The sequence below is a fragment of the Arachis stenosperma genome, chromosome 5 (genome assembly GCF_014773155.1).
Source record: "Arachis stenosperma cultivar V10309 chromosome 5, arast.V10309.gnm1.PFL2, whole genome shotgun sequence".
Lineage (NCBI taxonomy): Eukaryota > Viridiplantae > Streptophyta > Magnoliopsida > Fabales > Fabaceae > Arachis > Arachis stenosperma.
The window spans coordinates 120,932,290-121,070,990 of NC_080381.1; the positions used below are offsets into that span (position 1 = coordinate 120,932,290).

General features: G+C 33.6%; 7 protein-coding genes, 2 long non-coding RNA genes and 1 other non-coding gene across 15 annotated transcripts; 4 read left to right on the top strand and 6 right to left on the bottom strand.

Annotated features, from left to right (window-relative positions):
• The first annotated feature begins 33,622 nt into the window (after positions 1–33,622).
• Positions 33,623–37,395, top strand: LOC130982738 (general transcription and DNA repair factor IIH subunit TFB5-like). Of its 3 annotated transcripts, none has more exons than XM_057906814.1 (5): positions 33,623–33,774; positions 33,971–34,027; positions 34,198–34,917; positions 36,010–36,075; positions 36,301–37,395. In XM_057906814.1, exons 4-5 carry the CDS (start codon positions 36,041–36,043, stop codon positions 36,476–36,478), a joined length of 213 nt encoding a protein of 70 aa, XP_057762797.1. In that variant the 5' UTR covers positions 33,623–33,774; positions 33,971–34,027; positions 34,198–34,917; positions 36,010–36,040; the 3' UTR covers positions 36,479–37,395. The 3 variants fall into 3 exon arrangements, with proteins under 3 accessions (XP_057762797.1, XP_057762798.1, XP_057762799.1); XM_057906815.1 differs by having other exon boundaries at positions 34,216–34,917; XM_057906816.1 differs by lacking the exons at positions 33,623–33,774; positions 33,971–34,027; positions 34,198–34,917 and adding an exon at positions 34,948–35,239.
• Positions 37,396–44,621: 7,226 nt separating this feature from the next.
• Positions 44,622–50,542, bottom strand: LOC130982341 (NAC domain-containing protein 75). 3 transcript variants are annotated; one of them, XM_057906315.1, is made up of 7 exons: positions 50,434–50,542; positions 49,397–49,711; positions 48,877–49,054; positions 47,979–48,577; positions 47,215–47,484; positions 46,206–46,310; positions 44,622–45,339 (listed from the first exon to the last, which is right to left on the bottom strand). In XM_057906315.1, exons 2-7 carry the CDS (start codon positions 49,529–49,531, stop codon positions 45,250–45,252), a joined length of 1,377 nt encoding a protein of 458 aa, XP_057762298.1. In that variant the 5' UTR covers positions 49,532–49,711; positions 50,434–50,542; the 3' UTR covers positions 44,622–45,249. The 3 variants fall into 3 exon arrangements, with proteins under 3 accessions (XP_057762298.1, XP_057762297.1, XP_057762296.1); XM_057906314.1 differs by having other exon boundaries at positions 50,314–50,540; XM_057906313.1 differs by lacking the exon at positions 50,434–50,542 and adding an exon at positions 50,059–50,119.
• Positions 50,543–57,902: 7,360 nt separating this feature from the next.
• LOC130979084 (uncharacterized) lies at positions 57,903–59,687 on the top strand. The gene is made up of 4 exons (XR_009086519.1): positions 57,903–58,033; positions 58,122–58,836; positions 58,937–59,268; positions 59,505–59,687. It is a non-coding gene; the product is annotated as an uncharacterized LOC130979084 (long non-coding RNA).
• Positions 59,688–60,790: 1,103 nt separating this feature from the next.
• LOC130979083 (uncharacterized) lies at positions 60,791–61,653 on the top strand. The gene is made up of 3 exons (XM_057902438.1): positions 60,791–60,982; positions 61,122–61,251; positions 61,339–61,653. The coding sequence occupies exons 1-3, from the start codon at positions 60,954–60,956 to the stop codon at positions 61,615–61,617; spliced, it is 438 nt and encodes a 145-aa protein (XP_057758421.1). The 5' UTR covers positions 60,791–60,953; the 3' UTR covers positions 61,618–61,653.
• Positions 61,654–70,457: 8,804 nt separating this feature from the next.
• LOC130983137 (uncharacterized) lies at positions 70,458–71,529 on the bottom strand. Of its 2 annotated transcripts, none has more exons than XR_009087261.1 (3): positions 70,830–71,529; positions 70,644–70,738; positions 70,458–70,552 (listed from the first exon to the last, which is right to left on the bottom strand). It is a non-coding gene; the product is annotated as an uncharacterized LOC130983137 (long non-coding RNA). The 2 variants fall into 2 exon arrangements; XR_009087260.1 differs by having other exon boundaries at positions 70,644–70,696; positions 70,830–71,528.
• Positions 71,530–72,813: 1,284 nt separating this feature from the next.
• On the bottom strand, positions 72,814–75,388 carry LOC130982332 (phosphatidylglycerophosphate phosphatase PTPMT2-like). The gene is made up of 7 exons (XM_057906302.1): positions 75,097–75,388; positions 74,796–75,020; positions 74,253–74,375; positions 74,055–74,148; positions 73,844–73,926; positions 73,667–73,756; positions 72,814–73,580 (listed from the first exon to the last, which is right to left on the bottom strand). Exons 2-7 carry the CDS (start codon positions 74,991–74,993, stop codon positions 73,317–73,319), a joined length of 852 nt encoding a protein of 283 aa, XP_057762285.1. The 5' UTR covers positions 74,994–75,020; positions 75,097–75,388; the 3' UTR covers positions 72,814–73,316.
• Positions 75,389–93,668: 18,280 nt separating this feature from the next.
• Positions 93,669–95,826, top strand: LOC130981795 (leucine-rich repeat extensin-like protein 4). The gene has a single exon (XM_057905501.1). It carries the CDS (start codon positions 94,035–94,037, stop codon positions 95,295–95,297), a length of 1,263 nt encoding a protein of 420 aa, XP_057761484.1. The 5' UTR covers positions 93,669–94,034; the 3' UTR covers positions 95,298–95,826.
• An 81-nt stretch (positions 95,827–95,907) lies between these two features.
• LOC130981796 (acid phosphatase 1-like) lies at positions 95,908–97,885 on the bottom strand. The gene is made up of 3 exons (XM_057905502.1): positions 97,301–97,885; positions 96,560–96,769; positions 95,908–96,321 (listed from the first exon to the last, which is right to left on the bottom strand). Exons 1-3 carry the CDS (start codon positions 97,699–97,701, stop codon positions 96,144–96,146), a joined length of 789 nt encoding a protein of 262 aa, XP_057761485.1. The 5' UTR covers positions 97,702–97,885; the 3' UTR covers positions 95,908–96,143.
• A 21,159-nt stretch (positions 97,886–119,044) lies between these two features.
• LOC130982793 (uncharacterized) lies at positions 119,045–123,275 on the bottom strand. Its single transcript, XM_057906888.1, has 2 exons — positions 122,539–123,275; positions 119,045–120,018 (listed from the first exon to the last, which is right to left on the bottom strand). The coding sequence occupies exons 1-2, from the start codon at positions 123,195–123,197 to the stop codon at positions 119,352–119,354; spliced, it is 1,326 nt and encodes a 441-aa protein (XP_057762871.1). The 5' UTR covers positions 123,198–123,275; the 3' UTR covers positions 119,045–119,351.
• Positions 123,276–134,857: 11,582 nt separating this feature from the next.
• On the bottom strand, positions 134,858–134,965 carry LOC130984292 (small nucleolar RNA R71). Its single transcript, XR_009088235.1, has one exon. It is a non-coding gene; the product is annotated as a small nucleolar RNA R71 (small nucleolar RNA).
• Between the last annotated feature and the right edge of the window lie 3,736 nt (positions 134,966–138,701).

The following is a 138,701-nucleotide window of genomic DNA, read 5'->3' on the forward strand; positions in this document are numbered from 1 at the left end:
GTAGCTAGAGCGGTTCGATGATCGGTTCGGTTTTCAGAACCTTGATTCTTGTACCTTTTTCTCTTTCTCTTCTTTTCTCTCACCATCATAATTTCAACATACCACTTGCCACTACTGCTAACCACCAATAGTGGTTACTTAGGCTGGCTCTGCCGCCACCTCTGACTATCCTATATTCTAAATCCTAAACTCATAATCTACCTAATTTGTCATGGTAATTTTATAGTTTGGGGATGCATACATGTGACATGGATATAAGGTTATAGGAAAACTACTCACGTTTTAAGATCACTTTTTAGTTTTGTTATTGGCGTAACAGTGGTATTTTTCACCAATATCGGAGGTTAGTGTGTTTCATCAAGGTGTGGATAACGACAGCAAACAAATAGGAAGGTCAGATTTAGCTAAACACAAATCAGATTGTAAGTTTTTAAAGAAAATAGAACCCTCAGATTTGCGATTGACCAAAATGCGTGTGCAAGAATAATCGAACAACTATATTTAAATCGATGGAGATTAGACGAATACACTCAAAAACCCTTAAATCTAAGCCTCAAATTTGTTTCCATCGCAAATCAAACGAGCAAGGTTGAATGCATTGAAATTGGACAGTGAGGATCGGTTCCGCAAATTTGAACCTCAGATTTGCTCACCGCAGACACACATCGTGCATGCGTGTGGTGCGCATCTGATGCGAGACTCCAGCTCCTTTCTTCTCTCTTCGCTGGTCCCTCTCACTACTATTACTACCTTCATTCTGTCACTTTCAACTTTCAACAATATCACTCTGAAATCATAAACCATTGAAATGTAACTTAACAACAATGTCTAAGAGGCAAAAAATTAAAGAAATTGATCATCTTGAATTTTAAATTATTAACTATTTTAGTTAACCTAATTATGTAAGTAATTGTTTTGTAATTTTTTTCAGTGTTAACGTAAAAATGTTAATATTGTAGATTATTAATGTTGTTTATAATGATTAAATGGTAGTATTATAATATATTGTGTGTAGATAAGTATTAGTTATATATGTAGTTAGTCTATTTTAATGATTAGTATGAAATAAAAACTAGAGATACATTAATTATGTCTTAATGAAAATTAGATTTATTTCATAGGTTTATTAATTGTATTTGTTGATGGAAATTAGAATTTAATTTGTTGGTTGTGTCATGACAATTTAAATTGGTAATTTTAATAATTAAATTAATAAAATTTAATTTAGGATTTGTGGATAATACTAGTAACACAAGTTGTGCTCACGTTCTGTCATAGATATAACACCTTGAATTTTTTTAAGAAATTAGATTCTATATGCCTGATACAAAATATATGAAAATTTTTTGAAAGAAACCAATTAAGTTTTATTACTGCGAGCAACGACTGATCTAATAGAATCGTGTTGATCAGAGATAAGGCCCATACGACCTTATATCATCACATGTTATCGTAAATTATTGAGAAAAAAGTGTCAGACATCAGAAGTCTCTCCCTCCATAATGACAAACGCAATAGGCATAATATTATTATTATGATTCTGTGAAACTGCAATTAACAAACAATCTTTATATTTTTCATACAAATAAGTCTCGTCAACCTATACAACTAGTTTGCAATGTCTGAATACTCTAATGTAAGGATAAAAACTCTGGAAGACCCTATGTAACACCCGAATATTAGGAACTAGGTCATTCCCCTGGTATGCAGGTATGGTCTTAAAATGGACGAATGCTGATGACTGATGCAAAATTTTGCAAAATCATAACTCAGCAAGTGCACCGAATCGTATCTAAGTAATATCATAGTAAGTGAGTTATCGTTCCCACGAGGATTAAATAGAGGAATAAGAATGAGGAATCAAACGTATAAACAGAGAACAATAAGAATAGCAAACAGTGAATGTGAATACAATAATGGTGAGAATGTTAAGGTATTATATATGCTCACTCTCTAGAAAAATAATCCTTATGTTCATTTATTTGAGGCATGCAGAGATCAATCACAAAAAATCATAAATAATTAAATCTCAATTTATTGGCAATTTAATTTCTCTTTAACCTAATTAATTGCTAATTTCTTAGTCAATTATTTAAGAAAAGAGGTGAAGCACAAAACCGATTTAATTTCAAATAAGATTCAATATTATTCCTAAACGGTTGAAACTTACAAGAAAGAATGATTTCCAAATATTTTCTAATTCGAATTTTATGTCGCTTATTTAAACTAGAGCAATTGAAAATTAATACATGTCGCACACTCTTTGAAACACTACTCCTAGTTAAATAAAAAAATAGTGAGAATGAGTTTTCAAGCTAATTCCAATATTACTTTTTCCAAAACAATATTTAGAATCCAAAGCATAAATATCAAATAAAGTAAAATACTTAGATTAATAATCCATAAAAAGATGAATAGAGCTCCCAACCTTAACAAAAGAGATTAGTTGCTCATGGTGCAAAAGAAAAATCTAGAATTATGAATTGAAAAACGACTGCGAGAAGAGAGAGGGAAGAGAAGAGCTGTGTGTGACTCTTTCCTTTTTTTTACTAACCCTAAAAAAACTAATTCAGAATTCAAACTAATCAAAACAGAATCAAATCTAATTTAAATAAAATTCTTTTCTTAATGACTCCTAATTAACTAGTGATATTTCTTGTAATTAAAATTCAAAACTTGGTGCCATGTTTAGTTAAAATCATGGGATTGAAATTTCAATCTTGGACCAATAAACACTTGAAGTTAGAGAGATTAGTAAAGAATTAGGAAGGATTAGTGAATAATTGAAGGCCTTGGAGTGGCCCAATGTCATGTGTTATATGCAGGACTTCCTAAGTATAATGCATGGCTTCTACTGACAATTATTGGTCTCTGTTTGAATTCTCACGTTATACGCAGGAATTCTCACGTATAACTTGGGAATTCTCAAATATAATGCAAGAATTTAACGCAGGAGGAGGCTGTGCAAGACGCATGTCCACTATAGACTATTATATATCGTTGAAAAGTCTAGATATCAACTTTCTAATACCGCTAGAACCACTTCAGTTGGACTTCTCTAGATCAAGTTATGCTCGTTGGAGTATGAAGAGGTCAGGTTTTGACAAGTAGCACGCAAGCCTCTCTGGGGGCAAGATCTACGCATGTGCCCAGGCTGTCTGCAGAGCCCGCATCGTTTCGGTCGGTTAGGGTCGGCCTCATCCATGTTGTTCTGAATTCTGGTAGACCTCGGTCGCACAAAATCCATCTGGTATACTGTGAACACCTTCTGCATGGTGTAGACCTCGTCGACATAGATAGACCAGTCAAGTCGTGACTGGGCACAACATGCAATCTCATGACAACATGGATAATGGAGAGGCTGAAAGTATCCACAGTCGCATGTGCGATTGATAAACCACTATTTTATGGTTTATCTTGTGCTCAATTGAGTGGATTTTATCAACCTTTCATACCCTTATTCATACTAATTGCATGAGTTTACATTTTCCTTCCAGATTTTGTGCTATGATTGAAAACATGCTTCTTTGGCCTTATATTTGCTAATATTAATCCTCTCTTATTACCATTAGATGTCGTGATATGTGTGTCAAGTGATTTCAGGGATTACAGGGCATGAATGGCTCAGAGGATGGAAAGGAAGCATGCAAAAGTGGAGGGAATACAAGAAGTTGAAGAAATTGCTAAGCTGTCCAGCCTGACCTCTTTGCACTCAAACAGTCATAACTTGAGCTACAAAGGTCCAAATGAGATGGTTCTAGTTGCGTTGAAAAGCTAATATCCGAGGCTTCACAATAATATATAATTTGCCATAACTGCTCCAAAGTTGGGCAATGCAAACGCGTGGATGACGCGCCCGCGTCGCATCTGCAAAATCTCAATCCACGCAAACGCGTGGATGACGCCTCCGCGTCACTTTGTCGTGACCTGTACGAACCAGATTTCACAATCAGCGATTTTTGGGCTATTTCTAACCCAGTTCTCGGCCCAGAAAACACAATTTAGAGGCTATAAAGTGGGGAAATCCATTAATACAACATACATTCATTCATAATACACACTTTTCACAATTTAGATGTAGTTTTTAGAGAGAGAGGTTCTCTCCTCTCTCTTAGGTTTTAGGATTAGGATTTCTTTTAGTCATTAGGATTGTTTCTTCGTACCAGGTTCAATAATTTATGTTTCTCTTCTATTTTTGTTTACTCTAAAGCTTTTATTTGTATTTGATTTATGTTGCCCAATTGGCTTATGAACTTTTCCATGTTAGAATTGACATCTTCATTCAATATAATTTGAGGTATTCCAGATATTTATGATTTAATTTAGCTTTCTATATTCTTGGTTCTGGTTGATTAATTGGTGACTCTTGAGTTGTCAAACTCATCGTGATTGATAATTGTTATCTTTGCTGATTAATTTAGATTCCTATAACTCTAGTCTTTCCTTAGGAGTTGACTAGGACTTTAGGTGTTAAATTAATTTGTCCACTTAACTGACCTTCATAGTTAGAGGTTGACTTAGTGGGGGCAAAAGTATAATACTCTTCACCATTGATAAGGATAACTAGGATAGGACTTCCAATTTTCATACCTTGCCAAGAGATTTCTTCGTCATTAATTTATTAATTTCTGCAATTTATTTCTCTTGTTCAAACCTTTTTCAAAACCCCGAATTATACCTTTGCATAACCAATAATAATTCACACCTCCCTGCAATTCTTGAGAAGACGACCCGAGGTTCGAATATTTCGGTTTATAAATTTTATTGGGTTTGTTACTTGTGACAACCAAACGTTTGTACAAAAGGATTTTCTGTTGGTTTAGAAGCTATACTTACAATGCAACTATTTTTATAAAATTCTTTACTAGCAAAAATCCGATTGTCAAAATGGCGTCGTTGCCGGAGAATTACAAACGTGTGCCTTATTATTGGTTATCGTAAATATTTTTCTTTTACTTGTTTATTTGTTTTTTATTTTTCCTTCTTATTTCTGATAGCTACTATGAATTCTCACCCATCTCGCTTTGAGTTTGGTTCTAATTTTGTTGAAAGGAATGGAAGCTATAACAGGAATATGCATCACGGTCTAAGTAATCAAAGATGGATGGAGCCAAGAGGGTATGATCAACCCTTGAGGCAACAACACCCTCCAAGATATCACAGACAGAGACCATTCTACAATGCATACCAAACTGATAGATATGGTGGACCCCCTTGTAGCTACCAACAAGCCCCACCCTATGCCCAGAGACCATCCTCTCAACATAGCTTCGAACCACCACACTCACAAGCTTCTTTTCACCATTCGCTACCGTATGACCCTTATCCGCCCCAACACCAATCCAATTACTCCCAAGAACCACCACTCCCCTATACACCATGTCCATATCCATCAAGCCAAGAATCACAGGTTCGCTTCGAAGAATCAGTAGACCAATTTCATGCAACCCTTCATCAACTGGAGCAAGCAATAAATCAATTATCTTCCAGACGTTCGGACACTCAACAAACCCCCATTGCTTCATATGGAGAATCTAATGAAGAACGTAGCACAAAGGAGACACTAGAAACTCCAGTGGATAGTATAGAGCATAACCCCGTACTAGAACAAGTAGAGGAAGCTGTCATTATAGAAAAAGAAGATTTGGTTGAAGATTTAGGGAGATGCCGAACCTCCGCCAGAATCCAGAGTTATGGAGAATTCCGTCAAAGACGTTACAATTGATGCTAAGGAGGATAGTGCACAACCCCCAAAGAAGGCATCCTATGAAGAATTGGACGGAATAACCCAAGGCGCATGTCTTCTTGATGATCATGATCACAAGTTAAGTCCTCTTAGTAATGAACTTGCATCCGCAAGTGAATTCTTCGAGATAGGAGAATCTTCCCCAAGTGAATACGAAGATGATGCAGAGGTTGACTTTTCTCAACCTCCCAATTATGACTCAAGTGATGAGGAAGATATCAATGACTTTGATCCAAACATGGTTGAAATAGAGGAAATTTGCACAGAAGTGGAGGAATTCACAGAAGATCACAAGGGAATAGAGCTTGCAGAACCATAGAAAACACTTATCACAAGGCCATTACCGTCCAACACAAACTTCAAGTGGGTAAAATTCTTGACCTTTATCTTTACTTTTCCACTTGAATATGGTTTGCTTGAAACAGATGGCCAGCTTAGAGCTCTTTGTAACTTTAAGAGTAAAAGGGAAATGACTCGCACTCAGAGCTGGTATGCGAGATTCAATGAGATTTCACACTTCAATTTGAGGTGTAAGGATTGGTGTCAAGCTCAATTGAAAGGATCTCGGAAGCTGTTTGGTCACTACAGCGAGAATTTAGATTACTCACCATCCGACTGAAAAAATGTAGATCAAGACAAAGATGTGTGCAAAAGTAGAATTTGGGATCTTGGAATTTGTTCTGACACTCAACACCCCGGGAGCCTGGCAACCTGTTTGAAACTGCTCAAAGGCTTTACGTGCCTTGTTTGGGACCTCGGAGGATGCTGACATTCCAAACACTGGTGGAGATTTCTAGATGAATTCAAGCACAAGCCACCATAACAGGAAGCTCATCAAATGTCCAACTTAAGGACTTTAACTAAAAGTGCTAGGTGGGAGACAACCCACCATGGTATGATCATTCCTTTTTCAGTTTAGTCTGTTTTTAAATTCTGATTGAACCTGGAATTATGCATAACATTCATTGCATTCTGTATTCTACATACTGCATTACTTAAAAAAAAAAACACGCACGCGACGCGTTCACGTCGTATGTGCGTTGGGAAGAAAACAAGATTGAACAGAGAGTCCCGCGAAAGCGTGGCTGGAGGCATGCCTTTGGCACAAACTAATCCATGCAACCGCGTGGATGATGCAATCACGTCATTAACGAAATAGCCTCCCCACGCGTCTGCGTCACCCACGCGACCGCGTGGCCTTGTAAATCGACGTAAAAAGGGTGTATGGCCGAAAGTTGAGCTGGAATTGGGCGGGAGTCATGCTAGTAGCACAGGCCCTACCATGCAAACGCGTGCCCTACGCGTTCGCGTCGTTCTTTAAACAAGGCCATCCATGCGATCGCGTCCACCACGCGATCGCGTCCACCACGCGATCGCGTGACCCAAAGTTTTGGCAAAATGAGCTTTTCACCAGAGAGTTGTACGGCCGCGAGGATGCCTCAAGCGCTGAAGGCACGACCACTTCACGCGAACGCGTGACCCACGTGTTCGCGTCACTTCATTAATGCGCTATCCACACGACCGCGTGCCCCATGCATTCGTGTCGCCTGCGCCGCACAGCTTATCCACATCAGCCAAATATCTTATCTTTTCTTCCCCAATCCTAATTTTTACTTCTCCCTTCTTATTTCTTTCTTCTTATTTCTTCCTTCCTCATTTCTTACTTCCTTTTTCTTTTTTCATTGGTGTTAAAATTCTCTTCTTCAGCTATTGCATCTTTTCTTGAATTATTCTGGTGCTTCATGACTTGTTTTATTCTGATTGGGTATTATTATTCATAAGTCAATGCTAATTTTTATAATACTGATATTCCTTTTGCATTGATATGCACTTACACTATCTTGCATTACCCACTTGTTGCAACTTTTGCACTATTGATATGCCATTGCTTCCACTATTTTCTCACTTGCATGTTGTAGCTACCATGTAATTGAGACCTTAATTATTTGGCATTAACACCCATATTTTATTTATGTTCTTATCTTTATTTTTGGGTTACTTTCCTCCCTTTTTCTCTTTTTTCAAGATGGCCACCACGAAGCGAGAGAAAAAGCTTCTTAATGGGGAGACAGGCAAGTCAATCTGCACAATCTATAGAGAAAGGCATCAGTTGGAGCAGCCCTTCCACTTGTACATTTTAGCATGCACCGAGGACGGTGCAATCTTTAAGTGTGGGGAGGTCGATACCGATCTCCATGGGTTAGTTACTCTTTTATCTCAACACCAATGGTTTATTTTCCTTGTTAGTTGTTGCATTTGCATGTTGTTGATTTTGTGCATATTTTACCACTTGGTTGAAGTATATTTTCTTTTCAAGAAAACTTTTTATAGTATTTCACTATTTGAATAAAACTTTTTGAAAACTTGTATGAAGAAATATTATTTGGAACATGGTTTAGAGCTCGAACACACAAAACCAGTGAGATTTTGAGCCTATTTGATTGGTTGCATTTTATCAACCAATATTTTATTTTTGGTGTGTGTTATTCTCTCTAAAATTGTGATCCTTGTCTTGCTTGATTCTATATTTCCATTGTTTGATGTATGCATACACTTATATGATTGAGACCTTAGTTCACTGAGCTTACATACCCATATGGCCTTACCCTTTCATTATCCTTTGCAAATCAATGTTGAGCCTATTTTACCCCTTTGTTCCTTACTTTAGCTCATCACTAACTCTAAGCGAAAAACAATAATGTTCTTAACTTGAATCCTTGATTAGCTTAGACTAGTGAAAGTACTCATGAATTAAGTGTGGAAAAAGTGGGTTTGGAAACGTTTGGTTTGGGAATTGAGTATGTTAGACTTTCTATGAAAATGCAAAAAATGTTAAGAACATGTTTATGCATTCAATACCTTAATCATATGTATTGAAAAAAAATTTATTAAGAAAAGAAAAATAGAAAAAAAAGAGCAGAAAAATAAAAAGGGGGACAAAATGCCCCAAAGTAAATGGTGATAGCAATGCACATGTATTGTACTCAAAACTTGGAATGCATAAATATGTAGTAAACGCAGTTAATGGGTAGTTATTGATTTTATATTATGATTACATGGATTGTCCTAAGTTAGGTGGAAAGTTTAAGTTAATTCAGGATTCAGATTTTAGTCCACTTGACCAAATATAATCCTACCTTGACCCTAACCCCATTACAACCCTTAAAAGACCTCTTGATATGTGTATCTGTGCATTAATTTTTGTTGATTGTTAGATGAATATCAAGCTATAGAAAGCAAGATTAGTAGAGAATTGAGAGAATTGACCCTAGACACTTGAGAGTTAGAATGATATACACTACCAGTAAGGGTTCAGTGCTTAATTCTATGTTCCCTGCTTTCATGAGCTATCTTCTTCTTGCAAGTTATTTGTATTGTATTTTGTGATTTGAATTAGTGAAATCCAGTTCATATTTGTTCTTGAAAGATTTATTTACTTTTTCACCAAGTAGGTAGAATCATTTTAGCATGTAGTTGTATTCACATAGATAGGTTGCATTTCATACATTCTATCATTCCTCTTCACTCCTTTATAGCTTCTCTTGAGCTTAGCATGAGAACATGCTAATGTTTAAGTGTGGGGAGGTTGATAAACCACTATTTTATGGTTTATCTTGTGCTCAATTGAGTGGATTTTATCAACTTTTCATACACTTATTCATACTAATTGCATGAGTTTACGTTTTCCTTCCGGATTTTGTGCTATGATTGAAAACATGCTTCTTTGGCCTTATATTTGCTAATATTAATCCTCTCTTATTACCATTAGATACCGTGATATGTGTGTTAAGTGATTTCAGGAATTACAGGGCATGAATGGCTCAGAGGATGGAAAGGAAGCATGCAAAAGTGGAAGGAATACAAGAAGTTGAAGAAATTGCTAAGCTGTCCAGCCTGACCTTTTCGCACTCAAACGGTCATAACTTGAGCTATAGAGGTCCAAATGAGATGGTTCTAGTTGCGTTGGAAAGCTAACATCCAGGGCTTCACAACGATATATAATTTGTCATAGCTGCCCCGAAGTTAGGAGATGCGAACGCGTGAATGACGCGCCCGCGTCGCATCTGCAAAATCTAATTCCACGCAAACGCGTGGATGATGCCTCCGCGTCACTTTGTCGCGACCTGTACGAACCAGATTTCACAATCAGCAATTTCTAGGCTATTTTTGACCCAGTTCCCAGCCCAGAAAACACAGATTAGAGGCTATAAAGTGGGAGAATCCATTAATACAACATACATTCATTCATAATACACACTTTTCACAATTTAGATGTAGTTTTTAGAGAGAGAGGTTCTCTCCTCTCTCTTAGGTTTTAGGATTAGGATTTCTTTTAGTCATTAGGATTGTTTCTTCATACCAGGTTCAATAATTTATGTTTCTCTTCTATTTTTGTTTACTCTGAAGCTTTTATTTGTATTTGATTTATGTTGCCCAATTGGCTTATGAACTTTTCCATGTTAGAATTGACATCTTCATTCAATATAATTTGAGGTATTCCAGATATTTATGATTTTAATTTAGCTTTCTATATTCTTGGTTCTGGTTGATTAATTGGTGACTCTTGAGTTGTCAAACTCATCGTGATTGATAATTGTTATCTTTGCTGATTAATTTAGATTCCTATAACTCTAGTCTTTCCTTAGGAGTTGACTAGGACTTTAGGTGTTAAATTAATTTATCCACTTAACTGACATTCATAGTTAGAGGTTGACTTAGTGGGGGCAAAAGTATAATTCTCATCACCATTGATAAGGATAACTAGGATAGGACTTCCAGTTTTCATACCTTGCCAAGAAATTTCTTCGTCATTAATTTATTAATTTCTACAATTTATTTCTCTTGTTCAAACCTTTTTCAAAACCCCGAATTATACCTTTGCATAACCAATAAAAATTCACACCTCCCTGCAATTCCTTGAGAAGATGATCCGAGGTTCGAATACTTCGGCTTATAAATTTTATTGGGTTTGTTACTTGTGACAACCAAACATTTGTACGAAAGGATTTTCTGTTGGTTTAGAAGCTATACTTACAACGCGACTATTTTTATAAATTTCTTTACTAGCAAAAATCTGATCGTCAGCAATCCTAAAGGGAAACTCGGTACGTCCCAAGTGAAAAGCTCCCGATCGGTGTCATCTTGGCAACGGTGTACTCAGACTGGTGTCTATCGAACAGGGTGACAGTGAAGCATCTGAAGTCTTTCAAGTTGCGCTCCATCGCCTTCATAAAAGACTGGCAGAACTTGGCACCACTGGCAAATTGAGCCTCTGTCATCTGACCACAAATCACAAACAACTCTGCTAGCCGACCATATGTGGACTTCACTAGGGCAGTAATCGGAAGATTCTGTGTACCCTTCAAAATAGAATTAACACACTCAGATATATTGGTCGTCATGTGACCGAATCATCTGCCACCATCCTGGTGCTGAGTCCACTTGTCGTATTCTATTATGTTCACACAATCACACATTGCCGGATTTTCAGTTCGTATTATATCAAACCAATAGTAAAACTCTACCTCAGGCTTCGCATAAGTAGCGTTCACAAGCAAACGCTTTGCTTCCGTACCCTTGAAACTGAGTGCGAAGTTAGCTGTAACATGTTGAATGCAAAATGCTCAGTACACATGCGGGGGTAACCATCCACTGTTAGGTTCTCTAGTGTAGCCTTGATGCCATTGTGCCTATCTGAGATGACCAGTATCCCCTGTTAGGAGTAACATGTTGTCGCAGGTTGGTTAGGAAGAAAGACCACGACTCGGCATTTTCCCCCTCCACGAGACTGAAAGCAATAGGCAAGATGTTGGAGTTCCCATCTTGAGTGATGGCCAGGAGCAAAGTCCATCCATACTTGCCATACAGATGAGTATCATCTATGTTGACCAATGGCTTGCAGTGTCAGAAAGCTTCAACACAAGGAGAAAACGTCTAGAAAAGACGATGAAAGTACACAGTTGAGTCATCGACGTCATCACCGAATCGAACCGGAGACGTCTTCAACAAGGCAACCGTCCTCTCCATGGTAGACTGCACACCAAGGATCCAACGAGGTATCTCGGTGTACGACTCTTCCCAGTCCCCGTATATCTGTGCTTGACGATGGGATTTCTATCGGTAAAGAAATTCACAAATATATAATCGCGTTGTAAGTACAGCTTCTAAACTAACAGAAAATCCTTTTGTACAAATGTTTTGGTTGTCACAAGTAACAAACCCCTGATAAAATTGATAACCGAAGTATTTAAATCTCGGGTCGTCTTCTCAAGGAATTGCAGGGAAATATGATTTATTATTGGTTATGCAAAGGTATATTTTGGGGTTTTGAAAAGGTTTGAACAAGTAATTTAATTGATAAGAAAAATAAACTAATAATTAATAAATCTATTGGCAAGGTATGAAAATTGGAAGTCCTATCCTAGTTATCTTTATCAATGGTGATGAGAATTATATCTTGCTCCTACTAAGTCAACCTCTAACTATGAAGGTAAGTCAAGTGGACAAATCAATTTAACACCTAAAGTCCTAGTCAACTCCTAAGGAAAGACTAGAGTTATAGGAATCTAAATCAATCAACAAAGATAACAATTATCAATCACGATGAGTTTGATAACTCAAGAGTTACCAATTAATCAACTAGAACTAAGAATATAAGAAACTAAATAAAAGTCATATGTCTAAAATACCTCAAATATTAATAAAAGAAATCAAATTCAACATAGAAAAGTTCATAAGTCAAATTGGAAAAATAAAAGGAACATTAAACCTGTGATGAAGAGAAGTAGTCTAAACATAATAGAAATCCTAAATCCTAATCCTAATTCCTAAGAGAGAGGAGAGAACCTCTCTCTCTAAAAACTACATCTAAATCCTAAAACTATGTATGAATGTATGTTGTATCATGTATCTTGATGAATGGATGGATTCCCCAATTTATAGCCTTTAATCTATGTTCTCTGGGCTTGGATCTGGACCAAAAAGGGTCCAGCAGTTGCTGGGGCCGACTTCTGTAATTTCTGCAGATCGCGCACGTCACGCGTCTGCGTGGGTCACGCGGTCGCGTCATCTGGAGTGTTGCTCTTCCACGTGGTCGCGTCAATCACGCGTTCGCGTCATTTGTGTTTTGCATGAGCCACACGTTCGCGCCATGCACGCGTTTGCGCAGATGCCACTTTTCGCAAAGCACGCGTTCGCATCGTCCACGCGAACGCGTCGCTGGCAGTTTCTTCAATAACTCCATTTTGTGCTTTCCTTCCATTTTTGTATGTTTCCTTTCCATCCTTTAAGTCATTCCTGCCCTATAAAACCTGAAAGTACTCAACACACAAATCACGGCATCGAATGGTAATAAAGAATAATTAAATTTAATATTTTTAAAGCATAGGAAACATGTTTTCTCATATGTCATATCATAAGGAAGGGATTGTAAAACCATGCAAATTCATATGAATAAGTGGGTGAAGAGTTGATAAAAATACTCAATTTAAGCACAAGATGAATCATAAAATAGGGGTTTATCAACCTCCTCACACTTAAACAATAGCATGTCCTCATGCTAAATCCAAGAGAAAAGAGTAAAGGTAAAATGGTGGAATCTTATGCAATGCAATCTATTCTAAATGCAAGCTACCTAAATGAGTCATGCAATTCTAGTTATTATTCACTTGTATATAAAGCTTACATGTAGTTAAATTAATTCATATGTTCAAGGAATCATATATGTACAATTAAGGCCAAATCATATTAAAGCACAGTCACAATTGAGTTAAGTTAAGATAGTTTACAACTTGCAAGACAATTAATAATTAAATATCGATATATGAGAATGAGTTGTTGAACCCTCACTAGACTTTGTGTTTACTCTCTAATCACTTAGTGTTTGGGGGTTAATCACTCTCTTCTTTTCTAGTCATACTTTCTAAAACTTTGTTTTTCATCTAACCAATCAACAAATATGGAATATAGACATACAAAAATCATGAGGTCTTTTCTCAGGTTGTAATGGGGTTAAGGTAAGGGTAATGGTGTACATATAAGGCTAAGTGAGCTAACAAAGCGAATCCTTGATTAGTCTAAGATCTCACTTAACATACATACTTTATAATTTCAAAGTTCTTTACCTAGCTACCCAAATTTTTCCACTTTTGTATTACATTCTCATGCACCATATTTAATTTTGATTTTTTTGTCCCATGTGCATTGATTCTTTATAATTGCATTGGGGTAATTTTTGTATCCCCTTATTTAAATACAATATTTTTTTCAATGCATATGGTAATTTAATTTATTTTGATTTCACATGAGCATGCTCCCAAATTTTTTAGATAACTTATTTAATTTAATTCCCTACTTTTTTTTATTATCCCATGTTCCCATAAAGTTCTCCACACTTAAATTATACACAATATCTATCTTAAACTAACCAAGGATTCAACTTGGGATTTTTATTTTATTTTTCTGCTTAAGGCTAATAATGTGGTTATGAAATAGAAGGGGGTTAAAAGGCTCAAGGGGACTAACAAGAATAGCATAAAAGGTATGTTTATTTGGGACAAGTGAGCACAAATACAAATAATGGCCTCAATCATGTCTTGGTATGTATCTATATTCTATAATTTGGACATACAGATTAAAACAAAATAAAGATTGTAAGCATAGAAAAGAAGTGCGAAACACACAGGAATGAAATTTATGGTTTGATGTAACCATACAATTAAGCTCAAAACTCACGGGCTGTGTGTTCTCAAGCTCAGAAATCATATATCAGTTATGTATGTCATGCAAGTAGAAATCAAGAGTTTCCATTCAACTCAATGTAAATCTTAAGGTGCCCCTTAAAATCTTAGTGTTCCTTCTTGAAGAAATGTTGTTAACTAACTAATATGTAATGCTATATATACAAGGTGTGTGTATTGTTTTAATTTACTAAAGTTCCTAGTTTACTCTTTTATTTTCAATTAAACCAACTTATCATATGCTAAAAGGGCAAACTATACTAATTAATCCACTTAATATATAACTAGTAAACTAAAAAGTGCAAATTAAGCTAAAATATCTAAGATATATACAGCCCAAAGTGAAGAATGTAAAAATACAGCAAAAGCAAAAGAAAAATATGCAAATAAAATACAGAAAATGAACAAAATAAGATAGAAGAGTCTCATAGTGGTTCACCAAAAAATATGTCAGAGACGGTAACCTCCCCACACTTAAAATATAGCATCGTCCTCGATGCTCACTCAAACTGGGTGTGAAGAAGTGTCATCTTTGGAAGGATGGGCTGCCGGTGTCTCTGAGAGTAGAAGGGGGTCTGTCTACTGAAGGAGAGGCTCAGTCTGTAGAGGGATCTCTGGGTCAGCTGGCTGTATCGGATGGGGCTCTTCATGGTGTGGTGCAGTGTGCTCAGGTCCTCCCTGCTCAGCCTGGGTATGTGCCTCCTCCTCATGATCACTCACCTCCTTCTCAGATGTATCTGAAGGTGTGTCGGGCTCAGAGGAGATGTCGCCACCGGATCGGATCATCAACTTAAGGTGCTCATAGCGTCGCTTGTGGCGATGCTCAGACCTCTTATAACGTCACCTGTTGCGACGCTCAGCAGAGTCAGTGAGAAAATGAGGTTGGTAGCCAAGAGCCTGAAACTTCCTACTGTGAGGGATGATCTTTCTGCAGTCCGCGGCGGATGGCTTTTCATCAGTAATTTCCCAAGGTACCTCAGCTCGGCGACCCAACTGAGTAATCAGGAATGGAAATGGGAGGGTGCCTCTGACATGGACCCTGGCCATGTAATGCCGGATGAAGCGGGGCAGATATAGGTCCTTACCCTCCATCACACACCAGATGAGGGTAATCATGGCAGCTGGCACCTCTGTCTCATGAGTGCTCGGCATTACGTAGTTACTCATAATTTGTTGCCAAAGTCGAGCCTCATCATTTAGATATATCAGCCTAATTCCCTTAGGTACCACTGTGCTCTTTCCCATGACCCATGGAATAGTAGGATCAAGAGCTATTGCCCATTTTACTGCATCCCAGTCAAATCTCAGGAATCTCATATCCTCCTCAGCCTTTTGGTAACCGTCTGGCTGATCTGATTTAGGTGGGAGCTGGAGAATATCTTCAATTGCTTCCTCAGTAACCAGAATTTGCTTGCCTCTGAGCTGTACTGCATCCAGGGATATTTTAAAGTAGTTACAGTAGAATTCTCTGACCCAGGATGAGTTGATCTCAGTCAAGTTCCTCTCCAGGAAGAACCAGCCTCGTTGTTTAATTTGGTCTGAAGTGTATTGCTTGAGTTCTTCTAGAATTTTGAGTGTCCTTTCCAGGTATAGGTTCCTGGATGTGGCAAAAACTAGGTACCTCAGCTCACAGTATTTGTTTGCAAATTTTACTGGGTCAGCTGCAGGTACTAACTGATCAGCCTTTTCCTGCGGGATAAAGTTCTTCTCCCGCCAGGAATCATCATGCAAGATGCCAAGGATGGTCATAGAGGATTCCCTTTTTTCCTTTTGCCAGTGGTTGCTTTGCCCTTTCCTTTGCTTAGAGGATCAGACATCCTGAAAAGCAAAAATTTCAGGATATAATGGAAGAATAAAATCAGAAAAACAAGTAGGCAAATAAAATAATAGCAATATAAGCACAGAGTGACAAAAGAGCAAGAGAAGCATGAAATGAGTTAAATATATGTGCATTTTGGATTGTATGCAAGTGGAAAAGTCTGAAAATAGAAATCACAATCCAAAATATATGATAAGTGAAAGTCATGTTAATTAGGAAAAACAATGATCATGCCCTGAGTTAGAAAGTTAAAGTAGTCAGGTAAAAAGAGAAGTTGGAAAGTTAAAATGGTTAGTAGGTAAAAAGGAAGTTAGAAAGTGAAAATAGTAAGTTAGTAAAAAGACAGTTAAAGTAAGTGGCATGATGATGGGTTTCCTAGGTAACAAGAGATTCAAAAATTTAAAGAACAATCAACTCATATTCAAGCAAAGATATCCGTTTATTGATGACAATTCAAATAGATACAAGAGTTGCAAAATTAAAATGAAATCATCAATAAAGCAATTTATTAACCAGGAAATCAAAAGGAATAAGAATGCTAGCCCGTGCAGTCATGAATCGGTTTGGTTGAAATCAAGTAATGTAAAATTCAAAATTGCCAAAACCAATACATGAAAACAAGTTGCAAAAAATTGGGCAGCATTCTGGCTAAAATTGGATGTTTCCAGGTAATAAATAGCAAGAAAAACAGTTCATATGAGATTAAAAGGTGCTGCAAAGAGTCATAAATACAGGAACAGTAAAGATCAGTGTAATAGCAACATGAAACATGAAGAATAGCATATGAACAGAATTATTATCACAGATCAAAATTGCGAAATAGATAAAACATGTAATCAAGAACGGCGCAATTATCAGGCCTAAATCCACTAACCACATCCTAGCTACCTAACCACCTAGAGTCCACTATGATCATGCATCTCTAACTATCCTAATTTGAACAGAATCTGAAAAATATGCAACTATCTAACTAATGATAAAGGAATCGGTGTTCGGCGGAACCTGGTGTGTGTATGAACAAGGATTAGGGAACGGAGAGATGGTGGGAGCGTGGTAGTGGCGGTGACACGGTGTGGCGCGGTAGTGTAGGCAGGGGCGGGGTTGGTGGCAGGGGTTGTTTGGTGTGCTGGGTTAGGGTTAAGTGTGGTTGGAAAGGTAAGAGAAAGGAGGGGCGAGGGGTTGTGGGTGGTGGTTATGGTTGGCACGGTGATGGGAGGCGGCGCGGTGGTGGGGTAGTGGCGGAGGGGGGTTTGGTGAGAAGGAAGGGAGGTGAGGGAAGAGAAGAAGGAAGAGATAGGGGGTGTCGCAGTGGTGGCGAGGTGGCACGGCGCGGCGGTGATGGACGGCTGGGAGTGGTGGTGGTTGGTGAGGGGGAAGGAGAGAGTGCAGAGGAGGAAGGAAAGGGGAGAGTGGGTGACGCGAAGGGGTAGGGTTTCGCGTAGGTGGGTTAAGCGAATTCGAATCGACGCGAACGCGTGGGGCATGCGAACGCGTGAGTAGGATGAAAGGGGTTTGACGCGGTCACGTAATTGACGCGATCGCGTTAGTTGGGTAGAGGATAAGTGACGCGAACGCGTGGAGCACGCGAACACGTCGCTGTAAATTGTGCTAGACGCACAGTTCCAACGTCGTTTCAGCGCAACTCTCTATTTCCATTTAGGGGGCCATAATATTCACGCGACACGGACGCGTCGCTCACGCTTTCACGTGGAATGAGTGTTGCGCGAACTGACGCGAACGCGTGGGCCGTGTTGTGCTAAATGCACACCATCCGCACGATTCCAGCCCAACTTCTTGGCGTTGGATCTTTACGCCGATTTCCATTCGACGCCCACGAGTGGCTTACACGCTCGCGTGGGGTTTTTTTTTTATGCAGTATGCCAAATGCAGAATGCAATGAATGTTATGCACAATTCCAGGTTCAATCAAAATTCAAAAACAGATTAAAATGGAAAAGGAACGATCATACCATGGTGGGTTGTCTCCCACCTAGCACTTTTAGTTAAAGTCCTTAAGTTGGACAGTTGATGAGCTTCCTGTTATGGTGGCTTGTGCTTGAATTCATCTAGAAATCTCCACCAATGTTTGGAATGCCAACAGCCTCCAGGGTCCCAAACAAGGCACGTAAAGCCCTTGAGCAGTTTCAAACAGGTTCTTAGGCTTCTAGTGTGCTGAATGTCAGAACAGACTCCAGGATCCCAAACTTTATTTTTATACCCATTTTTATCTTGATCTGCATTTTTCCAGCCGAGTGATAAGTAATTTGAATTCTCACTACAGTGACCAAACTGCTTTCGAGACCCATATAATTGAGCTTGACACCAATCCGTGCACCTCAAATCGAAGTACGAAACCTCATTGAATCTCGCATATCAGCTTTGAGTGCAAGTCATTTTCCTTTTACTCTTAAAGCCGTAAAGAGCTTTAAGCTGGCCATCTGTTTCAAATAAACCATATTCAAGTGGAAAAGTAAAGATAAAAGTTAAGGATTTTACCCACTTGAAGTTTGTATTGGGCGGTAATGGCCTTGGGATAGGTGTTTCCAGTGGTTTTGCAAGCTCTACTCCCTTGTGGTCTTCTGTGAATTCCTCCACTTCTTTGCAAACTTCTTCAATTTCAACCTTGTCTTGATCAAAGTCTTCGATATCTTCCCCATCACTTGAGTCATAATTGGGAGGTTGAGAGAATTCTACCTCTGCATCATCTTCGTATTCACTTGGGGAAGATTTTTCTATCTCAAAGAATTCACTTGCGGATGTAAGTTTATTACTAAGAGAACTTGACTTGTGATTATCATCATCAAGGAAACTTGCGTCTTGGGTTATTCCGTCCATTTCTTCATAAGATACATGCTTTGGGGGTTGTGCACTATCCTCCTTGGCATCAATTGTAATGTCCTTGACGGAATTCTCCACAACTCTGGATTCCCATTGGGGTTCAGCATCTCCTAAGTCTTCAATCAACTCTTCTTCTTCTTCTACAATGACAGCTTCCTCCAATTGTTCCAGAATAAGGTCATGCTCCTTACTGTCCACTGGAGTTTCTAGTGTCTCCTTCATGCTACGTTCTTCATTAGATTCTCCACATGAAGTCATGGGGATTCCTTGAGTGTCCGAACGTCTGGAAGATAATTGATTTATTGCTTGCTCCAGTTGATGAAGGGTTGCATGAAATTAATCTACTGATTCTTCGAAGCGAGCCTGTTATTCTTGAGGTGATGGATATGGACATGGTACATAGGGAAGTGGTGGTTCTTAGGAGTAATTAGATTGGAATTGGGGCGGATAAGGATCATACGGTGGTGAATGGTGAAAAAGGAGCTTGTGAGTGTGGTGGTTCGAAACTATGTTGAGAAGATGGTCTATGAGCACAGGGTGGGGCTTGTTGGTAACTGCCAGGGGGTCTACCATATCTATCATCTTGATATACACTGTAGAATGGTCTTTGTCCATGATATCTTGGAAGGTGTTGTTGCTTAAAGGGTTGATCATATCCTCTTGGCTCTATCCATCTTTGATTGCTTTGACCGTGATGCATAGTCCTGTTATAGCTTCCATTCCTTTCAACAAAATTAGAACCAAACTAAAAGCGAGAGGGGTGAGAACTCATAGTAGCTATTAGAAATAGAAAGGGAAAACAAAAACAAAAACAAATAAACAAGTAAAAGAAAAATATTTACAATAACCAATAATAAGGCACACGTTTGCAATTCCTCGGCAACGGCGCCATTTTGACGATCGGATTTCTATCGGTAAAGAAATTCACAAATATATAATCGCGTTGTAAGTACAGCTTCTAAACCAACAGAAAATCCTTTCGTACAAAAATTTTGGTTGTTACAAGTAACAAACCCCTGATAAAATTGATAACCGAAGTATATAAACCTCGGGTCATCTTCTCAAGGAATTGTAGGGAAGTATGATTTATTATTGGTTATACAAAGGTATATCTTGGGGTTTTGAAAAGGTTTAAACAAGTAATTTAATTGATAAGAAAATAAATTAATAATTAATAAAACTCTTGGCAAGGTATGAAATCTGGAAGTCCTATCCTGGTTATCCTTATCAATGGTGATGAGAATTATATCTTGCTCCCACTAAGTCAACCTCTAACTATGAAGGTAAGTCAAGTAGAAAAATCAATTTAACACCTAAAGTCCTAGTCAACTCCTAAGGAAAGACTAGAGTTATAGGAATCTAAATCAATCAGCGAAGATAACAATTATCAATCACGATGAGTTTGATAACTCAAAAGTTACCAATTAATCAACTAGAACCAAGAATATAAGAAAATAAATAAAAGTCATATGTCTGAAATACCTCGAATATTAATAAAAGAAATCAAATCCAACATGGAAAAGTTCATAAGTCAAATTGGGAAAATAAAAGGAACATTAAACCTATGATGAAGAGAAGTAGTCTGAACATAATAGAAACCCTAAATCCTAATCCTAATTCCTAAGAGAGATGAGAGAACCTCTCTCTCTAAAAACTACATCTAAATCCTAAAACTATGTATGAATGTATGTTGTATCATGTATCTTGATGAATGGATGGATTCCCCAATTTATAGCCTTTAATCTGTATTTTCTGGGCTTGGATCTTGACCAAAAAGGGTCCAGTAGTTGCTGGGGCCGACTTCTGCAATTTCTGCAGATCGCGCATGTCACGCGGTCGCGTCATCTGGAGTGTTGCTTCCACGCGGTTGCGTCAGTCACGCATCCGCGTCATCTGTGTTTTGCATGAGCCACGCGTTCGCGCCATGTACGCATTCACGCAGATACCACTTTTCGCAAAGCACGCATTCTCGTCATCCACGCGGACTCTCGTTGGCAGTTTCTTTAATAACTCCATTTTGTGCTTTCCTTCCATTTTTGTATGTTTTCTTTCCATCCTTTAAGTCATTCCTACCCTATAAAACTTGAAAGTACTCAACACACAAATCACGGCATCGAATGGTAATAAAGGATAATTAAATTTAATATTTTTAAAGCATAGGAAACATGTTTTCTCATATGTCATATCATAAGGAAGGGATTGTAAAACCATGTAAATTCATATGAATAAGTGGGTGAAGAGTTGATAAAAACACTCAATTTAAGCACAAGATAAATCATAAAATAGGGGTTTATCAGTGCTACTGCCTTCTATTTTGCCAACCACATCTTTCTGTAAGTTGGCTTGAACCCGTACGTTCCTTCGGTTGCTTCTTGCAACACCTTTATCGATTCCGCCGCATTGGCTCAAACCAGAGGAAAGATCTTCGCATAGATCACGTGATAATCTAGTCGTCGGTGGTCGCTTGATATCGATGTAGCCAAGCATGTGTGTGGTTCGTTGTACTGTCGAACCTCCTAGGTTCCCTTCCGTGCTCGAAGACTGATGCGAATCATCCACATGCAACCCTTCCCAAACTCCTTGCATCTCCCATGGTACTTAAGATGATCCAACTCCATCATTCTGTACTCAACACCGCGCCAAATGCTGTAATCCTTTACAGTAAGCACCGCTTCCTCTTTATTGTGGAAAGATTGGCCAACTTCAAATTCCGCTACAGAATTTCCCTCATGCAACCCTTGACCCCCAAAAGTTGGTGTTGACTCCGTCGATTGGCCGATGGCTTCCAGATACAGGATAGAATAATGTGCAGGTTGCTCATGTGTGCCGGCACTTGACGGTGGTTGACATGTTGCTAGGTTTGTCGGAATTTCATCATCGCTTTCCCTTCCAATGTCAGTAGGCTCTTCGTCAGAATCATCCTCTAGCATAGCATTTTCCACCGATCCGGTTTCCTCTCACGTCCTACATCTGGAGATGGATGAGTTGAGGTGAATAGCCTACCTGGACTGGCTGGCCGATACTCCAACAAACACTCAGGTGCAATGACAGGCATCGAGGTGGAGGCACCCCCATCGTGGTAGACTGAGGGTTTGGAGTGGATGCACCAGAACTATCGATCCCATGTTCTAGCTTCGCAAACAACTCGTGTATCATCACTTCCGGAAAACTCCGACGACAATGAAACAACACCTGCATATCTTCATCTGTTCGTAACACGAACGTTTCATATTGCACGCCGATTAACACAACCGCAATAGGAATCTTGTAGAACAGCTTCTTCACCCACTTTGTGCCACCCGCGCCGAACTTCTGCAGTATACTGCTCTTCAGATCGAACAGTGTATCAGACAACCTGACAAAAATACTCAGTGGTTCTCTATCTGTAAACCTCACACCGTGCCTCTTACTCTTTTTTATCTTTCCAGAATGGTGCACTAACACAAAAAAGCTCTCTTCACTCTCCATTCCTCAAGTTATGAATGAATGAAAATGACACTCTACACAACTTGTTGGGTATATATAGGCATCTTCTCAACCTTCCACACTCTTCATAATCCGCTAAAGGGTGTAACGGATTATGAGTATATCACCATATGAGCATAAACCACTACAGGGTGTAGCGGTTTATGAGTAATGCAGTCCTCAACGTAATCCGTGATAGCCTGTAGCGGATTACGTGCAATTGGGTTTCGCTACAGGATGTAGCAGATTACATACAATTGCGTTTGATGGATTTGCGTATGAAATTTGCTAATGTTGTATTTGTGTAAAGATTTCGTTCATTTATTTATTTGTGTAAATTGCCCTATTTGATAATACCAATTTTATTTTAAACTACAAATTCATCGACTAACTGCATAAAAAACTTAATAATAATCATATTATATTAGGTACGTCAAATTTAATTATTTTTCTATAATATAAAACTATCATATTAATTATTCAAATTATATATCTGTATTTAAATATTTAAAAAATTTTGTTGTATGTATAGCCTCCAGATTTAGCGTGCGCATAAAAGATAATTCTTCAAAAAATACTGGTTTACTAGTTCATTTGATATCTCTACCACATTTGTCTCTATAGCGCCATCAGCTTGATCCTCGTCTTTATTTGGATAAACAATCACATAGTTACTTTCAAACCTCTCTTTACTGTCTCTGTTGTAGTCTCTTCATTCAATATTTCGATCGGTTTCAAATTATTTAAATACAATGTATAACTCGATAAATGGCACTTGTGATCTAGTTCATCTCTTGCATACTCGCTTTATCAGTGACATACATAGATTGAAAATGAACAAACCCACCAAATACTGATATAGAATGTCTGTACAAAATTTAAGGATTTATCCTTTCACAAATTACACATTTTAATTCTTTAAATGACAATATGAAATGAACAATAAGATCAGACGAATTCTCACATACAAATCTCTCACTCTATTAGATATTTGTAATAAAATCTAACAATGATAATATACTCTTAACATAATTCTATCATCTATTTTTTTAATACATTATCACTCACATTCTAATCTTGGTAGTAATAAGATCTAGTTCTATTTTGAATTTATTTTTTTTATTTACATATAAATCTTATCCATTTAATTGTCTTTGGGTTAAAATAAAAAAAAATCACAAATGACCCCACAATTCAAACTTATCTAACTAGAAATCTGACTTGTAAATTTCAATTTAACTTTTATCTCTATAAATCTGAGGCTCTGATTTAATAATTTAAATTAAAACAAAATTCACCTTCATATTAAATTAAAACACAACTTTTTTATAACTGAGGATAACACAACAACAACTTCCATTAGTTAAAAAAATTAGCCGTTTTAGGACATTCAGTAAAATGCAATTGGAAAATACCTTGCTCCAAATAATGGGTTGACCTGTACCTTAAATGATTAGTTGTTATCAATGAAGGATATCCAAAGTGCTAGAAGTAATGAGTAACACTAGTTTAATAAATAGAAAAAAGAACTAACTAATAGATATTTTAAAAAATAATATTATAAATAGAGATAAGATAAGTGCTGATTTATTGAGTGTAATCGAACTGGACTCAATTATTATTAGAGATAGAATTAGATAATAAATATTAATAAAAGTAGTATAAATAAGAAATAAGTATTGTAATACCAAATTAGTAAATAGAGGTAATAACCAATTCGATACTCAAAAGATTCAAATGCTGACATTTTGGTATTTAACTATTGTTATTGACAAAAAGGTATTTAAATGTTTAAAATTTTTGTCAAGCGTGTCCACATGCTTGCCAGACCATAGCTCCGGTGAGCACGATGCTTACCTGGACGCTGATTTTTGCTAACAAGATGAGTTTTATATTAGATGGAATTTGTAATTAAAAGTATGCTTATCCTAGCTGGAAATTAAGTTAACCTAATTAATCTAGTTTTTGTCCCAATTTAATTTTGTCCTAAAACCCAATTAGCAAATGCTATAAAGTAGTTACTGAGTTACTGTGACTTAGTGTGTCACTGCTAGTAAAACTCAAAGGTCACGTAGAGAGGGAGAGACGTTGCTCTGGAAGCTTGGCGTGAAGAAGAACGATACTAGGCGAGAGACATTGTCGAATCAAGTGGCATCGTTGGATCACTATTCTTTACTAGGAGCAACCCTACGAAGAGGTACGTTCTGCTTCATGTTCTTTGTTTAAGTACTGGTTTATTTTGTTTGCTTGTGACATCTTGTTTATTCATTGTATCTTTTCTCTACTATTTCTTAGATGGATCGTGTAGTAACGTTTGTGTATCATCACATGGGTTGCTTGAAAAGGGTTAGAGATGGTAGTGTGATATACGAAGGGAGTTTAGTAACTGAGATACACAGGGTGAATGTGGAGACATGTAATTTATTTTTTGTTGAGGGATTATTTATAGACCTGGGTTACCCTGGATAAAATAAAGCGTATTGGCTAGAACCTGGTTTCGAATTAGGTAAGGGTCTTAAAGTGCTTAGGACAGATGCTGAAATGATGAGGATGTGTGAGAGTGTGATTAAAAATGACAACACTGTCCATCTCTATTTTGATCACCCCATTGATGCCAACCATGAAATATTTGATGACAATGTGGTGTCTGATGGTAGTAGTGAGAGTGTGGTTGAGGTCAATCCACCTGGTGATGAGAGGAAAACTGAAATTGTGAATGAGGCCACTGGTGAGGTTAATCAGTTGAATAAGGCTTTGATAGTTGCTGTGAAGGAGACTTTGAATGAAGATGTGACTTAGGAGGCTGTTGATGTTAACGAGTCGGATAAATGTGAGGGTGGTGATATGAATGATGGTGTGAATCACGGGAATAGGGATAAAGACACTGAACAACCTGCAGCTACAGAGAAAGTTGTTAAGAGGGTGAGAAAGAGGCATCCAAGACCACCACCAAGTGGTTTATTCCAAGAAAGAAGAGCTGCTGAATCTGAACAGCCTGAGGGTGATCCTCGAGAAGCTGAAACAGTAGATGAACAAACACATGAGACCAATGATGATGATGCACATGTTGCCAATGAAGGTGCTAACACTGAAGAACCAGTGGTGGATGAGTTAAGGGCAGAGAAAGCAGCTACAGAAAATATAGCAGGTAAAATCAATGTTTCTGTTTTGTAAAATCACTGTATCCAATCACTGGTACTCTTATATTCTTATTTGAGTAAATCAAATCTATTAATGCTAATTGGTGAGTTTACCTATGAATGCAGGGATTGATACCAGCATTACAGGATGTGATGCCAGGTGTGAAACACAGATTTTGTTGTATGCATATGTGGAGAAACCTAAACAAACGATGGAAGGATAAGGAACTTAACGGAGCATTCTGGCAATGTGCAAAAGCAACTACTGATCAAGAGTTCAAAGATGCAATGGCTAATGTGAAATGGATCAATAAACAGGCGTGGGAGTATTTGGACATATTTGAGCAAGAACAGTGGTTGAGAAGCAAGTTTTTTGAGTGGCCAAAGGTAGATAGTTTGACTAGCAATAACCGTGAATCGTTTAACTTAACCATTGTGGGTCTGCGTGGGAAAAGCATATTGACAATGCTTGAGGAGCTCAGGTTCTATATCATGAAGATGATGGCAACTCATAAGGACGCACTGATGGCTTACACTGGACAAATAACCCCTATACAAGTCAGTAGATTAAAGAAGGAGAAAAAAAAGTTAACTATTGGAAGGCACAATGATGTGGTGATGATGAGCACAACGAATTTGAAGTTAGAAAGTGGCAACATAGAGTGAGGGTGAACACACGAGACAGAACATATTCTTGCAGAAAATGGCAGCTGACTGGACTACCATGTTGTCATGGTATTGCAGCAATCCAGAGGAAGAATGAGAAGCCTAAAGACTATGTCCATCACAAGCTCACCATTGAGACATACAACAGGACTTACCAGTTTCACATTAACAGCATACCAAGTCAAGAGTATTGGGAGTATCATGAAGGGTTGCCTTGTCTGCCTCCTCTATACAAGAGGCCTATTGGCAGACCTTCAAAGAAAAGGAAGAAGGACAGCAGCGAACAAAATTTTAGGAGCCAATACAATGCCAAGAGATAATATAGCCAGATAACATGTCAAACCTGCAAGAGAGTAAGTCAAACAAATTTATTCTCTACTATTTACTTACATAATATCATTGAATCATTTCTAAATTTGATGAATGCTGATTTACTTTATTCATTGTGTGTCTGCAAGGTTGGACATAATAGTAGAACTTGTCCTGAGAGATCAACTGGAGTAGCAGCTGAAGAAGAAGGAATTGATGACGATGAAGCTAGAGAGCAAAAAGCTAATTGGGAGGAGACCATAGAGGCTGCACATGCTGCACATGTTGCAGATGAGGAAGACCTTACTCAAAATCACCCAGAAAGTCAGCCTGATGAGGTAAATAATTGTGTTTTAGCCAACTTTATTCTTTGCAAAATATTGGACCTGAAACTGAGAAAGCCTTTTTTTAAAACTAAACACCTTATTGATACATAACACTGAGCCTGATGTGTTTACTACAACAACTGATCCACCCCCTAATGCCAATACTACACCAGCAACCATATCAGAAGCAGCACCTCCAGTGTTAGCAAGGCCACTAGCACCAACACCATCAATACCACCAACAAGAGGAAGGGGCAAGACCACTCGAAGAGGAACAATAGCAAGCTCAGCAACACCTCCCACTCTCACACAAAATGTTGCAGCTGCACCACCATCCCCTACTCAACCTAGGGTTGTCAGGCATGCTGGTGGGTTTAAATCTCAGATCCCACATCCTCCAACCAATGCTGCAGGACCAAGTATTAGGTATGGGTCAATGCCACAAGGTCCATTGGTTAAGCCCACTCTTCAAGCCCAACCTTCAGCCACATCTAGGCCACCAATTGTGACTAAGAAAACATGGCAGCAATGAGCCTAGCCACACAGAGTAGGTTCACAGGCTTCATGCCCACCCCATTCTTGAAGAAGAAAAAGCAAACTGGACCACCACCATCAAAGCCTTCAGCAAGCAACAAGAAGTGACCTTACTTTGTTGGGTTTTTAATTTGTTTTTAGTTTCATGTTGGACCTGATGTAGTTATTTTGCACCTAAGTGCCATTATGGCATGTTAAGTGCTAATCAAGTTTTTTGTGATTTTGTTACTGTCATCTTGGATTAGTAGTACTTGCTATTTGCATAAGTGTTACTATGCCATGTTAGATTTTTTTGGGGTTGGCTTGTGTTATTTTGGGTCTGAAGTATGTTAATCTGAATACTTACGGATTATGATTTCATGCTATGAGACAAGTCTTTTATTCAGCTTCTGTTTTTGGCATCTTTTCTTAAATGCTTACCTATCTTATATATAGCTTGCTTACAATTCAGCAACAATAACTCAGTCACAGAATAATAATAACATAGCATCCATTACTTCATCTCAATTACAATGAGGAGAACCTTACAAAGAAATAAAATTTCATTCTAAACTCTTAAATTTAACCATTGTCTTCCTACTTAGCCAAACAAAGCATACTCAAAACCAAATTTAACCCAAACAATATACAGATAACAATCAACAACAACTCAACCCTCTTCAACTGCTCCTTCATGTCATTCACAACAGAAAGCACCATCATCAGCCTATCCTTTTCCTGGCCATCACTACACTCCAGATTGATTCTACTTTTTTTCTTTGGTTCTGCTATGCCCACCATGTTGCTATTCTCTGAAGAAACTTCTCCTTTCACACATTGCTATTCTATTTCATCCAACCATTGAAAATACCCCCAACGTCTTTGTGTGTTCTAGCACGGTACAAAAATTTTATGAATCAGAGTGCGATCGAAAACTAAATCTAAATAAGTGGAGAAAACAAACCCAATAAGATTGTATCATTTTGTCACGTATCCATCAACATTCTAAGCTTACTTTCCACATAGGGCAACGTAAAAACTATCTATCAGGGTTGCTACTTGTCTTCGACTTCAACGGAACCACTGGAAGGGGGCAAAAGCAACACCCATCGTAGATTTTACTCACAATTCCTGAACCCCCATCCACGTCGAAGACTTGAATGGATGAGTGCTTTCTCACCGTTCCACCTTTTTCACGAGTCCTAGTTGCTTGCATCTTCCCGATTGGGATCCTGCTCTACGAGTGAACGAAAAGAGCAAAATTGGGTTTTAGAAAAAGATTAAATTGAGACAAAAACTAGATTAATTAGGTTAACTTAATTTCCAGCTAGGATAAGCATAGTTTTAATTAGAAATTTCATCTAATATAAAACTCATCTTATCAGCAAAAACCGGCATTCACGTAAACATCGTACTCACCGGAGCTATGATCCGGCAAACACATGGACACACTTGACAAAAATTTTAAACATTTAAGTACCTTTTTGTCAATAACAATAGTCAGATACCAAAATATCAGCGTTTGAATCTTTCGAGTACCAAATTGATCATTACCTCTTAGTAAATATGTTAATTATAAAATATTTTAGAACGTTCCTCATTCATCCTAATTCTCTCGTTTATCTGATTAATTATTTTTTTTCCATTCCTAATTTTCTAATTAAAATAAGTTCATTTTTTATACCATTACAATATAGGTGCAACAATAATGACTGATACATTTTATTTCATCTTTCTTAAGGTTATAATTGAATGTATATGTATTATTATATTTCACATGTATTATAATTTTAAAAGGTTGATCCTTGAACATCCTTATTAAGCAATGAATGTTGTATTTTTAGTTTATTAATAATAGGTGATTTTTTTAGAAATACTTTATTTCTTTTTTATTTTTGGCCATTACACAAATCACGTACCTACTCACTCATACTATGAGGTTATTAAACTCCATTCCAATCCCTTTGAAAATCGAATTTGGTGCAGCTCTTCAAGAGACACTTCAAGAGACAGACAAATTTACCATCTCATTCAAGCTTCAGCTGCACTATATTCTTATTATTTTAACGAGTAAATAGTCAAATTAATCCTTAAAGAATTACTCATATTTTAAATTGGTCTCTGAAAGATTTTTTTAATTAAATTTATTTTTAAAAATTTTAAATTAGTTATGTTAATACTTCTATCATTTTATTTGTTAATAGTATCAAAATTTGCTAATGTAACGTTAAATGACACTCCAATACACACCTAAAAATCTTAATTGACTATTAACATGATTAGTTTATTAAATTAGATAAATCAACTCCACATTGAGAGATTCCAATTCCTCAAGTTTTTCCCTACAAATAAGTTTTGATTTGATCTAATTTCATAAATTTATTATCTTAATAGTCAATTAAGATTTTTAGATGTGTTTTCAGAGGCGGAGCTAGACTAACTATTTAGGGGAAACGGTGTTTAATAATTTACTAAAAAGTTATTTTATTTACTATTTCTATTGATAAAATTAAAAAAATTAAATATATAATCTCAATCAAAGTAAGACAATAATATATAAAAGTTACCACTTACAATTTTGTATCATGAAAAGGCTATTCAACGTTTTTTTTTTATTTTTAAAATCATCTATAATTAAATTTGTGTCGAAAATAGCTGCTAATTCTTTTTCTATATAGATGACCGAATTGTCTATAAAAAATTCATCAGCCACATCTTACTTCGGAGTCTTATCTTAACAATTTTCATTGCTGAAAAAGTTCTTTCTGTTGTTGCTGTAGATACTGGTAGAGTCAAAATACGACATATTAATCTATCAACCATATGATAAGTTCTTGATTTTTCCGTTTCTTGTAACTTATTGCACAATTCAAAAAGTGTACCAATGCCTTTCAAATAATTTGGTATATCATGCTGATAATGTTGCAACTGAGATTTGAAAATATTTAGCTCATTAAAAGGAAAGTCAAAGGGATAAATCTTCTCTGCTAACTTGCTAATTTCTTCAATATTAAATGATTTGAAATTGTTCTTAGAATCCAAAGCACAACTCAAAGTCAAAAGCTCTATTGTTTGCTCATTAAATCTACTATTCAACTCTTGTATTTGAGAGTCAATTATTGTTAAAAATACATCTATTCGATAATGATGCTCAACTATCACACTTGGTTGACGAGATCGACCTCTTCCAAAAACATATGTGCTTATTAGGGACTTCAATTTCATGCTTTTCACAAAATCTTTAACATTTGCAAGAAAATTGCACCATCTACCATCTTAATTGTTGAAGAAGTAACTTTGATGTGAGAAACAATATGCATTGCATTAAGAATATCTTGAGATTGTTGTGCAGTGCTTGGCAAAGAACATTAGTAATTCCCATAATCTCTTCATCAAGTGTAAAGTGAAAACAAATTCAAATAACAATAATATTTACTAACACCATAAGTCTCACCTATAAGTTGTCTCTTTAATAATATTTGAGAACAGGTAGCAGTCACTTACCAATTGCAATAGAATTAAGTGAGAGCTCCATCGAGTATCCCCATCTCTTTGTAAAATGCTTATTTGATTCGCACCTTTGCTTGTTTCTAATTTTGAGCAACCAATTGTTTTTTCAATTGCTTGAGCTTCTTGTAATTGATCATGTCTTTTGAAGAAGCACTAACAATAGTGACAATATAATTGAGTAAAAAATTCATGAATTTGAAGTATCTCTCTTGAAACTGCCACTAATGCTAATTGTAACCTATGAGCAAAACATGTACATAATATGCTTGTGGAGATCTTAAGAAACAAAGTTCGCAAAACCATTCCACTCACCCCGCATGTTGCTAGCACCATCATACCCTGACCCCTAATATTTTCAACTTGGAGGTTATAATGAGAAAGGACAGAAATCAATTCTTTCTTTAAAGTTGTTGCACAAGTATCAGTGACATGCACAAGATCAGAGAATCTCTCTTTAACAAAACCATCTAGAGTAACAAATCTTAAAACAATGGCCATTTGCTCCTTTTTAGATTCATCTCTAGCTTCATCAACAATAATACAAAATTTGGCATATCCAATCTCTTCTCTAATTGAATTTCTCACCTAGTACAAGAATGTAGAATTTCTTTTGGACATCATTTGAAGTATACTTAGCATTTTTTGGAGCATTTCTCAAAACATTCTTTTTCACTCTTTCATTGTAAGATCCCAAAAATTTCAACATTTTAAAAAAGTTACCCCTGTTGTTTGAACTTTGGCTTTCATCATGTCCTCTGTATGCGCAACCTTAAAATGTCAACCATCTAATGCAATCTATAGATGCTCCTAGTCGAATTCGTTTCTTTTCAATCTCTTCTTATGTTTGCTTATGAAGAAGTTTGTCAATATGTTGTGATTGTTTCGTCAAATCATCACATGATTTCAGCGCCTTATGATGGAATGAGTTGGGACCTTTGCCAATGTGATTCAAAAGAGCACATTCTTTTCCACTATTTACTTTCTTTCAATTCCTGAAACCCATTCTCAATAAAAGCATTTGAACCCGTATTGATTGAAGGTTCTTTAGCAAAAAGAAAGCATGGAAAATAATATATAGCATCATCTTCTATAGAATATTCTAACCAAGATGGGAACAATTTAAATCAAGAAGCTTGAAAGCGACAATGACTTTTATCACCAGAAAATGAATAATTATCAAGAATTGGTTGATTTGGCCCAACTTTAATATAAGCCCGACGGATTTCATCTCTTTGATTTGGAGAAAACTTCCAAATCATTGGTCGCATTCCAGGATCTCTTTCCAAACAAAAAATATCCAGTTGATTTGGAAGAAATCGTGGACGCTTTGAACTATTCAATGAAAAACTTGAAGTAATGAAATTTGATGACCCCTCAAGCATTGGAGTAGTAATAGTAGAAGCATTTTCATTCTCTTGATATTTTCTTTTAAAAAATGTATCAATAGTTTTGAACTTATTCATAATTCAAATGGCCAAATAAGTTCCTATAATTAAAAATATATTTAGCAAAAAGTGTAAATTACAATCTAAATCTTTATAAAATATAAAAATTATAATTAAATAGTTAACTAATAAAAAAACTAAATATACAAACTAACATATAATAACATAAACTTAATTAACAAATAATAATAAATTAAGTAAAATAACTAAATATATAAAAAAACATAAACAAAAATTAGACAAGACTAACACAAAAATAATAAAAAATATAAAAGAAAATTATAATACTAGATTAAATACAATTCATTTGTTCTATTTTTGTATGACTATGTGTCTCTATTATTAGTTTAATAATTTTTTTGAAATAAAAAAGAATAAAAATAGAACTTTTTTGAGAAAGAGGAGTGAAGAATCACTTGTTGAACTACTATCTCTTTTTTTAATATGCAAAAAAAAAAAACAAGAGTCAAAGAGGTAAAAGATAAGAAGATTAAAGAGACAAAGAAGAAGAAGAATAGAAAAAGTCAAAAGTTGTTACCTGCAAAGTGAAAGTGGGAATAGTACGAACAAAAAGGAGGGATTGAAAAATTGTACGAACAAAAAGGGAGGAGGGCTGAGAAATAAAAAAAGGAGGCGAAAAATAGGCTATTGGATTGGTTTTTTTTGTATAAATTATAAGGGAGGCTGAAAAAGTGTACGAACAAAAAGGGAGAGGTTGGAAAATAAAAAAGGAGGCTAGACTATTTTTTTTTTAAATAAAAATTAAAATTTTGGGAGGGCGATTGCCCCCTTTAGTAGTATGTATCTCCGTCCCTGTGTGTTTTAGAGTGTCACTTAATGTGTGATGTTAGTAAATTTCAACTTCATCAATAAACAAAGTGATGAAATGACTAATATAATTAATTTAAAATTTTTAAAGAATGAATTTGATTAAAAAAATTTTTTGGAGACCAATTTAAAGAACGAATGAGTTAAGGCTCATTGCTAGAGTTCAATTTTGTTTTTGGTTAATATCCAAAAAAAAAAAGAGTTCTATTTTGTTTTTGGATATATGAAATGAAGTTCTATTTTGTTTTTGGGCCTAAGTGACTTCCTAAGCCTAGCCCAACCCATCTGAGAATAAGATCAAGAAAAAAAAACGAGACTCAGCTAAGAACAAGAACAAGTGAACAACAAACAAAGGAAAACCGCTTCCTCCCGTGCCGCCGTCGTAGGGGTTGCTTCCGCTCTGTCGTTCTTCCGTCGCTGCCTCTGTTCTAGGTCCTCTCTCCTCTGATCCCTTGCTCTGGATTTTATTTCTATTTAAGCCCTTTGATTAGCTTTGATGCTTACAATTGAAAATTTCATTGTATAGTGTATCACGATGTTCAAGCAATTGTTTAATTTTCTTTGCTCGTGGAGTTTTTGAGTTTACATTTTTGTCTTGAATACTAATATGCATCATTTTGTTTTCCAGGTATTCCGATATAACAAGCACAACAGTGACACGTTTTTCACCTGATAACCAACTTAGGTAAGTAATGAAATTGTGAAGGCTACCTATGCTTTAATAATAGGAATCAAATACAGTGAATAATGATGTTGAATTTTTTAATTTTTGTGCATTTTTTTAGATTTACATTAGAATATATTTATGTTTTTGTGTTGATTATTGGCGATTATGTATTATTTCATTATAATCAGGTTATTCTGTTGAACTAGTTGAACATCTATAGACGGAATGGTTCGATGTATTGTTCGATTTTCAGAACATTGTAGCATTCTCTCTGCCTCTTGTAAAGGGTTAAAAACAAAGATATTGGTCCTCTATGTCATAGTTGTAAGAACCGGACCGGATCGGCCGGTTCGACCAGAAAATCGGTGAACCAGTCATTTGGCCGGTCCGGTTGAGTAAATCGACCGCATAAGGAACAAAATCGGAGAGAACCGTTTGAACCGCCTGGTTTTGGATTAAAACCGGCAAACCGGTGATTTTGTGAAACCCGGCCGGTTCGGAAATCTGCTTACCGAAAACGCTGTCGTTTTGTTTCTTTAAAGAGAAAAAGCCCTAACCCTGCCTAAACGGCTCCCCCAATCCCCAGTACCCGTCCCCTGACCCCTGGACCTGGAGGCTGGAGCTCTGGAAGCCTCTCTTCCTCACCTCATCACACCAACAATCTCGAGTCTCAACTTCTCGAGTCTCTTCCTCCCCTCATCACACCAACACTCTCTTCCTCGCAGTCTCTCTCAGTCTCGAAGACTCTCTTCCTCTGCTTCGTCTCGCCGGCTTCACAGTGTGTCCGAGTACGTCGGGTTCGTGGCTCCGCGTCTCCTGCGTCGCTGCTGCGGTGCTACCTCTCCGTCGCGTTTCCTCCGTCGCTGCTGCGGTGCTGTCTCTCCGTCGCCGGAATCTGCCTCATCCAGGTTGGTCTCCCAACTGTGAAATATGTTCTCTGTTTTTTAGTTATTTAGTTGGATTTTAATTTGATGAAGGGAGTGAATAACTGATAGGTTAATGGCAGATTGTTGATTATGTATATATTGTTGAGTTATACTTGTTATATTGTTGAACTAGTTAATGGCAGATTGTTGATTTTTTTGTTCTGATTCGTAGTGGGTATAGTTGTTTTTGTTGATGTAACATTGCTGTGCCAGAATCTGTCTCATCCAGATTGATCTGCAAACTAGATTTTAATTTGTTGAAGGGAGTGAATAACTGATAACTTAATGGCAGATTGTTGATCATGTAAGTTATATTGTTGAACTAGTTAATGGCAGATTGTTGATTTTTTTTGTTGATGGTGATGCCTTTAATAATAATGTTGCTGCATAGTGTTGGAAAATTTATTGTTAGTTTTGAAATTAGAAAAAAGAATCAATAGTATAATGTGATTTTGAAAGGCTTTTAAGACTTTAATTTGAATAATGTGACCATATATATGAACTAAAACTATATGACAAGGATAGGATTATTATTATTATTACCTGCTATAAGTTGGATGAACATGCCATGATGGTGAATTCAGGAGTGATTGAATATTGTCCGAGAACATTAATTCAATTGTAGTAGTACAACTAATTTTAAAGATTATTATTTTTATTGTGTCAAATTAAGATACTATTGATGATATGTATTTTAAAATTTTCAAATTTTTTACTATTTTATATTTTTTATTTATGTGGGACCAGTTTTATCGGTTTAACCAGTAATTTATCGGTAAACCAATAGTCTAACCGGTTTGATCACCGGTTCGGTTCTTACAACTATGCTCTATGTAAAGTGCAGCATCCACTTTAGAGGATAAAGTGAATCACCATAGTCATTACTCGGAAAATTAAGGATCTAGGGTTTAATCTGATACAAGTCTGCCATTGGATTAATACTTTTAAATATCATGCACACATAGTGTTGAAGGACTTGAGTTCAGCAAGTATTTTTATTATGTAGTCTTTGTATTCGATACCTCTTTTGGTGAATGCTGACTATCATATAACTTGGTCTTGGTTTCTTTTCAGGAGAAATTCTTGAAGCAATAGGTTACACATCATGGTTAATGCCATTAAAGGAGTTTTCATTTCCTGGTAACATTTTTCTTTCTTAGTGCATGTTGTTCCTATTTGAAAAGCTTTCTTATGTACTGTTAGATTTATTAATGGAGAGAGTAGTAAGTGATTTGCTCTTATTTGTTGAAGAATTTTGTGTCATTAGATTTGGTTTTCTGATAGTTAGCTGAGATAACAGCAGTCACAGTTGCAGATCTATATTCTGTTTTCTGCTAAAAAGATTAGCAAAATTGGTTTGTGCAGTGACATACCTATGGCTCAATATATCATCAATATGAATGCTTCACTTCCTGCATCTGACAAATTCATCATACATATTTTGGATAGTACCCACATGTTTGTTCAACCCCAGGTGGAACTAATGATAAGAAGTCAAATTGCCAAGTTTAGAGAGGACAATACCTATGTCAAGCCCAATTGATTCCAAAAGGGCTTCTATGTCATCATCATATCATGTTATACCTGCATTGAACTACAATGAACATGTTTACACTTTTTTTTTTTAATTGAATCTGTTATGCCCTTTCTTGTAACCAAACTTCTTCACAGGGAAATATGATATATTGTTGTTAATATTGAATTTGTGTGCTTTTACACACCAAAGGAACCATGCACTTTAGAGGTTCCATCTTCTATATGCTTGTTTTTGCTTATTGTTCTTTCGTGCATGATTAATCTTCATTGCAGCCATTTTTTTGCCAAAAAAGAAACCAAACCATATAAATCTTGATAGGGGTGAGGGACTAATTCCTTGTGTTTCAAACTTACAAAAAATGTTATTATTTTAAAGCTCTGCAACTTTTGTGCACTTTGAATTGTGTTGCAATTTCCTTTAAATAGTGAATGTATTGATTCCAAGTATTGACATCCAAGTAATCCGAATAATAATCAAATCAAATATTTAAACAGGACTTGGTTTATTCTATAGTAAAATTAAATAGTGTTATTGATCACATATAGCTCATACAATACAACTCCAAAACCTACAAACTACAACATCACCATTACTGAGATTTGGTGCAACAAGAATAGGTTTAATAGATATGTAGTGCACATAACAACAGTATATTGCTACTAATTAGTTGCACTAGTTTCCTCAACCTTTGGAGCATCTTCTGCCACAGCCACTTCCTTTTGTTGAGCTTCTTGGTTATGATCATGATGATGGTGATGGTGGTGGCGGCGACATGGATGGTGGCCAGCATAACATGCCCTATGGCAGTGGAAATTTCTTGCACCTCTACTCATTAGGGCTCCAAACATGGTTCCAAAGCCGAAAGCAGCGCCTAGCTTAAGAGGAGTACTCATATTAGTTGTAATATATTAAGGGTTCAAGATGACAAAAATCTAGTGGAATTTAATTAACTGAAGTGAAGTTTATGATGGTAAAGTGAAACAAAGTATGATATATATAATGAATGAGTATTGAGTATTCTATACTGTCGTGATGCTCACGCTTAGTTTGGGGTGACCTAGTCAAATTTACATAATATTCAGAAATATATATCTTAAAAAGAAAAAAAAAGAAAAGATACCCCTTCTTCAAGGTTCAACTTGAGAGAGAAATACTTGCACGACAAGACGGACCCAAACCTTAGTTTAGTACCTTATAACCACATGGCATTTTTTTCAACGTCTTGCTATATATTACAGAAACGGTTCAAAGGTTTCTCAACACCTTTCTAGCCCTTTTGACTAACAACAAATGTATTATTTTATTTGATAAACATCTAAATTCCAAGACCCCAAAAAAAAAAAGGAATAAACATCTAAATTGATTTAAAAGAAAAAATTAGATTGGACATTTTTTGGTTCTCGGCAAATTTTTGTTATTCAGAAAGTCTTTCAGGATTATTCCAAAGATTGATCTCTCTGCTGCTTACAATTATATTTTAGTATGTGTTTGATAAATAAGTCTTTAACAAATTTTATTATAAATAATTAAATTTTTTTAAAATATCGTTATAAAATAAATTAATTTCTGGAGGAATCAATCCTTTTAACCGGAATAATTCTTGAACATTTCTAAATTAAAAAAAATATATTAAAAAATAAAATACCCGATCTAAAATTTTTTAATAACCAATTTAGTTGTTTATTCAATTTTTTATTTCATATTCTTTTTAAGTTCTTGTTTCTTAAGCCGATATTTTATTTCATATTCACATGATCGCTGTTAGCTGTACCGTGTGCAAGCCCGAGGAACTATGAATGAAAAGCTGAAAAAGTTATTTTACATGAATTATTCTTTCCTCCTTAAGTCTTTATGGGCCTTGTTATTAGCCCAGATTAACAAGTAATTATGCTTAAAAAATAACGCAAAAAATATATATATAATTAAGGTAAAAATAAGATCAAAACTAGTTAAGGTGATGGCTTTGATGCCTCCTTCAACATTGATTAATGGGTCGAATTTATACAATTGAACCCATCTAACATGTAGTTGATGTGAATGATCACGTATCTATGAGATAATTTATTATAAAAATTATTAGAAAAATAGGCTATATATCTTGTATAGTATTGCAAGTTAGTTATAACATTTGCGATCAATATATAATAGTTTAAGAGATAGATTTGTATATGTGTATATACGTCGAGAAATACTTGATTATACAACCCTAAAACAAGTAGAGGCTTGCTACACATACAAGTCTTTTTGACTTACAAATTTTACAAGTTGCTACACATTAGAGTCTTTTAATGCGTTATTTAATTTCCAAAGCGCTACACTCACCGTGAATTATGAACGACTCCTCTTCCTCTTCCTCTTCCTCTTCCTCTTCCTCCTCTTCTTCTTCTTCTTCTTCTTCATTCACCGTGAATTATGAACAACTCATCTTCATCTTCCTTTTCCTCTTCCTCTTCCTCTTCTTCTTCTTCTTCTTCTTCTTCACTCACCGTGGATTATGAACAACTTATCTTCCTCTTCCTCTTCCTCTTCCTCTTCCTCTTCTTCTCCTTCTCCTTCTTCTTCTTCTTCCTCCTCCTCCATGTATTTCTTCGTTATTCTCTTTGCCTTTTCATTAGTTGTTTTATTTGCATTTATTACTGGTATTCTTGCTTCGTTTTTTTTCGATTTTCATGGTTTCTGAAATCAAGCTTTGAAATCGTTTTGAAGATAATGAAACTTCAGAAATACACCCAAACGATATTTCTTCGTTATTCTCTTTGCCTTTTCATTAGTTGTTTTACTTGCATTTATTACTGGTATTCTTGCTTCTTTTTTTTCGATTTTCATGGTTTCTGAAATCAAACTTTGAAATCGTTTTGAAAATAATAGAACTTCAGAAATACACCCAAACGATTATAGAAAATACACCCAAACGATTATAGAAAATACACCCAAACGATATTTCTTCGTTATTCTCTTTGCCTTTTCATTAGTTGTTTTACTCGTTTATTACTGGTATTCTTACTTCTTTTTTTTTCGATTTTCATGGTTTCTGAAATCAAGCTTTGAAATCGTTTTGAAAATAATGAAACTTCAGAAATACACCCAAACGATTACAGAAAATACACCCAAACGATTATAGAAAATACACCCAAAGGACACTTTATGCATAATTCAGAACTCTTTCTCTTTCTCCTCCTCATATTCTGCTGCTTCTTCTTCTTCAAAAATGATTTCAGAGCTTGATATCAAAAAATAAAATGAAGAAAACGAAAAAAGAAAACAAAGAGAAAAGCACGTAAATGAAGAAGGAGAAAGAGAAGGCAAAAAACGAAAGAAAAGAAGAAGAAAGAGGAGGAAGAGGAAGAAGAATGTGCAGCAAGAAGAAGAACGATGCAGTGAAATTGTGCAGTAACGGTTGAAGAAGGAGAAAGAGAAAGTAAGAAACGAAAGAAAAAAAAGAAGAAGAGGAAGAGGAAGAAGAACGTGCAATAACGTTCAAGCGCGTTAATATAATAACTTGTAAAGACTTGTATAAAAAAATGCTTGTATATAGAGAATTTCTCAAACAAGTAACACCAAATTGTTGGTTGTTACTTGCTTTTGAATTGTATAATTAATATTTCCCATATAAGTTCCGACAAAGTTTTACATTATAGCAAATTATGAGAATACTCATGCATCTTTTTACCATTTTTATACTGCATTCGGCTTTATTTGGTTTTCAGTTAAATGAGAACCTCTGTTTCCATTATTGACAATTAATATATAGTTAAGCAAACCAAACTTATTCTCTACTCAATCAAATCGTGAAAATGGAGAATTTACATAGCTAGAGGATGATGCAATTGGCATCTAATAATGGCAATTAAAAACTATAGAAATGGATCTGATATTGTTTAAAAAAAAAAAAAAACACTTTGCAGCATATGCTGAGAGAGCAACCTTTTTTATTTTGGTATTGAAAATTTTAAGTAGATTTGATATCTGTTATCTTACAAGTTAAAATATGTTTTTCAGCTTCTTTGAATATTTGCAAATATACTTATATATTACTTACTAAAGTGTTCTGCTTTGAGCTACAAAGCTTTAAAAAAATTATGGCCACAAAAGATAATTGTTATGGTAAAATAGTTCAGGATCTTATATTTGGTTTTTGGTTATAGGCGTTGCTCTCTCTAGACTCTTTTTTAAGTATTGGTCTTACGAAACTTATAATATAGCACTCTTTTTTAAGAGCTGCTATCCCAATAACTTTACGACACTTCACTCGATCTTCTACTTATCAGAACCCGCTATAGATCTTTTTTGATTGACTGCTTTCAATAAAAAAACCAATGTAATAAGTTACACCATTTTAAGAGAACAATTACGTTATTATAATGGGAGAGCTCAATTTTTTTTTTTTTTTTTTTTTGGTTCAGAGCTCAAAGCTTAATATACCAATATTGGCCTTCATGTAGAATTTTTTTTCAGGTATTGATCCTATGAAACTCATAACATGCTCTTCATGTCAGTAGCTGATTTTTGAGTTGATTTTTACTAAAATTGTTTACTATATAAACAAAAATGCAAGACATATGTGATAAATAATAGTTTTTGGAGGGAAAAATATCTAGGTGTTAAATTGAAAGCATGAAGTGGATGGTAGGGTCTTCAGAATGGACTAAGCAGCCCAAAAAACTGATGGGCCCTTATTGTTTGTTGAAGGATAAAAGAAAGTTGGGTAGCATTACCATGTTGAGAACCAACTTGAGTTGGTCGAGGGGTCAGTTTACTCGTCCGCTTAAATAAGTGTTGGGGGGTTTTTGCCTTGTATATACAGTAATTCATTGGTCAGCGATAAACCCTTAAATGAAGTTTAGATCTACGACAAATTAATCCTTAACTTGTCAGATTGAAGATACGGCGGACAAAAAAAAAAAAACCAATACCATGTTATATACTTATATTCCTTCTTGCACTAGCACTACCACCAAATCTTTGGCATACCAAGAAACCCTAATTCTGCTATAGTACTCCATATATGATATATCTATCCTTCTTTGATCCCCCTTTAAAAGCACACCAAAATCTTCCATAAAAGTGAAAGAACTGAATATCACCTTTTTAGGGGGTTGCTCCTTTAAATTTAAAATTGCATGTGGAAAGAGACACCTTCCTCTTTCTAATCTCATATGCCACCAACCCACCACCATCTCATTCTTTCTATCCCTTGTTTATTTAAATCATGACATACCACACAAAACCTAATTTGTTCAAACCTTTATATCAATCTGAGAAATAGTAAGATTCTCACAGCACTTGATTGTGTTTGTACCAGATCCAAAGCCGTTATACATATATATAATTTTATATTACAATGCGCTTATTAGTTAAATATAGACGAGTTTAATTCTTATACACTATTGGTAGTGATGTAAAAGTAACATACAAATATTATATCAAAATGTATTATTTAAATCAAAATAGTTGATTTTTTGTGCTATTTTTAATGCAGGAAAAGAATTACCATAAAAAAAATTAATTTTAGTGGCGATGTATTATTTTCAACGACAAAAATAACTGCTAACATATTATACTAACAATTAAATATTAATCGTGTTTTGTTACTAAAATATTGATAAAGACATCTTTTATAATTGTAAAAATTCTATAATTTTATCGTTATAATTTGAATTCTGCCTTATGTATGCAGCAACCAATTAGTCAGCGACAAACCCTTAAATAGAGCTCAGTACCACAACGGATTAATCCTTATCCTGTCGGATCGAGGATACCATAGAAAACAAAAAAAACTTAAGAAAATAATAGCCGTTATTGTCACTTAAAGTTTGCTACTAAAACTAATTTTAATAAAGTATTAAAAAATCAAATTATAATTTAAAGGAGATTTATTATGTTAATTAATGGTTAATGTTGTAGCAATAGTTAGGGAAGATTGGAGTAGTAGATGGAGGGAATGGTACGTGGTGATTTAAAAAGGAGTAGCACAGAAACAAAAGCACATAAAAAGTTTATTCTTGTCTTGTTATTATTCCATGTTCATTCAATTCCCTCTTTATTCCCTTCCCCTCTTCAGAAACTACAATGAAATTGCCCTCTCTTTCTCTCTCTTCAACTTCATTTATATATTTTAGCTTTATTATTGCATGCATGTCCCATGAAAGAAAAAGAACATACAAGTATATATAGAATTAACACATGCACGTTACACATACACTCTCTCTTTCTCTTTCTTTCTCTCTCAATGGGATAACTACATCTATCTTTATTACTCTATAAATAATAATAATACATATTGAGGGAAAAAAAAAAGCTCGAATCTAAGACAGAATAAAGCAATAAAGAAGCCTATGTCTCTTAGTAATATCACTCTCTTATCTCTTTCTTATTAAGAAGAACATGAGAAAGAAGAAAAGATAGAAACTTCACCAATAAAATCTAACTTGCATTGTTTTGTTTATTCAAAATCAAACTAAAGATTTTGTTCATCAAGGGTTTTGAACTTCGGTTCCCTCCTCCTCTATCATATAAATTTATTGATAAATGTATTTAGTAAAGTGGAGCTTAAAGAGAATATATAGGTAAAAACTAAGGTGTAGTCGACTTCACGTGAAGTTGATAGCTGAGAGTTGTTAGATGAAAATTTAGTCAAATCAGTCAAATTATTTAACGGCTCTCAAATATGAACTTCACGTGAAATTGACTGCACCTGAGTTATAGTCATCTTTATTCATTTACTCATTTTCATGTTATGTACAAAAGAGAAAATAATTAAATTGTTGGTATATTTTATGATAATTAAGCTAAGGGACCCATGGAAACTAAAAGATCTTATTGAACTTCATCTCTTAAAGTAAATTTTCTTTCTATTAAGAAAAAAACCTCATCAACACTAGTATAAAAGGCTCCAAGCTAAGAATGTTCTTAGTTATTAGTGAAGATTATTAATATATGCATGAGAAAGCATAACATGGTGTAGTAGACATGCATGGAGATTAGTGAAATGGGATGTGCAAAGTAAGTTATAATTAATTGCTTTCTAAGCAACTTCTTAATGAGTAAGGAATGAATTAAACTATGGGAAACTTTATACATTATGAAGATGTTTTGAATGAAAAGTATATTAAACGTAAATATGAATCAAATAAAAAATTTTATTGTATAAATAAAGGAATTACAATAATAATTGATTAAATAATATAAATGATAAAGATAAAAAATTCAGCATAAAATCAACTAAATTAGATCAAATTCTAACTACTTTAATTTAAATCATAGTAAATTAAACGCATTGCTTGTTACATGTTGTGCATATTCCAAAGAAAATCAAGGTACCAAATGCAAAATAAACTTGTATATATACATGTTCATTTTTGGTCTCCCTCAAAATTTAATTGGCCTAAAATTGTTCCTTAAATTTAACTACCCACTTCTCCTTTTTGAGATACTGAATCAGGTCTTGAAAATTGAAGAGAAAAAATTGAAAAACAAAGTTAAATTTAAAGAACTATTTTAGATTAATTGAAATTTGAAAGACTACATTGAGTCATGTGTCAAATTTGAAAATTCAATTACCTGAATCTTTACTCACGAAATATTAATCATTAATAGTATATATTTTCTAAAGCATTTGTGGTGTATATATATATGTCACATTCCACGTTTTGAAAGGCATGTGATATTATGATATCATGTACAAATTTTTTGATCAGTAATATTAGAAAGATAAACAATAATTAGTTTAATCAGTTTAAAATTATTTTATTTAATATTTATTTATTATATAATACATTAAATAAAAATAAAAAATTTTAAAAGTTTTTTATTAATATTTTTTTATTGTCAAATATTTTCGTTTTGCGACAAACAACTATAATTTGAAACTGACACCACACTTAATCTGAAAATTCTTGCACCGCTTGAGGTACCATGTAAAGCTCCTAATCAATAATAAAATTTCTAAAAGATAAAGTGAAAGCTACTTGATTCCTTTCTAAACCTTTCAAAAAATGTGAAAAAGAAGTAGAGAAGGTAAAGCTCTATGACATACTCTTTTGCCCATTTTCATTCCTCTATACACAAATATATAGAAACATAAAAGGAACTAGTATAAGAATAATTTATGCTTTGCTATATATAATTAATAATAACAAAGTGAGTAACGACCAAAGCACAAGTAACAAGGTGGTTTGCAGTTTGCACAAACTCATTGCTATATATTTCTATTATAAATTAAAAATAAGAAAAGAGAGAAAAGTGAAAAATAAATTGTACAAACATTTATAGAAATAATAAAATAATAATATGAATACTAGGTAGGGGATATATATATATATATATATTGTAATCAAAATAGTGATGATTTTTATGCATCTTTGGTTCTTTGTTCCTCTCTATATGTTCTTGTCAGAACTAAGAGCAGCTTTTCTTGGTGTTTCTTTTCTTTTCTCTTCTTTGATTTTCTTTCCTTTTCCTCTTTGTTCTTTCTGTTTTTTTTTTTTTTCTCTCCTTTTCTTTCCAGCTTGTCCAGTGTAAAACACTGTTATAATTATAAACAGGCCTCATTGGAAAAGAAAGAAAAAGAGAAAAAAAATATAATTTAAAAAAAAAGGAAAAAAAAGAAAACTATTTGGATGATGATTTCCTTGTCCTTTTCTTGTTGAAAGGAAACTTAAGGGAGGCTTCAAGCATTAATGATGATGACAATGATGGTGTCTCTGTGGTTTTGTTTATTCTCTCTTTCTTCTCCCTTTTTTCTTTTTTTTTTTTTAAAAATTGATTGACTCTTTGTTCTACCCATGATGATCCGGGTTGTCAGGGTCTGGCCAATAGGAAGAGTATTTCAACCATTCAGCTTCTTGTGGGTTTGTGATGGATGACTCCTACATACAAAAATCAAAAGATTAGGGTTAGGGTTTAGTTTTATGTATAATAATAATAAAAATAAAATAATAATTTAATATCATGTTCTCTTTTTTATCAACCACAAGACAAGAAAATGGATTTTGTCTGGAATAATATCATCTTTTCCAATTCATAGTCAAAAGTCAAGGGTATTATATTTTGCTAATTAGCAAGCTAAGTTCAAAGAATGGATTTTAAAAAGAAAGGAGAATTTTAACTCATTATTACCTTTAACCAAATTTAACTTATTTATAATTACAATAATAGGCTTAGTGAAAGACCCTAAGAGCTTACAAAACCTTTATTTTAAAGAAACGTTCTCAATATAGTTATTAGTTAACTAATCTTTAAAAATAGGTTTTAAAAACTTGTAGAAATTGAATTGCTTGCATTGAAAATTATAGAAGCGTAAAATATTGCATTCCTTGAATTCTTAACCAAAAATCTTAGAAAAACTCCAATCATTATAATAAAAAATATATATAATTAATTTTTAATTAGTTAATATTAATCAATCTTTTTTTAATTTTAAAATTTTTTATTTTTTGAAATATTAAAATTTAATATTTATAGTTAAGAATTTATTATTTAAGATATATATATATAAAATAATTTAAAGAAATTAATTAATATTGGAAAAAAATTAAGCTCTAGCATTATTCTCATTATAATATTTAGAAAACAAAATGTTAGGGAGAAAATTTGATTGGTTTAGCTTTAGCATATATAAACACACACACTATCTGTCTTCTCTTTTTGTTAGAATTGCATTGGCATTATGACACACAAAGTAGTTCAATTCATAGAATTCGGAGTCAAAAAAGGGTTACATATTTATATATACCTCTTTGATATCAGAAGAAGTGCACCCCATGATGAGTTCCTCCAAACCAGACGCAGACCTTGCTCCAATTTTATGATGATGGTGTTGATGTTGTTGTTGTTGTTGCTGCCATGCCATGTGTACCCATATCATAGTTCCATTTTCAAAGGGTCAATATAACAATCAAGATTTCAAAACACACTTCTCAATCATAATGTTCAACACACACACACAATAATAAATTATTAGTAATAACATACAAAAAGTGAAAAAGACAGTTTTCAATGCTTGTGTTTTAGCAAGCACTCAAAAAATAAACCCTTTAATTTCAACTATACTTGATGACTCTTGACTCATGCACAATGCCATGCACAACTTAATTGCTTCCTATACTACTACTCTCTCATCACATCTTAACTCATTCTTTTTTAATTTATTGCACCACAAATATACCATAAATTAAATAACTTTTTCTTCTCTCCTTTTTAATTATTATTTACTACTATTATATATTTTTATACATTATAGATTATGAACTCCTCTCTTTCTACTTAGCATCTTGCACCTTGATTTTTTACTCCTTTTTTTTCACTAGTATTATTATTATAGATTTATTTTAAGATATAATTGCTTTTTATTTGCATAAAAATCTTTCCATGACTATTTTAAACTTAAAAGCATCATGCTAAGGGATAATAAAAAATCAGTTATTAAATTAATTATTAATACAAAATACATATTATAATATAAAATATATGTTAAAAATAAGTAAAATAATATATAAATAATTAAATTTTTTTATATACATAGTGTTTTTTATAATAAATTAAATATAGCTTTAATATGTTGGAATTTTTTTTTACTAATTTTATATAGATAGATAATAAGAGAGAGAGAGAGGGAAAAAGAAATAGTTGTTGAAAAAGAAATACTGCTAATTAACTCCATGCTTTGGTTTCTTTTAATATGATTTAATGTATATAATAAATTTGTAAAACATGATTATTACTACATAAAATTAATTACTAACCTGGAAATGTTCATTTTGGAGCATTATTCTGGAGACTTGGTAGGAATTATCGTCTAAGATGATGGATGTGTGGTGAAGTGGTGGTGGAGATATCAAGGTAGAGATTGGATGTGAAGGCCTACTTATATGGAATGCCGATGTTGCAATTTGATGATGATGTTGTTGTTGTTGTTGTTGATGATGATGATGATTTACATGTTCATGCACTACTTCATCACATGACCCTGATGCTTGAACTTCTCTTGCTGTTGAAGCCTCTCCTATTCCAACCTGATGAAAATCCTCCCAACCATATGATATATCATTTGCAACTGTTAATTAAACCGTCACTACTCAAATACATACATATCACTTTTTTTTTTGTTTTTTTTCATTAATTATATGAATTTTGCATGAGTCTATATATGCTTCTAATTTTCTGTTAATTAATTAGTTAGAGAATTTTCAGTGGTAGGTGAAGAAAAACAATTAGTGGTTGGGAATGACACTCATCTATGATCACACGCCATGTCCATACAACACAATTTCATGCGTTCTACCCAAGCAAAATATATATTTATATGCTATATATTTTTAAATTGTTGAAAAAATCCAGTGACTTATTATATGTTTGGTGGATCAATCAACAACAATAAAGCTTATCATTATAAGTGAAACATCTTCATCACTGATATTAATTCATAAAGGTGGCTAAAATCCATCAAATTTCAACACAATTACTTATAAGAACTTCATCTTAATTCGTAATAAATATTAAAACATACCTCATCAAAGCTTTTTCTAAATGGGATGAAGCTAAAATGATCCGATTTGAGGTGATGATGAATGTCCAAGGGATGAGCGAAGCTCGTGATTGGAGTATTAGTAACTCCAACCACAGCAGACATCTCATCCCTATGACCGATGTTAATTTCCTTAGAAGAACAACTTCCACTCCCGCTATCCCTTCTACTATTTTGTAATGGCTCTCCACTCCCTTCGGCCGTAGCGATGGTGGTGGTGGCGCTCCGATCGGACGACCAATTACACTGCCTAGGCTGAGTTTGGTAGAATATCTTGGACACAACAAGCTCTCCTTCTTTCTCCTCCTCATGCTGCCCCAAATGGTATTGATGCATCACCCAATTCGTCTTCTCCGGCTTCCGATTCTTGCCGAAGTTAGTGTAGAGTACCAAAATCTTCTTGCAACCCTTCTGTTTTCCGTTAACCATGACCGGTCTTGTTTTACCGGTCTTATGCCACCTTGTTTCTCCACCTTGCAAGTCACACTCATTTTGAATCTTTCTCCTCTTTCTTGTTCCTGTTGTGTATGCCTTTGAAGGCCTATGGAAGAAGTGTTTACTTAATCCATCTCTTGTTACTCCTAATAACATAATAATAATAATTTAAAAAAAAATCAAAGTTAGGTTCACTTAGCTGAACTAACTTCAACAACAACACAAAACCCTTTTGCTTAAATTTCTATTTTGATCCTTTTTTTTTTTTTGTTAATACAAGGAGATATTTAATTTTGTAAATACAATAATATATGATTAATAATAATTACTATTTATAGATGTAGTCTAAACAAAAATAATTTAGAAATGTTGGCGTTTAAATGTTATAAAGTTCTCAAGTATTAAAATAATTATATAAATAAATGGATGTAACATATATACATACCTGGAAGTTTCTCAGGATGGGTGTAACAAATCCCATCTTCACCTTCAATGGTGGGAATGAATTCATCTATCAAAGGGTGTGATTTCATGTTCTTTGACTCCACTTTGGCTTCAAGATGCTCTATTAGTTCTTGATCTGTTGGATCAAACTTCACTCCTGCTGGTAAACCTAGCCAATCCTGTAATAACAATAATAATAATAGTTTATTTTCAAGCAAAATTCAAATTTAAATTAAAACAAAAAAAATAAAGAAAGCAAAAGAAGGAGTAGAGAAAGAAATAAAGAAAGATAGATTGGAGAGAACAAATTAAAGAGATATCAATAAAGAGAGAGTGGATAAAAAACTTTAACACATTAATGCCAAATTAAAACTTTAATTTAGTGATGATATAATAAGTGAGTTTAAAAAAAAAAAAAAGAGAAATTAATTGCTTTCCATAAGGCTTTTAATTTTCATTGAAGCTATGACAATAATGAGAATATTAATTAATTATGTAATATTTTTATTTTTGAATCATACCGGTTTGGATTCAAACTTGTGGCCGCAACCGGGGCACTGCTTGGATCCTCCACACAACTGATGCTCTTCAAGCTTGGCATCTATGAGATCGGAGCTACTCACGGAGCTCAAGTTGCTTATCTTATTATTATTCATGGCGGCGACTCACAATTTGTACTGTTATTGTTGTTGATACAAAAACACGAGAAGAAGAAGGAGGAGGACGACGAAGAAGTTGATATAGCTTCTTCAATTATTTGAAGATCTCTTTTTCTATGGAACAGTTCTCCACCACAAATGAGCATGTGTCCTTGTTTCTTCAATAATATCTTGTTGCTGCAAAAAAGAATATTGAGAATTATAACAATTCAGATCAATATATGAAAAAAATTAAAATTAAATAAAAATAAAAGATACTCGGATAGATTATATATAATAAATTGCAGTGACTTGAAAGGCATATATACCAAGAAAAAAAAAAAAAAAAAACTGGAATTTTTTTTATTTTTTGGAACAAGTTGATATATATATGAAGTATATATATTATATCAAGATATGCATGAGGAGAATGATAATTATCCGATTGAAAAAACTGGACATGAACATAAATAGATAAAACAATAATAAAAGGAAGAGAAAAATTAAAATTAAATAAATTTTTGAAAAAAAAAAAAACAAAGAACCTTGAATATGGACAAAAGAAGATGATTGAAAACATGAACTCGAAAAGAAAATATCTGCAAAAGAAAGAGGAGAATATGCAGGAAAAACCGGAGAAAAGGGAAAATATTGAGAAGAAAGAAGAAACTAAGAAAAAGAGGAAAAGTATGAGGCTATAAACCTGTGCTTTAAGCATGGGAATTAGCAGAGAATAGATAGAAGGAAGTGATGAATATGAATATAATAATAAAAGAAAAAGGAGAAGGAAGCACACTTACACATATAGATAGAGTAGTAGTTGCTTTAACACTTTAATTGCTTCTAGTTAATTAAATTTTGAGATCAAGAAGAAGAAGAAGAAGAAGAAGAAGAATACGGAAAGAGAAAAGAGAGAAAACCTGGTTGGTTTTTTCTTAGCTAATTAATTAATAAAGCTCAAAGTTATTGAAGGTCTTCAATTCTTCAAGCTAAGCTAGTCCTTTCTTTTGAGAGACCCTTGACTACATCAAAAAGCAAAAAAGCTATGCCACATATACATATACATATATATATATATATATATATATATATATATATATATATATATATATATATATATATATATATATATATATGTGTGTACACATATATATACATATATACATATATGCCTCTCATCTTCTAGTTACTATTGACGATCCCCTTTTCAAGTGTGTACCAATTACCAACCCAAGAATTTTTGTCTGTATTCTTTACGTATATAATACATCTCCATCTAATTATTCAATTTCATATATTATTTAGCGTATCTTTCTTTTTTGATGTTTTAATTTTTTTATTGATTTTTATAATTTTACTAAATTTATAATTAAATTTTTATATTTTTTAATTGAATTCTTTTATTGTTTTTAATTTTATGATTAATTTTTTTTATATTAAAAATATTAAAATTAACGAAATATTTCTCCTAAAAAAATAAGTGGTTAAAGATTTAATTATATTTTTAATTGTGAATATTTTTAATTTATAAAAAAATATTCAGTTAATTTTAATATTTTTAGATAAAAAAAATTATTATAAAATTAAAAGTAGTGTAGAAATTTAATTAAAAGAAAAAGATATATAAGCATTTAATTATAAACTTGGTGAAACTATAAGTACCAATAAAATAATTAAATATTTTTTTAAATTTTATCATTTTTTTAATTTATCTATTTTCACATAATTAAAATTATTTAAATTTTATTATGTGCAACTAATCAATTATACTAAATATTGTATTTTTTTAACTATTAATAGCTATATTAACAACTCTATTAAAGATATAATTATTTATGTATTTTTTATAATTTTAGAATCTAGAGTTCTATCTTTGATTATTCCAAAAAAAAATTAAATATAATAAGATAAATAAAAATTTTTACATGAAAAAATGTATTATAAATATAACAATTCTTGTGGAGATCATATTAAATGGTATATTTTTCATCCACAATTTATTTATCATAGATAAAATTGGTCAAAATCTTTTAAAAATATTATTCAATAATAAATAAAGAGAAAGTATAGAGAGTTAATGGCCTAAGCGTACAAACAAATTATAGTCAAATAATTTAAGAGAAAAAAAAGCAAATAGAAAACTAGTATCACTAATCATCAGTAATGAAAAGGATTAGTGATTACACGTTAATAGGCGTGACGTGTCATAAGGGTAGGAGCTTAGAGTAATAACGACGACATATATATTATTAAGAGAGAAATTAATTACACTCTCATTATAATTATATATATTCACATAATAACCGAGTGAATATAAAAAGAGAGAAAGAGAGATATGGGAAAAAGGGATGATAGGAACTCACATGGGTTTTGAGGTGGATGGAGTGCTGAAAATGGATCATGATGATGCTTTTGCCATGAATGTTTTATGCACAAACACTCACACATTGCAAGAGAGAGAGAGAGAGAGAGAGAGATTGATTATTTAGGAGGTTGCTTGATAAACAAGACAAAGCAGTGTGTGTATAGTACTTGATGGACCACGCCACCACCTCTTCTAATTAGTTACCTACCTATACAATTTACCTTAATTATAATTATTATCTAAAATATAATTAAATAGTAATAATCTATGCTTGTAACTTGGATTACAAGTACCAAATCGTTTTTTAACAGTTTTGAAAACAAATTTACTTGGCATTATATTATATATTTCCTTTCTTTATCTATATAAAATTGGTTAAGATAGAGGGAAAAGTGAAAAAGTGGTGGACTTAAATAATTCTTTGGGATGATAGCAATATTGCTCCGGAAATTAAAATTGTCTTTATTCATATTTATTTTTTATATGCTGAATCAATACATAATTATAAATAATAGTGATGTTTTATGATCAAATTATTTTAATAATTATGTTTGTTTAGTGTTTAAACACAATAAACACTAGTAGAAGGAAAAAAGAGAAAAGGTATTAAAAAAATTAAATAAATCTGATTATAAATATAATTTGTTCATTTAATATTTTTTATTTATAATATCTGTTTAAAAACATTAATATTTCAAAATAATTGTCTATTTATATTTAAACAATAATTTTAAATATTACGAAAATTCATTTAATTCTTTTCTTACCATGTATTTTTTGGAGAATTATCCTAAAATAGAAAAAATAATATATAAATTGTTGTAGCTACATTTTATTTAACAATAAAATATATGCATACATTAATTTGATGTATGAAATTAAATAAAATTAGTATAAAAATTTTTTTCTATTACTATAAGATCAAGAGTGTAGCTTTTTCAACATCATAACAGTTACAAAGATTTTGTTTATAGCAATGACCATATTCAAGAATAGGAGTATAGGAGCACCATTATTTAGTCTCTTCTTTTTTTCTTTTTTCCCTTTTGTTATGTGCCATGTTCTTGCCTTGTGTTATTTCCATTCAAGGCTTATATAAAGTATTGATATCACGAGAAGAGGAATTATGTAGTTCACAAATGTATGAAGCAAGAAGTGGGTCCACACCACTATGTATGTGTATGTATGTGGGTCCACCATGGAAATCTTATGCTCCCATAAAGTATCCCAATCAGATGATGGTTAGGTTTCACGTTTATAACAACATTCTTTGGAGCAGTCAATACAAAAATTATGATGGAGCCTCTAATGATGTTTGCATATACATAGATGGCTATCATTGCCCCTTTGTCTATTAGTAAATTTTTTTTGCTAAAAAATATTTTAAATTTTTTATACAGTTTAATTTTAATACACTGATAATGTAAAATATTTAATACTTTTATATAATTATATTTATTTTTTAAATAATTATTCATGTTATTAATATAAAAAAATATTTTTTTTATTTATGTGTTATTACGTAATTAGATGTATTTGTATATGTCAAAATTAAATTTATATTTATATACGTTGGTTTTATATAATTTTAATATATATTTATATTTTAAAAAATATTCTATATGAATTATTAATTTAATAATTATTTTTTTTAATACACGTAATTTTTTTTTCTTTTTGCAAATTGCAAGAATTAAGTAGCTTTTCTTTTCATCTCATGGACGAGTTAAGATTGAGAAGGGGAATTTTTGCTTAAATAGCATAGACAAACCTTGGGAATCTTTCATCAAGGGTATACGTATGTATCTAGGAGAAATTTGGATCAAGAAGGAAGAGGACCAAAGAAAACAATAAATATAATAATTGAAGTTGCAAAATTATTATTATTTGACACATGTATTTTCTCATCAATAAAGTTTAAGGTTCAAAAGGAAGGAAGAAAGAAAGAAATTAGAACGACGTTTGGATCAGTCAATACAAAAATTATGATGGAGCCTCTCTAATGATGTGTTTGCATATAGATAGATGGCTATCATTGCCCCTTTGTCTATTAGTAAAATTTTTTTTCTATAAAATATATTATAAATCGACAGTTATGTATTTGTGTATATTTATATACGTTAGTTTTATATAATTTTAATAAATTTAATTTTTATGTACTTTTAATATCAAATAATTTTATACGTATATTTAATTATATAATACTACGATATTAACTGTGTGAATAATCATAAAAAAATGAATATAATTGTACAATTATATAAAATATTATTATTATATATATCAAAATTAAACTCTAATTTTAATATGTATTTTGTATTTTTAAATATATTTTATACAAATTATTAATTTATTAATTAATTTTTTTATACACGTAATATTTTTATTTTATTGTATTTTACAAAATGCAAGAATTAATTAGGCACCTTTTCTTTTCATGTCATGGACTTAACATTGAGAAGTGGAATTTTTGCTTAAATAGCATAGACAAACCTTGGGAATCTATCATCAAGGGTATATGTATCAAAAGAGAAATTTGGATCAAGAAGGAAGAGGACCAAAGAAAATAATAAATAAATAATAATAATTCAAGTTGCAAAGTTATTATTATTTGACACATGTATTTTCTCATGAATAAAGTTTAAGGTTAAAAAGGAAGAAAAAGAAATTAGAATGAGAGAATTATATATAAAATTATTTTGATTATTATCCATTTTAGTTGACCTTTGACGAACCAACCATGGAGCCCACATATCCAAACATAGATTAATTATCTTCCATTAATTCCCACCACAAGTAGCTTTATTTGCTTTGCATGAAACTATACATACATAAATATTCCAGTGTTTATAATATTTGTCACCTATAAAATGGTTGGTGACACAGTACAGTTCCGAGGAATATATATCATCTCATGTACTAATGATAATTATATAGTAGAAAAAGAATTTAATTTGTATACACATACAAATATTCCAAAATACTTTCTCCTTTTATTTTTAATTTTCTGCATAATTCATCTTTAAGAATATTTCTTAGGGAGTACATACAACAGTACAATTCTTGATACGATATTGTTTGTGTATATTCTAGAGTGCAAATGAAGATTTATCTGTGAACACTTTGTATTATTTTTAGCATTCCTATTTTAGCTACAATAAAAATAATAGTTATTCTTATAACCAATATTAGCAACAATTATTAATATAATGAGAGAGGATTTTGGCATGCACTATGATGGTTTTCATTCAATAAGTACGAAGAATTAATGATTAGTAAACAATACATTAATTACACAGGTAGTTATATCCATTGGGGACTTATTCATTAATTATGCTATGCCACCCACATTATGGACAATAATATTTGTGAGGCAATAAAAAATTAATTTAAATAATTTAAAATAATTTTATTTAATATTTATTAATTATTATTAAAATAATTATATAATTTTAAATATAATAAATATGTAATTATAAATATTGTGTATAAAATTATAAATATTATATTATATAAAGTGATTTTAGATATTGTCTTCTTAATATTATGGTAGCAGATGCCACTTTTCCATTTTTGGAATAATAATTAGTGATTTAGCTAAAGAAACCTATAAGAATATTGGTTAAGAGAATGACAAAAAAAAACAATTATAGTTTTTTATTTATGAAAAATTTAGAAAGTAAATGCTTTTTTATTATTATTTATATTTTTTATTTCTAGTAATTTTAATAAGTGTAGTTTTTTTAGTTTTACATGGTATTTTTATTACTATAGATAAAGGACTAAATCATTACGAATCAAAATTCTATTTAAAAATTTATCATTAGTTAATAAATTATTATATAGGTAAAATTTAAATATCTAACCCTTACTTAATAAGTAAATAAATGAACTAATTCTTTAACCAACCCAAAATTATTTCTTAACATGTAATATAACGAAAGAGAGCTTCAATTGTTCCAGCTAGCTATATGACATCTCTTCATGATGTCAAGTTAGGATTTCATTGAACCCTAAATTTTCTTTAAGAAATGGTCAAAAGTTTTCAGTTCCCATCAACATTATTTATCAACAAAAACATATATATATGTGTCCATTAAATGTCTCTATTCATATAAAAGTGCTTTCAAGAGGTTGAGGCCAAGTACTTCTCAAACTTTTGTTTTCAATTATTTTTCCAATTAAACAACTTTATGTTAACTCACATATTGAATCTGTTTTTTTTTTTTTTTTGGGAGACACTGTTATATAAATTCTAAACTTGACATCAAATAAAGTTTTTCACCTCTTTATTTCTGTTCTCAACTTTTGTTTTCAAGAAGATTAAAACAAAATAAAGAAAGAAGATATATAACAAAAGTGAATGTCTAAAATTGGATTCAATTAAATAAGTTATACATAGAATTTTCCTTTTTTTTTTCTCTTCCTCTTTTGAAGTCTAAACTTATTATATAACAAGTGTCTATTTTTTTTTGTTTAAATAAATTATTATTGGCATAAGCTCTATACAACGTAACATTGCTTGTGAGTTAGAATTCTTTGGTGGGTAAGAGATGCTGAAAACTTGAGGGAACACAAAGCCACCAAATTAAGACTAATAATTAGTAATAATCACTCAATTAGTCCTATTCAATTCGAGACATTTCCACAAATATGTGACCCGATTGATGAGTATATCTAGACTCTAATTGATTGAGAATTTGAAGATTCGGATAAGAATAACTATTGAACTATATATTTATATTGAGTGATGAAAAAGAACATATGGGATATATATCGGTAAGTACAGGAGTGGGTATGACCTGCTATTTATATATTATTTAATTAATTAGTTTATATGAAAATAGTTTCCTTCTAACATAATCTTCAAAATTTTGTTTTGACAAAATGGTGAAGCCATTTAAGCTACTTATTCTTGGCATGGAAGGGGAACAATAATAATGCAAGTTGTATAGCATAAGAAAGAATATAAAAATTCCCACATTTTGGCAGGAATTGAAAGAGCTTATACATTATTGGAGGCTACCATTATTTTCGAATAGGATATACATCATATACATAAACTTGAAATCTATGTATTATATGATATCTAACAAACTATTGTATTTTCATCTTATATCTTCATTTTTTCGTGTTTATTTTAAAAATTTTATAACAAAAAAAGAAAAAAGTATAAAAACAATAGAATTTTATTTTTTGTTTTTTTTTTACGTAATTTTAAAAATCTCCAATATTTGTTTGCACAAATCTGTGAATTAATTACTAAACTAACTCGGGTTGGTTAGACAAAAAAAAAAAACGTGATTAGTCTCCTAAGAAATTATTACAACTTAGATTCTTTAAGTCTACTAGGCCCATCATTGTGTGAACCAATAATTTTGGGCTAAGAAAAACAATGACCTACTTAAAGTCCACCAACTTATACCGAAAAAACAAAATCATGTCCACCAACAAGTATTTATTGTTCATATGTGAAGTGGACTGTTTTACCCATTTTTTATGACCTACAAGTATTTATTGTTTTAGCTTTACCAACTTATGAGAGATGGACAGGTCAAGTAAAACGTACTTTGGGGCAAGGGATTTGTAGATCATTTTAGTTTGGTGCAACTGAAATTCTGTTTTGAAAAGTTAGAAAAAAAAAAAGAGAGATTACAGAAAACAAGAAAAAAAAAACAATCATCGTTGTATATTTTTTTCCCTGGTGGAGGGATTTTCTCTCTCGCCTGGAGAGTAATTAAGAACTTTAGGTTCTTCATCAGGGAGGTTCTTCCCTTTCCCATCCCCAACTCATATTATTGAAAACATCTCCTTCAGCATAACATCATTCAACTCTGAGCTTCTCACATTCTTGAAAACTTCTAACTCAACAAACACCATTTTCCCTATTTCAAGTGTTCCAAAACCATCCTTTTATCAATAAAATATACCTTAACCAGAAGCTGACTGTAACGAAGAAAAATAGTAGAAGGAGGACTGAGGCAAGTAAAGATGATAGTTGTGTCCAAAATATCAAGCCGTTATCACCAGAGAAAGAGTTAGTTACTGAGGTAGGACAGATGGCAATTGATTTGCAACAAAAGGATAGTGGGAAAGGCATGAGAGAGAGAACCTTAAATAGAAGATTGGAAGGTTATGTGTGGCAGCGTTGAGTGGTATTGCTCTCTCTTTCTGAAATTCTTCTTTGACTTCTTTTCCCTTTTGAATATTGCTTCCTTATTCCTTTTCTTTTCCATCATTCAGGTGTTGCTGTGACCATGGATGAGTAACAATAATTCTATCTTTCCTTAACACTTATAGTATTGATTATACTTTTTCTTGTCTTCTTTATACTGTTTCATTGTTATTAGCACTCAATGGTTCTTGTAATACTTCCCTGTGGGGCATTCATGCTCTCTTAGTTAATATCACAAGATCTCTACCCTTTCACTGACCCCATTCCATACTTACCTTAAAACATTGTATTCCCCTCATCTAGCCACTCTTAACCTGCAGAATCATTCCTCTCAATTTTTAACTATCTATATCTAGACCTTTCATACCTTAACCTACTCAACCGTTTTTTTTTCCTTTATACTCCCACAGTTTATCCCCTCCAAATCTCTTTCACCAAATAGGCTATCTCATCTTTTGTTCTCCTCTCTCAAACCTGAAACATGCCAACATGGGATTAGATCCTATTGAAGGCAAGACCATATATATGAATCCGAACCCAAGCCCAGGATATAAACATGATTGCTACAACATAGTAGGTAAAATCATGTCAGAAAAAGAAGTCAAATTCAAAATGATCAAGAACTCCATCCTAAGAATGTGAGGTAACCCAAAAGATGTCTCTATTTCAAAAGTTGCAAGAAACACTGTCCTAATCAGCTTCAAAGACAGTAAAAAAGAAACAAAATCTGGGTATCCATAGATGTTACCAGGCCTCTCCACACCGGCTTCTACTTGGGCAGAGGTGAGCTTCAGGATTGCTATTGCTTTAACTGCAGTATCATCGGTCACGAGAAAAAGAACTGCAAAAATTTTAAAGCCATCCAAACTGCGGTATGATGTAGGTTTAGGAACAACCGGAGCCAAACCGCTAACCATGGAAGGAGGAATGGAGGAAGACGAAGAAAATCGGAAACGAGACGAGGCGCGTGGGAACCAAGCGAAAGAGAGGGAGAGTTGTGACAACCATAGCTCAGAGGACAATAGCAAAACCCGCTGGATACAAAGAATTTCTGAAATGGAAGTGACATTCAGAAAATTGAAAATACAAGAAGCAGGAAATTTAGGTGGCGATAAGAAAGAAACAAAAGAGAATGCAAATCCACTGTTACAAGTTAAACCCCCTGGAGACAGCAACCACAACATCATCAATCACATTGGAGCTATTACCCTTAGAGTATGTGTGGTTGGAGAAATATTACAATATTTAGATAGGAATATTTTATTCTCATGTTTGTTTCAAAGTTTAAAAATATATTTTTAGATAAATTTTATTTTCTGGAATTAAAATATCACTAATTTCATTTTTATCTCTCTCTGGTTATCTTTAATTTCAATGAGAATGGAATGTGTATAACAAAATAAAAAAATCAAAATATCCTTGCTAATTTAACTTTTTTCCTCTTTTTTCAGTTTTTTTTTTCCAACTCATTTCATCAAAAAACCAAACCTTAGCAGAGAGAGTCCTTCCTCCATGAAAACCAAATCTTAGGGAGTTTTTTTCTACAAATTCATGGAGGCCCCACCGGCGTGGCGCCGCTTCGCCACCGATTTGCATGACCACCGCACTCCTTGTTTGTGTTCGTGTTCATCATCACAACTCACCTCGGTTCCCTGCGACTGCATTTTCACCGCCATTGTCGCAACTCTGTTCGGATCCTTCGCGTTGTGTGGAAGTGTCTGCCTCTCTCCATCTGAGCTCGGTTGCTCTCGCTTGCTTGAGTTGTGCTTTCTGTTTATGTCGTCTCCCTTCACCCCCTCTCCCTCCTCGCAATAACCATCAAAACACAGAATCTTTTTCAAGCACAGGGATTTTAACGGTTAGCGATGTATGGGTTTCTGCTAAAACTTGTGGTTTGACATTGTTTATGTTTGGATTTTTATTTTTATTTGTTATTTATTTTTTTACTGAACTCTCTTCTGTTAGAATATGGCATATATATTTGTACATATTATGGTGGATTGAATCAAATGTTGAATGCTGAAGTTATAAAATAGAATTTTTTTTTCTACTGATTCTATTTTCAATCACATGAAATTGATAGACATATATTCTGCTGATTCTGTTTTTTTCTACTGAGGTTATAAGACATATATTTGTCCTTTGAATACTTTTTTTTCCAATATTTTGCCCCCCACTTTCAGGAATAATTATTGTATACTGTAATGATTCCATTGATATTACATAAGTAAACGAAATTTGACAATTTAAAGCTATGAAAGAACACTTATTTATTCACCGTTGCTAAGAGAGAAAAATTTGTTAGTAGTTCATGTGTATAAATAATGTCTAAGCTTAGCTTTTCCTCGAAAGATAAATCGATTTTACTAATTCATTTTTTCAATTTTCACTTTTGTTTCAATTGATTATATGAGATCATTTCAAATTTTCAATACATAGATATCAGAATATGTACCATATGAATCTCACCCCACATGTTCATATTCTTTTGGTTTTAGTGATTATCTTAGTTGTTGAATTATGTAGAATCTTACAACTTTACAAATGGTTGATAATTAGTATGACTGTTTTACTTCTTGCTGATGCTTTTTTTTTTTGCTGCTATTAATTTACATTGGGATGTACTTTTATCATATTTTTTCTTATATTAGATATAAAGCATGTTTTTTCCAAAGTGTTTATTAGTTATTAATTTGTAAATGAAAAATTGTCTTATTTGTGTTATTTTCTGCTTATTAATCTATAGAGAATGGAAGAAAATTCTCAACATAATTCAAAGCAAACTAAGCACGAAGATACAAAACTAGTTGAGTGTTTGGTGGAACTTGCAACTACTTCTTGAAAGTGTGACAATGACACGTTCAAATCTGATTATGAAAAACATTTGAAAAAAATGCTTCATGAAAAAGATCCTGGATGTGATCTTAAGGTACAATATTTTAACATAATACTTGCTTTCCTTTGTTTATAATTGTATAGTTTGTTAATTTACAATATAAAAATGCATTTTTGAATGAATTGTGGTGCCATTTATGCTATGTATAGACTAATTCACACATTGAATCAAGGGTGAAATTGCTTAAGAGACCATATTTTGCAATAGTTGAGATGATGAGCACGGCTGGGAGTGGATTTAATTGGAACGACAAAGATAAAATGATGGTAGTGAAACGACAAATTTTCAATGAATGGAAAAGTGTAAATTCTAAACAACTTTCTTAATTCAATTTTATTTATCTTAGCTTTTTAATATTTATTGCTTACTTATTTTTCTTTTAATTTCAGTCACATCCTAATGCTAATGGTTTCTACAATAAACCATTTTCACATTTTGAAGAGTTGAGAATAATATTTGGTAGAGATAAGGCTCAAGAAGGCAATGCAGAAAATGTAACTCAAGCAGTTGCTACTATAGAGGCTAAGCACGAAGCAAACTTGAATAATCGGCAAGTGAATGAAAACACCCAAGCAAATTTGGAAGAGACTGAAATTGAATATGAAGCTAATTCTCAAGTACGTAAGCAATTGACTCTAGTTCATGTAGATAAATTCACTTATTGTTGACCCTATTATTGTGTACTTCCTTAAATTTTGGAGTGATTCTTCGTTAGTTCAATAGTTCCTGTTTTTTTATTCTTAGTTAGTTCAATAGGTACTGTTTTCTTGGTTCTTGATTCACTTATTCATATATTATTCTTCACTTATAGAGCAATTTTTTATTTCAAAGTTGTGCCACTCACTCGAGTCTAAAATTTTAAGTATAGGGTGTAACACAATTTCATTGATTGAAGAAAAAAAGATCAGTTAGAGTCTTAGAGATATTAAAGGTGTTTCTACTTCATGGCAAATTCATTTGAAATTGTAGGAACACTTTCATATGTCTAATTGATTTTTTTTTTTCAATCAATAAAATTATGTTACATCCTATATTTAAAACTTTAGGCTTGAGTGAGTAGGGACAACTTTAAAATAAAAAATTGCTCTATAAGGGAAGAATAATATATGAATCAAGAATCAAGAAATATTAACTATTGAACTAATGAAGAATAAAAGAAAAAATAGTAACTATTAGACTAATGAAGAATCACTCTGAAATTCAAGAAAGTACACAACAGCAAGTGTGAATTTATGTACATAAACTAGAGTCAATTGTTTACGTATTTGAGAATCAGCTTCCTATTCAATTTCAATCTCTTCCAAATTTGGTTGGGTATTTTTATTCATTTGTTGGTCACTCAAGTTTGCTTCGCCCTCAGCCTCCATAGTAACAACTGTTTGAGTTACATTTTCTAACATTGCCTCCTTGAGCCATATCTCTACCAAATGTTATTTCCAACTTTTCAAAATGTGAAAATGGTTTATTGTAGAGGTCATTAACATTAGGATAACATTAGGATGAGACTGAAATTAAAAGAAAATAAGCATAAATATTAAAAAGTTAAGATAAATAAAATTGAATTAAGAAAAGTTGTTTAGAATTTACACTATTCCATTCATTAAAAATTTGTCGCTTCATTACAATCATTTTATCTTTGTAATTCTAACTAAATCCACTCCAAGCCGTGTCCATCATCTCAACTATTGCAAAATATTATCTCTTAGACAAGTTTACCCTTGATTCAATGTGTGAATTAGCCTAAACATAGCATAACAATTTAGAGTTATTACTTCTAAAACTAAATTCAATAAACTGAATATTGATACAATGACCCTACAATTCATCCAAAAAGGCATTCTATTGGAAATTAACAAACTATACAATTATAAGACAGCTATATAATTATAAATGAAAAAAACAAGTATTATGTTAAAAAATTGTACGTTAAGATCACATCCATTTTTTTCAAATATTTTCCATAACCAGATTTAAACGTACCATTGTCACACTTCCAAGATCCAACAAACATTTTTCATTGACGCTTAGTTTGATTTAAATTAGGTCGAGAATTTTCTTCCATTCTTCATAGATTAATAAGCAGAAAATAACACAAATAAAATAATTTTTTATTTACATATTAATAACTAATAAGCACTTTGGAAAAAGCATACATTATATCTAATATAAGAAAAAATATGATAAAAGCACATCCCAACATAGATATAAATTAACAGCAGCAAAAAAGCATATATTATTTCTCAAATCAGCAGAAAGTAAAACAGTCACACTAATTGTCAATATTTGAAGAGAAATTTTTAAATTGTTATCTATAACAAGCAGATGACAATAACTTAAGTCATATCACCCATTTGTGAAGCTGCAAAATTCTACATAATCCAACAACTAAGATAATCACTAAAATCAAAAGAATATGAACATTTATATGGGTACATATCCTATGTTGAAAATTTGAAATGATCTCATATAATCAATTCAAACAAAAGTAAAAACTAAACTATGAATAAGTAGAGCTCAATCGATTCACCTTTCCAGAAAAAATTAAGCTTGGACATAACTTATACACATGAACTACTAACAAACATTTTTCTCTTAGCAACAGTGAATCAATAATTGTTCTTTCACAGTCCTAAATTGCCAAATTTGGTTCACTTATGTAATGTCTTACAATATGCAATAATTATTCCTGAGTAGGGCAAAAAATTGGAAAAAAAGTATTCAAAGGAAAAATATATGTCTTACCGTCTCAGCAGAAAAAAACAGAATCAGCAGAATATATGCCTATTAATTTCATGTGACTGAAAATAGAATCAATAGAGAAAAATACAATTCTGTTTTATAACATCAGCATTCAACATTTGATTCAATCCACCATAATATGTATAAATATATATGCCATATTCAATTTAGCATGACATATTCGAGCAGAAACATAATTCAGGAAAAAAAATAAATAACAACTAAAAATAAAAATCCAAACATAAACAGTGTCAAACCACAAGTTCTAGCAGAAAGTCCTACAGCGCTAGCAGTGTAAAATCCTTACCTCAAGAAGATTCTGTGCTTGAAAAAGATTCTATGCTTTGATGGTTATTGTTGAGACGTGAGGGGAGAGAGAGGCGAGAGAGACGACACAAACAGGGAGCACAACTCGAGCAGACGCGGAGGCAAGAGGCGCGGGAGCAACCGAGGTCAGACGAAGGAGAGAGGCCAGACGCGACAACACAACGCAAAGGATCCGAACAGAGTCGTGACGATGGTGGCAAAAATGCAGTCACGGTGAACCGATGGGAGCTGTGATGACGAACACGAACGCAAACAAGGAGCACAGTGGTCATGCAAATCCAAATCGGCAGCAAAGCGGCGACGACGGAGCCTCCATGAATTTGGGGAGAAAACTCGCTAGGGTTTGGTTTTTTTGATAAAATGAGTTGGAAAAAATCTGAAAAAAGAGAAAAAGAGTTAAATTAGTAAAGATATTTTAGTCTTTTTATTTTGTTATACACATTCTATTTCCATTGGAATTGAAGATAACGAGGAGAGAGATGGGAATGAAATTGGTGATATTTTGATTCTAGAGAATAAAATTTATCTGAGAATATATTTTTAAACTTTAAAACAAACATTAAAAAAAAAATTCTCATCTAAATATTTCTGAAAATACTCTAATATTCCCTTAACCACACACACCCTAAAGGAAGTCAATGCCAAAACCACATGGAAAAGAGATGGGGCACAAATTCAACATGAGCGGAGAATGTATAGCTGAACCATCAAAGTGGACAAATTCAACATAGAAAACCAAACCCAAATAGCAAGTAACAATGAGATGAATATGGACCTACAAAAAAATCAAGTAGGTTCCGCATGGGCCAAAAATAAGAAAACCTCTCCCCAAAATGTCTCAAACAAAGAAAAGGCCCCAAAGACTATCATCTCCCCCTTTCCAACTTACAAGGGCACCGAATGGGAAAAAGAAGACAATGAGAAAATTACAGTACAAGAGGCCATGCCATAAGAATTTTTCTATCAAAATGGGAGATAAGAGGGAAAGAAGCAATGAAGTACTCTCCGAACAACAAGAAGGAAAAGCAAACTCACAAAACAGAGAAAGGAGAAACCTACTTTGTAGAGCCAGCATCGGATAATGAAGAGAAAGACTCAGAGGCCAACAACCAAAAGAGCAGGGACATGGCAAGATGGGAGGAAGTGCTTAGCAGAGGCTTCAAAAAAAATCTGAAGATAAAAAGAAAGAGAGACGACACTATCCCCATGAGATTAACTGAACAGAGTTGGGAAGAAGACCAACAATCAAGAGTTAACAAGAAAAGCAAGGCAGGAAATGAACAAGGGAGAAGCAACAGAGATACTGCTGACCAAGGAGCGCCATCTATGGCCGAAGAGGTGGGCCTTATGATGCCCCCAACTCAGCCATGATCATTCTCAGTTGGAACTGTTGTGGAGTGGCAGCTTTTGCGACAGTTTTTGAGTTAAAAGATCTGTGCAAACAGTACAAGCTGGTCATTATCTATCTTATGGAAACTAAAGCCAAAGAAGTAAAGACTAGGAAGTTAGCTAGGAGTTTACATTTCAAGAATGCATTTTGTGTAGAGCCCAGGGCTTATCTGAAGGGCTATGTGACTTAAGGAATGAAAAAGTGGATGTTTCAGTTTATTCTTGGTGCCATAATTTTATCATAGCTGAGATAAAAGACAATGCTAGCTAACCAACCATGAAAGTGTCGTTTTACTTATGGCAATCCCATTTTTCAGCAAAGGAGGAAAACTTGGAAGCTGCTGGCCGAAGCCAGTGACTTGGCAGATGACCCATGTTGCTTTATTGGTGATTTCAATGATATCTTAAATCAGGAGGAGAAAACCGGCAACCACCCCAAGACCAAAAACCAAATTGAGAAGTTCAGAGAGCTAGTTAATAAGAGGAAGCTCATGGATATTGACCTTAAGGGGAGTAAATTCACATGGCTTAGCAATCCAAGAGAAAGTATTGTCACCCGAGAAAGAATCAACAGAGCATTAGTGAATTGGGGTTGGAGAAAAATGTTTGAACATGTCACACTCATAGCTACACCAGCTATTTCATCTAACCACTGGCCCCTCCTTCTCAACACTAAACCAGAGCAGAGAAGACCTAGAATGTTCAGATATGAATCATATTGGGATGAAAGGAAAAACTGTTGATACGTGAGCATTTTTCTTATCTTTTCTTAGTAGTTTGCATGTGGATTTGCTATATTATTCTGAGATTTAGGTGTTTTATGCCACCATGAATGCTACTTTGAGTTGTTTTGCAATTTGATTTATTACAGGTGGCATTCGGGCGAGTTTGGCAAAGTGCAAAGAAAATTCGTAGATGTTGTCAACCATGACTTTTTCACACTCCAACGAGTATAACTTGAGCTACAGAGATCCAAATGACGTGGTTCCAGCAGCACTAGAAAGCTAACTTCCAGAGCTTTCCAACGATATATAATAGTTTATACTTACTCGCCACTAGAAAGCTAACTTCCAGAACTTTCCAACGATATATAATAGTTTATACTTACTCGCTGGATTTGGAGCAGAAGGTGGCGCCAAACGCCACGTCACGGCGTTTTGCGCCATGTTGAACGCCATACATCACAAGTCCTCAAGCCAAACGCCTGGATTACCAAGTATGCGCCATGTGCATCCCAAGCCTCTCAAGTATGGCGCCTGGATTACCAAGTATAGCGCCACACCTACTCCTCAAGTTGGACGCCACTCTCTCTAAGCCAAACGCCATGCACTCAAGTGATGCTCAAGTCAGGCACCACTTCTTCCGAGTATGGCGCCACCAACTGCACCCAGGATGGTCCCCAGGATGGTCACACCATGAGCAACTAATCCATCATTGTTAATGTTAGGAACTCTGTTTATTTGGATGGATTAATAACTATTGTTTCCTACTTCTGATTTATGCATTGATTTACATTCAAGAATCAGTTTCGTTCTTCATCCTAAGAATTAGAGTATATTGGAAAATAACTCTTTTCTAACTTGAATTCTTGTTGGCTCTTGGAAAAGTTATCTCACCTGAATAACAGCTTGAAACTAAATTCTCATAACTCTCTAATTATCTGAATTTAATGTGATATGTGACATATAATCATATCATCTCTGGATCTTTAGGGTTTTATGTGGCTTATAAATTAGGATTTGAACTTAAACCCTCTAATTAGATTAAGTGACCAAGGAATTGGCGGTCGATTAAGTTAGAGAAGGATTAAATTACCAAGGAATTGAAATCGAATCACTTAAAGTTTGCTGTGAATTGAATCTTTGCATAATCAAAGTGGTTAGTAAGAATTGTTAATCCTGAAATTTGAACATCTCCAAAATCTTAACTGTTTTCTCACATTATTTCTCACAACCAATTTACTGTTTGCTTTCTTAAACTTTCTAATTTACTGTTTAATGCAATTTGAATTCAAAACACTCTTTTTTTGCTTGTCTGATTAAGTGAATCACTCAACTATTATTGCTTGGTCCATCAATCCTTGTGGGATCGACCCTCACTCACCTGAGGTATTACTTGGTACGACCTGGTGCACTTGTCGGTTAGTTTGTGGTTTTCAAAATCCGCATCAACTGCAAAGAGGTTATTAGGAAAGGTTGGTAAAATGGAAGCAAGTCGGGAAAAGAATGGGAGACACTGATCAACAAAACTAAAAGGTGTATAATTGACCTAAAAGAATGGAATAGAAGAAATTTCAAAAGGGCAGACAAAGAAATCTCAAGATGGAAACTAAAAGTTCAGCACTTCCAAAATTCTCCACACACAACTCACCAACAAAATCAGATCAAGGAAGCCAAACAGAAGATAAAAGAGCTTTGGAATCAGGATGAGAAATTTTGGGGACAAAGGGCTAGAATTAGATGGCTTAAGTTAGGTGACAGCAACACTGTGTTTTTTCATGCGTCAACTATCCAAAGGAGGGACACCACATTGACAGGTTGAAGGATACAAGAGGTAATTGGGTTCAAATCCAAACTGATATCCTAAGACAGATCGAAGAGTACAAGAAGGAACTATACAAAACCAGAGGCAAGGTTGATTTAACAGAATACATCAAAGTCATCCCTAATAGAGTGACCGAAGAGATGAACAGGAATCTCCTCCAAGAGCTCACAATGGAGGAAATAAAAGATGTGGCATTGAGCATGGAGGAGAATCGAGCACTAGGGTCGGATGGCTTAGGAGGCCAATTTTGCCAAAAACACTGGGACACCATCAAAGAAGATATCTGCTCTGTGGTCAAGCATTTCTTTCAGGTTGGTACAATACCCAAGGAAGTCAATGAAACTCAGGTGGTTCTAGTGCCAAAAACCAAACAAGCAGAATCATTGAACCAATTGAGAGCTATAAGCTGTTGTAACTTTATTTATAAGAAAATCTCCAAGGTCATGGTGGCTAGTCTTAGGAATATCATGAACAAGCTCATCTCTCCAACTCAGAGCGCCTTTCTTAGAGGAAGAATGATACAAGACAACATCATAATAGTTCAGGAGGCCTTCCATAAAATAACCAAAAAAGGGAAAGAAAGTTTTCAAGATCTTACTATCAAACTGGACATGAACAAAGCATATGACAGAATGGAGTGAGATTACATAGAGGAGGTACTTAGAGCTTTTGGCTTCCACCAGAAGTGGATCAAGCTGATGATAGAATGCATTAGAAGTGTGAGCTACAAGTTTAAAATCAATGGAGTCCTCACAAATGAAATCATCCCGCAAAAAGGATTGAGACAGGGAGACCCTCTATCCCCTTATATCTTCATTATTGCTTCGGAAGTTCTTACTATTCTAATGGACAAAGCTCTTAATAAAAATTTGATTTCAGGAATAAAATTAGCCCCATCAGCCCCCTATTATAACTCATTTACTCTTTGCTGATGATTGCATTATCTTTTCAGGAGCCAAGGAAAAAGAGATGTATCAAATCATTCAAGTATTAAATCGCTACACATCCGCATAAGGACAAGTAATCAATCTGGAGAAATCAGGAATAACCTTTGGCAATCATGTTACTATCCAAACCAGAGTCAACATCCAAAAAATTTTGAACATTCCGACATGGGATAGACCGGGAAAATACTTAGGTTTACTAGCCCACTGGGGTAGATAAAAGAACAAATCCCTGGAGTGGATTGCGAAAAAGGTAGAAGGTAAAATCGAAGGGTGGAAAGAGAGTCTCTTAAACCAAGCCGGAAAAGAGGTCCTCATCAAAGTAGTTATTCAAGCTATCCCAACGTATGCAATGAGCGTCCTCAAATTCCCAAAAAAATTCTGCAACAAGCTGTGCGCAAAAGTGACTAGATTTTGGTGGAAAAACCATGGAAAAGAAAGAGGAATTCATTGGAAAGCATGGTCTAAATTATGCACTAGCAAAAAAGGAGGCATTGGATTCAAGGAATTTCATCACCAGAACATAGCTCAGTTAACAAAGCAAGCTTGGAGAATCGTCAAAAGCACAGATGCTATTTGGGTTAAAATTCTCAAAGCTATTTATTTTCCCAATTGTGATTTCTGGGAGGTGGAAAAACAAAGAAAAGGCTCTTGGATGTGGAATAGTATACTTCGGGGAAGGGAGCTCCTAAAAAATCATGCGAAATGGAGTATAGGTCAGGGTGATAAGATAAACGTCTCGAGAGACAATTGGATTCATGATCTTACTTATCCCTTAAATAAAGAAAATCCCTCCGATTTTAAAGTGGAAGAGCTCCTCACTAATGCTAGAGAATGAGATGCATCCAAAGTTCAAAGCATATTTTCATCCTACATAGCTGAAAAAATACTTCGAATCCCAGTATGCAGGATTAGAAGTCAAGACAAGCTGATTTGGCCTTTCAGACAGGATGGAGAATATACGGTGAAGACTGGGTATCACATAGCAAAAAAAGAGGAGGAATATGCACAAATAAGCATGTCACCAGGGAGCAATAGGTTGGAGGACTTATGGAAAGGAATTTGGCAGATGAAGGTCCCACAAAAAATAAAAATGTTCTTATGGCGAGCAACTCATGACATCTTACCGGTAAGAACAAATTTAATAAAAAAGAAAGTCACTCACTACAGTCTATGTCCTATTTGTATGCAGGAGGAAGAAACTATTGTACACGCCCTTTTACTCTGTGACTGGACTAGAGCAGTTTGGTTTGGCTCACAAACTCAGTACATACCAACTAGGAAAACAGTGACATCAGTTGCAGTATGGTTACAAGAAGAGCTCAACAAATTAAAAACAGGAGACACAAAAGAAAAGAAAGTGAATTGGAGTCACTACCTAGACAATATGGAAAGCAAGGAATAACAAGCAATTTCAACAAGCAGATCCGAATCGAATATCTACTCTAATACAAGCAAGAATCATTGAGCAAGAAATATATAAATCCTTAGACTCTCACACAAACAGTAACCACAAGCAAAGAGGATCAAGAGTTGTACCAGTAATTTGGAGAGCTCCCCCCCTCATGTGAGCGCGGCCTTCTCGATTACTTCCAAAAAAAGGGGGCTGCAACTGGAGACGGTAATGGGAGGATAAGCAACCTTTCACGCAAACTCCAGCCTGGCGGCAGAAGCATGGGCAATCAGGGAAGCAACAATCTTAGCAGCTAATCTTAACATGGAAAGAGTGACCATAGAGTCCGACTGCCTACCTTTGGTGGAAGCCCTCAAGTCTAGAAGAGCCATCTGGTAAATAGACCCCTTCCTGCAAGACATCAGAAACCAATTGGCTCACATAATTGCCAATCTGAAATTACAAGGTCAAATTAACAACAATTGGATTTTATCTCCAACTAATCAAATTGCAAGTATCTCAAGAAAAGATAGGATGGGCATACCGCAATCAAGGAACTGAAATGCATATCAGTTATCTTTATCTATCGATCTTCTCCAGCATCAGTCTATCCGCTTAGAGTTTAGAGCTGCCCTTTTGCTTTGTGTGCCTCTGCCTATACCAGATTCTATCATTTGCACAGCAAGCCCATCTCCTTTTCCTTGAGTCGTTTTGCCCTAACTCTTCAAATTGGTAAGTTGTTGGTTTCCTCCCTCAGTCTCATCCGTGGGGCAGCATCTCCGCTCATCAAGAGTGTCACGCGGAATCGGTGTCCCGTGTCCCTATTATCTCATCCATCCGCCGCTGACCTGCAAGTAGTCATCTTCTTTGGGTTTAGCATCGAACAGCAGGAAGAATTTGTGGAGAAAGGATCCGCACCAGAGAACGGTTGGACGGAGAGCATCTAGAGCAGCTAAATTTACCATCCAATTCTGGTGTTTTTTGCTGCGTATCCATAATCAATGCCGGCGATAATGACTTGTTGATGGTGGTGTTTAGGATTTGGTGTCGCTGAAGTGGAGAGAGGGAAGGAGTGGGTCTTTCTCTTTTGAATGTAGGATTTGGGTCAGGGTGCCTTTCGGACGGGTCGGATCTGCCCGACCTTACTCACGTCCGAAAAAAAAAGTTAGAAAAAGTTATTATTTATATATTTTTTTTAAATTTGATTAAGCAAATACGGTTTTGTTTTGTTATTTCAATTTTAGTCTATTTTGCTATGGGAGAAAAAATGTAACAAAAACAAAAACAAAAAAAAAATTGAAAATAATAATAATAGTATAGTATATGTAGGATATTCTATGTCGATGATTCATCAAATCTTCAACTTCTTTAATACACACGGAATTGTTATTTATTTTTGTGTTCCTTTTTACTGTTTATTGAACATAGTTTTAATATAAATTAATCTTCTTTTTTTTTCAAATAATAATTTTATTCCAATGGCGCAATAACCTTGAATCCGGCATCAAATTAGGTTGAACTTCCAATGGCTATGATAACAACAACTTGCCTTCAAAACCATTACTAGTATTTTCTTAATCCAAAGTGCTTGTAATAATTAGTTGAAAGCGTAAATTTTTCTCATTGGCCTCGGATCAATGCAACTATATCTTCTAAGTACCTCAAAAGATTGAATACAATTAAATGTGTAAACTTGGATCTTTTAGAAACAAATCTTTCATGCAATGAATAATGGTAACCACCATTTTTTCTTTCATGTTACATGGTAATTATTAAGTTTGAATCTAAGAACTTATGCATGCAATCCAAATTTCTTAGCACTAGACCAACTCTAATAGCTTTGGTAGCCAGTAACCACACATTCTCATTAAACTATAACCAAAGTCCAAAGTAGAGAAAATCGAAATGTTACGTAAAAAAAGTATAAATAAATTATATACGTAAAACACATATAACCAAGAGAAAACAGTGTCCTCATCGATCTCTTTTTCCTAGCAATAATGAGGCTATGAATTAAAGAGATTAACCGAATTTTATCTAGAAGGTGAATATTGCCACTTTCAAATTTTCAATTGATAAAATTGTTATAAAATATGCTTTGTAATAAGAGTAAAACCTCTTAAATATATGATATATTATATATATACCCTACGTGCCAAAACGAGCAACATAATACACTGGTTGGGGCCAAGAAAACGATGCGTACCAACCATGAGAGATATTGATTAATGTTGAGAGTGACAGAGGAACATCACACTATATCACAAAGATTTCCCACTTTCATTCCCACTACGTAATTTCCTCTTGGTGCTGCAAGACAGAACAGGGAATAGAGATAAAAATCACAGCTTAGATTTGCAACAACCTTCATTGTTTTGTGGCACAAAAATAGGGAAAAGAAAGTTGAATTAGCTTTCAATTTTAGTAACGGCCTTCCCATAAATGCATCTTAGTTTGGTAAGAAGTGCACAGATTCTGTTGGTTTCAACTTCAATGTTACTTTTACTGACACGAGGGTTTCACTTGGATTAACAAACAAAACATACTTTATTTATCAACAAAACATGTATTTACTTCAAGGACAAGTAAACTGTGTTTGAAATCTATGTACACGGAGACAGGACTACAAACATGTTCCTATAATATCTTCACACACAACATTGGAGAAATATTTCCCTCCTTTTCTTTCTTCCTATACATCATTCTTTCATGTTCCAACACTGGAAATGATCAGAAATTATTTATTTCCATGATCATGTCATTGTGAACCATACCTCTTTGTACAGGCCCCTGCTTGAAGGGAAAAAGTTTAGATTAAGTGCTTCAGTTGCTGGTGGTGCTGCCCTCTAACTAAAACATAAAAAGTAATCTATTTGAAAGCAAGGGATTAAAGTAGGGGTTGAAATGGTTAAGAGAAAAACAAAAAACAATTCACTCCTTTGGTTTTTATTGGAGATGAGCACCACAAGCATACAAAGAACTTCATCTAAGTTTCATTCCCCTAGCTTGCAATGTTCATCTCAAGCTAGCTTTAGCAAGCAAGTGCCTCGGATACTGGCAGCCGCCGGGATGTCGGTACACTGCTACCTGAAACTTTCAACGATGTGAACAGGCAAGACAATCTTGCTATCATGGGCATGGTCTTTTTCGTGACTTTAGGTACAATGGCCAGTTCCATACCAGCATGGCATGTGCTATGGTAGCCTTCAAGATCGTCTTTGGTTATAAGAACTGCATCTGCAGAGGGAGAGTAGGGCAAAGAAGAAGCTCTATGCTTGCTATACTTTTGCACAGCCTGCATATCATGATCAACAAGCAAGAATATGTAATACTAAAAGGGTACAATCATAGAGAAGAAGAAAAACTATATTTACACCATACCTTCCATTGAGACGGTGCCAATAGCACTCTAGGCCTCCGAGATCGCACATATTCCATTGCAGCAGCAGGTGTCATGTGCTTGTATTCAACCTATAAAATGAGGAAACTTATCAGTATCAAAAGCCTTAACTAATGCCCCGGGCAAACATAACTACAGTCTTTAGGACCAAACATTACCAAATAACAAAGAACAATTGTTGTACTCCTCCCTCGCCCAGCTTTACAGTGAACATAAGTAGTTCTTCCACTACTTGCGTTCTCTGTATAGAAAAAAAGAAGATAGTATAAACCCCAAAACGGGAAAACTGCATCGGGCAAAACATATTTCTATAGGTAGATAGGTACATTTACCCCCTCCCCACTTCCAAAACTTAAATAAATCACTCACGGTGAATGAATTGAACAGCCTTGCTTATATCCGCAAAAGACGGGGCAAAGAGATAATCCCTTGTAGGAATTACCAGATGATCAATCCCATAAGTCTGAAACAAATAAAAATATGAACCAAGAATATTAACAACCATTAAGAGTGGAACGGATCCACCAATTTATACACGCAACCCGGTGAAAGTGAGAAATCACTTACATGATATAACTTAGAAGGCACCAAAGTTTCATAAGGCTCATTTAGAGTAATTACACCACCCACACCGAGTTTCTTCAAGTGTGGAACATCTTTTGGGAATGGAACAGCCCCCAGTAACACAAACTGCAGGGGAAAAAAATTCAACAGAACAGCAACTATAAGCTAAGTCTAACCACAAAGACGATCAAAATTGAAACCGGAAGCAGCAGCAGCAAACTAGTAGAATTCAATGATAGGATAGCATCCATGGAAACTAAATGAGATCAATTATGAAACATTGACCATACTCATAACAATCCTCCCATTGCAAAGTATCAAAACATCAAAATCTCATTTTTCCGAGCAACACAAACACAAATTCAAGGCACAAGAAAAAAAATCCAAACATAAAAACCCCATTCTCAACCTCAATATTGCAACAATCACAACCAATTTTCCCTTTTTCAGAACAAAAAAAAAAGTCAAACATGCTTAAACCAGAGGGAAAAAAATTAACAAACTGTAAGAACCACCATAAAAAAAAGGTTGGAGTGAGAGTAAAACCTCATCAACTTCATCCCACCACCTGAACTCAGCTTCAATCTTATTCCGAAGCACATTGTACAAAAGCGTAGGGTAAAATAGGATCCTTGCACCCGCTCCAACCAACGCTCTCTTCGCATCAACCCTCACGATCTGCCTCTCGTGATTCCCTCTTTCATCCGTAACACACTCCCCATCCTCCAATTCCTCAATCTTCATCACCAGGCACAGCGAATTCACGAAACCCTAAAATAAAAACGAAGAAATATATTATAAAAAAAACAACAACAATCGGTTAAAACAGAAACTTGTAGAAACTTACAAAATGTGCGAAAACGAGAACTTTCTACTGACTTGGGAATCAAGGAAGATGAAAAACTGAATCTTGAAGCAGAATCAGCTAGGGGGAAAAACGGATCGGAGAAATGGGAATTACGGTTTTTTGAGGTGCGAAATTAAAAATTAGAAACTGAATCTAAAAGGTTTTGATGGATTCTAAACGGAAGAGTTAGTGTAACGAGGGGTTTGGAAGAGAGTATGAAAAAGCATGGTTTTGCAGAGAAGAACCAAATCGAGAGAGATGCTATAATAAATGGAATTGAATGTTGTGAGAACGCTACAAGAACCAATAAAATGTTGAATATGAATGAATATATTTAACACAAATATTATCTTTTTTCAAAATAATATTTATTATATATTTTTTGTTATAAATATTTAATAAATAAATTTATTTTTTATTTTTAATATCCAAATAATATAAAAATATATATTATCATATCAATAAAAAAAATTATTTTTAAATTTATTAATTAAAAAATTATTTAAACACATGAATATTAAATCTAATTAGATGACAATATTTTTTAATTATACATGTATTAAAATTAAATTTATAATAAATATATAAAAATAATAAAAATTAAATTTTAATAAGATAATAGAACTTCATTTGATGCGTAAAAGTTTTATATAAATATATAATTATTTTTTTTGAATGGCTATTTACTTCGGTTAATATAAAAAAAAGTTATTTTTTTGTGAATTATTTTTTTTTTTGATATGATATTATATGATTCGATACATATTTTTACGGTTTATACTAATAGTGCATTAAAATTAAATTCTCAAGCAATATTAGCCAATTTTTATTTTAAAAACTAAAAATATTATTTTTCAAAAAATGTATAATTTAAAATTTATAATTAAGTAAAATAAAGAATTTATCACTTAAAATTTAAAATTTTAAGATAAATAAAATAATTTTAAAAAATTTAATTAATATTAGTTAAAAAATTTTATTTTCTAATATTACTCTAAATATATTAAAAAATTAAATTTTTTATATCTTTTATAAAAGAATTAATTAATTAATAATCTTAATTTATTATCTTTCGATTATAATTTACATGTTACATTTAATTTTGGATAACTAAAATTGAATCGTCTGTTTTGCATTATGATATAGTGACATTTACACAGATACATGATTCGTAGTCACATAAATTTTAAAATTTTATATGACATAAAGATACGGTGTATACATAAAATATAAAATAATTTTTAGATAAATTATAATGATATGTTGATATTTTATTGATTAAAATATGAAATTATTTTTAACTATATAAAGTATTTAAAATATTTTTTATTTTAATAAATAATAATATATTATTTTTAAATTTATTTTAAAAATACATGTTAAAAATAAAATTAGACACACTAACATGGTATTTCAATATATTTAAATGTATTTGCAAACGAATTTTTATTCTTTTATAAAAATATAATTAGACACAGTTACCACACATATCAAATAAATATCAATAAATATCATATTTAAAATATGTCTTACACACAAATATGACAACTCAATAAAATACTTCATAACATATTGGAACTTAAAAAAATTTCAAGACATAATAAATAATTAAATACCCTCATCTTCTGTCTTTATCATCAAAATACTCTGATATTAATTTAGTTTGTATTTTTTCTTTTAATTTTATTCTTAAGGTTTTTTGTTTTAACATTTTGTCAATAAACATATAAAAATCTGAGTGATATTAGAAATTTTTTTACAGAATTTTAAAAATAAAAATACAAAATAAAAACAAAAACTAAATTTGAATATTTTTTTAGTATTTGTGGTCACCGTAGTTGATGAAAACTCCCATTATGTGTTCACACTTCACTCGTTCACACCTAGTCACCCCTTAGTTGATTTTGCTTTTACTTTTTTTAATTAAACGAAAAATATCATTATAATCCTATACTATTAGATCTCACACCATTAAAAATATTATTAATAATTATTTAATAGTTACAAATTATAAAAATTATTCGGCCTAACAGCTAACACTCTTCTTAAACGGATAAGTATAACTATTCTTTTTTTCAATATCCATAACTTTTATGGATATTTTAACCCCATTGGCAGCAATTATAACAGAAATCTATAGAAATAAATCAATTTAGGAAAAAGAATTTGTTGACTTAACTACAAGAAATAAATTACAATTTGATGATAATGGAATGTTATATTTTAGTAAATAAAACTGAAAAAGTAGATATGAAAATTAATTATTTATCCCTTTTATTTTGGAAAAAATCCAAAACCGCTTCTTCTAAATTTTCCAGGTTCATTACTGTGAAATGATTCGCTTAAACGTAATATTCCTTACGCGATGAAAAACAGAAATCAAATAATCTCAAATTATAATGTGGTGTTGACGTTGATGTTGTAAGCTTGCAATTGTAAAATAAGATAAATAGAAGTAAAGCAAGTTAAAATATTTTGGGCCAATTGTTGATAGGCTTATGCTTTTATTGGACTATGAATTGATGGTAATGTTTTGAAGGTCATCTTATCTTCTACAAAGTAAAGTTTTGATGGTTCTGTATCTATTTGATCTTGGATTTTATGGATTTACTTCTCAAAGTAGCAACTTATATGGGCCCCGCAACCCTAAGATGAAAGTAAATGGTTTCTACTATCAATTTGGCATAACATACTTTTTATCTTGGGCCACGGATTGGCCCACTAGAATTTTTTTTGTTTTCCAATCAACCAAATACAAAATTAAATTATTTTTTTAATACATAATTGTCGGACTAAATTTTTAAAGTGATTCTTGAGAGTGGACCCGTGCACCAATTTTACCAATGAGTTTTTAATTACATTATTATGATCCTCGAGATTAAGATCTGTGCTCTATAAAAGTCCTCAAATCCATTTCTAGCATGAGTCAAAAAATCAAAATGCTGATGTGACAAGTTACTACTACTGTGGCATTATGTGGTGATCATACTCTAATGTACTCTCTATCTTTATTTATAAACACTAAACACAATCTGAATTCCATCTTTTTCTTCTTTTACTTCTGTTTCCTTTACTTCTTTCTTTCATTTTCTGTTGATGATTCTTCTTCTAATTCTAGTTTTTTATTCTCACTTTCTCTATGGTTTTGCCTTCTTTAAGTTGAAAATTCTATAATAATACTTGCTCTCTATTTTCTCTCACCCTCTTTATTCTTACTCTTTTATTCTACATCTGCGACCAACAAGTTCTACCAAATCGTTTGACTGCTGTCCTGCCATCGATCTGAACGCCATCGCAGGATAGCACGCCACCAATCGAAACAAATAATTGTTAGCCAGATTGCCTTCTGACAAAGCTATCGAAATCTTTTGTCTATAAGTCGTTCACTCCAATAGAAAAAGTTCGTGGTTGTCAACCTATTCAAGGAGTTCTATCCCATCGACAATATAGGTTCTGTTTCTAGGTTTTTGTATATTTTAGTTTTTCTTTTTGACTCTTGTCTTCTACCTTTTCTTTTTTTAAAATTAAAAAAAAAAAGTTATGTGAAAAACGAGAAATTTAATCCTAAAGAGAAGTTGCAATGGTTAGGATAACGTATTTTTTGAATGTTAGCTTCTAGAACATTCTTCACGTTTGTATCTATCTCTTTTTCTCTTTCTTAATATGCTACACACTTAAGAGCGTTGGCGATGTTTCTTTCACCTCCACCATAGAAGAAAGAAACACTTTAGTGGAGTTCATGCTGTTATTGGTGAAGATCTATTGTTACAAATTTACAATATTGAATTTAGAGCTAAATACTTTCACCAAGTCAGACTTATTTAAGTATAATTTCAATTCTAAAAAGGAAGAAAAAGTTTGTATGATCAAAATATGAATGTCTCTAACGTTTTGTTTACCTTGTCCATCTAAAATGGTGATGTTTTTATCTCACTAGACACTAAAGCCTTAAACGACGTCGTCCTTATATCTAGCGTAGCAGTGACTTGCCACATCAACACTCCAATTTATTGATTCGTGTCCGGAATAGACTTGAGGGCTTTTATCGAGTCTAGAATTCATTTTCGAGGATCAAAATAGTACAATTAAAAATTTATAAGTAAAATTAATGCAGGACCAAATACGAAGGATCACTTTAAAAATTTAGTCATAATTATTGTCTAGACACTTTTTTAAATGTTAATGAAACTCAAATAATAAATAAAAAAATTTATCCAATAAAAATACTTTTTGAAGCGTATTAAACTATTTTTTAAAATTTGTAGGATATACTTTTGTCTATCTACTTGTTTTACTCGATTTTTTGTTTCACGATCTTAATTCAAAGAGTAGAAATGATTCTTTTTGTGAGTGTCTCAAAGTCTCAATTGTAGTTTCGAAAGTAAAATTAAAGATAAAAAAATATGCAAGGTGCCGGGGGTAAAGTAAAATACAGAAATTAAAAGAGAATGGAAAAAGAAGATGAAGACGAACAAATAAAAATAAAGAACTTTAATTAAAAATAGAAAATAAAGTACAAATTTGAGTTCAGATTTTAGAGGAATTATTTAAAATTTCCAGTTTTACTCTGTGATGCTAGGGAGGCTGAAAGTGTTTTTGAGTTTCCAAGTATTTTTCAAGAAGAACTAAACTTATTACAATGTTTGCCCAAAACTCTATTTATAAACTAATCTAATGTCAACTGACAGTTACTCTTATAATGATCTTCATCAGTTTTCAAATTTGAATAACCGTCCATACTTGTTTCTTTGACGACCGTTTTGCATTCTACTTTGACGCTCTATGTTGATAACTGCTCCTGCACATAGCATGCCCTATAATTCAGATCTAATTCAAATTTTGCATAAAATTTCTCTTTGCTAGTATTAATTAGAAACTTCTCTTAAAATATATTGAAACTGATTTAATAAATTGATAATAATATTATATTATATTTATTTACTTAAAATAACTCTTTTTTTAAGTAATAATATTTTATTGTCTAACAAGATGCCCTCAAGATTTTTCATTTGAAGATATGCAATGATTGAAATGTGAAAAAAAACTTATTTGTTTGTTGACATTTATCTTATCTTTGACACTTAAGTCAATTGACACTTTAGATACATCTACTTGACAAATTAAATGTTTACTAGTATTAGACTTAACAGAATTTCTAAGCCTATAAATCTAACTTTTACATTATAGTTGAACTATCAATGGAGTTTATTCTTTTTTACGAAGCTTTTAAGTGTATCAAATAATATCTATTATAAATTTGGCATATTAAATATGTGTCAATTGACCTTTTTTTTAACCTTTGACATTTCAGTTGAGAGTTTTTGACACATACACTTTTATTGTTTTAATTGACACAATTTTTCTAACTTCAGAAGTAACAGAATCCTAACTTCGTGAAGTCATCTCTTTCATATGTTAAGCTCTAGTTGCCAATTAGATTTGATAAAATTTCTAATCCTATAAAATCTTCACACTAACATTCTAATAGTTTTAACTCTAAGCACTAATAGACTCAACAGAATTTTTAAGTCAATTAGGTTTTTATACTTATGAATTACATACCCAAATGTCAATGAGAGATTATTTTTGTCTAAGATTTTAAACTTGATGCATTTAAAAAAAATCATAACAAGGTAAATAAAAGTTAGAACCAAAAGATAAGAAAGAAATAGAAATTTAAAAGATAAGAAAAATGAGAAAGATAAAGCAAAGAAGATTAGGATGAATAGAAAAGAGAAAAGAGATAAAGAAACGAAGAAAGAAGAGAGAAAAGAAAAAATAAAGATAAGAATAAAAAAAATAAAAACTAATAAAAAACAAAAAAGATGAGATTATTTTTTGTCATATTTTTTTGTTTATCAAAATTACCCCCTTATTTGCAGAAAAGTATTTATATTGTACTTCAAAAAAATTTTTTCGATCATCTTCTGTATGGCTTACTTAATGAGATGTTTGATGAATATTCAATCTTTCTTTTATCATCTTTTTATATTTTGCTTCTTTCTCATCTTTTAACTATTCAATTTGTCTAACATTTTCAGTAAGTTAAGTCATGTTATGATAGTGTTGATTTACAATCTTCTTCCTAATTCCAAATTTTAATTCATTTATAGTTATTTTGACAATTTCAGAGTTTGAAACTGGAGTAAAGCATCCATTTCTCATATTTTTGAACCTAGCCAAATACTTATCAATTGATTCTTTGACATTGCGTTTGATAGAGAATAAATCACTTAAATTAATTCTTAATTCATTACGAAAAAACTGTTTATGAAAATCTTTTTCTAATTGCATCCAAGAGTGAATTGAATTTGGCTTTAGGTTAGAAAACAATAAAGGCATTTCTTGTCAACGAAGAGGGAAAAAAATTTTATTTTTAAATACTCATTTGATGCCACTTCATTGATTTCGACAGTATAGTGAGCAATGTGCTCTACTAACGATTCTTCATCTTTCTCAGAGAATGTAATTAATGACTTAGAAAACTTCCATCCCTCAGGCAATTTAGTTTGTTGGATAAATTCAGAAAAAGAAAACATAAACTGAAGTTGATTTGCAAATCAAACATTAAATCCCAATCTTTTTAAAATTTGTTCAATCACTTGATTGACATCTTGCTCCCTCGATATTGTTTTGCCTAAGTCTTTTTAACATACTATCATCATTTTGACCATGTTTAGACATATGAATATCATAATTAAGAATTGCTCCATCATTTTGGTTGACATTATCAAATCCTAAACCATAGTTGTCATTTTCTTCTAAATTGACCATAGTAGCAATTCTATTAACTTTCCTATTTAACTGTTCAATTCTTATATTTGTATTTTCTAAGAAAAGACTCAAAACAGTTACCATTTGATGAGTTAACATATTTATTAGATCATGGTGACTTTCATCCATCTGTTGTCTAATATTTACTAAAGATCTAACGGTTTGACTAAGTTGATTAATATGCATTGCTCTTGATATGTCAGAAAACATAGACCTGTAATTTTCTATCCTAGTAACAGTAGGTGTAGTAGAATTAGATGCGCTGTTATTTCCTGTGTTAATAACATGTGAAAAATTTTGTTGTGACATATGTGAACCTGACACCTCAGAAATAGGTACATTTGACATGCCATATGGATTCTGGAAAAGAAGATTTTGAAAAGTTCAGTAGAGAGGCACAGGCAATCCTTGTGTCACCATGGGGGAACATACTCCAGTGGCAAGCCATAAAGCGGTCACCCCACGGTATTTAGATGAGTTGTATTTAACCCTGGATGGGCATGACCAATACCATCATGTCTCACTAACAGCAAGGTAGGCTCTGCGTTTGAAATCACGAGAGAATTTTCTGACTCATTTCCTCTAGTCTCTTCGCTGGAAGTAGAAGAAGATGCTACAGATGTATTTGACATGGCAACTGATGCTGATTTCTTGGTCTCTGAAAATACAATCTTCCCACTACGTAACCACATACAAATTCAAAACTCCTTATTTTTCTTTTGACAAACTACAATCTATTGATAAGGTCCCACTGGACGTGCCAATTTGTTTTACTCGATTTTTTGTTTCACGATATTAATTCAAGGAGTGGAAACAACTCCTTTTGTGAGTGTCTCAAGGTCTCAATTATAGTTTCGAAAGTAAAATTAAAGATAAAAAATATGCAAGGTGTCGGAAGTAAAGTAAAATGCAGAAATTAAAAGAGAATGGAAGAAAAAGATGAAGACGAACAAATAAAAATAAAGAACTTTGATTAAAAATAGAAAATAAAGTACAAGCTTGAGTTCAGATTTCAGAAAAATTACTTAAGATTTCCAATTTTACTCTGTGATGCTAGGGAGGCTGAGAACGTTTTTGAGTTTCAAAGTGTTTTTCAAGAAGAACTGAACTGATTACAATATTTGCCCAAAATTCTATTTATAAACTAATCTAATGTCAACTGACAGTTACTCATATAATGATTTTCATCAGTTTCGCACTTGTTTTCTTGACGACCGTTTTGCACCCTACTTTAACGCTCTATGTTAATAACTGCTTCTGCACATAACATGTCCTATAATCCATACCTAATTCAAATTTTGCATAAAATTACTCCTTTGCTAGTGTTAATTTAAAGCTTTTTTAAAAATATATTGAAACTGAATTCATAAATTAATGATAATATTATATTATATTTATTTATTTAAAATAATTCTTTTTTTTAGATAAATAATCGAGTTGATTCAACTAAAAAAATTAGTTATTAAATTAAGTATTTCTCTAGTTCCATGTATATATTTTCTATTAAATTATCTAAACTATCTTATTCACATAATTTTTTTGATATTATACGCTAAAAATCGTATATTAAAATAATTTTTAATATAAAATTTTCAGAAATATAAAAACATCACACAAACCATATTCGCTAAAAATTCGAGTTATAGAACTAAGATTCCTATCACATAGATTTCAATCTTATCCTCCCAAAAGACAAAAATGAAAGGAAAAAAAATAAAAATCTTATCCTCCCGCATTTTGCACGCATTATATATTTTATTATTTTAATCTTAGCAATATTGTTAGCTTTTCAATTCTGTCAATGATTGAAACTTTTTGTAGTTGCCCATTATACGAAAAATGAAAAAAGTCTTAATATATAGTCTTATTTCCTAAGTCCTATAATTTTCTCAACTTAGGAACCCAGAAAATCATAATCACAAAACGATATATTTTTCTAATTCTCTTGTACCATTTATTTTGCTAGTCCTAATTTTGCAAACAATGGAACGGTAGTAATTAAATGCAGCATACCAAGATCCGTATGAACAATAACAATAATAGACGGAGAATTAAAAGCCAAGGCACATACGTGACCCACATTTATGGACAAACCTACTAATATGTTATATTTATATGTATATCTATGGGACCTAAATCAAACTCATGTTGCATTAATTATCTGAGACCACATTACACCTAATCTCTTCTAAGTTCTAACCCTATTCTTATTGGAGAAAGAGCATGCAACTTAGTTTTTTTGCTGTAGAAGCGAATGTGAAGAATATCCACACACCATGGAGACTAGAAATATAGATATAACATTTATGTATGATAATAGTAATTTATTTGCAGTAAATAACCTATAGCTTTTGCATAAGCTTTTTGTCCAATAGATGCATACCAATTTGGAATAATTTCTTGTTTATGCCTATCAATCAATATTGAATTATTGTTTCACATTCTCATTCTCTTATTTATTTTTTCCTTGGTGAATTGACTCAAAGTATGGTGCTTCATAGTTATTATTATTTTTTCTTTGGCATTCCATAGTTAATACTTAATACTAAATTACCAATAGTAGGTTGACTAAGTGACAAACAAATTTGTGCCTCGAGGATTAAAATAGGGCTTGAATCATTGGGTTAGGGTGGCTTGGCCCAATGATTGGTGTACATAGTCAATGAATGATTATCTTCTTCGGTAGAGCCATGAATAACACATTATTTAAATACAATTTTAGTAATGACAAAAAAATAGCTTCTTAGAGATGAGAATATTTCAAATTATTAACTCTCTTTTGTAAATACAGGATAAATTGAAATTAGGAAAAAAGCATGTGTAGAGTCTAAATAAAAAAATTATTCGTGACATTATTAATTTTACAAAAAATTGATAAGCGATCGGTCACCGAACACTACTATAAAAGAAGTAAACCAAATGAATAGGAGCAAGAAAAAGCTACGAAATGACATGGGAGAGTTCAAAGGGGAGACGTCCAGAGTAGTCAAGAAGGAAGAGTGGATGTGCGATAGAACCTCCTTCTATGGAGCAAATGGCAAAAGAAGGACATATGCAGACTTGATCATGCATGGTAGTGCTAATCCTGATTCAGAGTCGGAAGAGACTGAAGATAGCCAATCAGAAGACTCCTCAGATGAAGAGGACCAGGAAGAGAGGGAGGACATGCTTACCATGAGCAAGTTTCAGAGAGAGGCCATCAAAAGAGTACAGAAAGAGAAAAGAAGAAACCCAATTATCTCAATAAAGAAGCTCCATAACAGTACCATCAATATAAAGATGAATAAGGCAGAGAGAAAGAGGCTTGAAAAGCCATGAAAAAATGCCTGGATTATAAAACTTCTTAGCAGAAAAGTAGCTTATGGGGTTCTCAAGAGGCGGCTGGACACTATGTGGGCTAAATCTAAAGGAATGGATCTTATTGATCTAGGAAATAATTTCTATGTGGTGAGATTATTTAATGATGAGGATTACTGGCATGTGCTAGAAGGAGATCCCTGGCTCTTATTTGATCACTACCTTACCATTAGAAGGTGGGCTCCAGAATTCAATCCATCTGAGACTAATATTAACAAAGTGGTTGCATGGTTACGTTTGCCCAATCTTCCAATTAAATACTATGACAAGTGTTTTCTGGAGACGGTTGGCAACCAAATAAGTAAAATCCTCAAGGTGGACATGAATACGGCAAACCAGTCAAGAGGCAAGTTTGCAAGACTCTGCGTTGAGTTAGATCTCAGCAAACCTCTGGAAGCAAAGTACCTGATGAATGGCAGAAGCTACTATATAAAATATGAAGGGTTGCACATGTTGTGCTTCACTTGCGGAAGATTTGGCCATGTAATGATGAGTGCTCCAACAAAGCAATAACTAGTGAGAAAGCAAATGGAGAGATGGCAAAAGGAGGTGCTACCACCACGGTGAACTTGCCAAGGACAGCAGATCACCATGAAACCAATGGAGCAGGGAAGGGAAATGGAATCGACAAGGGTAAGGGTGTAATTACAAAAAACTCTAATTTTGGTACTTGATTATTTGTCCAAAAATCGAAAAGGACAAAAAATGGTAACCAACAAAGAGAAAAGTAATGTAGAGAATGGGCGCAAGCAGATAGAGGAACATGACAAAAGGGAGATGGTGAAAGAAAGGACAAGGTATGAGGTACTAGAGAAAGATGATTTAGGAAACAAAATGATGGATAATCAACATAACCATACGCAGTTATCATCCTTGAAAACAACGTCAGCAAGAGATTCTCCCAAGAAATACTTAACGGGAAGCCAAATGAGAAGAGCTAAGTCCCTATCTAAGACACCACAACCTGAGCCCAATCATGCAAACCTACCTAGTGAAACCCTAACATCTACACCCAAAAGAAAATCACACAGCTATCAAGCCCAAATAGTGGTCCTTTTGGCTAGCCCAATTGGCAAACCACCTGAATCCATCTACATAACCATCGTTGAGATAATACCCAGCCCACAACACCCTAACCCAAATTATATGGATACTTCAACTGAAGACACTATGGTGATGAAAATACTCTTAGAGTAAAATATGGACCCAAAACCACCTGATCCAACCAAGTCCACTTTTTTTTATGACGAATTTGGATGATATTATCGTAGAAGAGACTCAATCGGTCATGAAATGGAGGAAGAAAGAAGCCCCGACAGGGGTGATATGGAGTTGGCCTAAATGGCCTCCTTGTCTTGTGGCTTGTTTAATTTGAGATTTGTGGCCTATGGGCTTATTTTTTTAATCAAGTGTGATGATTATTTTTTCTTCAAATTCTAGAAGGGCAACTAACTCAAAATTTACAAGAGTTTTAAAGGAATCTTGCCTTCAATACAAACTAGACTTGATTGCTATTCAAGAAACAAGTTGTGCAGGTAGGGTGGTAGAGGACTCCATTAAGAAGGCAGGGTTCAACCACTATCTCATTGTAGATGCTAACGAATTTTTAAGCGATATTTGGTTAATGTGGAATAAACTGAATATATAGGTCCAAGAGATTAGTAGACACAACTAAGCCATCCATGTCCATATAGTTGAAGATAATAGGAGTTGGTTCCTCACTATCGTGTATGCTCACCCTCAAGAAGGACGAAGAAGGGAGGTGTGGGAGTTTTTCAAAAGCATCGCGAACATGATACAAAGTCCATGGTTGATTTACGAGGACTTTAACAATATAAGTGATAGCAATGAAAAACAATTGTCGTGTCTAACTTTCCCCAGATAAGGAGATTTAACGAATAGATAGAGAAGTGTTGGCTCATTTATTTGGGTTTCATTGGCACTCGATTTACCTGGAGAGGACCAATTTGGCAGGGGAGGGAGAGAGTATTCAAGAGATTAGACCAAGCCATGTGCAACTTGTAACACCCTACCACACAGAGCTTTACGTCTAAGAAGTCAAACAATGGTGGTGAGGTGCTATGACCTCTAAAACAAAAATAAAGTAAATAGATATACACGAAGAATAGTTTAACTAGGAAACCTGGAATAAAGGATGATCAAAACAAGACTGAAAACGTGTCACACACAGCTCAAGCAATAGACAATGTAGAGAAGGTTTGGAAAAGAATTTGGGGTTGGAGCGAGCCACAGAGAATGAAAAATATCAACTACAAGCTGCGCATGATAGACTGAAAACAAACTCTAGAAGACAGAGATGGTATGGTGTATCGCCGTTATGTTGCTACTGCAAAACTAAGATAAAAAGCACCATTCATGTCTTAAGGGACTGCTCTAGGGCGGCGCAAATTTGTTGAAAATTAGTGGAGCAAAGAAAACTCCAAAATTTCTTCTCCCTGCCTACTTTTGAAAGATTGGATCTCTAAATACTTGGGATCTCTATTTATACTTTATTTTATTACCTCTTCCTTATTTATTTATTTAGTTATTTTACAACACGTTATCAGCACGAGACTCTGATCAAATTTTTAGGAAGACTCGGGTAACAAATTTTCATTATGTCGAAACTCTCTCATCTTGAATTCAATGCTCTTGATATATCTGAAAACAATTATTTATCATGGATATTAGATGCTGAAATCCATCTTGATTCAATGGATCTTGGAGATACCATTAAGGCTGAAAATAATGCATCCCAGAAGGATAAAGACAAAGCCATGATTTTTCTTTGTCGTCATCTTGACGAAGGATTGAAAAATGAATATCTCATATTAAAAGATCCTGCAGATCTTTGAAAAGACCTTGAAAAAAGGTATAATCATAAAAAAACGGTGATACTTCCTCAAGCCCGATATGAGTGGTCGCACTTGCGTCTGCAGGATTTTAAATCCATAAATGAATATAATTCTGCAATGTTTCGAATCACCTCACGAATGAAATTATGTGGAGAAAAGATAACTGATAATGATATGTTGGAAAAAACTTTCTCAACCTTCCATGCCTTGAATGTGCTCCTGCAGCAGCAATATCGAGAAAAAGGGTTTAAAAAATATTCTGAGTTAATTTCTTGCTTTCTTGTTGCTGAACGCAACAATGAGTTACTTTTAAAGAATCACGAAGCGTGCCCTGCTGGCGCTACCCCATTTCCTGAAGTAAATGTGGCAAATTACCCCAGAATAGGTAAATGGAAAGGTTTTAATAACAAGAAAAATTATGGAAGGAAAAGGAATTATATTCAAAAGAGAGGATCTCACCAGAAGTGGGATAAAGAAAGAAATATCGGGCAGAATAAATCAACAAAGGATAAGTGTTTCCGTTGTGGTGGAAAGGACCATTGGTCACGTACCTGTCGTATCCCAAGGCACCTAGTCGATCTTTACCAAGTATCTTTGAAAAAGGACGACAAGAGAAAAGAGTCGAATTTCGTTTCAAATGATGCTGAAAATTCCACCACTCATTATGATGTATTTGATTTCTTTGAGGATCTTGAAGGAAATATTGGTCATTTGATAAATGATGGAATAGTTTAATATGCGAGATTGTTAAGTATCTATATAAATAAATAATGTAAAGAACTTATTATTAAGTTTTATTTTCTATGTATTTAAGTTTCAAATGTGATGTATATAAATAATGAAATATTAATGTTTATGAATTTTGAAATCATTAAATGTGTCATGTTTTAAAATAAAATTTTAGTATATGACATTATTTTTATGTGCAGTATTTCTTAACAAAAATTCCGATCAAGTATTCAATTTAACGGTGCATACTACTCATTTTATTATTATTTGTCTTTGAAGAGAATGGCAAGGATATGTAATGAAGATGTATGCCTTGGGGATAGTGCAAGTTCGCACACTATTCTCAAAAGTGATATATATTTTACCCATCTTGTGCCAAAAGAAGAATGTGTTAATACTATTATTGGCTCAGGCAATGTGATTGGAGGCTCCGGAAGAGCTATAATTTTGTTTCCCGGAGGAACAAAATTCATAATAAATAATACACTGTTGTCTACCAAGTCTCGAAGAAACTTGTTGAGCTTTAAAGATATTCACCGAAATGGATATCATATTGAGACTATGAATGAGTGAAGTTATGAGTACTTATGTATCACAACTCATTATTCAAATAAAAAGGTTATATTAGAAAAGTTGCAATCACTTTCATCTGGGTTATATTATACCAAGATTAGTGCAATTGAATCACATGCCACTGTAAACCAGAAGTTTACTAGCCCAAATGAATTCATAACTTGGCACGACCGATTGGGTCATCCGGGAACAACCATGATGAGGAGAATTATTGAAAACTCCCATGGACATTCACTAAAGAACTAGAAGATTCTTAAAACTAGTGAATTTTGTTGTGCTGCATGTTCTCAGGGAAAGTTAATATTAAGGCCATCACCAGTAAAGAATGGATTTGAGTCCCCTGAATTCCTAGAAAGGATTCAAGGTGATATATGTGGACATATTCATCCACCATGTGGATCTTTTAGATATTTTATGGTCCTAATAGACGCATCTTCAAGATGGTCACATGTGTGCTTATTATCTTCTCGCAACCTGGCGTTTGCGAGATTATTAGCTCAAATTATTCGATTAAAAGCACAATTCCCAGAAAATCCAATCAAAGCAATTCGTCTTGATAATGCTGATGAATTTACTTCCCAAGCTTTTGATGCTTATTGTATGGCTAATGGGATAAGTGTTGAACATCTAGTAGCTTATGTTCACACACAAAATGGGTTAGCAGAATCACTTATTAAACGCCTCCAATTAATTGCTAGACCCTTACTTATGAGAATAAATCTCCCAACCTCGGTTTGGGGGCATGCTATTTTACATGCCACGGCACTTATTCGTTTGAGGCCAACGAGTTACCATCAGTTCTCTCCTATGCAATTAGTATTTGGCCAGCAGCTAAATGTTTCCCATTTAAGAATATTTGGGTGTGCGATATATGTTCCCATTACACCACCTAATCGCACCAAAATGGGACCCCAAAGAAAATTGGGGATATATGTTGGATATGATTCTCCCTCTATAGTGAGGTATCTTGAGATACAAACTAGGGATGTATTTAAAGCCCGATTTGCAGATTGTCATTTTGATGAATCAAAATTTCCAACATTAGGGGGAGAGAATAGCTTCCCGAAAAGGAACTTAATTGGAATGCATCAACGTTGATGTATTTAGATCCTCGATCAGGGCAATGTGAACTAGAAGTTCAAAAGATTATACATTTGCAAAGAATAGCAAATGAATTGCCTGATGCATTTTCTGATACAAAGAGGATAACCAAATCTTATATACCAGCGAAATAGCCATTGAAGCAAATTCGCGCCAGAAGCGTGGCAGGCTTGTCGGTTCCAAAGATAAAAATCTTCGAAAGAGAAAAGAGGTAAATACTATTCCTGTTAAAAAGGATATAGTAGAGACACCTGCAGTTGTCCAAAATTCTGATATAGTTTTAACGTCAGAAGACGTTCAGGTACCTGAAAATAGTAAAAATGACGAGATCTCGATAAATTATGTCTTTACAAGATAGAAATGTGATCGAAATAAGACAATTGTCAATGAAATATTTGCATATAATGTGGCATTAAATATCCTGCATGAAAATAAAGATCTTGAGCCAAGATCAGTCGAAGAATGTCGACAAAGGAATGATTGGCCAAAATGGGAAGAAGCCAAGAAGGCTGAATTAGACTCACTTGCAAAACGTGAAGTCTTTGGACATGTAGTCCGTACACCTGCAGATGTAAAACCTGTTGGATACCGATGGGTATTTGTGAGAAAACAAAATGAGAAAAATGAAGTTGTGCGCTACAAAGCCCGACTTGTGGCACAAGATTTTTCACAAAGGCCCGGTATAGATTATGAAGAAACGTATTCCCCGGTAGTGGATGCGATAATATTGCGTTATTTGGTCAGTTTATCTGCATATCATAAATTGCATATGCATTTAATGGATGTGGTAACAGCCTACTTATACGGCTCATTAGATCGTGATATCTATGAAAGTCTCGGAAGGACTAAAGATATCTAAACCATCCAATGAATATTTGCAAAGGTTATACTCAGTCAAATTGTAAAGATCTTTATATGGTCTGAAGCAATCTGAACAAATGTGGTATAATCGTCTTACTGAGTATCTGGCCAAAAATAGATTCAAGAATGATGATATCTGTCCATGTGTTTTCATAAAGAAATCTGCATCTGGATTCATTATAATTGCTGTGTACGTTGATGATTTAAATATCATTGGAACTCCTGAAGAGATTCCAACAATTATAAAAACTCTAAAAGAAGAGTTTGAGATGAAAGATCTTGGAAAGACTAAATTTTGCCTCGGCCTGCAGATCGAGCATACAAAAAATGGGATCTTTATTCATCAAACGACATACACAGAAAAGATCTTAAAAAGATTTTATATGGATAAGTCACATCCTCTGAGTACCCCAATGATCGTAAGATCTTTGGATGTGGAAAATGATCAATTCCGTCCTAAAGAAGAAAATGAAGATATCCTTAGTCCTGAAGTATCATATTTTAGTGCTATTGGAGCGCTAATGTATCTTGCTAATAATACAAGACCCGATATATCATTTGCTGTGAATTTACTAGCAAGGTATAGTTCCTCTCCAACCAGAAGACATTGAAGTAGAATCAAGCAAATCTTTCGATATATTCATGGAACGGTTGATATGGAATTGTTTTATCCCTATGAATCCAAGTCACAACTAGTTAGCTATGCAGATGTTGGATACTTATCTGATCCACATACAGGGAGATCACAAATAGGATACCTGTTCACATATGGTGGTACAGCTATATCATGGAGGTCCACGAAACAAACGATTGCAGCAACCTCCTCTAATCATGCCGAAATACTAGCGATTTATGAAGCAAGTCGCGAGTATTTTTGGCTTAGGAGTTTGATCCAATATATCCTGACATCATGTGGACTGATTGATCATAAGATAGCTCCAACTGTCCTATTTGAAGATAATACAGCATGCATTGCTCAACTTAAGGGTAGATACATCAAAGGTGATAGAACAAAGCATATCTCTTCCAAATTCTTCTTCACTCATGATCTTCAAAATAAAGGGACAATTGATGTGCAACAGATCCGCTCAAGTGACAATCTGGCAGATTTATTCACAAAGTCACTCCCAAAATTCTCCTTTGAAAGATTGGTACATGAGATTGGGATTCACCGATTTCGAGACATTAAATGATGTCGACAAGAGGGGGAGACTGTACTCTTTTTTTCTTGGTAAGATTTTCTTCCATTAGGTTTTTCTTTGACAAGGTTTTTAATAAGGCAGTTTCTATCACAAAGAATTTTGTACTCTTTTTCCTTCACTAAAATTTTTTCCTATTGGATTTTCTTTAGTAAGATTTTAACGAGGTATAATCCTAAATGGACATCAAAAGGGGAGTGTTACGATATGGATGTCCATATCCATGTCTACTTAGCATGATTTATTGAAGTACTATTGAAAAGCACAAATATTAAAGAATAAGCGGTGTATGCTTTCCCAACATTTGAAAAGTGAAACTTTATACTTATATAAATAAGGAAATAAGACTGAGGCTTTTGAGAATAGCAATAATAAAACTAAAATATTCCCTCTCTCTCTATTACTGTAAAGCACTTATTTATTTTTCTCTTCGTATACTATTAATATAATATTAATATATTATCTTTATAAAAGTATAATAGTATTGGTAAATACTAATAATAATATTTTTCTATTTATATTTTATTTTATTACCTCTTCCTTATTTATTTATTTAGTTATTTTACAACATTAAGAAATACAATATTGGAATGAATCTCCTGAGATAATGAGTCACCTTTTATTCAGTGATGTAATTCGGATTTTCAGACCCAAAAAGATCAATACCTTGTTGTTTGTTTGGGCCTTTGGTCCCGCATTAACAAAAAAAAAAAACTCTGTTTTGTGCATATATTTTATATTATCTGACTTCATTCTTGTGGCAATTGCACATTGACATTGTTGCAAATTAACTGTGTTTTGCAAATTAACTATATTTTTTATAATAATAATAATAATAGCATGCGTTATTAGATAACATGTGGCCTATGTTGCAATAATGGAGGCGTACGTTCACATCAACCATTACCCATCATTTTTGTCAATTCCATTTAACATTTTAATATGCAACCTTCACCATTATTTATTCATTATTTAAACCATAACTACCAAATGCGTTTAATAAATACACATATATATAGCGCTGCATCTATCTAAAGTATCGATTATTATTATTATTATTATTATTATTATTATTATTATTATTATCAGCCTCCCATTATAACAACAAACACCACCTCAAAGAACACAAAAAGCAGTGGTGTTTGCTGTTTAGTTCACCTCACCCTTCTAATCTCACTCACCGCCACCGTTATGTTCTGACACAGAAAATTTTTCATCCAAGACAAGTCAACATCTTTTACAGAAAAAAGTTGTACCAAGGTATAGCTCAAGCTCATTACAATTTACATAAACCAAAAAAGAAATCTTGCTGAATAGAATAGAATGGGACACATTCAAGACAAATAAGCAGACCAAGTTACACACTTACACTTACACCACACTCTCACACAAACTCTCTCTCTCTCTGCATTCAATGCTGCAAGCAACCTTATTTGGACAACATTACAAGCATACAATCAAATAAGCATCTTGGTATCTTCAGCTAAACATGGACAATACCTGGAGACTTGCTTTTCTTATGATCCTCACCCTTCATTCAACCACAATAGTAGCTGAATTTGGTGTTGTTGGTGGTGTAGGTGTTGGTGTTGGTGTTGGCAATGGTGGTGGAGGAGGAGTGGTTTGGGTTGGGGGAGGGGTTAACAACCCACAACCCTCTGGATCTTCTTCAGAATCAAAGCTGGATGGAGCTTACACAGCGCTACAGGCATGGAAATCTGCAATCACTGATGACCCAAAGAAAATTCTAGGAACATGGGTTGGTCCAAATGTGTGTTCTTATAAAGGGGTCTTTTGTGATTTTACTGAAGATGAAATGGGTGCATCTGCATCAGCATTCCCTGTAGTTGCAGGCATAGATCTCAACCATGCAAATCTCCAAGGAACCCTTGTCAAAGAGCTATCTTTACTCACTGACATGTCCCTTTTCCACCTTAACAGTAACAGGTTCACTGGTACTGTTCCTGATGAATTCAGAGACCTCGACTCTCTTGAAGAATTTGACCTCAGCAACAACCAATTCTCAGGTTCTTTCCCTTCTGCTACCTTGTACATGCCAAGCCTCATCTACTTGGACCTCAGGTTCAACTACTTCTCCGGGACAATCCCTCAAGAACTCTTCTACAAGAATCTTGATGCACTGTTTCTCAACAACAATCAATTTGAAGGTGAAATCCCTCAGAATCTTGGAAATTCCCCTGCATCAGTGATAAATTTAGCCAACAACAAGTTGAGTGGGAACATCCCAGCAAGTTTTGGATTCATGGGTTCTAAATTGAAGGAGATTCTGTTCCTGAATAACCAGTTAACTGGTTGCATCCCTGAAGGAGTGGGGCTATTCACTGAGATTCAAGTTCTGGATGTTAGCTACAATACTCTCATGGGTCATGTGCCAGACACACTGTCTTGTCTGCAAGACATTCAAGTCCTTAACTTGGCACATAACAAGCTTTCTGGGGAGTTATCAGATGTAATATGCTCTCTAAGGAGCCTTGCAAATTTGACTGTTGCTTACAATTTCTTTTCTGGGTTCAGCCAACAATGTTCAAGGCTTTTCTTCAGGAATGTGGGTTTTGATGTCTCACTTAACTGCATTCCTGGAAGGGACATGCAGAGACCTCAACCTGAGTGTTCTGTGATCCCAGGTGGTAGTCTAAGTTGTCTCAGAATTCCAACACCAAAGCCTCTTGTTTGCGGTTCCCTGGCTGTAAGTGCTTCTAAGCACACTAATTCTACTTCATCATCTCCTTGAATAGTAATTATTACAGTATACTTTACTAGTTACAGGTTGGTCATGGCTTCTCCACTAATTAGTGTTACCAATCTCAATTTACACACCTCCTAATTTAATTCTTCATAGATTCATTCAGCATACATGTTTAATATTATTATCAAAAAATACTTGCTGACTTCCGAGACTTCTAATATGTTTCATGATTATTATAGAAAGACAACACCTGATGCCTGATGGTATATACAAGCCAGACAATTTATGTTTCACGTGACATGCTTGATTTGGATACTTTATGCGCACTAGTTTATCACGGGTTTCTTAAATTATGCCTTGAAACTTCATTCCCAGCATTCCACAAGGCCCCTATTTGGTTACTTCTGAATAGTGAAATTTCGCAACAATATAATGCTCTAGCATCTAGATTACAAAACCACAATCAAAATTCAAAAGGGTGCCAAAAGTAGCAAGTCTCTACACCTTAGAGTGCCAGTTCTACCATATGAATTGGCTGAGAAATGCAGAGAAGCCCATGCATACTAATCAAAACAAGTGTAACTAATTGAAAATAACCAATAGTTTAAGCTATTCTATGTTATACTTGGTGAAATAATGAAATCCAGTGAAACAATTTTTATCTCTAACAATGTAGTACATAAGAAACTAACATCAATCAGAATCTCATTTACAATTGTCTGGTCTCCAATGAATCTTCGTCAGTTAGGAGAATTGTTCCCAAACCAGCCCTTATGAATGTATGGTCCACTCATAGCTTCGGCCATGAAAACAATGGAGAGACATTCATGTTCATAATACACAACAAGCAATCATGAGAAGAGAATACAAGTTGGAGATACCATTTCTCTGTTAAGCAATATAATACATTGGGTTTGGGAGTTTAAAAGAGCGTGATGCCACAGCAAAACCCCATAAGTCACTCCACTGATCACCAGAGTTGCCATGGATCCTGTAGCCTTCTTCCACCAACTCTGATCTCTTCTCAGACTTGTACTGAGCAGCTGTTTTACCTTGGTCAGAAGGGCTTCTGTTTCATACAAGGAATTTCAAGCTAAGTTCAACAGAACAACAAAATGTGTATCCTTACTAAGGGCATGTTTGGTAAGTGTAGGAAAGAAAATACAAAGACATGAGATAGAGAGGCATCTTGTCTGATTTTGTATCTCTCTTTCTTCAAACAGGACTGTGTCTTTCAGTGTCTTTATATTTCTATCCTAAGAAGATTACCAATTAACAGTAAGAAACAATTATTTTGCTTTATGTACCTTAAGATAAGCCTCTCCCAGTTTCTGTACCCTGCAAATAGAAGGTTTGCCTCAGTGGCACTCCTCTGCTGCTCACTTCTCCCAGTTAAGAGAATTATTTTGAATCCCAACTCCTGAAGCTCATTGTGCAAACTGAAACTTGGTAGCAAAGCTGGAGCCTTGGCCAATTTCACCCATTCATCAAAGGATGTCTCATTAAAGATCTCTGTCCTGGTATCCAAAGTTTTAAAACAAGCCATAAGCATAACCCATTGTTATGTACTTAAACCATAGAAATTTACACCAACAACCCCATACATGTATGTAAACTCTAAAGTAAGTCAACTAGTTATGATTCGTGCAGTCAAGATGCCCCTTCTCTGCTGTGTTTTTCAATAAAAATTCTCATGATGTCATTCTGCTACAAACTAACCAACATGACCACATATACACAGAATTTCTGTTATTAATGTGGCCATAGCCTGTTTACTGATCCATAAGTAAAAATAAGTCATCCTAATTCATTCTTTATAATAATAATCTTTTGTATTCAATATAAACATTGTATAGCATTGGTCAACTAATAATTGAATTTGAAACAAATTTACTTACGAGAGTGATTCATTGCATAAATTTCTTCCAAAATATCAAATAAATTCACTACTAGGTATTTCTATTTATTCATACGAATACCGTTGACCAATTGCCTCAACCTAGTTGACCAATCCAACGGCTAAAAAGTTCGAAAGCAAAACCACTTACCCGAACCCGGTCTCTTCGTAATACGGCAAGTTCGATAGAAGAGTTTCGTCGATATCGAACACCCACGCGTCTCTATCATCTCCGACCAGCTTCACGCTCCTCGCAAACTCCGACGACAGTTTTCCGATCACCTCCAAATCCGACGAGTACTGTCCCCCGGTCATGTACGCCTGCACGAACGCCGCGCACCTCGCCGGAATTTGTTTCCAATTCCCGGCGTTGTTCGTCTCCACGGCGAGTTTCCAGCTATCGCAGAATACGCCATCGTCGGCGCGGACCTTCCGATTCCCTCCGGCGACGAGATTCTCCGACGGGAGACGGATCGCGGTTTCGGAAGAGATGCCAGAGATCGCTGAGAGGAGCAGAAGGAGAGGGAAGAAGAATGATGCAACCGAAGCCATCGCCGGAAATCGATCCTTGGAAGAACGATTTTCCGGCGACCTTTTAAAAAGAAAAAGAAAAATTATAAAAGAATCGGTTTTCTCAGATCGTAAAAGAAAAGAAAAGCACCTCACTGGTTAGAAAATTTTTAAGAAAAAACGACGAATGGCTGAGAATTACTCTTCTTCTTACAACGACGTGCCGTTTTAGACTTCGTTATCAAAAACGACGATAGCTTTTTCTGCAATTTATAGATAACTTTTTGAGTATCTGTTATTTTTTAGATTTATTCATAATTGAAATGTTTTAGACTCAAATTATATTAAGATATGTTAACCAAATTATTAACAATAACCTTAAAATTGTATAAAGACTGGACGTTATTTTTAATATTCTTTTTAAAAAAAATTTATAAAAATAAAAGTGATTTTATGTTTAGATACTTTGTTTAAAAAGATTTTTTTATTTATCAATAATGTTTGAATAAGATAAGATAAAAATATTTTTTTGTTTATTTATTATATAAAAAATATTTTTTTTAAAAATTTTTTTTAAAAAAATATAAAATACAATTTAAAAAAATTAATTTTTTAGTATTTTTATTTTTATTATTAAAAATTTGTCGCACATTAAAAAATAAAAAAACATTTTTTAATTAATTTTTTATTAATTTAATAGTGTTCAAATAAATACTAAAAAATACAATTTAATACTATGAAATGAATACAAATATCACACGACTAATCACAAGTATTCAATGTTTTGAAACAAATAATCACACAAGAATATTCTTCCTCTATCTCATGTTTTACCAATAACAACATTTAATTAGTCATTATTGTCCAATATCTCCAAAATCTTATGTCATGCTTAAATGGATCAGATAAATGCCTCTAATTTTCTTCATATGTTTTGAAAACCGTAAATTCTCATATATTAATGTTTTGTTATTCAGTTATTATTGTTGTAAAATAAATAAATAAAAAATAGATATAAAATAAAAAATATAAATAAATAACTCTAATATTAATATTTATTAATATTATTATTTTAATATAATTAAACTTTGTTTGGAAGCGGAACACGAACCGATTTCCGCTATTCCGGGTTCTTATTGAGCGTAGCGAAATCAAGGTTTATTATAAAGTCAGCAAAGTTTCTATGGTGTTCTACCTTTGCGCATAACCGCATGGATAAGCTCACACTAACCCGTCAATTTGAGATCCAATTCGGGATTTTCCTTGGGAGGTATCGGGAAGGAATTGGAATGTAATAATATCAATTCATACAGATACAGAAGAAAAACTAAAATGCAGCAGTTCTCTTATATACGCTATATGTGGCTGCTTCTTAAATAGCTTGGCTTTAGTCCCTATGTCCCGTACCCATTACCTTTGGGTAGGGAATCCACAGGAAGAAGCATGAAATCACCCGAGGAATGCCTCTATTTATGCCTGGCCGCAGGTTTCATCATTCTTTATTTTAGCTCGGTATTGAGGAAAGAGGGAGCAACTTAACCCACCCAGTCTGCATTCCTTCCTAAAGGAATGCTGGAAAGGAAAGCTTCACTCACTTGAGACTCATACATTGACAGACCCAGACAAAGTTTATTGATATGAGCCAAAATCGGGCATAAGAAGGAAAGTGGTCAACTAAGCCCTATCAGGATTTATAACAGAAGACAACTTATTGAGTAACTGCTTGATCCCATCACTTTGAAAGCTACAGAAAACAGCTGTCTCCAAGCTGGTTGAATATATATATATATATATATATATATATATATATATATATATGTTTATGAGAGTACATATAAATAGTATTTTATGTAATATTGTGTATGTTTTTTTCTAAGACTATGCTATTTTTTTATACACTTACAAGGGTCATCTTTTTTAGGGATGGCAATACCACCCGAACCCGCGGGTACCCACCCCGCCCCTACCCGCTTGGGGCGGATTTTTGGGAGGGGCGGGACGGGGTCGGGTTTAGGTAATATCTGCCCCTACCTGCCCCGTTATATATATAATATATATTATTTTAATATATAATATGTATAATATATGTAAAATAATTAGTAAATGATTAATAATATTGTATCATATTAAAATTTTTACTTTAATTTATGTTATGTATGTGATGATGGTTATATAAATTTTGAAATTTAATTTTATTTATTGGATTTTAATAATTATAGAGGCGGGTAGGGGCAGGGCGGGTACCCGCAGGGGCGGGTTAGGGTTCAGTGTTTTACTACTCGCGGGTAGAAGTGGGGCGGGTTCTATGCGGGTTGGTGTACAGCGGGGCGGGGTCAGGTAGAGCAAAAACCCGCCCCTACCCGCCCCGTTGCCACCCCTAATTTTTTTCAAACCTCATTAAATTCAATTTCTCTTAATAACTCAAGCCTCCCAACATTAAAAAATTGAGTCGTCTATATTGTGAAATAAGTCATTATTAAATGGACATCTATATCATAACACTCATCTTTAGATTTTCATTTAGAATTATATTTCATTAAAACCTTACTAAAGAAAAATTCAATGAAAAAAATTTTAGTGAAAAAAAAAGTACAATATCCTTTGTGGTGAGAACTGTCTCGTTAAAAATATTGTCAAGAAAAATCCAATAAAAACTTGACCAAAGAAAAAAGAATACAGTCTCCCCTCTCTTATCGACATTATTTAATATCTTGAAATCGGTGCATCTTAATTTGATGTACCAATCTCTCAAAGAAAAATTTTGGAAGTGACTTTATAAATAAATCTGTCAAATTATTGCTTGAACTAATCTGTTGGATATCAATTGTTCCTTGATTTTCACTACAAGAAATTTAGTCTTCACCAACAAATGTTTAGCGACCATATTAATATAGCAGTAATTTCTCTTGTTAAATGACTTTTTTTTCAGTAAATAAATAATTGCCTTTAATACTTAACGAAAAATGTTCTACATGACAGCAGTATAAGAATTAGCTCAATAATCTAGATAGCAGGTACAAGCTCCAAAGGTACAAAATCAACCGTAGATGCATCAATACATTTATCTATCATTCTTCTTAGTTCTATAGAAAATATTTCATTTAAATTGTAAGAAAAATGATAAATAATGGATTGATACATTCACGGTTGATTTTGTATATCTGTAGCTCGTACTTGTTCTCCAGATTATCGACCTTATTTTTGTACTGCAGTGATGTAGGATGTAACACCCTGTTAACCTAAGCCTTACCTCTAGTCGTAAGGCAAAAAATAACAAAGTGTCACGACAGTTCTAAAACTTATACATTAATAAATATAAAAGGAGATAATAACACTAGGAGCCCGATGAAGGAATAAGTTCAAAATCACATAAAGCGGACTTACAAGCGCGAGGCGTCCACAAACGATAACTAAAAGCGTAAAGACACAAGGTACAATATGAGACTTAATATAATAATAGTCAAGATAGATATACATAAGTGTAATAAACAAAAGAACTCTAGTCGTAGCCCTGGGAGTTTAGGCCGACTAGTTACAAACAGAAAAATACAGAGTCTTTGAGTTAAAACATCTTATACAACTTATCTCTCATGTAAGCCTCTAAGGCCATAAAGTCTAAAACAGAAAGGGTGAGAGAAAATACTACAACAAAATAAAACATAAATAAAACCAGGAAGAAACCATACTCCGCTCTGTCACCATGTCCGCAATTTCACCAAGGTGAATTATGACTTGCATCTGAAAATCAACAACATATGATATGACAACCGGGGGTTCTCAGTATGGTAATAGTACCCAATATATAAGATGTAAGGTTCCAGGACACCGAAGGCAATCCTAGAACTTCACATCGATACAGATATTCAAGCTTAGCAAAAATAAATAACTTAATCCATAAACAATATACAGGGTTATCTAAACTTAGGGGATGTTCTAACTAAAACTAGTCACATTGCTATATCCCACAGCCTTCACCAACCTAACCTCTGTACGACCCATCGCCACTGCCTTCCTAACCTCCTCAGCACCAGACAATCACAAGTAATGCAAGGAAGTAATACACAGTTAATATTCAAATATAGTAAGTAATTCAAGAAGCAAGTAGGCATGTTATGCATTTAGGCAAACTCAATTAATCAAAGCAAACAAGCACATAAGAGATGCATATGATGAATACCTGTCTTATTAGCTCGTGATATCACTTGTCGGTCCATAAATGCAACCCGACACATTCTCCCGGATGTAGCATTTTCTGCCACGCTAGAGATATAGTGCCCTGCACACTCATGCAGCACCGAATCTGCTACGCCAGAGATATAGTGCCTTGTACACTCATGCAGTAGGGAGTCTACTGCGCCAGGGATATAGGCCCCGCACACTTCATGCAGCAGAGAAAGAAACAACAACTACTCATGTAGCAGAGAATTCTGCTACGCCGGGGATATAGGCCCCGCACACTCATGCAACAGAGAAATCTGTTACGCCAGGGATATAGGCCCCGCACACTCTCAACAATAACTACTCATGCAGCATAAAAATATGCTACACCAGAGATATAGGCCCCGCACACTCTCATATAATCCAACAAGTTCATTATTCCTTTTTAGTTCTCAACTCATCATAACCATCACCGGCCCAATTTCTCAATTTATTATCAACTATCGCCACCTCTTAAGTTCTCTGAATCATCACCAATATAATACTCTGCCCGTTCAACCACAACTTCAGAAACATAAGTCTCCATTTGCTAAACTCATATAGAAATTCATCTATTTAAGTCTCTAATTCATCTTTAATATTATTAAGGCTTAATTACTAGTTATCAATCTTAAACCATAGATAAGGAAGTTTGAAAAGCTAGAGAACCCTTGAAAAGTGAAGAAAAAACAATTTTTCAGCAAAATAGGGTATATTCCTACACATGCATTATGTATGCATATGCATACATAGATTTTGGCCCATTTCACGTACGCATACGGGCGTTCGCATACGCATAGGTGCCAAATAGAATGGCATGTATGCTTATGGGTGGTATGCGTACGCATGCACTCCCAAACTTAGAAAATTCTGCAGAGTTGCAGAAATCAGTTTTAAACCCCAAACTTCAAACGTTCATAACTTTCTCTACAAAAATCCAATTTCTACAAACTTTATAACAATTTGAAGATCTTTCAATGAACTTTAATTTAAAACAAATTTTAATAAATTTTAAAAACTGAGGCTCAAGTTATGATATGTCAAAGTTTATCAAAAACTAGTTTTTACCAAAAATTAACTAAGTTCTCAAACTTCTGAATTTCACAATCAAGCCAAACCAAAACATACCCAAACCATCAGAAAACACTGCCACACACTACACTTTACCATTCCATATCATTTTCCTAAATTTCACACCTAAATCACTCAACCATTACACCATATATCACTACCAATCCATAATTTCTAATTCAATCATAAATCCACATTCATAATCATTATCAACCAACAACAACATCAACAACCAATACAAATCCTCATCAATTCCAATAAACATCACCATACAATATCCAACATTAACCAAATCCATCAAAATCTTTATTCCTCAAATTATCCTAACAAAACTCACTTTCTTCACCAATTGTCATTTATATCAATATTCATACTCCTCGTCAATTAATCTCAACATTAACAATCATTATCAACATCCATGTTACCACAATCAACATACACACTTATCAACATCAACCAACATCATAATACATCATTAACACCAATGACCCTCATACCCCGTATCAACATCACAATCATCATCAATTATCATCATTTATCATCAATTCAATCCTATCCTAAGGTTCACTAGCCCAAATGTCCAAAAATATTATATATTACATAAAGAAAACCAAAATAATACCTTGGCCGATTCCCAATATGCTCAAACACCAAACTTGATTCCAACAAGCTTTCACCAAGCTCGAAACCACCAAAGTCAAACCAAAAGCCATCACCAACTCCAAAAATAAGCTTCATACATACAACATAACCATGCATTATCAACTAAAGCTCACACTACATCAAACTTCAAGGATATAGAGGTTTCTTACCTTATCCAATAGTGATTGGGGCAAAGTCTGACAATATTCCAATGCTAGATCACCCATAAACAACCAAAACCACAAAAATATACTCAAAATCTATAACAAAAATGCACAGAAACTAGGACAAAAAACTGAAACTTGGGTTGTGAGTTCTTACCAAAAAATCCTAGATAGAAATAAAGAGCTTTATGAGAGCTTCGCGTTGCCGTAAACAGCTCGTCAATTGGAACTCCGTAGCTCAAGTTATGATTAATTGAAGGAGAAAATAAATAGTAATTTCTCTTCTCTTCTCCCTTCACCACCATCAGCGCCCCTCTCCCCAAAATAGGGCAAGAATGAGCTGAATGCTCATTAAAAGGGGTTTATATGTTGGGCTTGGGTTCAACTTGGGCCCGGTCAACCCGTGTGCGTTTTAGGTCTGTTTGCCCACTTTGGAAAAAAACCTTTAAGATTAGTGTCCGGTTTTCAATTTTAAATTATTTTTTGTCATTTCAAAACAATAAATCAATTTTCAAAATCTTATTTTTCAAAATACATGGTACCGGACATACTAGAGCCGGTACTGCTGGCTTAAGCACTGGTACGCATTTTTACAAAATTTTTCCGTAAAAAATACATTTTTTAACTCAGAAAAATTCATTGAATTCAAATTTCACCTTTATATTTTCAAATTAAAACTTCTAAATTTTGAATCTACTTCGGGTACTTAAAAATTATTATTTTATTAAAATAGTTATGCCGGTTCTTACATAGGACATTCCGTTAATTATTTAACTTTGACCTCATGGTGGGACTATATTAAAGCTAAATGAAACGTTTTTGGATTCAAATAGGACACTTTAAACCTTAAGGAGTAAAACAGGATTACGCCCAAATATAAGGACCAATTTAATACTTTATTCAAATTATTAACTTTGCCCGTAGTTCTTCTTCTTTTAATCCTTTTTTAATTACTTTAATTATGAAGAATATCACTTTCACCACTGAAGTCTCATTTCTCTCATTTCTAACATTTCACCCCTCTTTAATCTGTCAGTGCCTCTACCTCACTTTGCTATCGCAATCTCTTCACTTCGCCGTCGCCACCATCTCCTCCTCTTCCTCACACCAAGTTCTACACCAAACGACTAAAGTAACATTCTTCGCTACTACCTCATCCTCAATCTGCGTTGGTTGTCACTAGTTCATGTCAGAGTCTCTGTCGATGGCTTGTAGCCTCATGTGGTGGTTTCTATCGCCGCCTCTGCCATACATTATGATCTCTAATTTCAGTTTGCACATCAGTAACCTTTTCATCCATCTCTTGTTCAATTGTGGTTCCTTATTTGAGAAATTCTCATTTTCTAGGGTTTATGTGATTCATGCTAATTAATCCATTCTTGCAAATCATCATGCGCCAATTTTTATAGTCCAGCAGAAATTAATTTGAAATTTGGATTTGCTAATCTGATGCTGGCTTTAGGCTCAGTGAATTTGCGTACTCACCATTTCGGTCCTCATTTAAAGATGTCAACCATGGCACCTGAAGCATACAAGGAGGTAGTCCTTCAGGCAAAAGAACATATTAAGGCAGGGGATATTTTTTAGATTGTGTTAAGCCATAGATTTGAGCGCAGAAAATTTGCCGATCTGTTCGAAGTTTATAAAGCCTTGAAATTTGTGAATCCAAGTCCATATATGACTTATTTGCAGGTTTATATGCAACATCCTGATATAATTCATCATATAATTTAATTTTTTGAAGTTCAGCTCTTTCATGTCGCTCTCTCTATATATTTATCAAACAGGATCTTTCAAATCCAGAGATTCTTACGCGCATAAAAAAGGTAGGTTTTTCACAATATTTGATCACTAAGTTATTTGCTGTAAATCTTAATCATCTCAGGTTTATTGAATTAGAGTGTCATTTTATGTTATAGTTGATACTTATTTTGGTCTTGTTATGCACAGAACAAAATTGTGAATCGTCCATTGGTCGGGACGTGTAGAAAAGGGAAGACACTAGAGGAAGATAAGCAGTTAGAAGTGAAGCTCGAGTGATGAAAAGCAATGTGCAGAGAATGTCATGCTGGTTGATTTGGGATGCAATGATGTTGGAAAGGTTTGCGAAATATATTCACTTTTATAGTGGAAAAATTCCAGCCTTGTTTCTTACATTTTATTAATTTATAATCTCCTCTTCTAGTGGGGTTAAAGCTTATTAAACTTCAAAGTTAAATCAACCAATATAACATTATAGAGTATGCAGGTGAAGGCAATGTAATATCTAATTGTAGTTTGGTTGCTGTTTTGTTTGTTATCAGTTTTGAATTTCATTCTTGCTCTGACTTGTAACATCTCTGTGTTTGAGTTTGAAATTTTAATTAATATAAATAATTATAATTATTTTTGTAAATGAAAGTGGAGAACAGAATAATGAGGATTTAAAGAAGAGTGAAGTGACGGCATGTAACACCTTTTCCTTCTTATTAAGTCAAGATTGATGATTAGAGTTAATTTAACCCTCCAGAAAAATGCACCATTAATTGAATCATGCAAAGCCCAGATGAAATATATATGACGGAATTGAAGAGGTGCTACCGCCTTATCCCACTTATTTACACACTTTTATTTTGCTCATACAAGGGGCACTCCAATAGCAATACCTACTTTCTTTGCAGATGAATCTTTGTTCTGAAGAATAAATTTAGTGCCTTTTGTTTGGTTAACACATGATGGATTTATATTCTTGCTTCTTGCAGATCCAAAAGATCCCAGCCTGAGGAAGAAACTTGAAAACTCATTTTTGCTTTGACCAGTTTAGTTGGAAATTGATATAATTGTATGGAATTTTGATGTGAATATTTTATTATTAAAAATGTTATGGTTGGCAAGATTAGGGAATAGTTAATTGTTAATTGATGATTGGTTTATGATTGTTTGGAGTCCTTGATGGTGATTGTGTGTTCATAAGACGAATGTGGTGGGAGCCAGATTCTTGCTTACAAGCACCAGTGAGGTTTATGGAGATCCTCTTCAACACCCTCAGAAGGAGACTTATTGGGGCAACATTAATTCCATTGGTAATTTTCTTAATTTAATTTCTAATTCCCATATATATTATATTGTTTAAATTTTGATAAAAAAATCTTATTTGTACAAATTAATTAGCATTTATTACATATACTAATTATATACTAATGATATTAGAACTAATGGTTCAGTAGAAATGACTTGCCTGACATGATAATTTCATTTTCTTTGCTTTGCTTTCAGTTCGAATTAGTTTTCGAGTTTGTGAGAAGTTTTAATATTCTTCAAAAACAGTTATATTACAGCTAGGATTTTCGATTGTCAGATTTGCAGTCCTGCTCCTGGCACCAGTGTCTTGCTACGTATTATATTTAAGATGGTTTCTTCTGAGAATTCTTACAACTTTGATCTTTCTTCGCCTCCTTCTAGTTTACTATGTTATTTGGTGAAGTATAATCAATAATGTGAACAAAATTATTAAGGATGATTACCAATATTTTTGCTTAGCTACAGGAAGTAGTAGGTATTTCAGGGAAGGAATTGATCTTAGTGTTTGTTATTGTTTGTGTTTGTTTTCAGTGTTTTGATAGGAGTTGGGTGGGTAAATGCCGAACTACATCTTAGAAATTTTTCAACTAGCTTGGTGGGAAATTTTGGAATTGCTGTCTTATTCCTCTGTTGAAGGAACCTGAATTTAATTTAATTTTTGCAGGAGTCATTTAATTCTTACAGGTTCATCATGCCAGGAAGTTCTATGAAAACTTGGTACCAAGTTGCACGATATACGAGGTTGAATGCCCAGACCAGTTGAAACAAAAGCTGGTAAAATGTCTTGTTTTATGATTAACAAATAACAATTCTATTCTTCTTTGCATTTTAAACAAGGAAGCATTTGCATAATGTTTGCAAAAGTAATGAAGTACTATGTTCAAAGTTGGTGCAAGGCCTCATCAGATGTTGGCATTCGGTCCATATATAGTTGACTGGTCTTACTACAAGCAGTGGCTTTCTTCAGCAATTCAAAAAATTGTCATAATTTTCGCTGCCATGCAAACAGTTTTAATTTTCCTTTTGGCATATTGAAGTAATTGATGCTTGTATTTTTTGTATTTTTTCTGAGGAGTTTAATACTTATAGATTGCAAATTCTGTTTCTCGGGTAGCTCATCCAGATTGGTTGCATAAGAAATTTCGTGAAAAAGAGGACAAGTTTCATCAACAAAAATTAGTTGATGTCTTTAACTCATTTAAATACTGATATTGCTATTTTTTGTTATTTAGATTTGTAACATGATTTATTACTTTTCAAGAGAAATTTGTGTATCAATATTTTGAGTTTAATGAAATATCTCATTTTGTAGTAATTAATTTATGTATATTTATATTATGAATAATAATAATAATAATAATAATAATAATAATAATAATTGTTGGCACAAATAATTGAGATTCTAGAAAAAAAAAGGTAGTTCGTTTCTTCTAAGAAAATGAGTATAATATAACTAAAAAAAGTCTTAAGATTTTAGTGACAATAGTAATGGCAACTAAAAATATATAACATTACAATTTTAGAATTATTTTTAGTGGCCATATAAATTGCCAGTAAAATGGGTTTTGGTGGCAATAGTAATGGCCGGTAAAAATGAATAATATTGCAGTTCTGGAATTATTTTTGGTGGCCATAGAAATTGTCAAGAAAAATGACCGCTAATAGTTATATATTTTTTGCGGTCATTAAAAAAGCCTTTACCGGCAAATGTTATAATTGCCGCTAAAATCTTTTAGCGACAAAGTATAAGACGGCTAATGTCTGATTGCCGATAAATGTATTAGCGGCTATTTTTATTGCCGCTTAAAGCAAAATAAATATCTGCTAAAAGTGATTTTTCTTGTAGTGTTTGAAGGTCATGAGTGAAGAAGAATTTAGAAAAAATATATTTTGTTCTATCACCTTTGATATATCCACCTTTAAATTGAACAATGCATACTGTATTATCTTCAAATAGAATAGTTGGAACTATTTTATGATCAGTCAGTCCACGTGATGACAGAATATATTGGATTAAACTCGTGAGTCAAAAACACTCGTGACTTGTTTTATGTATCGCTAGTATTTCAGCATGATTAGAGAATGTCGTTGCTATCGTATATTTTGTGGACCTCCATGATATAGTTGTATCACCATGTATGAATAGGTATACTTTTTGATGTCTTCCTTTACGTGGATCAGACAAGTACCCTGCATTTGCAAAGGCGATTAATTGTGACTTGAATTCATATGGATAAAACAGTCCTATATCCACTGTTCCATGAAGATATCAAAAAATTTGTTTGATTTCATTCCAATGTCTTATATTTTGAGAGGAACCATATCTTGTTAGAAAATTTACAGCAAATGATATGTCAGGTCGTGTATTATTAGCAAAATATATTAGTGCTCCAGTGGCACTGAGATATGATACTTCAAGACCAAAGATGTCTTTATTTTCTTCTTTATGACGAAACTGATCATTTTCCAACCTTACGATCATTGGGGTACTTAATAGATGTGACTTATCCATATAAAATCTCTTCAAGATATTTTCTATGTATGTTGTTTGATGAATAAAGATCTCATTATTTGTATACTCGATCTGCAGACCGAGACAAAATTCAATCTTTTCGAGATCTTTTATCTTAAACTCTTCTTTTAAAGCTTTTATAATTATTGGAATATCTTCCAGGGTTCCAATAATATTTAAATTATTAATGTACATAACAATTATAATAAATTCAAATGTAGGTTTCTTTATGAAAATACATGAGCAAATATCATCATTTCTGAATCCCTTTTTAGTCAAATACTCAATAAGACGATTATACCACATTCGTCTAGATTGTTTTAGATTATATAAAGATCTTTGCAATTTGACTGAGTATAACTCCTACGAATATTTATTGGATGATTTAGATATTTTTAGTCCTTCAAAAATTTTCATATAGATATCACGATCTAATGATCTGTGTAAATAAGTTGTCACCACATCTATTTGATGCATATGTTATTTATGGTATGCAGATAAACTGATCAAATAATGCGATGTTATTACATCTACTACAAAGGAATATGTTTCTTCATAATTTATACCAGGATGTTGTGAAAAACTTTGTGCTACAAGTCGAGATTTGTAGCGTACAACTTCATTTTTCTCATTTCATTTTCTCACAAATACCCATCTGTATCCAACAGGCTTTACATCTTCTGATGTACGAATTACAGGTCCAAAGACTTCACGTTTTGCAAGTGAGTCTAACTCAACCTTCATAGTTTCTTTCCATTTCGGCAAATCATTCCTTTGTCGATATTCTTCGACTGCTCTTGGCTCAAGACCCTTACTTTCATGCATGATGTGTAATGCACATTATATACAAATATTTTATTGACAATTATTTTATTTTGGTTTTATTTTTTTCCTATAAAGATATAATTTGTTGAGATCTTATCATTTTCAGAATTTTCAGATACCTGAACATATTCTGACGTCAAAACTATATCAGAATTTTGGACACTTAATGTGTCTTTTCTATGTCTTTATCCTTTTCAACAGGAGTACGATTTGCCTTAGTAATATGAAATGCCTCTCTCTTTTTTTTCGAGGATTTTTATTTTTCGAACCAATTGGTTTACCACACTTCTGGCATGTACTTGTTTCGTTAGCCATTTGCCCAATTGGAACATCAATTCGAATTGGAATATTTTCAGGTGGTATGTAAGATTTAGTTATCCTCTTTCTATCAAAAAATGTATCAGGCAATTCATTTGCTATTTTTTTCAAATGTATATTCTTTTGAACTTCTAGTTCACATTGTCTTTATCGTGGATCTAGATGCATTAACGATGATGCATTCCAATTAAGTTCTTTCTCTAGTGGCTTATTCTCTCCCTCCAATACTGGAAACATTGATTCATCAAAATGACAATCAGCAAATCGGGATTTAAACACATCTCCTATTTGTATCTCAAGATACTTTTCTATAGAAGGATAATTATATCCGACATAAATTTTTAATTTTCTTTGGAGTTCGATTTCGGTGCGAGAGGGTGAGGTAATTAGAACATATATCGCACACCCAAATATTCTCAAATTGGAAACATTTAATTACTGGCCAAAAGTTAATTGTAGGTGAGAGAATTGATGGTAACTTGTTGGCCTCAAACGAATAAATGTTGTGACATGTAAAATTATATGCCCCAAACAAAAATAAGGAGATTTGTTCTCGTAAGTAAGGGTTTAGTCGTCTAGCAATTAATTGGAGGCATTTAATAAGTGATTATGCTAATCCATTTTGTATGTGAACATGAGCTGTTGGATGTTCAACATGTATTATCAAGACGAATTCAAAGGCTTAGGAACAAGAGCTATTGTGTGTGAACATGAGCTCTTAGCCACACAATAAGTATCAAAGGTTTAGGAAGCGAATTCACCGGCATTATCAAGGCAAATTGCGTTGATTGGATTTTTTGAAAAATGTGCTTTCAATTAAATAATTTGAGCAAGTAATCTCGCAGATGTTAAGTTGCAAAAAGACAATAAGCACATATGTGACCATCTCGAGGATGCGTCTATTAGGATCATAAAATATCTAAAAGATCCACATGCTGGATAAATTAGTCCACATATATCTCTTTGAATTTTTTCTAAAAATTCAAGGGACTCAAATATAATTTTTACTGGTGATGACTTTACAATTAACTTGCTCTAATTCTTTAGTAAATATCTATGGGAGTTTTCAATAATTTTTCGCATATTGGTTGTTCCAAGATGCCTCAATCGATCATGCCAAATTATGAATTCATTTGAGTTGGTAAACTTCTGATTTACAATGACATGTGATTTAATTGCACTAATTTTAGTATAATATAACTCAGATAAAAATAAGGGTAACTTTTCTAATATAACCTTTTTATTTGAATTATGAGTTGTGATATATAAGTACTCATGATTTTTCTCATTTATTGTTTCAATATGATATCCATTTCGGTGAGTATCTTTAAAACTCAAAAAGTTTCTTAGAGACTTAGTAGACAATAATGCATTATTTATTATAAATTCTATTCTTCCGGAAAACAAAACTATAGCTCTTTCGGAGTCTTCTATCACATTGCCTAAGCCAATAATTCTATTAACACATTCTTCTTTTAATAAAAGATGAGTAAAATATATATTACTTTTTGAGAATAGTATGCGAACTTGCACTATCCGCAAGGCAAATATCTTCATTATATGTCCCTACCATTTTCTTCAAAGACAAATAATAAGATCATAACATAAAATAAGTTAAGGTACATGCACAATAAAATTGTATTTCATATTGGAACTATTTGTTTAAGTAACACTATATATAAAAATAGTATTATACACAAAAATTATTATTATTATTATTATTATTATTATTATTTTATTATTATTTTAGAACTTGGCACATTTAGTGATTTTAAAATTCTTAAACATAAATAATAATATTTTATTAAACATAATAATATTTTATTAAATATTATTTATATACATCATACTTGAAATTTAAAATGCATATGAGATAAAATTTAATAAGAATTTTCTTACATTATTTATTAACATCAATATATAACGAACTCATATATTAAACTTTTCATCATTGATTAAATGGATAATATTTACTTCAAGATCCTCAAAGAAATCAGATACTTTATAATGAGTGGTGTAATTTTCAACAGCATGTTTTGAAATAAAATTTATCTCATTTCCTTTGTAATCCTTTTTCAAGGATGCTCGATAAAAATCAACTAAGTGTTTTAGGATACGACAAGTATGTGACCAATGGCCTTTTCCACCACAATAAAAATATTTATCTTTTATTGATTTATTTTACCTATTATTTCTTTCTTTATCCCACCTCTGGTGAAATAATGTCTTGTGAAAATAATTTTTCTTGTAACCAGAGCCTTGTCATTTACCTTTTCTAGGGTTATAATTTGCCACATTTGCTTAAGAAAATGGGGCGGCGCCAGTTGGACGCGCTTCATGATTTCTTAAAAGTAATTCGTTATTTCGTTCCACAAATCTAGAGAATCTTTTAGTGTGAGATATTCATTTTTCAATCATTCGTCAAGATGCCGACGAAAGAAGATCATGGTTTTGATTATATCCTTCTAGGATGCTTTATTTTCAGCTTTAATAGTATCTCCAAAATTCATTGAATCAAGATGAATTTCGGCATTTAATATCCATGATAAGTAATTATTTTCAAATACATTAAGAGCATTAAGTTCAAGATGAGAGAGTTTTGACATAATGAAAATTTATTAACTGAATCTTTCTAAATTTTGATCAGAGTCTCTTGCTGATAACATATTGTAAAATAAATAAATAAGGAATAAAAAATAAATATAAAATAAAAATATAAATAGAGAACTCTATATTAATATTCACTAATATTATTATCTCAATATAACTGAGATGGTTCATGTAACACCCTAATTACCCTAAGTCTTTCCTCATGCCGTAAGGCAAAAGTTAATCAAAGGTTACAACAAATCTATGACTTGTACATATATATATAGAAGGAGTAATAATTCTAGAAGCCCGATGAAGGATATAGCTCAAAAACAAGATTTAAAAGCGCAAAAGGTATTCACGAAGCTACTAACTAAACGCACAAGAAACAGATATAGTATAATAAAAGATAAGTGTATAATAGTATAATAATCTAGCCACGGCTCGCGGAGTTTAAGCCGGCTAGCCATAAATACAGACAAAACAGAATCAGAAGTTTAAAACAGCTTATACAAGTTTTTATCTCTCAATACAAGCCTCTAGGCAAAAGTAAAATACAAAAGTGAGAGATATATATATAAAATAAATCAAAAGACTCCAAAGAGTATCATGATCCTCCGCTTCTGTCACCATCCAAGCAACGGTGAGTTGTGACCTGCATCTGAAAAACAACAACATAATATAGTATGAGAACCAGAAGTTCTCAGTATGATAATAGTGCCCAATAATGTAAGATGTAAGGTTCCGGGACGCCGAAGGCAATCATAGAACTTTGCATTAAACAGATATTCAAGCCTTAACAAAATAATTAACTTAAACCATAAACCATAAATAGGGTTATCTAAACTTAGGAGATTTCTAACTAATATCAAATTACACTGCTGTATCCCACAACTGTCACCAACCTACCCTTCACGCGATCCCATCGCCACCGCCTACCTACCTCCTCAGCACCAGACAAACACAGATAATGCAAGCAAGTAAAACACATGTAGTATTCATATATATCAAGTAATTCAGGAAGCAAATAGGCATATTATACAATTAGGCAAATTCAAGTAATCAAAGCAAACAAGCACATAAGAAATGCATATGATGAATGTCTATCCTATTGGCTCATGATATCACTTGTCGGTCCATAAATGCCAACCCGACACATCCTTTCAGATGTAGCTTTTCTGCCACACCCACGGATATAGTGCCAGGCACACTCTACTGACCTACGGATATAGTTCCGGGCACACTCTATTCACCCATGGATATAGTGCCGGACACACTCGCATGCGTAACCCAAGGATATAGTGCCTGGCACACTCTTGCAGCAGAAAAGGTTATTAATCATAATTCATTCCCAAGCATATAGTGCCCTGCACACTATCATGCTTAACCCAAAGATATAGTGTCTGTCACACTCTCAACATTCAACAAGATCATCATTCCTTTTTAAGTTCTCATTGTACTTAACCCAAGGATATAGTGCCTGTCACACTCTCAACATTCAACAAGTTCATCATTCTTTTCTGAGTCCTTAACTTATCATAACCATCATCAATTTTTAATTCCCAACTCATTAGTTTATCATTTTCTTGACTTGTTGTCAACAATCACCAAGTTCACTACTCTTCCTTCTCTTTCAACCAACTCATACTTATTACACCAGAAACCTAAACTTCCGTTTGCTAACTTTTCAAAATAATACCAAATTACATTCCCTAGGACTTTTTCCATGTTTTGATACCCGAAAATAAGCCACAGAGTCTTAAAATAGTGTCACAGAAGCTTACAAGCTTGTTGGAAAGGTGAAATAGTTGAAAATAAAGTTTAAGTTTGATAAACAGGCCGGACGTGTGTGTACGCAGCGCACGCAGGTGTGCGTGCGCAGGCCCAAATAGATTTTTAAAACGTGTGCGTACGCATAGGGGTGTGCGTACGCACAAATATAAATTTTCACAATTCTGTCCGCTCGCACAAGGTATGCTAGCGCCCCCAACAGACTGACCTTCCCAACGTGTGCGTGCGCACAGGTTGTAATACTCTATTGGATATGTGCGCGCACAGGTCGTGCTAACGCTCTCACCAGCAAGCCTTTCCCTGCTTGTGCGTACGCACAAGACTGTGCGTGCGCACAGAATTGAAATTTCACAGGGTTGTGCGTGCGCATAAGGCTGTGCGTGCGCACATATTAGAAATCACAAAATTCTGCAACTTTGCAGAATTTCATATTTTGACACCAACTTTGAATGATCATAACTCCCTCTACATAAATCTAAATTTTACACACTTTATATCAATTTGAAGAGTTTTCAATGAACTTTAATTTAAATCAAATTTCAACAAATTTCGAAAATCGAGGCTCAAGTTATGATCCGTCAAAGTTTACCAAAAATCTATTTTTATAAAAAATCACAAATCCTCAACTTTCCACAATCCTCAACCAAAATCAAACCAAATCCATAACAAACTCCAAATTACATCATAACTCACCCTTTGTATCACATTCCACCATATATACCAAATTTTTCCTTCACACTTCATTATTCTCAACCTCAAATATCAAATATATAACATTATAATCAATCATCCTCCAACACATTACAATATCACCAACCTCAAACATCAATATATCATACTAAAAACCATTTTCAATCCACATTATCATCCATCATCATCATATCACTAACAATCATCATGAGTTAACCCCATTCAACCCCAATCATTCTCAATATCAATAACATTACTCATCCAAATTCATAATTCATATCATTTATCAACAATCTCAACACTCACCTTTAATTACCAATAACACCAATATTCATCATTACTCATCAACCATATCAACAACCCTCATCAACAATAATAGTCCACAACATTCATCATCAAAACATATAATCATCATTATTTTCATTCGGATTCATTCCACACAACAATACCACTTTATCTATCAATTCTCATCTACAACACCAATAATCAATTTCCTCAACAACATCATAATTACACACCAATACATACAATTTATAAAATCTTCATCCCAATTCACATACCTCATACATAATCCAACCCACCATCAATACTCATCAACACCAAAAATTTCCAAAAATCATCATCAACTACAATAATCCAATACAACTAACAATTAACGTCAATTCACATATAATTTTTCATACGCCAATATCATTCAATTCTATCTTAGGTTCAACTAGCCTAAGTGTCCAGAAACATTACATATTACATAAAGAAAACCGAAACCATACGTTGGCCGATTTTTAATATGCACAAACCACCACTTTGAGTCCAAACAAGCTTCCAATACTCACCAACTATCAAGTCATCCACATAACATACCAAGAATCAACACTATGGCTAACCAAAATATCAAACCACAAGAGTTTGAAAAGACTTATCTTACCCAACGTGATTAGGTGTAAAATCCAACAATTACCCGCTACTAGAGATCATCTAAACAAGCAAAACCACAAAATCTACTCAAAAACCAAACCCCAAAAAATGCAGAAGTTAGGACAGGAAACTGGTAGGTGAGTTTCGAGATCTTACCAGCAAAACCTAAATAGAAAGGAAGAGCTCGTCGAGAGCTTCACCTGGCCACAAACGACTCGTCAACGGAGCTCCGTAGCTCAAGTTATGGCTCTCAGAAAGTGGTGATGAATAGTGTCACCCCCTTTCTTCTCCATTCTCTCTTAAATACGCGCCCCTCTCTCTCTCTTGGAGGTGAAAAATGAGCTGAAATCTCATTAAACTCACTTATATATGTTGGGTCTTGGGCCCGGTTTGGGTCCGGTCCAATCTGTTAACGTTTTTTATTCGTTTGGCCCACTTTGGGCCAAACCTTTAAGATTAGTACCCGATTTTCAATTCTAAATTACTTTTATTCTTTCAAAATAATAAATCAACTTTTAAAATTTTATTTTCCAAAATATGCGGTACTTGACAGACTAGAGTAGGTACTGCCGGCTTAAGCGCCAGTACGCATTTTACAGAAACTTTTCGAAAAAGATACATTTTTCAACTCAGTAAAATTCAATGAAATCAAATTTCACCTTTAAATTTTCAAATTAAAACTTCTAAATTTTAAATCTATTCCAAACACTAAAATTATTATTTTTATTAAAACGGTTTTACGAAAAAACTCCGATTCTTACAGTTCATATATATTCACTCTTTATATGTTGATGAGCATGCATATAAAATTATAGATAGAATAGTATTTTATGTAATGTTGTGGGTGTCGTTTCTCTCATACCACAGTATTCTATTTATAATTTTATATTTACAAAGGTCATCGTTTTTAAACTTCATTAAATTCAATCTCTCTTAATAACTTAGCCTCCCAATATTAAAAAATTGACCCACCTATATTATAAAAAAAATCATTATTAAATAGACATTCATATCACAACCATTATATCTTTTTTTAACCATCTTATTTTTTCTCAAACCATTAATTCCCATTCAAATTCAATCATTTTATCAAAAAGATTTTTGAATTTATCGTTTTCTGTTTCACTTTTCCTTAGTAGAATTGTTCTCAATTATATTACCTATTTACCAAATCTCATATCTTTTTTTCTTCGTCTACGGCAGCAGTACTTTTTTTTGGGTTATTGGCTGTTGCAATATCTATTACTTAGTCCTGCATCTAAATTGGGGTTGCCCTCACTCTCTTTGGGCAAGCTTCTACTCTTTGCTTTGGCCCAGGTCCACTTTCACCTATTTCAGTTTCCTCCGGCCCAACTTCAACAAAAAAGAAGATACCATTACTCTATTCATATATTTTTTTTTTCTTTAAATTAGAATTGAGATTCGAACTTACAACTTTTTAAATGAGTATAAATATAAAAATATTATACCATTTGAATCATAGTTCATTGGCCTCTATTCAAGTTCCTTATTTTGAAATAATGTACACTATTTATTTATCTGTTCCATTATTACTATTTTAGCCGGGTGGAGCATGTAATAAGTTAAGATGTCCGTAATTAAGCATATTCATCCAAAAACCAAGGTTGGCAGACAAGTATTATATTATTGACTTTGGTAAAAGAAACATTTTAGACTTTCCTATCAAAACGACCCATAGTTTTTTGTGGAATTAATAGATGACTTTTTGTGTAAATTTTATTTTTGAGTAAATATCGTTCCTAATTATGAAAGATTTGAATGTATATATTTATAATAAAAAAAATATAAACTAATTTAATACTTTGAGTTAGCTCAAAATTACAATGAGTCGCTGGATAGTTTTAGGAAACTAATTCAATTTCTAATAAGTATATCAAATTAGTTTACCTTTTCGATAGATAAAAGTTTATGTACTCAAATCAATTATGATAAAAAAAAAGTTGTAATTGACTCTTTATTTTTAGATTGTATTACAATTCGAAATATTTAGATACAAATTATTTTTAGAAACATCAAAGTATTAACAATAACCCTAAAATGTATAAAATATGTCGTTATTATCACGAGAAAGAAGAAGAATAATATAGTATTAAAATTGAAACGAATACAAATATCATTGACTAATGATAAGTATTCAACGTTTTCAAAACAAAAAAATACAGTATAGTATATATGCAGAGATTAATAAGATAAAAAAATATTAAATGAACAAGTTATTTTTGTAATTAAATCTAACTAATTTTATTTTGCTTTTATGTTTTTACTCCTTTTTTTTCTCTTCAACTAAAATTTTTTATTATCCATGTTTAAACTATTAAACCAATTTAATTATCAAAATGGTTTAGTTATATAGAATCACGTAATAAATATACATAAAATAGACATTAATTTGCTTGTGCGCTTCCCATATAGATCATATCCTCCGTTCAAATTTACACAATCGAAGCAAATTTAAAAAGAATACTGTTAAAATTACACTCTCTAATCTATCTCTAGATCAGAGAGAAAAGTGAAATAGCTAGAAAAAAGACCCAACCCTTAAAACTAAATCACAAAATATACATAAAATAAGTTTTTAATATACACATACATGATATTTTTTTGTATTTAACTGCTCAAACCAAAGTTCTCCACTATAAATACTTGAAATTAGAAAATTAACCTTTTTTGTTCAATCAACAAACAGCTAACAAAAGATTTAAAACTGTTTTAGCAAAAGAAACAAAAACAACGTTAGCTGAATGTTAACAGAAAAAAAAAGGCCGTGTCTAATTTTTTTTTCAATATGAATAATAGCAAGTAGGAACAAAATGGCTATCACTGCAGCATATATATGTATAAGAAACATATGTAATTGTAAGATGAGAAACAATAATGTAGTATAACGATTGATGAAGCTATGAGAGGGAGAGATTATGTTGTTCATGACAAAGCTCCTTCCTGAGCTTATGTGAGAAGAGCTTGCATGCATCCATGCTAAGATCAATGGCAGCAGAGAGTGCAATGAACAAAGCGGCATCAGCCATGCAAGTCACGTGCTGTGCACCAATTTGCACAACGGGCTTGCTAACTTTACCTTCACCTTCCACACTTGACCCCATCACAAACCCTTTTCCATAATGTGGAACATACAACACCCCGTTATCCTTCATCACTCTGTAGTCAATGCAAAATTCGCCTCCTTTTTTTGTGCTCATTGTAGACTCAGCAATGGGGATCCCGTTGCTTTCTGTCACCAGCTCGAATTTGTAGCCTAAGCCGTCTACAGGGCCTCGTTCTCGCCACGCCTCCAGGCGGCCCCATGGCTTCCAGCTGCTTATTGGGGTCGCCCCGTTATGGCTGGGGCGGAGAATGAGCCATGCACCTGGGTTTGATCTCGACACTCTATCCGAACCGGGGGATGGGACGAATGGGGTGATCATGGAGGCCGCCGCCACCGGAGAGCCGGAGAGGTCGTGGATCATTATCATCCAACCCTTTCTCTCCCTCCCTTGGCGCTCCCTCACACTTGAGAAGGTTCTCTCCCATCTGCTTCGTTGCTTCGTGAAATCTGAGGGAGTTGACCTGAAATTATGCTAAAGCATCAGCATAATTTATTATTTTGATTAATAACTAACTAGTAATATTTAAAAATGTTATTTAAAAGAATGATACTCGATGGCTAAACTAAAAATATTATTCAATATAAATTAAAATGATTGGTTCTTAGATTTTTCAATATCACTACCCTTGTTGGCAAGAAGCTTATACTCAATAATCATATTCATATGTTAGTTAACTAAATCAAATAATGTAAGGAGTAATAACAAAACATTATAACGAAAATGTCAAACGTGCTAGGAGAATAAAATTATAGTCCTATGAGATATTGAGAGTGCGCCCCCACCAGATACTAGCACATGGTAGGGAATCCAGTGCAGTTATCTAAAACAGTTTGGAAAATCTCAGCTTGTCTGTTTGACCAACCCTGAGTCTATATGAATTCAATGCTGCTATTTAATGAAAGATCATGAGATAACTTATTTCAACCAGAAGGTTGATCAAGCATGGTTCTTTTGATTATTTCTTTAATACATCTACATTATTATAATTGAACAATCCTTATCTCAGATAAGAGAGAGTGTTATTATTTGTGATTAATAATATGGCAAAAGACAAATTAATTGAAAGAGAGAGTGTGTGTAAGGGGAGTTTTCCAGAGTTGGAATATAAAATTGCCAGCCCATAGACATAGACAGTATGAAAATGAAAGATTGGTGGTACCACTTTCCAATTTTTAATTTCCAAGGTTTCTTTCACCATAAAAAAGAGAAAGGAACAAATTGCAGAAGGTGTATATCATGTTTTTTCACTAAAATAAAAAACAAGTACAAAAAGGATATGTTATAATAACAAACAACTAAGCAAAATTAGAGACAGAAACATAATGGAAATGAAAATGAAGTTGAGCTGGATAAGGTGGTGAGTGAGGCCCCAAGTTAAGTTAGTAGGCATGTGAATGATGAATTTGTTAGGTACCAGTTCTGAGAGACACTGACAAGCCAGCCCACATGCCTAATCAAATATTAAACCTCATCTTAAGTCTTAATCATAACTTTAATGTTCTCATAACTATAATTAATGAACCTAACTATTCGTACCCATTAGTCTTGCACTCTTGCTTGTAAAGTTAGCAAAACCTTAATAGCACACTAATAATTTTTGTTGGCTTTTTTGTATAGACAAATTATATTTGGTTGACTTATTTTTTAGTTTTTACATATTTATTTTAAAATTTTTCAGTTTATTATGATAACTACTGTTGTATGAAATTCAAACTTGTTTGACTCTTACATCCAGATTATTATATATATACAAGATTTTTTTGGGGGGATTAAAAGTTACTTTAGCAATGATAAAATATTGATAAATTAAAACTAGTTAGAAATCGTATATTGTAAAGGAAAAGAGAATTAACGAAAGATTGGGAGCAATTAATGGGTAAAAAGAGAAGAGAAAAGAAGAAGAATGGAAAAGGAAGAACGTTGACTTCTAGTCAGCGAGATAACTGGAATTAATCTATAGTTCTATACTGTATATATTAATAGAAAGTAGAAACAAATTGATTGGCACTATAATACTCGTTTTATTTTACTAGAATAATTTTATTAATTTCAGTGCTTCATGTCCTTTCAACGTTGAATTCTTGTTTACTTATTTGCTTATAAACTAAAAACCAACGAATATTAAACAACTTTATTAGAATTTTAAAGATAACATAGTAACTCGAAGTTTGACCAGGATCATTCTCTTAATCTGTATTAGAATCCATTTCTTTTGAATGGACATTACAATTTTATTTTATTAAAAAAAAAAAAACAATTCAAGTTTGAAAGAGATCATATAATCTTCCGTCATACTGTTAATTTATTTTCTTATTCGCGAAAATGTTAGGTAGACAATGACTATCTTAAATAACATAAACAATCATTAATTAAATAAAAATATATTACATCTTAATTTAATATTATTAATTTAAATTTATTTTTTTAACCCTATTAATTCACATTGTTCACACATTATTCAAAAATGTTGTTAGTTATCTATACTTTTTCTTATCATAATGAAACAGAAATTTGAAAATAAATAAACATTAATTGCCAAAAGAAGATTGATAATAACATTTGTTTTCTCAATTTAATACATCATCTTACATTTATTTATGAAGAAATAAAATATCAATTTACTATGGTGAAAGCAATTTTTTTATTTTTCACCTACATTGAATAAAAAGTAAAGACATGATTTTTCTTTTCAGTTGCTACTAAATACTTTTTTCCGTAAAAAGTAGCCCAAAAAATCTTAAAACAATTTTAGAAGAAAAAAACCATTTTAGGAAAATTTTAAGGTTCCCTAAAGAAAAAAAAAAAAGTTTAACTGAACTGTTAAGAAATATGTTAATTCAGGTGGTTCATGGACTCACTTTTTATACAGTTGTAGTAGTGATTAATGAAGTAACATGCACTGTACAATTCACGTAACCAAAAAATAAAAATAAAAAACAAGTATAGAAAGAACTGAGCGAGTTGAAGTGAGTTGACTCACCGAGTTCTGGAGTTGCGATCCGCGCTGAACTTGCAGCTAAACACTGGCTGCCTGATGTTATTCTCTTGAACCAAGAAAACCACTGGGCTGCACTCCGGTTCGCCACCGAACTGAAAAACGAACCGTGGATCCGGTTCGGAGCGAACCACCATGTGAACCCGAGGCGAGCATTCCTCCTCCAAACCCGCTTCACCTCCTTCACTACTACTCTCTTTCTTCTCCTTCTTTCTCTTCTTATTCTTCTTTCCGAGGCTCAACCACCCGCTGTGGTAAGTGGCTGAGCGCGACGGCGAAGAGAGCGGAACGGTGATGCGGAGGCGGCCGAGGAGCCTGGCGCCGGCAGAGAAGCCGCAGCAGGAGGTGGCGGCGATGCTGCCGGCGTAGACGGAGAGGCGGAGGGTGAGAGGCCTGGCGGAGAATCGGCGGATAGCGGCGGAGTCGAGGTGGAAGGCGGCGGAGGAGTTGGAAAGAGAGGAGTCGTCGGAGGTGAGGAGAGGGAGGAGGGCGGTGTGTGAAGGGAAGTTGTTGATGTGGATCTTGCAGAAGCATGGCATGGTTGAAGGGTGAACGCCACCGGAAAGCGGCGAGCGTCTGGTGAAGGAGGGAAGCTTGAGTGCGAGAGAGTCCACGGTGAGTCTCACGTATGGACAGGGATCCATTTGGAATACCAGAATATAACTAACTGAATTGCTTTTAATTAGAGTGAAAGTGTGGAAGAGTTCTGTTTGGGGGAGGTTTTGTTTTGTTTTGTTTTGATTTCAGAGTTTGCATGTCATCCCACTCTTTAATATATATCATACATTTCTGTTGTCCACATGAAAATTTTCAGGCATTCATTTCTTCTACTTTCACTCTTTATCCATACTTGTTATCATAATTCTACCTACAACATTCTTATATTTAAAGATAGGGGAATGTTAGGGAACAATAATTTTGTTGAACAATATGAACAACTATCAATCAAATAAAAATATATTATACTTTTAATTTAACATTTTAAATTTTAATATTAAAATAACCATTCGTATATTAGTAAAATGAACATTCAATATATCTATTGTTTATATTGTTTAATATTTTTATTGTTTACCTATACTTTTTCTTAAAGATATTTCTTATCTATATATGTATCTACTTTTTACTTATATATTTTATTTTTATTATAAGTAATTAATAAAAAAATATTTAAGGAAATATATATATTTTTCTACATAATTATTATTTCGTATATAAATTAATAATGTTTTGTGGTAAATTTTAAGTGTTTATCACTTTTCTATTCTTATTTTGATTTTTCACCTTTTTCAGTTTTTTATTGGTACCAAATAACATATATAAAAAATGTACAAAACTAATAATAATATATAAATTCTATTAAAATAATATAGAATATTTAAAGAAAATTATACCAAAATGCAAAATTCTATGAAAAATAACATAGAAATTATATATGAAATCCATATTATGGCATAACATGGTAGCATAAGGAGAAAAGAAAAAGAAAGAAAATAAATAAATAAGGGCATAAGAAAAAAAAAAAGCAACCCTAAGACAGAGGATAACAAACAAGAGAGAAAGAAAACATGTATTTTGAATACTCAGTTGAAAATTATTTATATACCTAGATATTAGTCATATATTATATCTAAGACCAATTAATTAGCGTGATTAATATGAATTTATGTGTTGAAAATGGAATCACTTTTAAGGGGCATCTGATATAAGATAATCTATTTAGAACATATATTTGCAATATATTCAATGAAATTACTTACTATATATATATGTTACCCTATTTGGTATATGGAAAATTCTATGGTGGCATTAGTTTTGGTGGCTGCATAAGTTTGACTAATAAATAAAATAATGATATAAGACAAGAAAATTAAATCTAAAATCAAGATGATTTTTTCTCTCTTTTATAATTTCTTATAATTACTTTTATCAAAATAATTTTTTATAATTATTTTCATAATTATAAAAAATAATTCTAAAAAAAATAACACTAAAATAATTTTATAATTATATTTATAATTATTATTTTATTATTATTTTAACTTTAAAAAATAACTTTTATAATTATTTTTACTAAAATAATTTTTTATAATTATTTTTATTTTTTAATTATTTTTATTATTATTATTTTTAATAATTTTTAAAAATAACACCAAAATTATTTTTTTAATTATTTTTATTATTATTTTTATTTCTAAAAAATAATTTTTTATAATTAACTTTTTTGTAATTTCAAAAAACTAACACCAAAATGATATTCTCACTTTTGGTATTAGTTTAAAAATAATCATAAAAAATTATAAGAGAGAGAATATTATTTTGGTTTTAGTTTTTTAAAATTACAAAAAGAAAAAATACTTATAAAAAATTTATTTTGATAAAAAATAATTATAAAAAAATTTATTTTGATAAATAATAATAATAAAAATAATTAAAAGATAATGTTGGTATTATTTTTAGAAATTATTAAAAATAATAATAAAAATAATTAAAAAATAAAAATAATTATAAAAATTTATTTTAGTAGAAATAATTATAAAAATTATTTTGATAAAAGTAATTATAAGAAATTATAAAAAAGAGAGAATCATTTTGATTTTAGATTTAATTTTCTTGTCATGTGTGAATATTTTATTTGTTGGTCAAATTTATGCCACTCTTAACCACCAAAATCAATGCCACCATAAAACTTACCTTGGTATATATATTATATTATAAAAATAATCGTTATGCATCGCATATAAAACGATGGATCATAATATAATCAACCTTTTATTTCACCTGTGAGGTTTTCTTGTAATAATAATAATAATAATAATAATAATAATAATAATAATAATAATAACGTTCAAATGTATAAATTACAATATTATTTACGTGCAAATGTAATTGTTGTTTAATTTTTTTGTAATTTTCTACAATAATGCATTCGAACTTCCTTCCACCTTAGTGGGGAAGAAATTAAAGATGGTCAAAACTTGTAGGGTGGATTGCCCGTTCAACATTGCATTCAGAATTTAAAGTTTTAGATAGGTCTTGGTCCTCTGGCCAATGGCTCTTTTAATTTATACGTAACACTCTATCTAATTGTTCCCTGTTAAATATTTATTTGAAATTAAAACTATAATTAAAATGGTTGAATTTATGAAAATAGAAAAAATAATTTATAAAATTACATTTGATATCAATAATTATTCTCTCGTCCATTACTTAGGGATACGACTTGAAAAAAAAAAATAATATTATTATTAATGATTTAAACAATTTTTTGGACTTCATAAAATAGTCTTTTTTTTCCTCTATATATTTTTATTTTAGTCCAATATAATTTAAATGGCTTAACTTTAGTATTTAGCACTAGTTAGCTCCGTTAATTTGTTCTATTAATTATTGATACAATAAGTTAAATGTTGACACATCCTATTCTTATCATACTATTAAAAAAAATCACTTTTAGCATTGAACAGAGCAATTTAACGACATAGACCAAAATAGAAATCTTATAAATTTGACTGGATTAAAACTAAAAGAAAAAAATTTATAGGACGAAAAACTGATATTAATTTGTTAAGTAAAATAATTTTTTAATAATGGAGAATTAATTATTTATAAAAGTAATAAGAGTAATGATCTAAATTAGTCCATGAGATTTTTAAAATGGGATACTTTAATTTTTTAGGTTTTAAAATATACAAAACGTTTATTTCTATTACATAATATGGTCTTTTTCTGTTAATCACTAATGGTGATTACTGACATAAAACATTAATTAACACGTAGTCATTAATTAAGGCTGTGTTTGTTTACGAAAAACAAAACACTAAAAATAAGACATAAAGAATAGAAATACAAAATTTTGGTTCTTGTATTCTTTTTTATGATAAATTAAAACAAATTATGAAAATTCAATTTATTCTCATTTTTTTGCATTCAAAAAATTTGAGACAAAAAATATAATAATAAAAAATATAATTATGAAAAATTAACAAAAATAATAAAAAAAAAGAAAAAATAAGTTATATCTCTTATTAGTGTCTATGTATCCTTCTTGTCATGATAGACACAAAATACATTGATTCAGTATTTCTGTCCATATCTCTTCTGTCAAACATAATTTTGTGTCAAAAATTTAAAAATTATAAAATAATTTTTTCAAATTATTTATATATAATTATTTTTAAATTAATAAATTTTAATTTCTAAAATTTTTGTTCTATTTAGTCCAAGTCAATTATTTATATATACAAAAAATTTTATGTATTTTTAAAATAAATTATAAATTATTTTTGAAAAGATACTATTTTTCAAAAAAATTAAATAATTTAAAATAAATGAACTCATATTTATTTTTGATAGGACAAATTATTAATTTAATTTATAGATACCATATTTTATGATCATTCTTTAATAACGAAGAAAAAAATAAATTAGATAATGTTATTTGAAGAGATAAGAAAACTCTTATTTAACATAAAAAATTTTTATATAAATAATTAGACATATTTGTCTAAATGCTTATGAAGGCATTATTTTAGAACTTGTGTCTAATGCAAATCAAGTTATTTCTAAAGTCAAATTTGTAAATTTTGGTCAATACCATAAGGCCAATAATGTGGATCATTTACAAAATCTCAATAATATGAAATTCCTAATACTTTACAATACTTGAAAAAGAAATATCTTGATAAATTCAAGTGTTTTCTTCATGTTTTTTAAAAAGTTTTAAAAATTTACTAGTGGTAATGTTGTAAAAATAGACTTCTATTTAAAATTATTTGTGCTACTAAAACTAGTAATTGTGTCAAAAAAAATAAATTTAACTTAGGAATATTTTTTTAAGTTTATTTTATAAAATATTAAAAATATTCAAATGGACTATTTTGAAAATTTTAAAACTTTTTTAGAAATTGTATTGTATTGAAATTTTTTAAATTTTTCGAGAACTATTTTGTATTTTACTATGAGGATTGAGTTGTCTAGCTCGAATATGTGGATATTTAACAGTTACGTGTGTGAATTAACGTTTTTACATCAATAATCATCTTTAGTGACTAATGGAGAGGAATTATATTGTCTAACAAATGTAAATATTAGGGATTGTTCTATATATTTTAAAATATAAAAAGAGATAATATTCAATTTAGTCTCTGAACTTGCACGCAAGCCTTAATTTAGTCTCTAAAATTTTAATTGCCTCTATTTAGTCTCCGACTTTGCGAATGTAACTCATGTTAGTCACTCGAATAATTTTCGACACACAAACGTTAATGAAACGCTAACGTGGATAACCGGATACCACGTTGGACTCTATAAAACGTCGTCGATTTTGTTTTAGTATTCTAAAAGCTGAAAAAATGTCATAAGTGGTGTTTATTGAATTTTTCTTCCCAAAACAAGTAATCCAACTTCGATTTTGAACAATTTAAGCGTCAAAATTAACCAAAACGATATATTTTATAAGTTTTAGCGTAGTATCTAGCTATTTATGTCAGGACTCTAAAAATATTTGTGTATCAGAAATTATTCCAATAATTAATGTGAGTCATATTTATAAAATTTAAAAATTAAATATAAATAATTAAAATTTTAAGAACTAAATTAAGACTTAAGTATAAATTTAAAAATCAAATTAAATATTAATTCATTTAAAAGACTAAAGTGTTCCATTTTAAAAATTTAAATAAATAATTTTAGTAATTACTCAAGCTAAGTGATACAAAGTGTTTTGTCCATTTTACCAACAATGTCATACTTTGCTGACAGAGCTAACTATTGCTAATAACTGGCCGATTCAAACACACCATCAATAATGAAAAACAAGGTAATAATACATAGTATAAGTATTTTTAGAGCCTATTCCACTTGCATGTCTAAGTTCTAAGACAAATTTTGTTTAGGGTAAAAAACCCAAATGAGCCAAGCACAGCTCAATATAACCCAAATCAGCCAAATCAAACATTTATACCTGAATCCGCCAGGACCAATTTTAATATAATTCAAATTAATAAGATTCGAATTAATTTAACACGTAATTCGAATTGAATCAATTCGAACTACTTTCAGAGACAACTCAAGCTAATTCGAATCAATTCAGATCGAATTAAGCATGTAATCCAACCTAGTAATTCGAAACAAATAATTTCGAATTATAAAAGAGTAATTCGAGTGATGTTAATTCGAATTACATGGAGAAGAACACAAGAGAGAGGTTCGAATCTAGTTGATTCGAATTAGGTGAAAATCGTTTTGCATAGTAATTCGAATCAAGTTGATTCGAATTACAAGGGGTTCGGCTATATAAGGAGTTCGGACCAAGTTCATTCGAATCACTTTTTCATTCTCCAACCCCACCAAATCCCAGAGAAAACGACCCGCATTCGGTCCGAGTAAGACCAGAGCGGCATTTTTAGTCGATGGGGGACGATCCAGGCAGGCTTTATCGTTTGGATGGAGTTGCGCATATCGCCGGTGTGATCAACGACGAGGTTAGTGGTTTATGATGTTGCGCTGTTGATTGTGTTTTTTATTAGTGGTTGATGAAAGCGGTTTATGATAATGGTATTTGTTAATGGTTTTTGATAATGGTTTATGTTACTGTTAGTGGTTTAGGATAGTGGTTTAGGATAGTGGTGTAGGCTAGTGGTTTTTGTTAATGGTTTCGTATAGCGGTTTATGTTAGTGTTAGCGGTTTAAGCAAGTAGTTTAGGCCAGTGGTTTTTGTTAGTAGATTTTGTAATGATTTTTTGTAAGCGGTTTTTGTGAATGGTTTTGGATAGTGGTTTTAGTGAATGGTTTTGGATAGTGGTTTTAGTGAATGGCCTTGTATAGTGGTTTTAGTGAAAGTGTTTTTTGTAAGCGGTTTTTGAGAATGGTTTTGGATAGTGGTTTTAGTCATGGGTTTAGGTTTAGGGTAGTTGTTTATGATAGGGGTTTTTAGTGATTGTTGTTTTTGATAATTGTTTTTTTTGTATAATATGTTGGTCGCTTGTTTCATATATGTTATGTTGAAGGATTTATTTACTACATCCCTATGAAATATATTGGAAATGTTACTGGTTTGTGCATCTGTTCTAATTATGCGGTTTATGTGCTGGCCAGCCTCGTCGTTGCATATCCAGCGTTAGGCGGCAGCAGGGGATGCGTTTTGATGAGAGGTACGTTCCGTACTTGCAGATGGCCGGATTGTACCATCTTGTGAGACTGAACAACAGATGGTTCCGACTAGACGAGCCCCTAGTCAGCGCATTCGTCGAGAGGTGGCGGCCTGAGACGCACACCTTCCACATGCCGTTCGGAGAGTGCACCATCACGCTTCAGGACGTCGCATACCAGCTGGGGTTGCCAGTGGACGGAGATTACGTCAGTGGTTGCCTGACAGACTTCCACCTTTACATTGAGGGTGGGAGGCCAGCTTGGCAGTGGTTCCATGAGTCGCTCGGTGTTGTACCTCCCGAGAACCAGGTACAGAAATTCGCAGTTAACTCAGGAGACCTTTGGAGAGTGTCCAGACGGGGCTGATGAGGAGACAGTTAGGCGCTTTGCCCGTGCCTATATCATGATGTTATTGGGCACGCAGCTGTTTGCCGACAAGTCCGGCAATCGTATACACATCAGATGGCTACCCTATGTTGCTCGGCTTGAGGAGATGGGTCAGTATAGTTGGGGGTCGGCGGCACTAGCATGGTTGTACCGGTGCATGTGCCGAGTGGCCAACAGACATGTCGTGAAGTTAGCTGGCCCTTTACAGTTACTGCAGTCTTGGATCTTCTGGAGGTTTCCTACTTTTAGACCATCTGGGTATGATGAGATTAGCTGGCCCCTTGCATCGAGGTACCGTTATTGTTTTGTACTATGTATTCTTGTTGTATTTGTTTTCGATTATGCAAGCAGTTTAATGCAATGTAGAGTTAGTGATGAACATAATAGAATTTTGTAATTCTCTTACGCAGATGGTCTGGTTACAATCCTGGGATTAGCAACAAGGGACCTCGGGTACAGATGGCTCGCCTGAAGATAGACTTGTTACAGCCTCGGGATATAAGTACGCTTAACATATGTGTATGTGAAGTTGTTGTTTCAGTTTATATTGTCTAATAGAAGTGTAAAAATGTTTTTATGTTGTTTTTTTCAATTCATATGGATGCCCTATAGCGCACTCGACGTCATCCAGGTTGTCCATCCGGAGGTCTTGGAGCCTCGGCATACGATGTTATGGCGGTGTAGGACGTCTCTGATTTATTTTGCGGTGGTCGAGTGGCATCAGGTTGATAGAGTTTTACCTCCGTTTGGGGGGGGGGTTCAGCCCACACCGTCTCCCGCCCTGAACATCGACTTCTTGATGTCGAAGGACGGGATAGGAGGTGATGAGCGGATAATTTGTACGCTTTTTGGCATTATTTTTAGTATGTTTTTAGTATGATCTAGTTAGTTTTTAGTATATTTTTATTAGTTTTTAGTTAAAATTCACTTTTCTGGACTTTACTATGAGTTTGTGTGTTTTTCTGTGATTTCAGGTATTTTCTGGCTGAAATTGAAGGTTCTGAGCAAAAATCTGATCCAAAGACTGAAAAGGACTGCAGATGCTGTTGGATTCTGACCTCCCTGCACTCGAAGTGGATTTTCTGGAGCTACAGAAGCCCAATTGGCACGCTCTCAACGGCGTTGGAAAGTAGACATCCTGGGCTTTCCAGCAATATATGATAGTCCATACTTTTCCCAAGATTTGATGGCCCAAACCGGCGTTCAAAGTCACCTCAAGAAATCCCAGCGTTAAACGCTGGAACTGGCACCCAAATGGGAGTTAAACGCCCAAAATGGCATAAAAGCTGGCGTTTAACTCCAAGAAGAGTCTCTACACGAAAATGCTTCATTGCTCAGCCCAAGCACACACCAAGTGGGCCCGGAAGTGGATTTTTATGTCATTTACTCATCTCTGTACACCCTAGGCTACTAGTTCTCTATATATAGGGCCTTTTACTATTGTATTTTTCATCCTTCGATTGTTTTTGATCCTTTGATCATCTTTGGACATCTAGTTCTTAGATCATTGGGAGGCTGGCCTCACGGTCATGCCTAGACCTTATGCTTATGTATTTTCAACGGTGGAGTTTCTACACACCATAGATTAAGGTGTGGAGCTCTGCTGTACCTCGAGTATTAATGCAATTACTATTGTTCTTCCATTCAATTCCGCTTGTTCTTGTTCTAAGATATCACTTGTTCTTCAACTTGATGAATGTGATGATCCGTGACACTCATCATCATTCTCACTCATGAACAAGGTGACTGACAACCATTCTTGTTCTACAAGCAATCAAGGCTCTAGTGAATATCTCTTGGATTCCTGATAACACGATGCATGGTTGATCGCCTGACAACCGAGTGCTCGCCTGACAAACGAGCCAGCCATTCCGTGAGATCAGAGTCTTCGTGGTATAGGCAGGACCTGATGGCGGCATTCAAGAGAATCCGGAAGGTCTAACCTTGTCTGTGGTATTCTGAGTAGGATTCAATGATTGAATGACTGTGACGTGCTTCAAACTCCTAGCAGGCGGGGCGTTAGTGACAGACGCAAAAGTATCAATGGATATTATTCCGGCCTGACCGAGAACCGACAGCTGAATTCTGCTATGCCGTGACAGGGCATATGCCAATCGCTTTCACTGAGAGGATGGGAGGTAGCCACTGACAATGGTGAAACCCTACACGAGCTTGCCATGGAAAGGAGTAAGAAGGATTGGATGAAGACAGTAGGAAAGCAGAGAGACGGAAGGGAAGGCATCTTCATGCGCTTATCTGAAGTTCCTACCAATGAATTACATAAGTATCTCTATCTTTACCTTTTATGTTATTTTCGTTCATCACCATCATACATTTGAGTCTGCCTGACTAAGATTTACAAGATGACCATAGCTTGCTTCATAGCAACAATCTCCGTGGGATCGACCCTTACTCACGTAAGGTATTACTTGGACGACCCAGTGCACTTGCTGGTTAGTTGTGCGAAGTTGTAGTGATCACAATTTCGTGCACCAAGTTTTTGGCGCCGTTGCCGGGGATTGTTCAAGTTTTGAGCAAGCTTTTGGTAACATCAGTGCCAAGATCCGGCAACAGCACCAAGTTTTTGGCGCCATTGCCGGGGATTGTTTGTGTATGGACAACTGACGGTTCATCTTGTTGCTTAGATTAGGTATTTTTTTTTTCGAAATTCTTGAAGATGAATTTTAGAGTTTCATGGTGATTTGTTGAAATCTGGCTGGCTGAGAAGCCATGTCTAATCTCATTGGACCGAGGTTTCAACTTATTATCACAAGAGCTTGTTGATTTTCATCAATCTTGCTTTTGGAGCAGTGATTTGCTAAGGCTTGGCTGGCCTTTGGCCATGTCTAGTGTTTTGGACCGAAGCTTTCTTTGAAAGCTTGGCTGGCTGTGAAGCCATGTCTAATTCCTGGACCGGAGTCTTAGACTAGCATTGCACTGATTCCTGGAATTCTCATTAAGAATTTTGATATCTTTTTCCACTTAATTTTCGAAAAAAACACAAAAAAATAAAAAAATCATAAAAACCAAAAATATTTGATGTTTCTTGCTTAAGTCTAGTGTCTCATCTTAAGTTTGGTGTCAATTGCTTGCATTCATTCATGTGTCTTAAGGATCTTCAAGTAATTCTTGATGATTTCTTACTCTGATCTTTGAATTCTTTTGGCTTGAGTGTTTATGTGTCTCATATAGTGTCAGTAGTATACAAACTGCTAAGTTTGGTGTCTTGCATGCATTATTATTTGATTCTTGTTGCATTTTGATTATTAAAAATCCAAAAATATTTTTAATTTGTGTCTTTTCAAGTCAATAATACAAAGAATTGAAGATTCAGAACATACTGCAGAGGAATTATACAGAAAGAGCTGAGCATTCGAAAATGCCCAGTGAAGAAGACAGACTGGCGTTTAAACGCCAGCTAGGGTGCCTGGTTGGGCGTTTAACGCCCAAAAAGGGTGCATTTTGGGCGTTAAACGCCAGAATGTATACCATTCTGGGCGTTTAACGCCAGGATGATGCTAGGGGGAAGATTTTGTTTTCAAATCAATTTTTTTCTAAGTTTTCAAAGTTTTTCAAAATCAAATCTTTTTCAAATCAAATCTTTTCAATCAAATGTTTTCAAAAATCAATTTCTTTCCTTTTTCAAAGATACTTACTAACAATTAATGATTTGATTGAACATCTCAAATTTGTTGCCTTTTCTGTTGAGAAAGGTTTAATGTTTGAATCATATCTTTTCTTGTTAGGCAAGTCATTAATTTTCAAAATCAAATCTTTTTAACATTGTTTTCAAATCATATCTTTTTAAAATTGTTTTCAAATCATATCTTCTCAATCACATCTTTTTTAAAACCAATCATATCTTCTTAACCACATCTTTTTCAAAATAGTTTTCAATCAAATCTTTTTGATTTCTAATTTAAAAATCTTTTTCAAAAATCACTTGATTTCTTTTCCACTCTTATTTTCGAAAATCAATTAAGTGTTTTTCAAAATGTTTTCAAAATCTTTTACTTAATTTTCGAAAATTACTTCCCTTCTTCTCACATCCTTCTATTTATGGACTAACACTATTCCTTAATGCAAAATTCGAACTCCATCTTCTTTGATAAGTTCGAATTTTCTACTTCTGTCTTCTACTCTTCTTTTCTTCTGACACCTAAAGGAATCTCTATACTGTGACATAGAGGATTCCACATTTTCTTGTCTCCTTCTCTTTCATATGAGCAGGAGCAGAGACAAAGGCATTCTTGTTGAAGCTGACCCTGAACCTGAAAGGACCTTGAAGAGAAAGCTAAGAGAAGCCAAGGCACAACTTTCTTTAGAGGACCTGACCGAATTCTTCAAAGAAGAAGAACACATGGCAGCCGAAAACAACAACAATGCCAACAATGCAAGGAAGGTGCTGGGTGACTTTACTGCACCTACTCCCGACTTCTATGGGAGAAGCATCTCTATCCCTGCCATTGGAGCAAACAACTTTGAGCTTAAGCCTCAATTAGTTTCTCTAATGCAACAGAATTGCAAGTTCCATGGACTTCCAATGGAAGATCCTCATCAGTTTTTAGCTGAGTTCTTGCAAATCTGTGACACAGTCAAGACTAATGGGGTTGACCCTGAGGTCTACAGACTGATGCTATTCCCTTTTGCTGTAAGAGACAGAGCTAGAATATGGTTGGACTCACAACCTAAAGATAGCCTGGACTCTTGGGAAAAGCTAGTCAATGCCTTCTTGGCAAAGTTCTTTCCACCTCAAAAATGGAGTAAGCTTAGAGTGGAAGTCCAAACCTTCAGACAGAAGGATGGAGAATCCCTCTATGAAGCTTGGGAAAGATACAAACAATTAATCAGAAGATGTCCCTCAGACATGCTTTCTGAATGGAGCATCATAGGTATCTTCTATGATGGTCTATCTGAACTATCCAAGATGTCTTTGGATAGCTCTGCTGGAGGATCTCTTCATCTGAAGAAGATGCCTGCAGAGGCTCAAGAGCTAATTGAAATGGTTGCAAATAACCAATTCATGTACACTTCTGAAAGGAATCCTGTGAACAATGGGACTAATCAGAAGAAAGGAGTTCTTGAGATTGATACTCTGAATGCCATTTTGGCTCAGAACAAGATATTGACTCAACAAGTCAATTTGATTTCTCAAAGTCTGTCTGGAATGCAAAATGCACCTGGCAGTACTAAAGAAGCTTCATCTGAGGAAGAGGCTTATGATCCTGAGAACCCTTCAATGGAAGAGGTGAATTACCTAGGAGAACCCTATGGAAACACCTACAATTCTTCATGGAGAAATCACCCAAATTTCTCATGGAAGAATCAAGAGAGACCTCAACAAGGTTTCAATAACAATAATGGTGGAAGAAACAGGTTTAGCAATAACAAGCCTTTTCCATCATCTTCTCAGCAACAGACAGAGAGTTCTAAGCAGAATACCTCTGACTTAGCAACCATGGTCTCTGATCTAATCAAAACCACTCAAAGTTTCATGAATGAAACAAGGTCCTCCATCAGAAATTTGGAAGGACAAGTGGGTCAGCTGAGCAAGAAAGTTACTGAACTCCCTCCTAGTACTCTCCCAAGTAATACAGAAGAAAATCCAAAAGGAGAGTGCAAAGCCATAACCATGGCCGAATATGGAGAGGAAAGAGAGGAGGTGGACGCCACTGAGGAAGACCTCAATGGGCGTGCACCAACCTCCTCTGAGTTCCCCAATGAGGAACCATGGGGATCTGAGGCTCAAAATGAGACCATAGAGATTCCATTGGACTTACTTCTGCCTTTCATGAGCTCTGATGAGTATTCTTCCTCTGAAGAGGATGAGTATGTCACTGAAGAGCAAGTTGCTAAATATCTTGGAGCAATCATGAAGCTAAATGACAAGTTATTTGGAAATGAGACTTGGGAAGATGAACCTCCCTTGCTCACCAAAGAACTGGATGACCTGTCTAGGCAGAAATTACCTCAAAAGAGACAAGATCCTGGGAAGTTTTCAATACCTTGTACCATAGGCACCATGACCTTCAAGAAGGCCCTGTGTGACTTAGGGTCAAGTGTGAACCTCATGCCTCTCTCTGTAATGGAGAAGCTAGGGATCTTTGAGGTACAAGCTGCAAAAATCTCACTAGAGATGGCAGACAACTCAAGAAAACAAGCCTATGGACTTGTAGAGAATGTCTTGGTTAAAATTGAAGACCACTACATCCCTACTGATTTCATAGTCCTAGAGACTGGGAAGTGCATGGATGAATCCATCATCCTTGGCAGACCCTTCCTAGCCACAGCAAGGGCTGTGATTGATGTTGATAGAGGTGAACTAATCATTCAAGTGAATGAAAAATCCTTGGTGTTTAAGGCTCAAGGATATCCCTCTGTCACCATAGAGAGGAAGCTTGAAGAGCTTCTCTCAAATCAAAGTCAAACAGAGCCCCCACAGTCAAACTCTAAGTTTGGTGTTGGGAGGCCACAACCAAACTCTAAGTTTGGTGTTGAACCCCCACATTCAAACTCTAAGTTTGGTGTTGGGAGGTTTCCACATGACTCTGAGTATCTGTGAGGCTCCATGAGAGCCATCTGTCAAGCTATTGACATTAAAGAAGCGCTTGTTGGGAGGCAACCCAATGATTATATTTTATATATTTTCTTTTGTTATTTTATGTTTTTTGTAGGTTGATAATCACAAGAAGTCACAAAATCAATGAAAAAAAGCAAAAACAAAATGAAAAACAGGAAGAAAAATAGCACACCCTGGAGGAAGATGTTACTGGCGTTCAAACGCCAGTAAGCCTAGCAGTTGGGCGTTTAACGCCCAGTCTGGCACCATTCTAGGCGTTTAACGCCAGAAAGGGGCACCAGACTGGCGTTAAACGCCAGAAAAGGGCAAGAACCTGGCGTTAAACGCCAGGAATGGGCACCAGCCCGGCGTTTAACGCCAGAAATAGCTCAAAACGTGATTTTGAGCAACATTTGGTGCAGGGATGACTTTTTCTTGACACCACAGGATCTGTGGACCCCACAGGACCCCCACCTACCCCACCACCACCCTCCCTCTTCTTCCCCCATTCACCAATCACCTCAATACCTCTTCCCCAAAAACCCTTCACCTATCAAATCCCATCTTTCTCTTCACCACTCACATCCATCCTTCATAAAACCCCACCAACCTCACCCTTCAAATTCAAACTACTTTCCCTCCCAAACCCACCCATAATGGCCGAACACACCACCATCTCCCTCTTCCTCATTTCTTCTTCTTCTACTCTATTCTTTCTTCTTTTGCTCGAGGACGAGCAAACCTTTTAAGTTTGGTGTGGTAAAAGCGTTGCTTTTTCGTTTTTCCATAACCATTTATGGCATCCAAGGCCGGAGAAACCTCTAGAAAGAGGAAAGGGAAGGCAAAAGCTTCCACCTCCGAGTCATGGGAGATGGATAGATTCATCTCAAGGGTGCATCAAGACCACTTCTATGAAGTTGTGGCCTTGAAGAAGGTGATCCCCGAGGTCCCCTTTTCACTCAAAAAGGGTGAATATCCGGAGATCCGCCATGAGATCCGAAGAAGAGGTTGGGAAGTACTTACCAACCCCATTCAACAAGTCGGAATCTTGATGGTTCAAGAATTCTATGCCAATGCATGGATCACCAAGAACCATGATCAAAGTGTGAACCCGGATCCAAAGAATTATCTTACTATGGTTCGGGGGAAATACTTGGATTTTAGTTCGGAAAGTGTGAGGGTAGCGTTCAACTTGCCTATGATGCAAGGAGATGAACATCCTTACACAAGAAGGGTCAACTTTGATCAAAGGTTAGACCAAGTCCTCACAGTTATATGTGAAGAGGGCGCACAATGGAAGAGAGATTCAAGAGGCAAGCCGGTTCAATTGAGAAGGCATGACCTCAAGCCCATGGCTAGAGGATGGTTGGAGTTCATCCAACGCTCAATCATTCCCACTAGCAACCGGTCCGAAGTTACTCTAGACCGAGCCATCATGATTCATAGCATCATGATTGGAGAAGAAGTGGAAGTTCATGAGGTTATAGCCCAAGAACTCTATAAAGTGGCAGACAAGTCTTCCACCTTGGCAAGGCTAGCCTTTCCTCATCTCATTTGTCACCTCTGTTATTCAGTTGGAGTTGACATAGAAGGAGATACCCCCATTGATGAGGACAAGCCCATCACCAAGAAAAGGATGGAGCACACAAGAGACCCCTCTCATCAAGAGATCCCTGAGATGCCTCAAGGGATGCACTTTCCTCCACAAGACTATTGGGAGCAAGTAAACACCTCCCTAGGAGAACTAAGTTCCAACATGGGACAACTAAGGGTGGAGCACCAAGAACACTCCATTCTCCTCCATGAAATTAGAGAAGATCAAAGAATCATGAGAGAGGAGCAACAAAGACAAGGAAGAGACATTGAGGAGCTCAAGCACTCCATAGGATCTTCAAGAGGAAGAAAGAGCCGCCATCACTAAGGTGGACCCGTTCTTTAATCTCCTTGTTCTTTATTTTCTGTTTTTCGAAAATTAGTGCTTATGTTTATCTATGTTTGTGTCTTGTGATCATTAGTGTCTTAGTGTCTATGCCTTAAAGCTATGAATGTC

Excerpts from the sequence above, each read along its gene's own strand:
- LOC130982332 (XM_057906302.1), bottom strand. The coding sequence starts at position 74,993 with ATGAAGATTGAGGAATTGGAGGATGGGGAGTGTGTTACGGATGAAAGA. Across the intron at positions 73,757-73,843 it reads CAATTGTTCTTTGTTATTTG|GTTGAATACAAGCACATGAC; the intron begins GTAATGTTTGGT and ends CTCATTTTATAG. Across the intron at positions 73,581-73,666 it reads TGGCACCGTCTCAATGGAAG|GCTGTGCAAAAGTATAGCAA; the intron begins GTATGGTGTAAA and ends CATGATATGCAG.
- LOC130979083 (XM_057902438.1), top strand. The coding sequence starts at position 60,954 with ATGAAAAAGATCCTGGATGTGATCTTAAG. Across the intron at positions 60,983-61,121 it reads ATCCTGGATGTGATCTTAAG|GGTGAAATTGCTTAAGAGAC; the intron begins GTACAATATTTT and ends CATTGAATCAAG. Across the intron at positions 61,252-61,338 it reads TTTTCAATGAATGGAAAAGT|TCACATCCTAATGCTAATGG; the intron begins GTAAATTCTAAA and ends TTTTAATTTCAG.
- LOC130981796 (XM_057905502.1), bottom strand. The coding sequence starts at position 97,701 with ATGGCTTCGGTTGCATCATTCTTCTTCCCTCTCCTTCTGCTCCTCTCA. Across the intron at positions 96,770-97,300 it reads TACGAAGAGACCGGGTTCGG|GACAGAGATCTTTAATGAGA; the intron begins GTAAGTGGTTTT and ends TTTGGATACCAG. Across the intron at positions 96,322-96,559 it reads TGGGAGAGGCTTATCTTAAG|AAGCCCTTCTGACCAAGGTA; the intron begins GTACATAAAGCA and ends TGTATGAAACAG.
- LOC130981795 (XM_057905501.1), top strand. The coding sequence starts at position 94,035 with ATGGACAATACCTGGAGACTTGCTTTTCTTATGATCCTCACCCTTCAT.
- LOC130982738 (XM_057906814.1), top strand. The coding sequence starts at position 36,041 with ATGGTTAATGCCATTAAAGGAGTTTTCATTTCCTG. Across the intron at positions 36,076-36,300 it reads AAAGGAGTTTTCATTTCCTG|TGACATACCTATGGCTCAAT; the intron begins GTAACATTTTTC and ends TGGTTTGTGCAG.
- LOC130982341 (XM_057906315.1), bottom strand. The coding sequence starts at position 49,531 with ATGAATAATAATAAGATAAGCAACTTGAGCTCCGTGAGTAGCTCCGAT. Across the intron at positions 48,578-48,876 it reads CCATCCTGAGAAACTTCCAG|GAGTAACAAGAGATGGATTA; the intron begins GTATGTATATAT and ends TTATGTTATTAG. Across the intron at positions 45,340-46,205 it reads CTTCTTCTGATATCAAAGAG|GAGTCATCCATCACAAACCC; the intron begins GTATATATAAAT and ends TTTTGTATGTAG.
- LOC130982793 (XM_057906888.1), bottom strand. The coding sequence starts at position 123,197 with ATGGATCCCTGTCCATACGTGAGACTCACCGTGGACTCTCTCGCACTC. Across the intron at positions 120,019-122,538 it reads GATCGCAACTCCAGAACTCG|GTCAACTCCCTCAGATTTCA; the intron begins GTGAGTCAACTC and ends GCATAATTTCAG.